The 130,954-nt window shown below is 39.6% G+C and overlaps 5 protein-coding genes across 9 annotated transcripts in view; 1 reads left to right on the forward strand and 4 right to left on the reverse strand.

Annotated features, from left to right (window-relative positions):
- Positions 1 to 1,646: 1,646 nt before the first annotated feature.
- SLC17A8 (solute carrier family 17 member 8) lies at positions 1,647 to 42,047 on the reverse strand. 2 transcript variants are annotated; one of them, XM_045826561.1, is made up of 12 exons: positions 41,947 to 42,047; positions 30,896 to 31,148; positions 23,302 to 23,420; positions 20,919 to 21,033; positions 19,753 to 19,840; positions 15,905 to 15,991; positions 15,418 to 15,557; positions 14,840 to 14,989; positions 13,773 to 13,905; positions 8,647 to 8,757; positions 4,341 to 4,468; positions 1,647 to 2,126 (listed from the first exon to the last, which is right to left on the reverse strand). In XM_045826561.1, exons 1-12 carry the CDS (start codon positions 42,045 to 42,047, stop codon positions 1,782 to 1,784), a joined length of 1,770 nt encoding a protein of 589 aa, XP_045682517.1. In that variant the 3' UTR covers positions 1,647 to 1,781. The 2 variants fall into 2 exon arrangements, with proteins under 2 accessions (XP_045682517.1, XP_045682518.1); XM_045826562.1 differs by lacking the exon at positions 14,840 to 14,989.
- Positions 42,048 to 54,956: 12,909 nt separating this feature from the next.
- On the reverse strand, positions 54,957 to 111,716 carry SCYL2 (SCY1 like pseudokinase 2). Of its 4 annotated transcripts, none has more exons than XM_045826502.1 (19): positions 111,484 to 111,716; positions 99,006 to 99,210; positions 92,355 to 92,512; positions 90,503 to 90,647; positions 84,660 to 84,809; positions 83,277 to 83,498; positions 82,733 to 82,849; positions 82,046 to 82,171; positions 81,289 to 81,465; positions 79,783 to 79,794; positions 79,551 to 79,673; positions 71,671 to 71,784; positions 68,541 to 68,673; positions 66,587 to 66,705; positions 62,462 to 62,562; positions 61,084 to 61,150; positions 60,842 to 60,934; positions 59,182 to 59,301; positions 54,957 to 58,077 (listed from the first exon to the last, which is right to left on the reverse strand). In XM_045826502.1, the coding sequence occupies exons 2-19, from the start codon at positions 99,180 to 99,182 to the stop codon at positions 57,430 to 57,432; spliced, it is 2,802 nt and encodes a 933-aa protein (XP_045682458.1). In that variant the 5' UTR covers positions 99,183 to 99,210; positions 111,484 to 111,716; the 3' UTR covers positions 54,957 to 57,429. The 4 variants fall into 4 exon arrangements, with proteins under 4 accessions (XP_045682458.1, XP_045682460.1, XP_045682459.1 ...); XM_045826504.1 differs by lacking the exon at positions 111,484 to 111,716 and adding an exon at positions 111,084 to 111,477; XM_045826503.1 differs by lacking the exon at positions 111,484 to 111,716 and adding an exon at positions 111,011 to 111,477.
- Positions 76,032 to 77,613, reverse strand: LOC123810640 (actin-like protein 7B). Its single transcript, XM_045826507.1, has one exon. The coding sequence runs from the start codon at positions 77,320 to 77,322 to the stop codon at positions 76,069 to 76,071; it is 1,254 nt and encodes a 417-aa protein (XP_045682463.1). The 5' UTR covers positions 77,323 to 77,613; the 3' UTR covers positions 76,032 to 76,068.
- Positions 111,020 to 120,634, forward strand: DEPDC4 (DEP domain containing 4). The gene is given in 6 exon segments (XM_045826362.1): positions 111,020 to 111,064; positions 111,117 to 111,511; positions 111,799 to 111,992; positions 114,370 to 114,625; positions 114,627 to 114,649; positions 120,444 to 120,634. Coding segments are annotated over 6 exon segments (1,104 nt in total).
- Positions 120,635 to 126,945: 6,311 nt separating this feature from the next.
- ACTR6 (actin related protein 6) overlaps positions 126,946 to 130,954 on the reverse strand; it is a 22,097-nt gene continuing 18,088 nt past the window's right edge. The window contains exon 11 of the mRNA XM_045826678.1: positions 126,946 to 128,441. Coding sequence (XP_045682634.1) covers positions 128,312 to 128,441 — 130 coding nt within the window. The 3' untranslated portion in view covers positions 126,946 to 128,311. The remainder of the gene's footprint in view (positions 128,442 to 130,954) is intronic.

A 130,954-nucleotide genomic window follows, 5' to 3' on the forward strand; every position in this document is an offset into this window, starting at 1 on the left:
TAATGATGATGATGGCTAATGTTTATTGAGCATTTTCTACATGCCAGAAACTATTCTATGGGACTTGTATGAATTCACTCATTAGGGACTTGTATGAATTCACTCATTAAAGAGATTTAAAGATAGATAATAACATAAATTATATAACAGTAATATAAAGAATATTATTTAATGGAGAATAAGGCAATTCTCTTTTAACTCAAAATTATTCTTTTTCTAAAACACACTACAATAACTCTGATGGTACAATTGGAGACCAAAAGTATATATGGGAGAATTAGGGAAAAAACACTTTATAATAATAAACTACATGTAAATGTATAACTTTTCTACAATACTGTATTTTCCTTCTGAAAGTAGAAATAAAATTTTCAAAAACAATGGACAGGAAAATAATTTTATTTTCAAACGACCCTTTACATGCCAACATTAAAGTTTAAAATACATTTAAAGAGTATCCACATTATTGCCTTCTGCAATCAAAGATGAATTTTTCAGCACTAGGCCTGGTTGTCCCCGGTGTTCCCATTCTAGTGTCCCCTCTCTGACGACTGCCGTGTTATTGTTTCCCTGAACATCGTTCCAAATACGGTCATGAAGGACGCACCAGTCCTAACTCTGTAAAACTCGATCAGACTTCCTAACATCACCAGCAGAAATGGCTACAGACATACATTGTTCAAACTGAAGACTTCTTCCAGAGAATTGTGCCTAATAAAATGCATGAGCTGATTTTTTACTTTCTAAATGTCTTAATGACTTATGAGTAATTTGGGACATTACTTCACAACATTCTTGATATTATAAAGGGTTGAAATGAAGTAGCCAAGCCTTTGTTTACTTCTTCTTGGCCATTCTGACCAGAGATTGCCAGAAATATAATCTCTTGTATAGCTTTGTTTTTCTCTCTTTTTAAAAACCTATTTGAATCTCTCCTATAATCTGTGACCCTTATTATTAAAACACACACACACACACACACACACACTACACATTCACAGAATCATTTGACGTTTTAGATCATACAGGAACCCAAGAGTCTGAATCCAGTCCCTCATACAACGATTGAAAGCTCTGCCACCACATCCACCCAAAGGGTTCCCATCCTCTGCACCTGCCAAAATGTGGAGTCACGCACAAGACGACCCACTGCATTTCCGTTTTCATTATTAAAAATGTCTTTACTACCCTAAGGTGAAACCTTCTTCCCCACAATGGCTGCACATTTGGGACCCCACCAGGCTCGGCACCGGCCCTGGCAGAACGACTCTGGGCACGTCAGTCTCATGTTGCTCTCGTTTCCTTGGCTGTGAAGTGGGGATAAGAAATGTGTGTCGTTGTGGGTGTGAAGATTGAAGGAGAATGTTGACAAAGCACCTGGCACAGCTCAGGGCCTCCACGAGCAGCAGCCTTCACCAGGAACAGGACACCCTCCTCTGCGTGGCCCCTCTCAGAAATGTAGCAGCAGCTACTGTTTTCTCTCCTCCAGGCCAAACATCCCCATTTCCTCCCATTTTCTTTAAAAACAAAATGAAACATGGTTTTGAGATATATACATGTATATATATCTATTTTGTCAGCTTAAAGCAAGCTCCATCCCCACAAGTATCATTGCAAGATATTTCTCTTTTCTCTATTGCTGATGAAAGCTTCTCTCCCCCTCCCCCCACCTCCAGCGGCCCCGCATTGAACCCTCTGGCAAGCTGGGCTACGGGGAAGGCGATAGGAACAGATACTTTCTGGTTGTGCAGTGAGGGGAGGACAGGAGTGCCCCTCGGACACTAGGATGTGTCCGAGAAGCTTCCCTCCTCATTCTGGTAATACGACAGCTCTTCCTCATCCAGGGTCACCCCGCTCTGTCCCCTCCATCCCTTCTCCTGGATTTCACAATTCTGGGTGGTGGCTCCATATGACATCTTCTTTCTAGGACTTGCAAAACTCTCGTGATTGAGTTCCGTCTCCTCAGCTAGTTCATCTTGGTCAATGATTCCACACTTCTCCTCGGAGAGGTTCTCGGGGTCGGCCCACTCCTGTTTCTCCCCAGAGGCAAAGACCCCGTAGAAGATCACGCCACTGTAGTGCACCAGGGCAGCTATGAGGAACACGTTCTGCCATTCTTCACGGGTCTAAACAAGGAAACACAGTACCGATGAACACTGTCACCAAACAAAGAAAAAAAGAGACGAACAGTATGTTCTGGGACAAGAGTAGCCGGTCCCCCCAAAGACAATGTCATGCTTCTTGGAAAGACATGTGTCAGAAGCATGCCCAGGATCCAAACAAAGTTCGAGCATTTAAAAAATTAAAGTTAAGACTACAATAAGAATGCATTTTTTAAATCTTCACCGGAAGACATTTTCTATTATTGATTTTAGAGAGAGAGGAAGGGAGAAGGAGAGGCGGAAGAAGGGAGAAAGAGAGAGAGAAAGAAGTATCACTGTGAGAGAGAAACATCCATCGGTTGCCTAACCACGCACGACCCGAACTCGGACTGAACCCACAACTGTTTGTGCATTTTCAGACGCTCCAACTAACTGAGCAACCTGCCCAGGGCTGAAAATGCACCTTTTAATTTATAAAAATACTTTACAAAATAAGCATCATGTAAAACGCATGCAGCACCATTTCACAGCTCTCTGAATATACAAATGAGGTTTCCACTCACCTAGTAGGTTAAATGAACCTTGCTTTAGGAACCCACCATTTTAAATATCAGCAGTCTCCTTCTTGCTTACTGTTGGCTATGTAACAATTCGAACCGTGAAAATACTCAGAGTTCACTTCAATAGCTTACTATTTAAAATTATATTTTCTGTGTATAATACATCATCAAAAACAATGGGTATTTGTTTTTAAAGTTGGGGAAGATAGTATCTGAGATTTAATTGCCATGTTGTAAATCTTATCATCTCAGGAACCGAGAGGGAAAACGTGGATCCTCTGCCTATAAAAATCCCCAAATCCCACCTTTCTTTTTCTATCAAAAAATAAGGAAAATTACATGGAAGGTCATCAGTGGGAAGGGGGAGAGGGGAGGATGAGCGAAAAGGTACAGGGAATGAGAAGCATAAATAGTAGGTACAAAATAGACAGGAGGAGGTAAAGAATAGTATGGGAAATGGAGGAGCCAAAGAACTTATATGTACGACCCATGGATGTGAGCTAAGGGGTGGGAGGGATGCAGGTGGAAGAGGGAGGTACAGGGTGGAGGGAAGTAAAGGTGGGAAAAATGGGACAACAGTAATAGTATAATCAGTAAAATATATTTTTAAAAAATAAGAAAAAATGCCCTATATTTTCTTCTCCAACAAGCTGGAAGAATATCTGAAGTCATATTTGTAACAGGCAATCTAACTTAAAAAAATAGTTGGCTAAAAACTGCATAACATCAAAAAAATTCTTACTTATAGAAAGCAGCCTCCTGAAACCTTTCCAGTGACAGAGACTAAGAAACCACGTGGCCTGTGCTTGAACTTTGGATGGATCCAGGATCCTCTACTGCCAACCACCCTGGTGTAAATACAGAAAGGCTCAGTAGCAACCCAGTGTCATACCCTTGTAGGGTCTTAGGAAGGGCCATTAGTGTCTTGTTTATTTTCTTCATAATAAGGAAGTAAACAGCACTAATATTTTTATGCTGGAAGATGTTAAGCAAAAGATGGAAATTGGCTATAAAGTTTAAATACTTAGAATTGTAAAACGATCTGGAGTAATTTATTCATCCTGAGTTGATTGCCTCAGTTCTCTCTCTCTCTCTCTCTCAACAGTATGGTGTTTGTCCCCACCATACACACACACTTTTTATTTGTCAGGTCAGAAAACATGGAACCCAAATTAACCAGTCCTGTTGCCATCAATATACAACAAATTACAGAAGAAGAAGGACCAGGAGGAGGAGGAAGGGGAAAGAAAGATGGATGGATGGGTGGAAGGAAGGAAGGAAGGAAGGAAGGAAGGAAGGAAGGAAGGAAGGAAGGAAGGAAGGAAGGAAAAGAGCCCTGGCTGGTGTGGCTCAGTGGATTGAGTGCAGGCCTGTGTGAACCAAAGGGTCGCCAGTTTGATTCCCAGTCTGGGCACATGCCTGGGTTGAGGGCCAGGTCCCAGGTGGGGGGTGCATGAGAGGCAACCTCACATTGATATTTCTCTCCCTTTCTTTCTCCTTCCCCTCCCCACTCCCTAAAAATAAATTAATAAAAATCTTTAAAAAAAAAGAAAAACAAAAGTTCAAATGACTCGGGCCAAAAACATACACACGTACAGGCTAGGATAGGGCTTTGAAATCTCAAATCTGTGCAATATTTCAGTCCTGTGATACTCATAGCCCAAAAGGAGACCATTACCTTGTGCTTGGTCATTGCACCAACGATGAGGGGACAGACCATGCCAGAGAGTGTTCCCACTCCGTTTGAGATGCCCATGAGGATGCTGGCATAACGGGGGGCAATGTCCAGGTGGTTGACATTAAAACCTGCAATGAAGCCCAAACCTCAAAATCAGAGTCAAGACCAAAATTTCAAATAGGCTCTAAAAAATATTTAGCTTCCCCCAACTCTCATCAATCTAGGTGGTTTCTTCTAGCATATGACTAATGGATAACTCTACTAATGGACTGAGTATTGTCAGGCTGTGCTGCACATAGCAGAAAAATGTCCTGTGATTGATTAGCAATGTCTACCATGGAAAATTATGGCACCTGTAACATGTAAGGTCAGAACTCCAAACTAATGGCATTTTAGGAAATACCAAAAAGCAGAAAGCCTGGATTACATTTACTCAGAGGAAACAATCACATTCAATGTGATTGGAATCAAACTGCCTTCCAATATGCTCCCAGGCCTCCCAGGGCCCCACCCACTCCCAAAAGGCCACTCTAGGTAAGTTTGCCTTGGCCAAATAGGACAGGCACTTTTGAAATAATACAAATGCAGAGACATTGGCAGAATCCTCTGTAATTTACAAAACACCTTCATGTACATACTTGATTTGGAGTCCATAAATTTGGATTTTAATCTTATTTCTACTGCTTAAGTCATTTTTAGGCCTTTGTTTCCTCATCTCTAATATGGGGTAATATTACTACTTAAGTCATAAAGATGCTGTAATATGAGACCCAGGGGAAGTATGTATGTGAGCGCCCATGTTAAATAACTAAGCTCTACTAACTACCACTAGTATCACTATCGTTAACTACCACTATCACTACCATTACTGCCACTGCTCCCACTGTGACATTGTTACTAGGCAAGTCTCTCCTATTGAGGTTTTCTGTCAAAAGATAACGCTGCAAGGAGTGGTATGACAATACCTCACTATTCACCTGTTTATCGGGAGAAGAGAATGAATGGAAAGCTTGGGGAGCATGCGGAGCGAAGGCAGGGCAAGGGCCAGGCTGTGGAAGGGGAGGCTTTGGGCCCTGAGAACCAACTGTACCAATTGCCAGGGGTGCATTTTAGAGTGAGACGGGCCTCCCCTGGCAGCTTCACTGACATGCAAACCTGGACAAGGGATTCACACTTTCCGAACCTCGCCTTGTTCCTATATTAACTGGCGTAACCATTCTTACAGAACTGGTGTAAGAACCAAGCAAAATAATGTGTGTTCATTACATGGCACATACAGGTGAAAACCAGCACGTGTGTTTTTTCAGGTGGGTATCCATCTGTCTTGTCTACCGCTGTTTTCCCTGAACTGGCAAAGTGTCTGGCACATAGTAGGCACTCAATCAATCATTATTTTATTGGTTATCAACTTGAGCTATAAGACTACAGCAGGGGGTTGTAACTTCTATTTCTTCACATTTTTGTTTTTCCCTACTTTGCTTTTTAATTCTCTATTCTATTCAAAGAACCTGAAAATAAGATTTAAATTTTTTTTCTAATGTGGCACACTGGCTGGGGTTTTTTTCCTACCTCCATTCAGGAAAAATTTTGAGAAAACCATTTTTTCTAATAAATGTGCTGTCTCTTTCACATCAAAGTGGCAGACAATTAGAACATATTAGAAATATTATTATTTATAATAATATTATAAATTATTATTTATAATATTTCTAAGTATTCTAATATATTACTCTAATATATATTAGACTTTAATAGAGTAATATATTACTCTAATATATTAGAGTAATTAGAAATATTAGGAAACAGCTGCAAAATTAATTAATCTTACTGTTGATTTCAATGTCATAAACACTTTATTAGAAAAGAAACCAGAGATAAGAAGCAATTAATATGACTGTGGAGTATTGTATTCTGATACAAAACTAAGTCCGGGCACCAGAACTCACTTAAAGATAATGTGAGAAAAGCCATTTAGGTTTCTCACTGCACAATCCTGGTATTCGGGGTGGAGGGGGGGGCAGGGATCACTGAGAAACTGAGATATTAATAGACATTTTTTTGTAGCAGACAAAAAAATATTTTTTGTATACAAGCTGGGAAAGTCTGCCTTCTCTACACAGGATATTTCTCAAAACAGGCACCACCCATTCCTCGTATCTTTCAATGCCACCCGTCTCCACTCTCTTTGTAGACAGACTGTCTACAGTCTGTTCCTAAGTTGCGCCAGTCTTCCTTGGCATCCCTATTAACTCCTCAGGAAGTTGGCAAATAGCAGATCCTGGGGAACTCTTGCCCGCGTGGCTGTAGTCCTTCCCGTCGTACCACTGTCAGTTCAGACAAACTGTCTTCAGTCCCAGCCACTTCAGTCACCTTTCCAAGCCCCAGGGTCCTCACTGGCCAAGTGGACATAACAATACCCTTCTTGCAGGCTTACTACAGGGACTGAATGAGACCATGTCCAAAAAATGGCTAGCTCAGAGTAAGTGCTAAAAAAAATGGGCAGCTGCTGTGATTTGGAGTACTGGGTTTCACTCCTTCTGATTGTGGTTTAGTTGGCCATCTGGGAGCAACACGAACCCAAACATTCCAAAATCTCTGTGAACAGGATGTGAATCTCTTTTGCATCACAAGGCTATAGGGAAGGTATTCTTCAACATCCTACTGGAAACAGCCACGATTGCTCTGTTCCTGCTACCAAAGCTACGGACCATTAAGCAACAGCGGCAGTTTCACTGACGAACTTACTATAAAGACAGAATCTAAGACCTGCACATGCTGAATCAGAACCTGCATTTCTCAAGATCCTAGGGTGATTTGTATGTACACTTAAGTGTTAGAAGGACAAGGCCATAGTGAATAATAATTAAACAATAAGAGTGAATAGTTATTAATTTTGTTATGCCTCTCACATTGGGCTGAGAGTTTCAAATGCTTTATCTCCACTAGAAGGTAGACTATTTATAAGAACAGAATCTTTTTGTTTTTCAAAGCAATATCCCCGTGCCAGAAACAGTGCCTGATTTGTGGGACTTGTGAGTGAAAAATGCATAAATTATCTCAGTTTGTTGGGACCTCACCACAGCCCTATGGCTGTGGCCTTTCCATTTCTCCAATCTCTAATAGAAGAAATTAAGGCTTGAGAATTCAATAACTTGGCGGCTTTTTCTTTCACAAATAGTAAGTAGTCAAGAGAGGTCTCAAACCCAGATCTATGTACACCCATGTTCTCAGCTGCAGGCTACTTTCAAAGTAGACATTTTTTCCTAATTTAACTATTCACCAGATTTATTTTGATAGGATGCAGCCCCTATTTCAGGGTAGTTTAAACCAGAAGTTCCATATTTTTCTGTTCTGGAATATTACCACTCTGATTTTTTTCAGCAGCCTGGAATGATGGGAAGGGCATAGGCCTAGAGCCCTTTAAATCTTCCTTTGCCACCAGCTGTATGACCATAGGAAAGTACCCAACTTTTCTGGGTTTTAGGTACCTCATGAGCAAAACAGTGATATTACTATTTGCTTCCCATTGTCATAAGATAGGCACACTGTATGTAAAGTGTTCTGTAAGCGATCATTTTTAGTATTACAGCATGTTTTAAAGGTGGAAGAATGACTGAATTTAACTTCTTTACCCAGTTTTGCATGGGGATCTTCTGAAGCCTGTAAGACATGACATGACAGTGCTCTGACCTCTCACGCACAGCCGACTGCGGTCTGCTCTTGTACAACAGGGATGCTGGCAGCCCCGAGGGTAGCTGCGAGAACTAGAGGGGTCAATACACACACAGGGCTTCGAACAGTCCGACACAGAGTACGCAGATCAAGGTCAGCGCTCGCCGTCACTGTTATTATTCTTACTACCTGTCCTAACCTGGTTCAGAAAGTCGCTTCCTCTCTCTGCACCTGCATTTCCTTGTTTGGAAAATGAAGGCCACAGAGTAGACAAAATCTAGAAAAGCTTTCCAGTCTAAAAAATGTCTGATCCCATGACTAGATGTCAAATGAGCTAATACGAGCAGTTCTCCAGTCAGAGATGAGTCAAGGAGAAGGGTCACTGGCACTTTGTGCCTCTTTCCAAAACGGAGAAATGACAGGCAATTCCAGCTTGACTGGGCTCCTAAGCCCCGTCCTTAGTGAACTCACAAAGTCACCCCCACTAGATGAAATTCTTTAGCCAGTGCCTTCTGCTCCTTAGGAAGGGCCCGCCTACTCGAGGAAGGTGATCCAGTATGTTTTTCCTTTCTTCCTCTTCAAACTTGCTGGACCTACATACAGAAAACATTTGGAAACCTAGAGGACACTTTACCTGAAATAGCGAAGCCACTAAATCCCACGGCAAGCACCAGAAAGGAGATGGCCACCCCTTTGGTATGGGAAAAGCCAACCACCAGGAGTAAGGTTGCCTCCATGCCGAAACCTGCGAATGGAAACAGCAAAGGTAAAAAATGTCTTGTCAGTCAGCCCAAGTTCATGAATTTCTTAAATAAGAATCTATATTAATATCTCCATGGACTTAATTTTCAGCACATGCTTTCTGGCACAGTGCTTACAGTATTACCCGGGTGTTTCTGGCTACATGACTATGCTGCCATCGCCCAGGCATCCTGTGAGTCTTCTGATGTTATCGGGTGCACCTCGAACACCCAGTAGTCCAAAGAGACTCCAATGAAGTCCTGGGGTGAGGGGTGTGTATGATCAGTTGCTCCACAGATAGTTGCCCCTGTCATTTCTAAACACTAAAACTCCTTTATATTGCCAATGAGTCCCTTTTGGTTGTATGGTATGGCCTCTCACAAAAAAAATAAAATGGCAATACTCTAATATTGATTGCTGAAAGTGACTAGAAAGCTATAATGAATATTTGAAGCAAAAAGCACAAAGCAAAATCCTTCCCTTTCAGAAGTGCACCAAGCTCTCAGGTGTCCGTCTAAAAGCTACAGCATATTAGGGTGGTAGGATTGAGGGTGGGAGGTGGGTGGGTGGAAAATGGAGACAACTGTGCTTGAACAACAATAAAAAAAAAAAGCTATGACATATTTTCACAGAAGATGCATCAGGATAAAAGTACTTTCTGTTCCTTTCATTCAGAATAAGTGACTCCTCCACAACAAAAAAAAAGATGAGGAAATTCTAGAGATGTTCCTCTCACAAACAAAAATAAAACAACACACACACACACACACACACACACACATTCAGCCAACAGCAGACAGAGGGTGGTATAAGTACCATTCCCAGGTATAAAGTGCCCTAGCAAATGGAAGATAAGAATGTGTCATTCTGAAGACCGTCTGCTGATTCCAGACATCTCCCCACGCCTGTCCTGTAGGTACCTCAAAGACAACATGCTCCTATCAAGTCTCCGTTCTCCTATTTTTTACTCATAAACAAACAAGGCAAATCACCACAACCATGCTCTTTCTTCTTTTGTAAATTAATCTTCTATCCACCCGTGTTCAGAACCCAGACTTTGGAGTCAGTCAGGCCTGCGTTCAGACTCCACCTCAAACTCACTCGTTGTGTGACTTTGGACAAGTCACTTCACCTCTTTGATTCCTCATCCCCCAAAACAGAGCGAATCATACAACCTCACAGGGCACTCTGGAAGATTACATGAAATTGGGTACTTGAGGTATTGAGTGCTGTCCCTGGTACATGGGCACAGCTCAACAAACGGAAACCAAAATTCCAACACAGAAATCTCAAAATCTCCCCCTTCCTTGGTGTTTAGCTAAGAACCTGTGGGCTCAGCCTCAGAAACAGCTGTCCAAACCAGCTTGCCCTCTCCCCCTCTGCCGCTGTCCTAGCCCCGGGCCCCATTACCTCTCACCCAGCCAACTTCAATAGCCTCTTCACTGGTCTTCCCACATCTTCTTCCTCTGCACCATGGTGTACATCACTGTCCTTCTAAACCACAAGTCTAATTAGCTGTCCCTTTACTTAAAACTTTCGTCAAGGCTTCCACATTATTAGTATAATGTTTCAGAACAAGTCCCTCCTGCTGTTCTTGTTTCACCTTCTGCCAGCCCTCCCATGCCCGCCCACCAGCTAGCCCACGGACAGCCCTCTGCCAAGGTCACACAGGGCTGTCAGCTATTTCCTAATCACAGCACTGTTGGATGCCGATATGTATTTTCACGGGCTGTTCCTTCACCTGGGATACTCCTCTCGCACCACTATTGCTCTTTTTCTGGAGAAATCTTATCCTTGAAAGTCCAGTTCAAATATTACTTCCTCTAGGAAGCTTTTCTGACAACCCTGCACTCAATCACCAGTGAGACTGGTATCTCTTTCTTCTCATTTATCTTACAGAACTTTTCAACATTGCCTTGTAATTTGTCACTCGTGTTTCTGCACGCGCCCCTCCCCCCACTAAACTGTGATATTTCCCAAGGGAAGTACCGTATAAAGTACAGAGCCTGGCTAACAAGTAGTGAACACTCAATAGATGGACTAACGCAAAGGGAAAAAAGGAGAATCAAAGTAATTAAGTTGAAATACAAGCACTTTTTGTAAACCTTGATAAGTTGCCTACCTTTCTGAGTTCATTTCCTCTAAACTATCATAGAAACGAAGCAAGCATCAATAATTGTTTTTGATGGACCTCTAAAAAGGATCAATAAAATCATGGGCCAAAGGTGTTTTTTAAACCATGGGCTTGATATCATTGCTACCAAGTCATTGCCATTCATTTTGTTTCAGCAACTTAATTTATACATAGGGCAAAGTTCTAGTGTTTTATATACTCACTATACATGTTTCAGATATGGCCTGTCTTGAATAACAAGACACATGGATGAAACTTCTTTTATCTTAATGGTCTCAACAAAGGTTTTACCAGAAAGTTAGCAAAGACATTGTGTGAAGAATAAAACTTGCAAGTGATACACTGACTCATCTATAAGAAGAAGAAAAAAAAGATCTTTGCTAAATGGTAGATTTCCAAGGAAAAAAAAAAGAATTAAGGGCCTAAATGGTCTCTGTCTATAGTGAAAGTGCTAGAAATAGGACTATATGTTTCAGGAGCTTAAGGGTAGAATAGGAACTTCAGGAGTAATCAAGAGACTCTTGAAAGTGAACCTATTCAGAGCTAAAACAAGAAAAAAATAGGATTTAAATGCCTGATAAATGTTTTCATTTCATATTGAGACAACTTGAAGTCATACAGACCACCGATTCAGCCAGACTAGAATTCTGACCTTCGTCACACTTCACATGACTCCAGAGGGAGGTATGAGAATTTGACAACCGTCTTTGAGGATCTTGGAGATGCACCCTGACTCAGAATAAACTAGAACAGAGCATCATGGCTTAAGGTGATCTGATCGCTTTAAATGATTCTAGCAGCAAACACCTCCTGCCCACGGAAAGAGAAGATGACTGACTCCAAGAAGTGTGTGTCTTCTCAGATGAAAAGTGTCATATATGTGTCTTCTTAGGAAATATGAAACCAACTGAAATTCTCTAGACAATCATGCAAATGCTTCATCATGTCCATATCAATCTGGCTCATTCGGCAATGGCACAAAACTCTACCTTCAGGTATTTATCTCTAGTCTAGCATCTCTGCAGCTAAGCAAAGAGGGACAATTGTGGGGTGTTTTTTTTTAATTTTCTATGTAGAGCTCACTGTTTCTGTTATATCAAAATATAAAATCACATGAAAAGACATGTGAAGCAGGGTTTTTTTGTTGTTGTTTGTGTTTCTTTTAAAGATCAAGTTGAGGCTGGTGAGATTCTACATATGCATTCCAGTTTCTGAGCAGAAGAGGAAGAAGAAGTGGGGGTGGGGAGGGGAAGGAGATTACTCTCAACAAGCACTTTGGTACTACTTAATTTTGAGAGTTCTCACCAACAGCAGCAAACACTGGCATTTCCGTTTATGCAGAAACAATGGCCAAGGTGATGGAAGCAAAACTGAATATGAACAAGACACTCCTATAAAAACAGGTTTAGAGTCCACAGGGCATCTGTCTTTAGAAGAGGTTGTGCAAGTCTAGTTTAATCCAGAATTTTCTTCCAAGTTCCAGGTTTAGAGGGTGCATACTTCTGGCTGTAGGAAATACAATTGAATAGTGGATATTTATTGAATGTCTCCATTGGAAATCTTCTGTTTTGTCAGTGTCTTGAACACAGGAGGAGGAGGGGCACTAACATATGTTGGACCCATGCTGGATTCATGTCTATGCTGTCTCGTTGAACCTTTATAACAATCATCTGAGGTCAATATTATTATTCAGATTTTAAAGAAGACAGTTAGGCTTGGAGAACTTAGAAATCTACCCACCTCCCTCTACCTCCACTGATACTAGTTCAGTTCAAGCCACCATCTTCTCTTGACAGAAAAATGAAATAGTTTCTTAGCTGGTCGCCTTTTTTACTCTGGTGTCATATGTTCAGTTACACAGATTTGAAAATGTAAATCAGACCACGTCCCTTTTCCTGCTTTAACCCTCCGTCTGCTTCCCAACTGCATTTCAAATAAAACCCGAGCCCTGCGTACGTTGACAAGGCCTCCCAAGAACCGGCCCCAGCCGTCCATTATGCCAAAATATAAAAAGACAGGGGAAAATCTGTTCTTGCCTTTTTCAGGATTTTGTATATGATCTGCCACTTGAGCAAGTCACCCCATCATACCCTAGGTTCTTCACCACAATTGGGCTTAATAATACCACTTGCTACACAGGGCGGTTATGAGGAATAAATAAGATTACATGTGTAAAGAACTTAGCTTCATGGCTGGCACAGAAAGCATTCAATAAATGCTAATTTTTAAAGTACAACAAGAGAGATAATACGACAATGTAGAGTTTTAAGAAGATGATCAGTCACAAACATTGTAGGGGTTCATGACTACCTTTATCTACCTCTTTTGGAAAATCACCCAACTTCTACTTTGCCTTTGCAAAATGAAAACATAAAGCAGGGACTAAAGAAAGCAGGGAAGAGAATGGAGTGTGTGTGTGCACTCCTTGCACGAGAATACGTCAGAGGAAAGAAGACTATTCAGAGAAACCGTTTTTCTTATGTTTCTTACTAACATGTGTACGTGTAGATAGGGAAGGCGGAGATAAGGGAATGAACTACATAAGCAAAGAATTCTATATGTGGAAAATGTATGGGAAAGATCAATAATAAACAGATTTCTCACAGGAAATCCTGTTGCCTTAGCTTCACAGCAGATGAAAGAAGCATTCTGCAGGTGCGTATTGATTTACCAACTAGGTTGTCATATCGCAGGCTGCACAAATACAGGCTGGCCGACCACTTGGCGGGGGTGTGAAGGACATTCAAGTATCTGCTAGGGGGCAGACTTAGGGGCTTTTAATATCCTTTCCAGTGATTAGACATAACCTCCAAAACATGCTCTGCAGTTCAGTTTCACCTCTTTCTATAAAAGCTGCTTTAAAGCACCTATGAAATCCACAGTACCTCCACAGTTCATGATTTTTCTGACAGCAGTTGTGGTCAAAATTTTTCTGCTTCTAAAATAATCAGCCAGCTGTCCTCCGATAGGTACAATGATGGTCATGACCATGTGTGGGAGTGCCGACAGGAGACCCACCTGGATGAAGAGAAACAATGAGCTATTCTTTGCTGTTGCTGGGAGATGCGCTGTCCTAATTCCCTGCACACTCACCAAGCGACACTGCCCACCCCCAGCACCACCAAATTCAATCAGCTAATTATGTGGGACCCTGGTGGGCCCGAATTTTGTAATAAATAAACAATGAATAAGTAAATGAGTTTAAGGGTCAACCTACTTGTCTCCTCCACCAGACTGGAAGCCCCTTCAGGGCAGAGACGACTTTCATTCATCACAGCGGCCCCACCGCCCAGCGCAATGCCTGGTGCATGGTAGTCAGACCCTTGGCACAGAGTGAATGGTCGCTGGTGGAACCTCCTGTGGCTTGACTACGTTAGCTCTCCCCTAGTCACTCTGGACAGTCCCTGCAGCTCTGCGGGCATCTACCTCCCCCAGGCTGTCTCTCTTCCCTGGTAGAAGGAGGCTTAACTCTTTTATGGTGATGGTGTCAGTTCCACGTTTCATACCCTCCCTCCCTGAAACACAGGCAACCTAATGGCCGGGGAACACTGAAAAGGGCACTTACACAAGGCAGGGATGGAGACGGGGATGATCTGCCAAATAAGCTTTAAGGTTCTTACTGCTATTCACTGAGTAATTTATAGAAGAAAAAAAAAACCCCTCTCACTGTTAAATCTTTTTATCCTTGTCTAATATGCCATCCTTGAGTTAGCTTCAAAAAAACACTTTGAGGTCGTATAGAACATAAATCTTTAAAAAGCAGCTTACCACAGCTCTGACCCTTACTAAGGAGAAATTAAAGAACTATGTACACTATGCACAAAATGTATGACTTGTCAGACCTCCAGGATTATAAATTACAGGCAGCAACTTATTTTAACATGCAAAGATTTTTCTCAGTAGAAGCGAGAGATTTAAAGTTCGAGAACATCTGATGCATCTATGTGTTTACCTTACTTATTGCAAATCCGAAGACCTCTTCAAAATAAGCAGGCTGACTTATTAACAGCAAATAAAAGGTCCAGCTTCTGCAAAAATTTGCTACAATGATTGCATAGACCGGCAATGATGTGAAAAATTTTTTCCACGGTGTATTAAATTTCTAGAGGGTAAAAATAGGAAGGGATTTTTAGTGAATATATTGACATGTCATTTTTTTATTTATCAATTACAGTTGATATTCAATACTATTTTTTATTAGTTTCAGGTGTACAGTGTAGTGGTTAGATGTTTACATAATTTACAAAGTGATTCCCCTTCTAAGTCTAGTACCCACCTGGCACCATACATACTTATTACACTATTATTGACTATATTCCCTATGCTGTACTTTATATCCCTGTGACTGTTCTGTAATCACCAACTTGTACTTCTTAGCGCTTTCACGTTTTCCACCCAGCCCCTCAACCCCTTTCCCATCTGGCAACCATCGGTTCACAGGTTATTTTTCTTAAGAGGACAATGCAATCACTCAGAGAAATTCTTATAGGGAAGAGAGAGGCAGGTCTTCACCTCTCCGTGGATACTTACACTCAGACTAACCGAGTTGGCTCCTTCCCCTATACTTGTCTCTATGTAGGTCCTCTCCTCATCCGATATCGTCGGATGAGCTGCCGGGCACTCATAGGCCTGCAACAGCCAAAACATGTACCAAATGATGCCAAACATACCTGCAGTTTAAAAAAAAACAGAGAGCTTGATGAGATGGTCTCATTTTCTTCCATCTCTAAATTTTTCAATTTTCAAAATATTCCCAAACAATACTATGCTCAGCTAGGAGAAAGTATTTTGTGGTTATTCACTGATATTTGAAGAAAGATAATGTTCTGCTTCTTAAGAAACTCAAATTTAATATAAATGTTAAATGAATCATAGGTAAACAAGGATTCTTTTCATATGATAAACTTGGGTTAGTAATCTCTATTTTCATAGAGGAAGCGCTTAGCCTATCCCATTATACAGTAAAATACCATCTCCATGAGCCACCCATGGGAACTCATGAAGTCAAACCACTCACCGTAAATATAAAAGACAGAGGCCCAGCCAATGTACTGCACCAGCACGCCCGCCAGGGGCATGGCGATCACTGCCCCCGCATAGGAACCTAGGACAGGAAAAGATTGCAAGATGCTTACCACTCGTCCTGTAAGCCCTTCCTACCCGTTCAGAGTTCATGTGGTTGGGTTGAGGTCAGATCAAACCAGGCAGGAGTCAGAATGCCTCCCTGCAGAGGGACAAGCAAACTCCCAGTGTGCCTTAAAACAGGGCTTCCAGCAGACGAAAGTTAGTAGAATGCCCTTGAACTTCAACCAGGTACCATGGAGAGATTTAACAAAGATCGCTCAGGAACAACAAATTAAAATTAATGACAAAATGGAATAAAAAGATGAGAAAAAGCTGAGAGGAGTCTGAAAAATTCAACCAGGCACAATATTGGGTGCTGAAGACAGCAAGTGAAGAAACACGGATCCGCCTGTCAGAGCTCGTAGTGAGGGTTATCACCTACGTCTTTAAACAAGGGGCTTCAAACTGTTAAAGGATCATGCTTTTGAGAATCTTGTTTTTTTTTTTAAATCAGGAAACAGTTAAATGGCAGGATGACCATCTGCCCCCTTACTTTCTAAATACTTAACCTGGTAAATACCTATATGGGACTGTCTATCTTGTCTAGACAAGGTAACCAGGGCACACACAGGCAGTGACCTGGCCACCACCATCTCCTGCAGATCCGTAATGTCTGCTAGAGAAACATGAGCCCAGCGAACTCCCAATAAATATTAGCCAAATAAAAAAAATAGCTATCTGAAATTTCCTCTGGGCTATGAATGAAAAAAATTCTCACTTCAGAAAAAGTGAGCTGCAAAAGGCAATTTTCTATCCCAGAATGCAATGTCAAGGAAGACCTGTGGGCGGTGGGAGTCTGGGGACCCCAGAGAAAGGGATTAAATCCCATCTTTCCAAACTGGGCCTGACTGGCTATGACAGGCCCAACCTGGAATCCCAAATCTGGACATCACGACACCTGAGGAAGTCTCTCAATCTCTCTAAACCATGTTCCTCAGGAAGAAGATGAGATGAAATCTCTGTGTCAGGCAGTCAACTAAAGGAGCAGATAACCCATGTATGTGAAGATATTTTATAGCTATAATTAGTAATGCATAAAGACCAGCTATCACTGCTACTGTCATGTACAGAATGACAGTGCACTTTTTTTTAACCTCAGACTTCCTCAAAGCAATAAAGCATTCCAGAGCATTCCAGAAAGAGCTATACCCAACTCCATTGTGTGTCTGTAGAGAAAGTGGTCTTCTTCCCCAAACCAAACGCCCTGGGAGAGGGATGGAAGGCTCCTGTTTAGGTGATGCAGAGAAGTGGCCAGGACGGGGAGGATCGGGGGTAACCAGCAACTAAGACGCACTGGGTGCTTTCTGAGTACCCAGCACTGTGCTGGGCCTGTGATTTTACTTAATCTTCTTTTTGACCTGATGACATTAGTACCAATATCACCTTCATTTTACAAGAAGGGAACCACGGCTGGAAGAGGCAAGGTAAGTTGCCTGAGGCTGCACAGTTATGTGTGACAGGAACCAAGGTCTGTAGGAACCCAAAGCCTTTACGCTGAACTACTGAATGATTCAGGCCTGCCTCCCCCACTCAAAAATGCCCTAGAACTCCTCACAGTAAGAAGCATTCTTTCCTGCAGGAAATTTTATAACTTGAAACTCTCCTTCTTCCCTATTGAGCAAATTCTTTCTCCTCCTTTAGGACGTGGCTTCATGGAATCTCTTATCACACCCACGCACAGCCCCTGAGTGCACCCCAATGAGGCACTTCACCCACACTGCCCAGGGGAGCTGACTGCGCCTCCATCCCTCTGTGTGCTCACCACAGTGGACAGAGGAAGCCCTCGGATGCTTCTTGAATGGTGTGAAGAGTGGGGAATGGCTGCATGAGGGGCGAGGGACTCCCCAGTTCTGTCTTTACCCATCATGAAATTTATATTTCCCCCATCCTCTTTTTCCTCTATAAAACAATACCTATTGGATGTTTTCTAAAGTCCTTCCCAACTCCAATATAAGAACCAATTCAGTATAAGAACCAACTAGCCCCAGGCCTGGGTTTCCTTCTAATGGCATTTTCCCTTGGCTGTTCTTTGAAACCAAGGCCACACCTTAGCTGGGAAATGTAATAAAGCCTGTGACTTTGATCAGGTGCTTCCCTGGAGAGTCCAACCATTTCTTAAACCAACCCCTTTTAGGACTGTAAAGACACTAAGAATGGGGAGTGGCATTAGTCATGCTTGTTTTGCTGGTGAATCAAAATGAAATGCCTTAAATAAACCCTCCAAGGAAACTAAGGTCAAGGCTCTGATAACACCTAAAGCCAGCTGGGGCAAAATCTTATATTTTTTCTAGAGTCGGTAAGGTCAGTAGTGGGGGTTAGCGATGAAGCTGAACTGCAAACAAGAGGACAGAAGTGGTGTCTGAAGACAAGAGGCGCTAAAGATGTAGAGACACCTCGGCTGTGCATGCAGCTTCAAAACAGGCACAGACTAGGCACATTGGTGGCTATGACACACTGAATTCCAAGGCTGATGATGATGATTTACGGAGGTAGAGAGAAAGAACAAGGGAGAAATAAAAATATTCACAGACATAAAGAGGAAGCTTTACTTCTCCCTGTAGCTAAGAAGTACAGGTTAGCTTCTCTTAGAAAATGCACGTTAGCTTGAAAAACTAGACAGACCTACATTCTGAACCTAATTCTGCCGGGCCTCATTGTGACTTGTGCAGCCTAAGTCACTTTTGTCTTCCTGAACCATTTCCCCCTAAAAAAAAATTGAAAATATATTATATAACTGTGTTGACAGGGGAGCACTTGCTGTCCTTGTTCAATTGTTGACTGGTATCTAACAAGACCTTTCAGAAAGCACACTACTCCCAGAGATTCAGAGGGGCGGCCCCCAAGCCACAGCTCAGAGTGAGGCAACCTTAGCCAGTGAAGTCTGAAGACCCAGAAATTAAAGTCACATCACTACTTAAGAGCCACTAATTCACCATCAGGTAAGGTGAGTGGTCTCCACTTTGTTTTGTCTGGAATGTAATCATGAAAATTAATTAAAGGGTCTGTAGGACAATGTAGACACAGTATGAGTGAGTGAGTGAGTAGTAGTGAATCAAGTTCTGAATCAAGAATCAGATGGTGTAGCTCCAGCTCCACGGCTTGGTAGTTATGTGAACTTGGGCAAGTTACTGAACTTTAGTTTCAGTTCAATAAAACTAAACTTCACATTTTAATCTCAGTTTCTCCATCTCTAAAAAATAGGAGTGGGGGCTTAATGATTCTGTCTCTTTGGCTTTTGACTTTGGCAAATATCATTTGATGGATAATCCAACTACCATTTCCAACTCCTTCTTTTTTACCTTCCGCTCCTCACAATGCTGGAAAGGCTAGGCTCTTGCTTTCCTAGCCTTCTCTGTGGTAAGAAAAGCATATGACAGAAACAGGACCAAGGAATTGTAAGTGGAAGTCTGCTAGCGGGGTTTGGAAAAGCTTTTGCTTTTCTAATGACTGGAACAGATGTGTCTAGGATACCCATTCCCCCTTCTTCCTGCCTTAATGTGGACTTGATGCCTGGAGCTATGACGGCTGTCACATGAACATGAGGAACAAGTATGAGAGTAAAAGGCTATCACAGCACCGTGCAGTAGGAAGTCAGAACATAGGTAGGCCCTGGATGGATGGATCGTTGGGCACAGAACCAACACCAGCAACCACTCACCTTTGGACTTCTGTTTAGTGCGATCTTCACTGGAAGCCTAAAGCATTCCTAAATGGAACTTGTTATGATTCTAATACACTTACCACAAAAAGAGGTCGTGGCCAGTCGGCTTCTCTCCAAAGGTGGTGCCCACTTACTCCACATCCCGTGGCAGGCTGGGTAGGTCACGCCCTGGCAGAATGGTTGGAAATAGATTATTTGATTTGACTCCAGTTTCTGTGTGTGTTTAAAATGTGGATCCTGAGTCTTTAACACAGGCTACAATATAAACACCCAATGTATAGATACTAAACAGTATGCTATTTTGACTGACAGCACAGATGCTCAAATTGGAATGTCACTTCAAATGTAAGCATGGTGGGCAGTGGGGGAGAGGGCCTTTGTATTTCATATTCTACAGAATATCACCAGAGAAAGGGACTTCCACAATCAGCTGGTCCATCCTTTCATTTCAGGATACAGAACCTGAGGTTTAGCGCCATTGAGTAACTAGACTAGTCCTTGTGGCTGCAATACCATGGTCTTTCCACCATGTCAGTGTTTTCAGAAATGTGGTACATGTCACTCCAGTGGGGCTAGAGGAGGATTTGAGGTGCTATAACAACCTGCACTTTTTAATGTAATTGTGACACATACATTGTACCATGCTTCAGAAAAAAATGTAACTAGCACAGCAAACCCATGATTTCAAAGATATTGCTGCTTACAATGAGGTTCTGTGTTTTTACATTTTGGGGAACCTAGGTATGCAGATTTGTTAACGTACTTTCTTCAGCTACCTTATCACTACATGGCAGAGTGGAGTAGTTGGCAAAGTCCCCTGGCTGTTTTGTGCTACTAAGTTAAATCTCTGCCTAAGACTATACTCTTGAAAGTCTACAGATTTATTAATAAATTCATGTAAATTGTTATAGTGGGAAGAGCCCTTGCTACGTGACCTGTAGGTCTGGGGCTTCAGTTTCATCATTAAATGAAAAGCGTTGGATTCAATAATCTCCAATATCATTCCTTCCTCAGCTAAAATTCTGCACTCTACGAAACGGCCCTTTATTGTATTTAAATTTGGAATTACACAATGCTTTTAAAATAAAGTACTCATAACTGTAGTCATAGCCAGAGAGTGGAGACAGCAATACAAGGTGGAATACAGGAAAAGTGAGTAAAAGGAGTTTTCTTCAGAAGCTGGATTTTCTAAAGGACTACATGGTCCCCAGTGATGTCAGAAACAGTTGAGGAGAGAATCTCCTACCTCCACTAGACCTTGCAAAATTCTGACACACATGACGCAGCCGTAGTGCACTCTGGCTGCAGAAGGAATGAACATGTTCAAGGTCGATGTTAAGAAGATGGCGGCTCCAAAAACCCTGAGGGACCAAAACACTGCGTTATCGGGCAGGCCTGCTCATGGGTGTGGCACTTCAGTTAAACAGCAGAAACAAGCCTAACAGTTCACGGAAGACCACTATGGAAATTAATAGAAAGAAAAATAGATGTGTTGCTGTCTGGTGTGTCCCAACTGAGACTGCTGGGCTGCGTTGATTTCCAAGCTCCAGTGCCTGGACCAACCACGGGCATCATGGGCATGTTTTTGGCAATACAGGGATGTCCTGCCCGGATGAGGTCCTGACACTGGAGATTGACCAGTATGGGGTGACCTGGCTGGAGAACCACCATTCTCCTTGGTTCTACCCAACTGACGCATTCTGACTATTACCTCATGGCTTGTGCACATTTGGGTTGTATCTCCTGCTTCACGGTTCTGCTCTCACTTTACCAGGAGGGGATACAGACCACCTGAGAAGCATGCTGTGCCCTGGGGCCAGCCAAGTGCAAGACAGACTGTGTACCTGTCTCAGCCCCCACCCCTCTGCCCTGTGCCACCTGCCTTCTCCTCCCTGCCTTGACCAGCGTGTCCTGGGGAAAGAGAGCAGGCGTCATTTCCTTCCTTTCTCACACACGTTAATGATGCTTCAGCCCATTTCACAGGCTGGGAAATTATGCATGGTTTCTTTTTTGGGCAGAAGTGTAAGAAGTAACCTGAGAGACCACAGGAGCCAATATTTTGTAATTTTCTGAAAAGAATATAGTAGGTAAGTGACAATAACACAGGATGCAAATTAGACAAGAACGCAAGTAAATACAGTCATGCTTATATGTATTGGGATCTTAATGGTTGTGACTTTCAAACTGTTTTTACTTTGACCCATAAAATAAAATATATTTTATATTACAGCCCAATACATCCTCATGCACACACATGTAACTGAAAAAGTTTCAAAAATCAAAACTTAAATGTGTAATGAGCTATTTTTTTTATTGTTTTATTCTATTTAATTATCTTCTATTTCTCTCTGTCCCTCTCTTTTTTAGAAAATGCTCATTGGTAAATAATTATATTGATTTTATTACCATCTAAAGACTTGTGTTTTAGAATTTGAAAAACACTGCTTTAGCCCTGGCCAGTGTGGCCCAGTGGGTTGGGGATCATCCTGAAAAGCAAAAAGTCACAGGTTCAATTCCTGGCCAGGGCACATGCCTGGGTTGCTGGTTCATCCCGGAGGGGAAATATAGGAGAGGCAACTGATCAATGTTTCTCTCTCACATTGATCTTTCTCTCTTTCTCCCTCCCACCCCCCCTCTAAAAATAAATAAATAAAATCTTTATTAAAAACAACAACAACAATACTGGCCCTGGCTGGTGTAGCTCAGTACACTGAGCATGGGCTATGAACCAAAAAGTCTCCAGTTCAATTCCCAGTCATGCCTGGGTTGCCGGCCAGATTGGGGGGCGCACCAGAGGCAACCACACATTGTTGCCCTCTTTCTCTTTTCCTTCCCCTCTCTAAAAATAAATAAATAAAACCTTTAAAAAATATTCTTTGAAAAAATAAAATAAAAACACTGCTTTATCAAATGCATGCTTCACAAAATCCACAAACTCACAGAGGACACAAATTGGAAGGGACCTGGAAATACTTAGCACTCTCCTTTCCTTGCACACAGACACCCTACCTCTCCTCCAAGTGCCCATCTCCTTTTGCTTGAATACCTTGGGTGATAGAACTCACTGCTTCTTGTGGCACCTCATCTGTCCTGGCTACTTTTAATTGCTCAAACACCTACTATGGAATCCCAAGGACATTAAAGACATCTTGCATTCTAGAGGCCAGACCCTACTGCGCACATGACAAAGCGTGTATGTTACTGCATGATATTTACACAGGATCACAAAATGTCCCTGGTCAAAGGGAGCTCAAACCCAATCTAATCCATGCTTTATCTCACAGGTGTGGAAACTGAGGCCCAGAGCAGGAAGGAAGGTGACTCAGTAGAGGTCACCACAGGAGTTACTTAGGGTTCAGAAGCTGTTTCTCCTAACTCAGAGTCACTTGTTCTTTTTACTACATTATTATTTTAAAAATTGCAAGATAAACTAGATCAAATCAAAGGAGACTCTTAAGAACAGGATCACATGGAACTGATATCTGTGAATCACATCTATTGGGATGGCTCCTATCTTCCACTCTGTAGCCCCAAATCAAGCGCCAGTTCTGCAGACTTGGTAAAACTACAAAGCCATGCCATGGTCCATGCAACACCCATGTTGCATACGTTGTATACGTATATCTTACCTGTTAGCAGCAAACTTGTTTGAAATGAAACCACCTGGAATTTGTGTCACAATATAACCCCAGAAAAAAGATCCATGGATAAAGCCCACTGTCTCTGGATCCCAGTTAAACTGTGCTGTCTGAAAACGAGAAATCAGATACAGTTGTGTTCATCAGAAAAAACTTGACCACCATTTTTAACTGATGATTCTACATAGTAACCCCACCAGTTCCTTCTTTCCCTCCTTTACTCGACAACTGTTCATGGAGGGCCTCTTGTGTGCTTGGGATACAGCAGTGAACGCAGCAAAGAACCTACGCTAAAGGAACTCACCTTGTAGAAAGAGACCGTGCTCAAATTTAAATATATGGATATGTTTAAATATAAGTATATATAATATATACTATATATCATAAGGAAATGATATATATGGTGTGTGCATATATATACACCAAATATATATATATATCATATACCAAATAAAATGTGTATATATATACACACATATATATACATATATATGAGGCCTGTCGGGAAAAGTCCAACCATTGTTAATATAACAAGAATAGTTTGTGCAACATTGATGTAATCTGGCAGCCAAGGAGAATGGACTAGAATGCACACATGTGAATAATGACGACTTCACTGTACTAGTCGTTGAGTGAGCATGTATACTGTGTGGCCATCACATTCAAAATGACTAAGTAAGCAGAGCAATGAATCTGCATCATATTTTGTGTTAAGCTTCAACATTCCTCCGTAGAAACTATTTGGATGATTCAGAGAGCCAGGGCTATGGGCGACTGGTGATTGGCAGCTTCATCACCACAATGTGCCTGCTCATGCATTATGTCTCGTGCAGTTTTTGACAACACATCAAATCACCCAGGTGACTCATGCCCCCTACAGTCCAGATTTGGCACCCTGCAACTTCTGGCTTTCCCCAAAACTAAAATCACCTTTGAGAGAGAAGAGATTTCAGACCATCGATGAGATTCAGTAAAATATGACAGGTCAGCTGATGGTGATTGGGAGAACTGTGTGAGGTCCCAAGGTGCCTCGTGTGAAGACGACTGAGGTGTCATTGTCTTGTGTACAATGTTTCTTGCATCTTGCATCTTCTTCAATAAATGTCTCTATTTTGCATAGCATATGGATGGATACTTTCTGGACAGACCTCGTATATACCAAATAATGATGGATGCCAAGAAGAAAGTAAGACAACTTATGAAGTAAACAAACAATAAGTTCTAGGTTTACTAGGTTATTTACTAGGTTATTCAGATGCCAGTTTTGAGAGAACACAAAGGGAATGAGAGCCTTAAGTCTCTCACTTCTTAGAAAGGATAATAAAACCTATCCTCCCTACCCATATGATGTATGGAGAGAAATGGCACAGATATTTCTGGTAGGTTATTCGTCTGCATAGAGCTTTGGCATTTAACACATTTAACACTGGAAGGTAACGTGGACTCAATAAATGCCAGCAGTCGCCGTTGTTGCGGTGACGATGACAACAGCAATAAAACACCCTCCCACCAGGCTTCGGCCGTGGAAAACGGGATTCTCTGAGGCTGGAGTCCATTTTCTGTCTCTCCAGGCCAACTGACTAGTTTTCTCTGACTTCCTGCAAATGTCCTGTCCTCTGAGGAGGCTCCCCAGTGTCCCCGAACTGATGGGGTCGCTTATTCCTGTACTTGTTCCACAGACCTCTGTTCTTACAGCCAGGGCGCCCTCCCCTACTGTGCTGTTCTAAAGCTAGCCACTCACGTGTGCGTCCGCCTCCCACACTGCGCGGCAGGCGCAACTCAGAGGGTGCAGGCCTGTCCCTGTGACTTCATAGCCTCAGGACCTACAACAAGTATCTGGAGCACAGGAGGTGCATGTAAATAGTTGCCAAATGAATAAATGAATGGCTCTGTAAAGGACTGATATCAAAATACAAGATGTTCCCATTATGGGGTAAGGTTCTTAATGATCAATGTGCTAACTTTCATGACAGTTTATTTTCCTGTCACAAACTGCTACTTATTTATTTGCTCATTTATTCAACATTCGCCTAGTGCCTCCGGGGTGCTGGGTCAGGTGTCCAACAGTGTAAATATAAACTCAAATAAGAATTGCCTTTGCTTCTAGGAGGTCACAGCCCAAGTAATATTGGCCTGTGCTCAGTGGTTTCCATTTTGCAGATTGAAAAGTTAAAACTCCAGAGTAACAATCTTTAATTCAAATCAGTTCACCATTCCCTGGCTTGCGTAGCTCAGTGGATTGAGCACAGGCTGCAAACCAAAGCATCGTAGGTTCGATTCCCAGTCAAGGCACATGCCTGAGTTGCAGGCCACGGCCCCCAGCAACCACACATTGATGTTTCTCTCTCTCTCTCTCTTTCTCCCTTCCTTCCCTCTCTAAAAATAAATAAATAAAATCTTTAAAAAAAATCAGTTCACCACATTTTTATTTCACGCTACCAGGTGCCACACCTTGTCCTAGGCATGGGGGGCATAGCAGTGAACAACAGCAGTAATTGCTGTCCTCATGGAGATGCCAGCAGGTATGGCAGAGAGTCAACAAGCACATACTGTGTTAGGTGGTCATCAGGGATGACAGGGTGAGAAGGAAAAATAAAGAAGGGGACAGAAAATATTGGGTAGGAATAGGGTAGGGTGTGATTTTAGATAAAGTGGCCAAGAAAGACTTCACAGAGGAGATGACTTTTGAGTAAAGCCCTTAGAGGAAGGGAGGGAATAAGTCGTGCATTCATCGTTTGAGAGGACAGCTTGTTAGGCAGAGACACAGCAAGTGCAGAGGCCCCGAGGGAGGGGTATCTCACGTATCAGAGGAACAGCAGGCTAACAGTAGAGCTGGAGGGTGATGCGTGAGGGAGAGGAGAGTAGAAGTTTAGGTAAGAGAGGTTCAAATGATGACGGGCCTTTGCGTCATTATAAAGACTTGACTTTTGCTCAAAAAGGTGAAAAACACTGGAAGCTTGAAGCAGAAGAGAAACATGATTCTGTTAAGGCACTTTCCATGTATTTCCTCCTTTAATCCTTATAACACCTAAAGGTAATTATTATTAGCTCCTTTTTTTTTTTTTTGGTAGATGAGAAAATTGAGGTTTAGGGAGAGTAACTTACTTGCCCAAGGTCATACTAGTTAGTTATTGGTTACAACAACTAGTTATAGGAAAGCCAAGATAGAGGCCTCTTACCTACCTGGCCCCACACACTATGTTCTTCCCATTGCTTGTAAACCCTTGACTTTCTTGCTAAGAAGTAGAGACTCGACTTCTTTGCCTTGAGTCACAGAATAACCAAGGTTCCAAGGCAGAGGAATCCACTTCATCCAGTGGCGGTCTGCCAGTCACACTGTCCCTTGCTCATGCCTTTCTCTCTGAGGGGAGGGTGCTTCTGTCCATTCTCTGAAGGACATGACACATGAAGAGGAGCACTTAGCCCTGCTGAGAACTGACTTTCACCATCCCTTGAGCCCCTGTAGAATCACAATGGCCCCAAGTATGGCCATTAGTGCAAGCCAAGTACTGTGCTGGGCACTGTGTTGGGTAGAAAAATGGCGCCCAGGAGATATACACACAAAATCCCTGGAACCTATGAATGCTGCCTTGTTTGGGAAAAGGGTTTTGTTGATGTGATACAGTCAAGGATCTTATATGAGTTATCCTGGATTACCCAGCTGGGCCCTAAATCCCATGACAAGCGTCCTCCTAAGAAAGGCACCGGGAGATTTGAGACACATAGGAAAAGGCCATGGGAAGACAGGCAGCGACTGGAGTGATGCTGCCACGAGCCTAGGGAGCCTGGAGCCACCAGAAGCTGGAGGAGGCCAGGAAGGATCCTCCCCTACAGTCTTTGTGGGGAGCACAGCCCTGCTGACACCTTGATTTTGGACTTCTGATCCCTACAAGTGTAAGAGAGTACACTTCTCTTGTTTTAATCCCCCTGTTTATGGTAGTTCATTATGGCAGCCTTAGGAAACTAATATAGATACTTAATACATTAGTACCAAATTACCTCATTTGCTCTACAAACCAGGTCTTTTATTCCCATTTCACAACAAGGGCAATGATAGTTAACAAAGAATTGTTAGAAATACCGATTCCTGTCTCCCTGCTCATGTGTCCTTCTAAGAGGATCTCCCTGCCCACCCGCGGCCACAGTACCACGGGCCTCTCCCCTGCTGAATGGACATCTGATTAGAGAGAGGTGAGGCCGGACTCAGCCAGACAGCCTCTGTCTCTCTCTCTCTGCTCATGTTCTGCCTCTTTCTCTCCAGTCTGAACCCAGAGACTCTAGTTAAACGGTACTAAACTGAAACAAGTCCCATTGACAAGGCAAAGGCTCAAGGAACTTCAGCATGGGAGAGCAGTGAGAAACTATGGAAAAGGAAAGAAAACGGTCCCTGGAGAGACCCAGAGAACGGAGCAGGCTCAGAGAGGAGCAGAGGAGAGACTGAGAAGCGAGCACACTGGAGACCTTAGTAAGGATATGCTAGTTCCCATGAGGTCCAGCTCTGCTCTGGCTTTCCTGGCAAGGTCTCTGTTCATGCCTCAGAAAGAATTACATCCAGACCCCTTTTCCTCCTCGTGGTAGAGAACAGCCTGGATTTCAGCCCCAGCTCAGGCTAGGCCCGCCAGTCCAAGGCACAGACCGTACATACTTACACAGCTCTCTGCCCTTCACTTTCACAAGATCCCCTACAGCCCTACCATAATTCCCTCTTTAACTTGAACTGGTGTCACTGAGTTTCTGTTCTTTGTAACCAGTATTCCTTTACAAGGGCACAAGGGCAACTTGCTCAGGGTCTCAGCGCTAATAAATGAGAGTCAATTTTGAAACCAGGTCTGGCCAGTTCCAAAGTCTACCCTCTTAACCTTACAGGGTTCACGATTCATGGGAAGGCGTCTGGACTTTTCCTGAGGGTAATGAGAAATAATTGCAGTTTCTCAAACTTCAGTTATATATTTATTGTTTACCATATGCTAGATTCACATGTTTTAAAACTCATAATCATTAAACTACAGATGATTATTTATATGACAGCTAAAACTATCTTTTATCCCAGTACTAATAGAATATACATTATTTATACCACACATTTTTTAAGACCTAACCTGTTCATACTGCTTAATTCTTGCACTCTTTCTGCAATGAGGATTTAAAATTGTCTGAGTGCAAAATGTCTAGATTCCATCCATGGAATGAAAAACTGAACAAATAAAATCACCAGCCATCCAGAGCCTTTCTTAATACAATTAGTGAAATATCTCTGTCAGCAGGTTGAACACTCTCAGCTGATATCTAAGTTTTGTTCTATTTGGATGAAAGAGAAACAGCCTACTACAAATTACAGTTGTGTTAGAACTTCTGGACGTCTCAAACACAACTCGACTCAACTTCTATTTCTGAGGCCAATGAAAATGATGACTTCACGTATATTGTAGATCTTAATCTGGTTCTCTAAGACTCCAGAGGGCAAAACCATAGAAAGCAGAGAGCACACACCAGTATTGTTCTTCAGGTTTATCAAACTGCCTTTTGCATATGCCTCAGAGCAGACTCTATTGAGCTAGGCCTGTCTTTGCAGGCAACAAAGGCAAACTAGCATCTCATTGTGATCGGGGCCTCAGCAGACCAGTTTTAATTATCTGGCCTCGCTCACAGAAGGCTGGGAAGATGCATGTGATACCCATTGGAGACCTTGCTCATATACATCGCTCTTTATTTTTAAAATGCATGCCATGCTCCCCACACCTTGAGTGCGCTCCCTTCCTCACCTAAAAAGAAACGAACAGATTCAGCAGTTAAGTCAAAAAGAGACTAGTTAGAAGAATCTCCATGGAGTTCTTTTCTTCTAGCAGAATAATCTCTTAGATTAAAAAAAAGAAGTCCTACAGGCCAACTAAAGGCTTCTTTTTAATGCATTGAAATCAAATTTTCCCTAATCAGCGGTTGGCAGGAACTGGGACAGGCAACGCTAACAGAGGTGGCAGGAAGGAAGGTGTCTGCAGTCGAGTCCAGGAAGTACAGCACTGAGCAGCTGTCCTTGGAGCTTCTCATAGAACCCAGCACAGTGAGGTCTCCCATTTCTCACGACGCCTTCTTCATGGCACAGCCTACAGGACGGTGATTTGCCAGACCAGTTCGGGGATCTCTGGTCTAAAGATTTTTCCAGTTGTGGGCGGGGCCAGACCAGACATCTATTAGAGGCCTCTCTGCCAATGGAGGGGTTTCTGCATGAGTCATTCCAGTGCATGTGTTCAGTACAATGAAACATGTATTTACTGAGTATCCGCTGGGCATATATTTTCATCTTTTTCAATGATTCGAGGCCTACTATTTAAGAAACAAACCAGATCTTTCCGGTGATTCATGAAAACAAGACTATGTAAATCACATCAGAGTATGCTCGCTTATGACCACAACAGCCCTTGACCTGGGGCCTGGTGTTCCCAGTCACGTCCATCCCGACCCACTGGGAGATCACCGCCAAACAGTGACCGATCCGGAGCACAGATCTTATTGTCTTGCTGCTCCTTAAAGCCCACCTGTGACTCCCTGCACAGTTTACCAAGCTTTACGTGATCTGGCCCCTTTCAACCTTGCTGCCTACATCTTCCGATGCTCACCCCCACACTCTGCTCTCTTTCAGGGTTCTCAGCCTGGACTCTGTGAATGGAATTCTGTGGATCTGCGAACTTGGATGGAAAAACATTGGTATCTTAATTTCTACTAACTGCTAACTGAAATTTAGCATTTTCTGTGAGTATGAATGCAGACAACAAACAACTACAGTCGTATTGCCAGTCCCTGTGTCTCTGTTACTATCTCAAACTACTGTTTACAGGTCAAAATTCAAAATTACTCTGATGTTGTTTAGACCCATTGCTAGATTTTGTCATCTGATGTGTTGAGACAGAAGCTTGCGTGTTTCTATATAGGAAATTTTACGTTTAAATATTTTGATATCTGTGTTTTAACTTTCCCTTATAATCCCATATATTTCATTTTAAGAATTTAAAATGATATTTTGACAAAGGGTACATAAGACTTCACCAGGTTGCCAAAAGAGGGCCATGACACAGAAAAGACGAACTCCTATCTCAGTTCTAAACTCGCCATTCTCTCTCTCCCTCTCTTCCTCCCTCCCTCCCTCCTTCTCTCCCTCCCTCCCTCCCTCCTACAGTCTTTGACACTTGTTCCTTTCTCTTCAAAAACTCTTCTTTCCACCACCAAAACCCTCTTCATCAAATTCTTCCCCATCCTTCAGGTCCAGCCATCACTTTCTCCAGGAATTCTTTCACAATATCAATTTCTGTATTAGGCCCCTTCACCTGCATGATCCTGAGCATTCCGATCGCTCCAACAAGCACCTAGAACCCAAAATTGTCATCACTTGCTTGTTGGATGTCTCTGTGAGGACAAGAGCTCAGCCTGTGTTGTTCAGCACCTACCCCCATCACCTTGTAGAGTGTCCAGCACATGGATGCCCCTCTATACTTTTTGTCGCCTCAGTGAATGAGGACAGTGCTTTCTTTCACACAGTAAAGAATTTGCACAGCAAAGGCCAAAAGCGCTCCCACCAGAGACTGACACTGACCCGAATTTCCGGCTTTCCGTCGACATAGACAGTGCTGTTGTTGACCATTTCCACGATGGCCACTCCAAGGTTGCACCGGATCCCAAAGGAAATGCAGAATCCCAGCCCGCTCATGATGGCAATGATGTAACGCTTGGGGATGCCGCAGCACTGGCAGTCGCAGAGGGTGGCGCTCTGCCTGGGCGTCTGCACTGGCCTCCCGTCTGCATTCAGCTCAATGTTATTTTCTTCCTCGTTGGTCCCGTCGATTTTTCTACAGTAGAAAAAGAATGGGCAGAGAAAGAAGGTCAGGATTAAAGCAAAATCAAAATGTACTATTCAGAAAGAAAAAGGGTACCCGGAAAGAAAAGAGAAACACAAAGTAGGATGCAGCCTGCGTTTTTTAAATGTTATTACTGTTACTATCATAATTCTTATCACTAAAACACATTATAATGGCTGAAGTTACTGATATTCTGGATATTGTGTTGCACCTTGATGGGTACTAAGTCATTTTGATCTCCTAAGATCCCCATGAGGTCGGCAGTGTTATTGTGACACTGTGTAGGTGAAGAAACTAAGCCACCTGAAGCGGGATGCAGGCCCAAGACCAGAGGTTATGTCTGCAAACAGAGGCTGTGCTTCCCTGAGTTTCCTCCTGAAGGTCATCGACAGACTTTGTCTGCATTGCATGACCCAGCTCACCATCAGGTTCGACCTTAATGTTGATGTCATTAAGCTTGCTAAAAAGATATACAGTAGAAAAGCAATTCATTTTCAGATTCTTTCCTTTCCTTCTTTTTTTAAGTCTTAATAAAATGCTACGTGGAAGGAGGGAGGTACATTTTCTATCACAGCACACACCCAGTGGGTTTGTTTCTGGTTTCCTCCTCAAGTGGTTCTTCTAAGGAGGTGGTACTCTGGCATCTTTTAACCAGATTATAGAATTTTTTCATTGACTTCTATAGGTTCAGATTATGGTACGTCCAGTTTAGTGAATTTACTCTCTTCTTTTTTTTTAAGATTTCATTTATTTATTTTTAGAGAGGTGAAGGGAGGGAGAAAGAGAGAGAGAAACATCAATATGTGGTTGCCTCTGATATGGCCTCCACTGGGGACCTGGCCTGCAACCCAGGCATGTGCCCTGACTGGGAATCGAACCTGCAACCCTTTGGTTCACAGCCCATGCTCAGTCCACTGAGCTATGCCAGCCAGGGCTCTCTTCTTAAAAAATAAGTAATTGGGCAAACTGAACATTATCTATCAGTTATAAAAGGAACTGTTTGTACTGTCTCACATATTACAACCCCTCTGGCTTATTTGGAAAAATCTGAAGATCTGGAGCGATTAGGCCCACATTCTCCCTCGGCTCCACTGGCTTCCCGTTTCCTAAAGTCCTCACCTCTCTCTCCTGTCACTCCCATACTGAACTCAGTTGGCATTTAACATCACACTTGCACTGGTGTTTCCCTTCCAGTTAAAATGAAGAGGAAGGAAAATATGTTGTATATACATATCTCTATCAGAAGCAGAGAAAAAAATGAGACTAGGAATAAACATACAATACATAGTCAACCACCATTCACAGATACCCAGTATCTCAACTGCCCCTTGGAAGTTTGAGCCCTGCCTTCCCAGCACAGGAAAGTACTTTTTCTATGCTCCCTTGCAGCTGGGATACTGATATGTGATGTACATAAGTCAGTAGCACTTGAGCGGGATTTAGATGGTGAAGGGAGCAAGGAGAGGAGAACGCTTTGCGCGGGAGCAATGGCGACGCAAACGTGCGCAGGTGGAGAAGCAGCGGATCCCACTCTGACCACTGCGGCAGGTCTGCTGGACCAGATCACGATTAGCGCTCAGAGGCGAGCATTGGTGGTGTGATACAACAGCTTCTCTCCTGCCTTTCTCTTGGAGGTGGAGCATCCTAACATGCTTTACTAAAATAAACTGCGTTCCGCTTAAGCTACAGTAGATGGCAGCTAAGAACTCTGAATGGTATTGCATGTTTCTTCATGGAAGTGGGGGCTATTGCTGTGTTGATATGTAAAGTGTGTCTTTGTTTAAAAAAAATACAATAGGTCCTGCTTTACTCTGTCTGTATTGAGTCTTTGGTCTTTGTACTCAGGTTGAAGAAGCACATAGAGGACTTGGTTATTGTAAAGATATGTGGGGAACACTAGAAAAAGAGAGAAAATAAACCCTTGATAAGAAAATATGCTGCCAGACTAGGAGAAGATAAGAGATGGTTAGAAGAGGGAAGGCTGGGAGTCTGAAAGCTGAGGGGCCCTGCACCCTGCGTTGTGGGCAGAGCCTCTGGGGCGGGGAGTCTCTAAGAGACGCTTGAAGGAAGCCGACTGTCAGAGTGAGATCTTGGAGTTGGATTTCTCAGTAGCTGGCAGGCAATGAGGACCCCACCACTGGTGGTAGGTGGGGCGCCGACCATTCCTGGAATGTGGTGCCGGTGTAAATGCTGGCTTTTACCTGTGGTGACCTGGGTTGGAATGCAGGACGAAAGGGAGGTGCATGTGGGTCCATGCAATATCACTGGTGACTGGGGAGGTATGGAGAAACATCGATTTCCCCGTGGAGTTCAGTGGCTATTGTTAAATGCCTTTGATACTTTGAAAAGAGAAAATAACAGGATTCAGACAATCAATCCTTAGTTCAAAGGAAAGTGCAAGAGTCGGTTGCTTCCTTGTCACCATTTTAGGAGACCCTTCTCTCTCGCAGTTGGAGGGCAGATAGAACTGAAGTTCAGGCGCAAGACTTTATTGTAAAAAGGGCGGAATCATCTCAGAGTGTGGGCTGGAGTTAGTGACTTGCTTCCAAAGAACAGAGTATGGAAAGCAGGGAAACCTGGCAACTATTCCTTAACCAAGCAATCAGTGTTAGCGTCACTAGTAGTAAGTCCTGGGGACAGCATGGACACCCAGATAGGTTGTGATTAGAAAGGCATTTCACCTCTGTAGTGTTCTTCCTTTAAAAAATCACAATCCTGGTCTAATCATTAGAAAAATATCAGATACACCCAAATTGAAGGACTTTCTACAAAATACCCAATCGGTATTCCTCAAAACTGCCCCAGTCGTGAAAAACGAGAGAAGGCTGCAAGACGGTCGCAGACCAGAGGAGATGACGGAGACATGACGATTAAGGGCAATGTGGTAGCTGGACTGGATCCTAGACCAGGACACATAACATCGCTGGAACATGTAACGAAATGTTAATAAAATGTGGCATTTAATTAGTCATGCATCGATGTCGATGTCTTAGCTTTGACAAATGTACCACACAGTAAAGTAAGAAGTTAACATTAGCTGAAACCAAGTAAGGAGCACATGCAGAGAAAATCTCTGTCCTATCTCTGCAACTTCTCCATGAGTCTAGAAGAATTCCAAAGTTAGAGCTTAATTTTAAAAAACAGCAGAACTCTGGAGAAGGTGGAATTCTGAGCTTAGGCATGTCTCTTACACCAAAGCTGAGATCCTGATGAGAAACAGGACCCTGAAAACTTTGGATGAGAGGGTATCTGAGAGTTGGATTAAGGGATACCTGCACTCAAACACCTAACACTCTAAATTCCTCAGAACCCTCTGAACCTGCAGAAGTGGCCACTTCCCCTTGTTGGAAGGTATATATAAGACCCTCCTCCCCTTACTTGAAAATTCGGCAAAACCTCAAATGCGGCAGGTGACTTACAAGACAATGCTGACACTCTTCAAAATCTACTCCTCCCTCCCTCCTTGGCCAGCAGACCAATAACTAGAACCAAATCCCACATTGGGCATGTACTGGGCCTGCCCGTGGAAGAGTGGGTTATACACCAAAGAAGCAGGATCTGATTAACATTTACCAGCAGGAGGCGGGAAAGCGTGCCTGGGAATGGATCCTGAGTATGCCGGAGGGAGATGGAGGGCTGATAAAGTTGGATAAGAGAAAGTTTGTCAGTCTGGGGAGTTGGTTGAATTGTGTCCTCCCCAAAGATGCGTTCAAGTCCTAGTCTCTGACAACTGTGAATGTGACCTGCTTCGGTGAATCTTAGTCCCGTGACTCGTGTCCCTATGAAAAGAGGGGAATTTGAACACATGGACTCAGAAACTCAGGGGAGAAGGCCACGGGACAACAGCGGTGGCGGCTGAAGCACTGCGTCCACAGGAATGCCAAGGATGACCAGCAACCACCAGAAGGGAGGAAGCGGCAAAGATGAGTCCTCCTTCAAAGCCTTCAGAGAGGGTGACCTTGCTGACTCCTTGATTTTGGACCTCCGGCCTCCAAAATTGGAAGAAAAGAAATAAACTTAAGCCACCCTGGTTGTGGCACTTTGTTACAGCAGCCCTAGGAAACTAACAAGGGGCATTCTCCCATGACACAGGATAGGACATCCTGGCAAAGGCCCAGGCAGTAGTTCTAATAAGCTGCTAATGTGGCTCTGGGAAGGTTAGAGCAGAGAGGCCGAGAGGAGCCCGATGACTCTCTTTTTTTATTGTAATTTTGTACTGGTTTCTAGTCATGGTTGCATTGTGGTCAGAGATTATGGCCACTGTGGCTTTTTAAAAATAACTTGAGAGTTTCTCGTGGTTCAATCATTGAGCAGAGCACCCCTTTGACGAGGATTTGACTACTGGTGACCTCTGCCCTTCGATTTGACCATGAGGGACTGCCCCCTTTTAAACAGAACCTGAACATGGGGATGTGGTGAAGTCGGGGTGTGGTTTGATAAGTGTGTCCGACACCATTCTGCTTGTCACTCGTATTCATTTTGGAAACACTATTCAAGGATACCATGACAGTATCCTCCCTTGGGTCCGAGGGCCTACTCCTTCTCCTTTCCTTCACTGTCCAATCAACCTAAACTATAGGCTTATTTCATTTTTAATGCCTATTATAACAATTACCGAATTTGACTGAACCATGTGGATGAATTAGTGAGGATTAAATTGGCTTTATTCTATTCCTTGAGCTAAAATTTCAATGTCTGTTATTTGGAATGTAAAAAATTATGACATGTTTTTAATGTTGACCATACTCTTCAATAAATGGTCTCCCTGTAACTGTTTTGTGTTTTTAAGAGCAATGTCAGAGCTGTTATGGCAGATTATAGAGAAAGGGATCAAAATGCGCAAAGAAGTGGACATGCTACAATGGATTTACTGTGTAAGACCAGAAAATCCACAAGGGAACTATGGTCCTCAGAAGGCCTGAGCTCATACCCCCTTGACCAAGGCAATATGGAATGCAGTGGGGGCAGGCCACCGGCACCACTGAGAAGCTCAGCTGTGGCTGTGCTCTGCGGGTTGAAGACAGTAGGAGGTGCTGTAGCAGAACGGGGCTCCCTAGTGGCAGTCTGAATGACAGAATCCTGGAGTAGCAGAGGCCAGTGGCAGCACTTTAAAGATCAGAGATGGGGGGTGGGGAGGTTAGGGGGTGGAGGGATTAAGCGAAAAGGAAAAAGGACCCATGGGCATGGGCAACAGTGTGGTGATTGCTGGGGGGAGAGTGGCATAAGGAGACTAAATGGTAACGGCAAAATATATGTAATAAAGATCAAAATTTTAAGAAGGACAGAGACAAGGGCAACAAGTCAGAATGACAATTGAGAGACCTGACTCACAGGAACCAACAGACGTATGGGTGAACCTATGAGAATGCACACGAAGTATGAGATCTTTAGGTTGCAGGGAACACACACCAGAGAGCTTCCACTTGGAAGAGGCACTAAACAGCCAATGAGAGAGGCTGACTTGGCTGGTTGATGTTCTCGAGCTGCTGTTCTCAGCCCCCCAGCTCTAGAGCAGCAGAACCGTGAGTAGCCACAGTGATGGAGACGGAGGCTGTGCTTGGGCTCCCACGCACCAGGACAGATCTGGCGACTGCAGCTGTCAGCACGAAAACTGGGCTGAGCCCCAGTTACCGCATGACCCCCGAGGAGACAAACCAGCCTTGTGGCCACAACTGTTTATATAAGACTCCTTTCATCCTGGAAAGGGTAGCAATTCATCCTCAGGGGGGTTGACATATATTCCACGTATGAGTTTGCCTTTTGAGCCTGCTAGTCTCGGCCAGCATCACTACCTGAGGGTTTACAGAATCCGGATTAGCAAACGTGGGTTTCTACACAGCATCACCGAAGACTAAGACACCCAATTTACGGCAAAGGAGGAACAGTAGGGGCATACGACAATGGGACCAGGTGGCCCTAGCACGTACCGTACCAGCCAGAGGCTGGCGGCCTGCCACAGCTGCAGGAGCGTCTCAGCGACGCAGGTGGGGCGTCAGGGAGGACTCCCTGTGAGGGCAGAGTGCTGTCCTTCCAGATGCAGCATGTTCCATAAACCGACAGTTTTGTATGGTGCTGTGTCCCCAACAGGCCCATGAGAATAGGGTCTTGGAAGCAAGGGGTGGAAGTACCATCACTTGCAGTAACCCGCTCGAGGAATATCTCATCTCCTCAACTCCTGGTCCTGTGAGTCTGGAAGCCCTGATCCCCGAGGAAGACTTCTTGCACTTTGGAATACCATGGAAACACCACTGAACACACAGCTATGACTGCTGCCCAGTCACCCTGCAGTCCTCATGCCAAGACCAGAAGCAAGGCTGGGGGTCACCAGAGTGGCAAGATAACTGATCCTGATCTTTGGGAGAGGTTAGCTCCACTGCTTCTGCACAGCAGCAGGGAGACCTATGTTTGGACCTCAGGTGACCCTGCAGGGCATCTCCTGACACTACCGTGTTTAGCTTAACTCAAACACAGCAACCACAGAGTGCTAAGGATACCCTAGCCAGGGGTTCAGACCCCTCGGGGAAGCTAACAGCAGTGAGGGGGATCGAGAACAGGTAGATGGAGGGACCGGTGGGAGCCGTAGGAGCTGGAATGCATCCCAACTCTTTTCTGGAAGGTTCCTTGGGAATTATCACCACAGAGTCTTGGAGAAGTTGTACCTAGATGGAGTGAACTTAATTTTGAGAAGCAAGTAGACCTGAGTGGTTCAACGAGTAGGCTGCCATAGACACTGCCATGCACTCCCTGGGTCCCTTTTCTCAGGCCAGCATGCTTCCAACGCTGCTGGAATCTCTCAGCTGCTCCCCTCGCCCCCTGCTAAGTGGCCTCCATTGTAAACCCCCGCCCCCGCTGGGGTTGCCCACACTCAGTGACTGACTGGTAGAGACAAACCAGGCTGGCCCCTTTGCTCAGTGCCCGTAATGCCCCAGAAGCTTCCCACTGTGGTCTGGCCCCTGTGCGTTGCGCAAGATCACATCTTGCTTGGTTTTCTCCTTCCCTCTCTTGCTTTACTCCTTTCCTCCCCATCTTTTCAGAAAGAGCTCCCTCTCCCCTCAATAAATCACACCCTAGGCTCATTCAAATCCCTGTCTCAGGCTCTGCTTTTAGAGAACCCTCCCTAAGAGAGAGGTGGAGTAAAACAAAGCAGCAAAGACAGAGAGGGAGTGGGTGGGAACAGGAGGGAAGGTGACCTTTATCTTTAAATAGGTTGGGCAGGAAAGTCCTCCCTGGGAAGGTGACCTCTGAGAAGAGGCTTGAGGAAAGTGAGGGGCTGAGCCAGCAGGCTATCTGGGAAAAACGCTGACACAGGCACAAGTCCGGGGAGTTCCGGTCAGAGCGTGGAGCGTGGCTGGAGTGGCACGAGCAGGAAAAGAATGCCAGAGATGCGTCGGTGAGATTCCTCACAGCCCTCCAGATCTGGTGGGGTCTCAAAGGCCATGGAAGACACTGAGTTTAGGCTTTAGACACTGAGTTTAGAGGCTTTAACTCTGAGTGAGACGGGAAACCGTGGGAGGTTTTGGGCAGGGAAGAGACAAGATCTGACTTTGCTTTAATAGAATCACCCTGGCTGCAAGGGTGGGAACCAGGTTGCCTGAGGCTGTGCAGGCCGAAAGTGCACCGTGCCTCGGTGCCTCGGCAGTGGAAGCCCAGGCTCACCTGTTCTCAGTCTGCTCACACAGCTGCCTTTGTCCCTGCAGCAGACAGTGTACAGAGTTTCAATACACAATCGCTGAGTGCTGAGGATGGGTACAACTCAGGGGCTGGTTCCATACCTTTAATGGAAAATGTAAATACTTGAAAGACCAGGTTCCCCCATCCCCAGTCTCCCTATGAGAAAAGCCCATACTTGCCTTAAGATCCAGAGATTCCCAGCTACATTGTAGCCCATATAACTCCCTAAACCTAAATGAGTGGTTAAATTTCAAGACAGCAGGTGACAAGAGCAAAGACACTTGATTAGAGAGGTAGCATAGTGTAATGACTGAGAAAGGTGGACAGAGAATGTTCTGAACCCGGCTCTGCTATTTACATGCTGTGTGACCTTTGGCAACTTACTTAACCTCTCTGTGCCTCAGCTTCCTCATTGGTAAAACTGTGATTGTAATCGGCCCCACCTATTAGGGTTGTTAAAATTAAACAAGTTTACAGTACCTGGAACATAATGTTTGTTATTATCATTTATTACACATAAGTAGAAGACACCTACATTGTCATTTAAGTTGGATAAATCTGTATGTCAATTTCTGAACATTCATTTCCAAAGTTATGTCATCTGTTCCAATAATGGGCGGTAAATGAGTGCATCATCTTTCTTCCTACACTTCTAAAACCTTATTGTACCTTTAGCTAATAAAATGGTTCAGCTGCTTCTTATCAATGACTGTTTTCAAGGAAGCTCCAAAAATGCCTGACTGTAATCAGCCTCAAGTGCCAACTTCAAACACTTCACACAGGAGTGTGTCTGCCACTCCTCTGACCGTGAGGAGCGCTCCGTGATTAAAGAACACCTCGAGGGTTCCACGCAGGTGATGATCACAGTCTCAAACACGAATAGACATCTATGATTTACCCTGTATGCTAAGACAGAAAGTCAGTATTCTTAACTTCCAAATGTGCTTGTCCTTGTCCCTTACAAAACAGAAAACAGTGCTTTGTGTTTGTCTGTTTTGTTTTTTTTTTTAATATTGGATTCTGTCAACTGGCTTAATGGGAAAAATCCACAAGGGAGGGAACGTGCATTGTTAGATGCCAGGCATGTGATGTGGAATTATCGTACAGACTTGCGGTTAACACCAAGCACGTGGCAGAGCTGGGGTCGCTGGAGGAGCCCTAATTATGGAGCTCTACTCAAGGAGCCTAGAGCAGAGGATCAGCTTAGATCGTGGTCAAGGGATGCCTTGTTTTCCTTCCTTGGCCAGTAATTTCCCTGCAGGGATCACTGAAAGGAGGGGCTGGAGTTCGGCTTTGTTAGCTAGAGTCAGTCTATGCCTGTGACAATGACGCTACCATCTAGCATGCATTTAGGGCGCTCTCTTTCTCAAGCCCAGTTAGCCCTTCGCCTATGGTTCCGTGACTCAACTCTGAGGCAAGTGGTCACAGAGTCCTAAACACAGAGCTCAGTTTTGGGTGGAGGTCGCACAACTTGGAAATCACCAATTTCGTTACATCCCTAAGTAAACCAACTGGTATATAAAAGGATCTTCAAGAGGATCGTCCAATCAAACAAAGCAAAGCCAGCTCTTAGGAGAAGTCTCCTATTGAGATTAAAAAAAAAAGCAATTAAATTTCAAAAAAGCAATTAAAGTTAATGTGGGAAAGGCAAACTCCTAAGTAGCACTCTTTGTCAAGTGTTTTAGAAAGGAAGACGCAGTTTGATGAGTGTAATGGTGGCAGTGGTCCAAAGTCCCGGTTTTTTTATGCCCGACTGTGTCAGAGTCCTTTGTCATCACCTGAATATGCCCGTGAAGCCACTGCACCTCCCTTCTGCACGCGTGATCGGAGGAACGGCACCATGATAAGGCGTTACCTGGGGAGAGCTCCACAGAAGGATGAACACTCTTAAAACAATAGGTTATGCTAATCGTGCCTCCGCTCCGCACGTCTTCCTGCTTTCACGGAACTAGGTCTTCATCTGGACATGAGAACTCAGGTCTGATCGAAACCGTTTTGCTTTCAATCCCTATATTAAAGAAGTGCCCAACCCAGTTTTCTGACTGTGGAAGCTCACCGAGAGTGACACAGTAAAAAAGCAAAACGGTTTCAATCAGACTCAAGTGCAGGAGCCCTGGTGTTATAAAACATGAGAAATGGAGTGAATCTCAGTGTGCCCAGAAACAGTCCTTTCAATGCTAACATTTTTAAATTTAAGAGATAACACAGAAAAGTTAAAAGAAGATGCCCGGTGACATTTTCGCTCATCATGATTAGAAATAATCATTTAAACACATAAAAATCCTAGCAAGGATGTTTGTCTCATTTATTTATATCAGAGAGAGTAAGGGAGTCATTTCACCTTACACACGAGGACCGCTTATTCACTCATCAATAAAACCCAGAAAGGCATTTACTATGTCTATTTAAAAAATCACAAATTAAAATGTCACATCAATTCATTTATGGCAAACTCTCCTTTCAATAATAATATATTTTAATTTTTTTTAATTGTATTTTTGTTTGGACAAAAACATTCAATTCAGTGATAGTGCTTAACATTTTCCCACTGTAATCCTGTAAGATTTTCTGTTTTAAAGAACACTAATTTTTCGTTACCTTCCTCAAACTATTGGTGTAACTACACTTCTCTTTGAAAACTGCACAATCAGGAACCACTGTATATAGTTTATACAACAAGCTAAACAATTGGCAAACATCTTATTTTCATTAATAGTAAAAAAAATGAAGTAATAAAGTCTTAAAAATTATTTCAGCTCAAAGCATAATCATATTTGCCACTCCTATAGGATTAACAAGGAATATTATTTTCCTGAGTCTTTTCTGATTCAATGCCAAACACACAATATATAATATCACCATGTCTAGCAAGTGCTAACCCTGCTGCATAAGCAGAATGCATGTCTTGGCATTTCCCTAATTCAACCCTATACTTTTGACGCACCCACTTCTCCCCAGGCATAGTCTGTTGGAGCTGCAAGGGGCTCCAGAAGCCATCTAATCTGACCCACCTTCTCCTTATTAAAATACGGCTTTAAAAACATTAAGCAAAATCTCTCAAGCATTGGCAGTAGGAAGCTACTCAGAAATAAACCTCAAGTTTGCATTCAAACTTTACCTTCGTAAAATCCCCAAGGAATCTCCCACGGCATTCTTCACTCCTTCCTTTCCAGGTTTCAGAATTTTCTCTCTGAAGGTATCAAATGCTTTAAACGGCATTTTCAATGGGGGACACACCTACAGCTGAGCCGCTAACAGCCAGTCTCAGAAACTGTCATCCTTTCACGTCTCCAGCGTGGGGACCACTTTGCTTTCCTTGATGAACACTTCGAAGTCAGTTTCCCTGCAGGTTAACTACTTAAAATCAAAAAGGAGATGAAACTCAGCCCAGATCTTTCAAGTTGAGACAACACCCTTCACCCCTCAAATAAAGAGGCTGAGGGAGGTCTGGCTGGGAATTCAGCCCCTTGCAAAGCTCCAAGCTCAGCAGCAGCTCGTGGTGCTGTCTCAGGCTGAGCACAGCCTCGCTCCTTCCTGGGCTGCAGCTGGAGCAGCTGAAGTGGGCTCCAACCCACAAGGTGCTCTGAGACCAGCGAGACCAGCGACAGCATGTGCGCCTATCTCCAGCCCCTCCTGCTGCTTCTGACCACATCCCCCTCCGGCCTCATTCAGCTTGGCTGTGATCACTGAGTGATCCTTTCCAAGGTGATGCTATAGTAACCAGCACAATACCTGCCCCTCCGCTGCTGGGACTTATTAATGGGCTCTCAGCCAGAGCAGGCACCCAGGATGGAGTGTATGAAACATTTACAAGTCCTCTGCGTTTCTGAGATCTGGCCCTGCTGACAGGCTCTCAGCCACTACATTATGACTCCGAGGCTCCTCGTGGGAGCCGTGAGCAGTTTCTCAGCCAAACGCTAGTGTGGATGTGGTCCTTGGAGAAATGCTTGTTCTGGAGGAGGCTAAGTGCAAAACACAGGCCACGGACATCTAGGGGGGCATTTATTTGCTCCTGATCAACAGGGCAGGATCTCGGCAGGTGTGATGCACAGGTGCCCCTGGGACCCTCTAATTGAAGATACCTGAGCTGGTCATGGACCTGCTTAGAACTCTTCACTGGTCCTCGTGGCCCTCAAGATAAATCCAAGTTCTTGATCATAGCACACAAAGCTCCCCATGGGGGACCCCCGGGCTTGACTGTCACTCTGCCCATCATACTGGCACTTCACTGAATTCGGCAGGCTCCCTACTGACCCTGGGGTTTGCTCAAGCGGTCCCCTCTGCCTGGGTAGCTCTCCTCACCCTTCATCAGGGTAACTTCAAGGGATTCTTAAGTCTCCCTGAGATATCACATCCTCCAGGAAGCCTCAGAGACAAAGTCAGGTGTTCGTTCCCCCATGCCTGCCAGCCACCTGTCCTCTGCCCCACAGGGTCTGGCACCTGGGGTTGGCCTGGGGTGAAATGCCACATGTTGCTCCCACATTAGTGGGCAGCAGGACGATGCCTCCGTAGGCGATGCTGCCATCTTGTCGTGTGCGTTATCAGTCATTTGCATATCTTTTTCGGATGAAATTTCTATTCAAATATTTTGCCCATTTTACATGTTTGTCTTATTACTGAAGTATATGAATATGTAGTCTCAATATAAATCCCTTATCAGATATGCCAATGTTTTTCTCAGTCTGCTGCTTAATTTCTTCATGCTATATTTTGAAATGCAAAAAAATTTCATTTTGATGAAGTCTAACTTATCTTTCTTTTTCCTTATATGGACTGTGCTTTCGTTCATATAGCTAAGAAATGGTTGCCTAACCCGAGGTCTTAAAGATTTTCTCCTATTTTTTTCTTCTAAAAGTTTTGCCTTCACTCTTACCCTTAAGTCGATGGTCCATTTTGCATTCATTTGTGTGAATAGTATGAGAAACATCTAACTTCACCTTTTTCCATGTGGATATCCAGTAATTTCAGCATGATTTGGTACAAAGACTATCCTTTCTCCAATGGAATGCCCGGGCACTTTTGTCAAAAATCAACTGAACATCAACACACAGATTATTTCTGGGGTCTCATTTCTAGTTCACTGACCTTCATGTCTATCCTTATGCCAGCGCCACAATGTCTGAACTGCAGCTTTACAGTAAGTTTTGAAATTGGAAAATGAAAGTCCTCCAACATGGTTCCTTTAATAAAATTACTTTGACCAGTCCGAGTCTTTTGCATTTTCATATAAATTTTAGGAGCAGCTTCTCCATTTCTACAAAAAGAAAATCTTGTCCAGCCCGTGCTTTTAAAAGGATACTTTCTTTGCCATCAACTTTGCTACCCACAAACCCTCAGGGCTGAGAATGCTATCACCCCGGAAATCCTACATCAAATCACTCCACTAGGTTTCCAAAAAGCTTGCTCATTCATTAGAAGCAAATGCAATCAAAATAGGATAAACATACTCTCTGGCAACAGAAAGCACCCACCGGTGGGGCTTCAAACGCGTTCCTTAATTCCCAGATACCCTTGGGTTACTAATCTTCTAGAGCAAATAATGGAAGCACTATTGGCCAAGGCCACCTGAATCTCTCTTAAGGGTCAATGACTGCTAAGAGCACCAACCATCCCTGCAGAATGTATTGCTTACAGAATACACCTGAATCGACAATAGTTTTTGGTGGTGATTTAGATGGCTGATGATAATAATAACTAACATTTATGGAGCCCTTTCTAGGTGCCAGACTTGAAGCACTTACCTCATTTAATCCCCACAACGCTCCTCAAGGTAGGAGGTTGGTATAAGGATAGTACTATCCTTATACCAACTATAGATAGGGAAACCAAGGCGCAGAGAGTTTAAGCAAACTTGCTCAAGTTCACACGGCTAGGAAACTAAGCAGAGAGGGGATATGGACCCAGGAAGTCTAGCATTAGAGCCTGCACTCTTAACCTCCACTCCAGGGCCGCTGATAGTAGAAACAATATAAAACCGGACTTTTCAGAACTGAGGCTCATTTTAATCATTTATTCACTCATATCTTTCTTTGAGGGCCTACTATGTGGCAGGCCCTTTGGAGGCGCTGGTGATAATGGTTACTGTGATATCCCCCATGAAGAAACCAACCAACCAGGAAACAAGCAGGTCCATCACAGTGAGTGCCACCCATGGGGTACAGGAGCACAGGCAAGGACCCCTGATTTAGGGGGTTAGGGGGGACCTCCTAGATGAGGGCAGGGTGGTGTAAGCTTTCAGGGATAAGAAAAAGTGAGGCAAACAGAAGGGAAAAATGTGAGAGCAGAGACTTGCATGACAGAACATGGCGCCTGGGAGAAGCTTGCACAATTTCTGAGAGGTGGCTGGTCTGCTAAGTGGAGAAAAACACAGTAGGGCAACGATCTTGAACATTATATAATTCGTTAAAACATGCTCCTATCTCAAAATATCAAATACAACAAAGGCAGAGGAAAGTAGGTGTGCAGCAATTCTCCCGGTAACTCAACGCTGGAATTGAAAAACTGCTAGTTAATCTCGCAGGACCCTGGAACTTGACTGTGTGGAGTGGCTACAGTTCACTTTATTTACTGGAGATACAGAGAACACTGGCCTGGCAAAGAGCGAGAGGAATGAAACGACCCAGCTCAGGATGTTCATGCATCTAATGCCCTGCCAGTCCCTGCCTGCCCAGACCCCGCTGCCCAACCGTGGGGTATCACGAAACACCTGCATCCTTATTGCAAATTGCTCTCTTTTAATTTACTCTGCTCCTCAGAGATAAAGACTTCTGACTATTTCAATGACTTAAAATCCACACCATGTAATACCAACACTGCTTCTGCCCAATGCCCCACAGGCAAGCCTGACCATTTGATGAGGAATCCAGTCTCCGAGAGTGAAAAAAGGGGAGCTCAGAGGCTGGTTATGAGCCAGGCCATTCCAATCTGCTACCTAGACCAAGAAAGAAAAAGCAAACAAACAAATCCCAAACCACTTGAAGATACAATATATTCAAGAAAATTAATCTAATCCAATCAAAGTGTTAGGTGGAAAATTTTAACCTGGTTTAGAGCCAATGCCCAAACTGGTTACCTTTTTTTTTTTTTTAAATAAACTTCATAAGGAGACAAGGTTCCTTCTCTCCTGGGTTCTGCACAGCTTTCCCCTTTCCACGGGTTTCCAAACAACGCCTTTCTTCACCCGACTCTGTACTCCTACCCTCCCCTGCCCCAGACCACACTGAGACCAGCACAGAAGTCTCTATTTTACCTAGGACTTCTCTCAAGCCTTTCAAATTTGAATATTGTTGGTAACTATCATTACTACTAATTGGAATCTATAGAAAACTTGTTTTTCATTGCACTTCTCCTGTATTTAATATTCATCTTTATTAATAGTCAAACCTGGACATGAAGCACTTTCAAATATTTCATTTGATTCTTACAACAACTATGTGAAACAAAACAAGCAGTTTTAATGACTCGATTTGTCCAAGGTAAGCTGTGGAGATCTCGGTCTAGATCCTTAAACCCATTTCCTGGGCTTGTGTGGTCGAGGTGCCTGGGACACTGGGATCCTAGGAGCCCACCATAGGCATGGGAGACTGCCTTAATGTAACTCAGGAAAGATGTACTCAGAATCCTTCCATCTTTCCCAATGTCATCGAGCATCTAACTAGGTGAGCTCGTGCTAGCTACTGTGAACATTTTAGAGATAAATACAACTGAGCTTGTTTTTACGATGACACAACTAATCTGCTTGCTTTTATTAAAAAGTTTCTCCAAAAAGTAGGGCAAACCAATAGTAAAATATGTATGGGGCCAGATGGGTACTTAAAATGGTGGGGGGGACCACTCTCTAAAGTACATGATTCTCTAACCACTATGCTGTACACCTGAAACTAATACAGAATAATACTGAATGTAAACTGTAATTGAAAAGGAGAGAGAGGTTAACATAACATTAGTTATGTTATGCATTAGCCTCAGGGTTGAGATTGCCACCATCTACCCAAGTCTGATAAGACACACCAATTCAAAAGAACTTATGTATCCTGATGTTCATACCAGCGTTATTTACAATAGCCAAATGCTGGGAACAGCCTAAATGCCCATCGGTAGATCAGTGGATTAAAAAACTGTGGTACATTTACACAATAAAATACTACACAGCAGGAAGAAAGAAGGAGCTCCTACCTTTTGTAACAGCATGGATGGAACTGGAGAGTATTAAGCTAAGTGAAATAAGCCAGGTGGTGAAAGACAAATAACATATGGTCCTACTTATAACAGGACTCTAATGAACAAAATAAACTAATGAGCAAAATAGAACTGGAGACATGGAAACATGGAACAAACTGACAGCTGCCAGGGGAGGGGGAGGGGGATAATGGTGGAAAGAAGGTGAAGGAACTAACCAAAGAACACGTGTGAATGACCCATGGACATGGACAACGGTGTGGGGATTGACTGTGGGGGTGAGGCGTGGGCTGGGTAGAGGAGGAAAAGGGGGAAAGCTGGGAGAACTGTAATAGAACAACAACAATAAAAATAATAAATAAAATAAAAGCACCTAACAGCTTTTTTAGAGAAATTACCTAAGCAATGCACTTTCAAACAAGATATCCTTTCTAAGGGGAGATGAATGGGAACCCTTACCCCATTCTACTGTAACTGCTTCCTTATCTGTCCTCCTGACTAAAGTTTCCTATCTCATTTCATTCTCATAAAATAGAATGAAAAGGCAGACATGACAGGTAGAATGACCAAACAGATATTTTCATCATTTCACATATCAGAAAGCTGAGGCTCAAACTCAAGAACTTGTCCAAAGTTACACAGCCTTTGGTGGAGCCAGGATTTAAACCATCCGATTCCCATGCTCACTTCATGATACCACACTGCTTCCAGTCCACAGTAAAGCACCGTTAGTCCCGTTACATTTCAGCTCACTCTGAGTTGGGTACTGGAATTTAATGTGGCTATGTTGCTAAATTACCTTAGGAACATAATTTTATACTATTTTTAAGAAATAAAACATCTCTGTAACACTTTATAACACATGGTCACATACATGGACACACTAGAAACATATATCAAGTTCCACTTCCAGTCTATCATTGTAACTGTCTAGATATTAGACGTCATTTTCCCCATTAATAAATTTAAAAGTCAAGTAATCAAAATACAAAAATATGGAATGTCTTTACACAGCATGGAATAATTTCTAAGTATTTTTATATTTTTCTTAGGATTTACTTAGTACCTGGATTCCTTATATTTCTGAATCACTTTTAACTTCATTTTTCATTGTTTCTTTGAGACTTATAACTACCTAGAGAACCGGGGTGGGCAAACTACTCCACTTTAGTCACAGTGTGATGGATGGACTTAGTTCTTCTGAGGTATTTCACAGAGCTGGACCAGAAATCATACCCTCATCTGCTGGCTGCCGCCCGTTGCCTCTAACACGTTATTTATCATTTCATCTCAGAGAATCCCACTCCCCATCACCCCCAACATAAGACATCCAAATATCCACTTTTTTTAGTCTGTCCCCTGGCTGTAAAAACAACAGAATTTATTTTCCTTTAACATATATTACTGTGTGGTCGCCGAGTACAGATTGGCTCACACTTGGTCCGAAGTCCCTATTTGTGAGTGACTGGGGAGATACGGGTTCATTTCACTCAGTGTCACTGCAGCATGGAAACACATTCCATTTTGCTTTACACACCAGGGACAGTGATTTGAAAAAATATGCATCATAATGCAACCCCCAAAATGTGGGAGGAAGTCAAGATCAGAGTATACTTTGGAGAATTTCTTACCACCTTTGCTTTTCTTGAAAGTGCAGGTGGAAGTTGGAGTGTCCATAGAGTTTCAATATACAGAGCGATAAACAGGGTTCGTATTTGGGCATGAAGAATTAAGATGGAACAAAACTACACATGTTGGGCAAGTATTTCTGGTGAGGCTTTATCCTCCTCATAGTTTAAATACCAGAAGCCACGTATTCTTATTAATCTGTCACAGCCTGTCAACATTCAAAAAATGTACCTGAAAAGGGGGTTGTGGGGGGTGTGGCTATAAATGGACCATTACTTAGGAAACAGTGACATCTTCTGGTAGTTTATACACTAAATACATTTATGCCAGGCATTCATTCCCCCACCACCACCCGGAATAAATTGATGTATTCTGCATACGTTTATTAAGCCTGTACATGTGGATTCTTAAATTTCTGAAATGTTCAGTGAAGCATAAATTATTAGCTACAAAATGATACAATCCTCACTCACTCTGCACCTGGCCTTGCTGTCGTCCCTGGCTTAATCTAATAGGAGGTGTTTTAAGCAGCTGACATTAATTCCACCTCTCCTGGTAATCAAGTCATTTGACCAGGCTTGCCTTAATTCAAGCACTGTCATACAACCCCAGAATTCAAAAGGACCTTGAGAGTCATCTGCTCTAATCCCCTCCCCAGGGTGTCCAGTTTAATTTGGGAAAATGTCATTCCTAAGCAATCGTTTGACAGCATCAAAAACTATTCTAAAAAGGCTCCTTGGCAAGGCCAAGTGCAGGCCCACGTCCTCTGAAGGAGCCCTCCCAACGCCCTGGTCCAGGTGGGGCGGCTGTCCTCTGCAGATCGGTCACAGCACGAACTGCACTGTCCTGCACTTGTCTGCTTACTCCGCTGCCTTTATAACCACGGTGCAGATTCTTTGAGGGTAAGGCCCACATCTCCATTACTATTTGTCCCAAGAATCTGACAGTGCCAAGCCTAAAACCTGTTCACTTTTTTCCTGAAAAATAAAGGTGTTCAAATCATGCTAGGTGAGATATCTAGCATGTTTTTTTTTCTAGCAGGTTTTATTTTAGACGTGTAGGTCCCTCATAAGGAAGGTGGGGATCTCTCCTCAGCACCCTCCACGTGCCAGGAGCCTTGCCAGGTGCCTCACAATTTTGACCTCGTTTCCTCCTAATGAGGTAAAGAGTGATCCTCATTGCATAGCTGGAAAAACTTAATTTGGTTGGTGAAAGCCAAGATTTAAACTCATTCACCCCATATATTTATTTCTACTCTACCTTATTCTAAATTGGGGCTTTCTGAGAACATGACATAAAACCTGGAAAAAGAAAGAAAGGAAATCAGAGTAAAGGAGATATCAGAATTTTAAAAATCAGATAAAGCCAAAGGGTAATTGCCGAACAAGGAATATTTTTAACCTCCTACATATTTGCAGCCCATAGCCTGCAATTCTGCCTGAACCGCCCAACTGTCAATATGTGATTTGTTACATTACTTGCAGATTTTTAAAAGGGCAAACTAGTTGCTTAAAAGCACATTCACTCCTGAACTGAACCCTGGAATTTCTCCTGTGGGTCCTAAAGAAGCTGTTGTATGTTAGAGTGAACCAGAGTCATTCCCGGCATGAACGCCGGTTTCGCAATCCAGTCCAAAGTTAAGTGTGGTAAAGGAACCCGATGCGTGACCCAAAGGTGGCAATCAGGCACAAAGGTCTCCCCTGTAGGCTTCATTTCAAGAGAAACAGCTGGATTACTCCATTTTTGGTTTCCTCCATAAACATTTCTCAAAAATGAGATTTTGAACATTGGGCAAGAAAGTTAAAGGTTGTTTTCCAACGAATACGTAGAGTACAGGCATTACTGCTGATTACGGGCAGGTCCCTGCCATCCTTGGAGATGGGCCAAGATGGTCCCCCCTCCTGAAGCTGGAGCAGTCCGATGAGCACACCGCCCCCACCAGAGGCCTTTCCATTGACTCACAAAAGTGATGTTAAGAGCACCTTCTGGTAGAGACAAGAGTTTCTTAAAAACAATTTTGGATCTCTACCAACACATGACAATTGTTAAAGCATCCCGGCCCACCTCCTTACAGTATAAATGTATCCCTTCCCCTATAGCATAAATGATATAATTTTCCCCTGAATTAAAAAAAAACCTTAAAAACAAAACCCAACTTTATCTGAGTCCAACGTCTAGGCACTTCTACCGTGCCCATGGAATACCCAACATCTGACATTCCCTTGATCACTGAGTGTAGGAAGACTGGAAAGCTTTTAAAGACAGACTTGGAAGAGAAGCATGAATGTTGATTATTATGTTTGAATTCCAGACATTAAAGTCTCGATCTCATTTACTTTTATATGAAAGTCAAACACTGGCTTTCCTAACAATCTAGGCCATTATGCAAAGGAATGTATCCAAAAAGTAGAAAAGGAAAAAAAGATAAAAATTGGAACGGCATCAAATAGGTATAATTAAAATAGCTAAACTGTATTTCCTTGACAGGCACATTTCAAAAGAACTCCTAAGAAAGGAAAGTTTTTAACATAGGCTAGGTATATACATGTAACTCCATATGGCCTTTGCTAGCAGCTTAAGTACAGCCTTAATTTAAGAGCTTAGAGATTTCCAGCCAAGATGGAGGTGAAGATAGACACACTGTGCCTCCTCACACAACCAAAAAAAGGACAAAAATATTAAAAACAAAAAAACCACCAAAACTGCCAGGAAATTGAACTGTATGCGAATCTGACAACCAAGGAGTTAAAGAAACATTCATCCAGACTGGTAGGAGGGGTGGAGATGGGCAGCCAGGGTGGAGAGGACTCACAGCAAGGTGGCGGCTGGAAGACTGGGGTAGGTGAGACAGTGTCTGGTAAAGAGGGTGGTCTCACATTTGCACACAAATAAACTGGAAAGAACAACTGGGGAGCAAGACAGACTGTGCAACCCAGGGTTCCAGTGCAGGGAAATAAAGCCTCAAAACTTCTGACTATAAAAACCTGTGGTGGTTGCGGTGGCAGGAGGAATTCCCAGCCTCACAGGAGAGTTCACTGGAGAGACCCACAGGGTCCCAGAACATATACAAATGCACCCATGAGGAATCAGAACCAGAAGGGCCCACTTTGCTGGTGGGTGGCTGGGGAAGTGATTAAAAGCTGGCTGAGAGCCAAGCAAGTAGCACTGTTCCCTCTCAGATCCCCTCCCCCAAATACAGCATTAAGGTGGGTTACCCTAGCCTGGCGAATACCTAGGGCTTAGCCCCTTACTATGTAACAAGCACGCCAAGGCAAAAAAAAATTGCCCAAATGAAAGAACAGATCAAAACTCAAAAAATACAACTAAGCAATGAAGAGACAGTTAACCTAACAGATGCAGTTCAAAACAATAGTAGTCAGGAGGCTCACAGAAATGGTTGAGTATGGTCACAAAATAGAGGAAGAAGTGAAGGCTATGCAAAATGAAATAAAGGAAAATGTACAGGGAACCAACAGTGACAGGAAGGAAACTGGGACTCAAATCAATGATTTGGAACAGAAGGAAGAAATCAACATTCAACCAGAACAGAAGGAAGAAACAAGAATTCAAAAAGTGAGCAGAGGGCTTAGGAACCTCCAGGACAACTTTAAACGTTCCAACATCCAAATTATAGGGGTGTCAGAAGGAGAAGAGGAAGAGCAAGAAATTGAAAACTTATTTGAAAACATAATGGAGAACTTCCTTAATGTGGCAAAGGAAATAGACTTCCAGGAAGTCCTGAAAGCTCAGAGAATCCCAAAGAAGTTGGACCCAAGGAAGCCTACACCAAGGCACATCATAATTACATTACCCAAGATTAAAGATAAGGAGAGAATCTTAAAAGTAGCAAGAGAAAAGGAGAGTTATCTACAAAGGAGTTCCCATAAGGCTATCAGCTGATTTCTCAGAAGAAACCTTACAGGCAAGCAAGGGCTGAAAAGAAGTAATCAAAGTCATGAAAGGCAAGGACCTACATCCAAGATGACTCTATCCAGCAAAGCTATCATTTAGAATGGAAGGGCAGATAAAGTGCTTCCCAGACAAGGTAAAGCTAAAGGAGTTCATCATCACCAAGCTGTTATATGAAATGTTAAAGAGACTTACCTAAGAAAAAGATGATCAGAAATAGATGAACAGTAAAATGACAACTTACAACTATCAACAACTGAACCTAAAAACAAAAACAAACAAAGCAAACAACCAGAACAGGCACAGAATCACAGAAATGGAGATTCCATGGAGGGTTATCAGTGGGAAGGAAGAGGGAGGAGAATGGGGGGAAATGTACGGGGAATAAAAAGCATAAATGGTAGGTAGAAAATAGACAGGGAGAGGTTAAGAATAGTATAGGAAATGGAGAAGCCAAAGGACTTATGTGTATGACCCATGGACATGAACTAAAGGTGGGAGAATGCTGGGGGTAAGGGATGCAGGGCAGAGGGGAATAAAGAGGAGGAAAAAAAATGGGACAACTGTAATAGCATAATCAATAAAATATATTAAAAAAGAAAAAAGAAAATAGCTTAGTAGATTCAGGAGTATATCAGAGAGTAAGGTCAGGAGATAGAAACCACGCCCGATATTTAAATAGGAATATTTTAATAATTGTTAATAAGAAAGTGATTATTTAAAAGGATAAAAAAGGACTCTGAGGAGTGCAGAAGTAACAGCTGCAAAAAAGCAGCTACCATCTCTGAAAGTAAAAAAAAAAAAAAAAAAAGGAAGGAACTGGAAACTAGGAGAGGCTTTCTTCCTCCCCCAGGCTGAGCGCCCAACTTCACTGGAGAGGGTGTGGTGTCCACAGAACCCCTTGTCAGAGGGAACAGGCCCCGGAGTGGGAAGACAGCTGCCTGAGGAAATGGCCAAGGGGCCGTAGAAGCAGCTCAGGGGAGCTGCTCCAAAGTGGCTGCAGGGCTGGCAGCGTGGCCTGAGGCACGGTAAGCGGGAGCTCCTCCCCTAGAACCCCTGGACTCCTACAAAAGGAAATGGAGAACCAAAACCCAGAGTGAAGTGTCTTCCAGCTGCTACTGCTTTACACTGCTACCTCAGGGTCCTCCATCTATGACGCCTGCCACTTGGTCAAGCGGGTGAAGCAGACAAATTTAGAGTCCCACTCCAGTGTTACAAAGCAGGTCCGAGAGGGATGAATTTGGAGCCGGGAAACAGTAAGATTGTAATTGCCACAGTTCAGTCTTTTGGCCACTCAGTTTCCACACATACCTACACTACCTAATACAGTAGCTGCCAGTCACACTGGCTACTGAGCATCTAAAATTGTGGCTAGCTGGAATTGAGATGCAAAATAAATATTAGATCTCAAAGGCCAGGTATACAAAATAATGCAAACTATCTCATTAAATGTTGTATCAATTATATGTTAAAATGATATTTTGGCTCTATTCCATTAAATAAAATATACTGTTAGAATTAATTTTGCCTGCTTTTAAAAAAAAAAATGTGGTTACTAGGAAATTTAAAATCACACCCATGGCTTGCATCCCAGGTAGTTAAATCCTCTGAGTAGCTGGAGCAACTTGGCTGCTTTGGACAACGTTTCCAGTAGCCAACAAACTCCATGTTGGTGAAATGGCTTTTTGCACTGCACCTCCTGCTCCTAGAGGTCATATGCTTTAGTTCCGCTCCACGCTGCAAGCACTGCTGACCCGGCTCCCCCAGCCCGCTGCACCCACAAATCAGAGCAGCAGCCCACAGGCTCTGACTAAGCTTTTGTTCTGTCATCTCCCTCTGCCTCAATTTTTCCAACCTAAATGTATTTATGGTAATCAGTAAGCACTGAACACACATTTGCTACGTAAAACAGCTTCTACCAATGCTATTCCAGAAGAATTCAATACAATAAAGCACAGAAAGGATGCAACATGGTAGAGAGAATGGGACTGCAGATTAGAAAACAGTCTAGTTTCTCTTCCCGGCTCTGACCAACTCAGAAAAGGCCGTGTAAATCCCTGGCCCTCTGTTTCTATGTCTGCTTGGACAAACATAGGGCTGAATTATTTCACTTTTATTCAAACTACAACATGAAATCCCTTTAGAGGTTGTAACCAGTTTTTTTTTAATAAATAGTATAGAATAAAAAATTCAAGACGTTTTCTGAAACTTTTGTTTCCAGTATATATTTTACATACTGGTTTGCATTATAAGATACATTCTTAGTGAATGTCACAGTTACATTTTGAAAGCCACTGACATAATCTTTTAAATTCCTATACAGTGGTTTGAATTCTTATCATTTGTTTTGCTCTAAAATTCTCTCAAGACCAGTCAATCACGAAGCATGAAATCACAACTTAATATGGAATGTTTTATCAAAGCTAAAATTTATTTGGTGCATACTCTGTGCTTGCTGTCAGGTACTTTCACATATACTTTTCCTTTAATATGTAAAAGCAAGCATGTGAGGTATTTTACAGGTTAAAAAAATAAACATAACAAAAAACTACTTCCTTAACTTGTTCAGATGAAAAGAAGGGTCATAGCATTCCAAATAAAAAGCAAACCAAGTACACAGTCAATTTCCCTTTCCTTTTACACATCCTCTACGTATATCACACACTTGAGTATTAGAAGAGCCAATTCAGATAAAAGGGGACCTTTCCTGTAATTTTTGTCTGCAGGTACTTTCAACCTACCAATGTTCTACTCTAAGCATAAGGAACTTAAATGCTGTCAATATCTAAAATAACTGCTAAGGTGATCTAGTACTTTGAAAATTCTGTTCACATAGAAATACAAGCCTAAAAATAGAACTATTTTTCAGAGGCAATTTCTCAACAGAAAAAGGCAACGGTAACAGTTCAATTGTTGAAAATTATTTAAATAATATACCTTTGAGGAAATAAAGTGTAGGGAAAAATTCTCTAAAAATGTAGCACCATACCTCAATCAATGAGCAAATTTCAAGATACGAAAATTACCTAAGAATTATATACCATATTTTTTCAAATAACCTATTTTTATACTTAGAAGTTCAAAGTATATGTATTACATGAAGCTTTCCCTCTAACTAGAATTCAACATACTGACATCAAAGTATTTTACAAAATAAAAAGCCACTTCCTAATAAGCAGTGACCACTGAATTGTTACAAAGAAAAACTCTTTAACATGAAACCATTTTATTCCATGTAAACTTTTCTCACAGAAATCTTATTGTGTTACAAACAAGACATAATCTGGTCAAGGTGTGAATGTGTTTGTCGAAACACTTGATCTTCCCAGTGCTTTTCATTTCTTGGCTACTTCCTTCAGCAATCCTGCGAGTCCTTTCTCTAGAACCACAGAACTAAGTACACAGCTTGTAAAGAAACCAGATGTAAAGCTGACTTCGTATTTTTTAAAGTACGGCCTTACTGAATGCTGCCAGCAAAATTAGCATCAAATTACACTTTATAATCAAGTTCTGTGTGGTCAATGAGAAATTTACTGTACGTATACACATATATTTCAATGAATAGACAGTATCAGCACACTAAACTGCATATGGTTTATTTCAAATAATTGCTGGTTTCAGGTATTTAAAAAACCACAAATTCTATGGCAGCAACTATAATACATATATATTTCTCTGAAAGATCATTTTAAAGTTACCATATAATGATGGAATATAATTTAACAAAATACAAATCACATTTATAGCATAAGGCTCCATTTGTGATTGAATGAAGTATCAGCAAATCAAAGAAAAATATTACTAGAAAAGAAGTAAACTTCAGTTGTGAGGTCAGACTTTATCACGGTAAGCTCAAAAGTGATCTCTTGGTAGCCAGAAGATACAACCGCTCATTTTTATAGAAGTCAAGTTTATTACATTTGAAACAATACAGCAGAAATCCCAAAACTTTACTCACTAAATATAGTTTAATTCTTACAAATCTCCTTTTGAAAATGCAATTCATGTGTATTGTAACCTCAGAATTGTGAGTTCAGACGCAAGATGAAGGCAGCAGTCAGGGAAATCACATCAGAGGGCTTTGTCACATATCTGTACAAACCAGTACATGCCTCTTTTGTCTGTGATACCATAGGAAAGAGTGATTCTAAGTATATCCAAGTAAATGCAAAAAAAAAAAAAAAAAAAATTACTACTTGAGGCAGACCATGCTAAAATATAATTTACAATGATTAATTTGCATTTAAGATGGTTAATAACGCCTTTAGTTTGAACCAATGAAATCGACATTATGTTAAATTTTGCTCAGTCTTTTCTACTAAACGTCAGTTCATCTGAGAAGATTGGAAAAAGCAAGTAACCTGATCCCTTTCTTGTTTTGCTTATTATTTTCTCACTCAGTCATACTAAATGCAAACAAATCAATACAGCATCAAGATTTTTCACACATTAAAATGAAGACTAATGACTTCTGAAGGCAGACTGTGTACCATGTAGTATTTAATAGATAAAAACTGCAATTACCATCAACTAGATTTTTTAAAATAATACCAGGTTTTCAAGCAAAATAAACATTTGATTTAAAAATTCCGCTATTCAAGATACTCGAGCATCTTTTTTTTTCTCTTTGAGATAGATACAGGTTGGGTCTTTTAAAAACTTGAATATGGTAAGAGAAAAAAAAATTCTCAATGCTTTAAAAATGCTTTCTACTCTTACAGAAGTCCATACAACCACTATGCTGGCATGGAAACAGGTGTTTTCTGTCTTAGAGCCACTCATTTTCCCACAGAAGTAGTTCCTCCAAGCAACCTATATAAAGATGTAGATCAGTTCACCCATGATTAAAACTGAAGCAATCCTTCAAAATTAGAGGCAATACACCTCACCCAAAAAGATCCTTTAAATCATTGCTAGCTGAGCTGCTATTGGTCATAGTAGTTGGTGGCTGTGCAAAGTTCTGTGGGCTAAAGAAAGGGTTAGCCTGCACCCCAAAGGCAGATTGTCCCATCATGTTCATCTGTGTTCCCATTACTGAACTGCCCACACCTGGAGACCCTTGAGGAGGTGCAAACTGATTAAGCCACTGACTTGGTTTCTGTTGTGATAACTGGTTCATGCTAACTTTGGGTTTCTGAGGGCCAAAGAGATCATTAAGGGCAGACATATCTGTGGGTCTTTGTTGAGTCTGCTTTCCACCAGCAGGAGCGACCCCCACAGCACTGAAGTTTGGCAAAGCAGAAGGTGTTCCCAGTGGCATCGTGGTCACTCCAGGTGTGCTTGGACTACTGAAGAAGTTCTGGTTTGTATTAACGGGCATGCTGAATCCTGAAGTCTGAAAGCCCATGTTAGCATTTAGGCCATTTGTCAAATTTCTCTTTGTATTATCGATCGGTGTGGAAAACATCATGCCAAGGCCCATGGGAGGAACGGAGGTGAAGGTACTCGAAGCAGAACTTTTAGGGATACTAACAGACAGGCTGGTCAAAGATGACACGTTATTATCCATCAGTGTGTCTGTCAAATCCTTAGTCTGAGAGGGGAGAAAAGGGGAGAAATTGGGACAACTGTAACAGCATAATCAATAAAATATACTTAAAAAAATCCTTAGTTTGAAAAACATGAGGGAATTACTTCATCTCCAAGAATTCCAAATTACTTTATAATGAATAAATGCTTGATAGACTATAACAGACAAGTGAAAATTAAGCTCAACAGTCTACACCAAGTTCGCAAACCAAGGCCCGGAGGCCAAATCCAACCTGCCAGTATGTATTTCTGTAGGTTTTTTACAAATGAACATTTGTAAACAATTTGCTGCTAGGGAACACTAATTTTGAACTCAAATGAAATATTATATCACCTACCTTTCTTAAAATAGAACTGTATTCTTCTCATTAGTAAATTCCCATTACAAAAAAGGATACTTTATCATTTTTATATTTTTAACTCTATCAAAATTTCGTGAAAAATTTTCTCTATTATTATGTTAAGTAACTACAAAATATTCTGGATTTTGCCTCTTGGCGCAAAAAAAATTTCTATTAAGAAGAGATAACAAAATAAAATTTCAAGAAAGCTTTGAAGAAGAAGTTATTTCTGAAACCAGTAAGAATGTAAATTCTCTACAAGCAGGGACATGAATCATCGCCACAGTAACAGCACCTATAACACTGCCTAGAACACAGTAGGAGGTAAATACTGGTCAGGCCATAGAAAAAATATTCCTAATCAAGTTACAAACTCAACTATAATTAAAAAGCCAAAATTTGAAAATTGCTTTTGTTTAAAAATACATAAATGCATGAATACTATATTCCTGATCATTTCAAAGTGATTAGTATTGAATTAGTACCATAGCACCTAATATTAAAAAACGACAACAACAAAAAAAACTGTCTTGTTCATCTAGCTTCCTCCATACTGGCAATAAGCATTATCTTGAAACATATACACCACACAGGCTATTGAGGAGTTGCTGGAAAACCCTTTCTGCCCACAGTTTTTAGAAACTGTAAAGTATTCTTGAAATACAAAGTCTGTAAAAGGGTTATACAAACCCCGAAAGCAGATTAAGTTCTTTACTACCTTACTCCTTAAGAATGGTATGCTTAAAAAAAAAGAAACGAACTCTGACCTGTTTGACTGGAGCGATAGGTGTGTGCACTTGGGGTTTCAGAGGCTGCTGGCTTTTCAACTTCTGTGCTTGCTCCTGTTCTTTTGCTAATTTTTGTTTTTCTTCAAGTGTAAGTGATGCCTTAAAAAAATGAAAATAAACATTGAACTGGCAACATCATAATTCCATTTGAAAAACAGCAAATTTCTTATTTTGTAAAGTATGTCTTGGTATGTTTGACAATACCTGTATTGGTGATTGCAACAGGTAAGTTATGTTTCAAATTAACTTTAAACAAACTGCAGAGAATGATTAACTTTAGGTAGAAACTCACAAAATTTGTGCTAAAATATTTCCAATATGAAAATAATTATTTTAAAACCATTCATTAGAAGCATATTTTTTCAGAAAATGAGAATATGATTAGGTGATTTTATTTTATAAAATTGGGAGACTCTTATTCAACTCTAGTCTAGGAGAAGTAACTCCCCAAAACTTGGAATTTACTTATAAAAAGTTGTATATTTATTCTTACATGTTTAAACTTCAGTCACCTTCAAAGTACTCTCCATCTGATGCAGTAACACCTATCTAGACATTTTTCCACTGCTCAAAACAGTTTGAACTTTTCAATTTTGATGCCTCTTAGTGCTTCTGCTGTTTTTAGTTTCACTTCTTCCACATTGGCAAAATGTTTCCCTTTGAGGACTTTTTTCATACAGGGAAATAAAAAAAGTTCTCTTGGGACAGTATCAGATAAATATGAAGGATAGGGTATGGGGGTTAAGCCATTTTTGGTCAAAAACTGCTGACCACTCAGCAAAGTGTAGGCAGGTATGCTCGTAAATCCCTCATCATGAAATGGGCAAACACACTGGAAGTTTTTTCAAAAAAATTTCACCAAAGCTGAATGCAGCCTCTCACAACACCACCAGTTGGTACACTGATACAGATGGCTTCCTAGAACACGCACCTAGTGGGGGAAGCCTGTACTACAACGGGCCCACTCTCCAGAAAATAACTTGGGTTCTTTTGGGTCCCTCCTATCTCAGTCCAAAATTATTTTAGGGACTCATCAAAAGGCCAGGGAAGAAATAAATAGATTCTTTCACAATGGTTGCATCAAATTTGGTGTTTGTCTTTTTCTTTTATCAACTTTGCTAAACTGTAAACTCACAGAGTGTTCTCTTATAGTTTTGTAAACCACAATGTCTGGTAGCTCCACGGCTTTACCCACACAGGTACTCTTATTTGCTGAATGAAGAGAAGAAAACTGCTCTCAGCAGCGACTCAAAATTGAAGGATTTTTTTATACTGGATGCTAACCAATATTTCAATGGGAAAGTATAATTTTATTGTTTATTATTATTTGAAATCGGAAGCAGAAAAGAGGCACAGAAGTTACCAAGGGCTGTGACTGGCAAAGCACAGCAGAACAAACAGAGGAGTCAGGCAATCTAGAAATGTTACCATGTGGGATGCTGAGTAGAAAGCAACTAAAAATCTTAAGTATGTTTATTCTCAACATGGGCCAGCTCGTGATCCAGTGGTAACTTTTAAATTTCATAAAACTAACTAAAGAATATTTCTTAAGATGCTAAACACTATTTCCCAACAAAAATCTGTTTAGAGGAAGTCCTATTATACATACAATACAAAGAACTGCAGTGAAGAAACGTACTCTTTTATGTTTATTCTGTAACACGTCCTCTTTATGCTCTGCATCACCACTGGTCAGGAGGTCTGCTCCAATACTGTTAAAGACTTTGTCAATCTGATGAAACAGAGAAAAGTCAACTGCTTAAAGGCCATCAAAGAAATTTGTCATTTTACTTCTTGAAGAGCAAAACCTTCCCCTCAGCCAATGAAGCACAATGTCAAACGCTTTTTGCAAAAACTTAAATAATCTAAATGTCTTCTTACCTGAGACCCAACATTTGTAACTTTTGTCTCCTCAGAAGTATTCATTTGATTTCCTATATCCAAAGATCTGCAGGAAAATTAAGAATTATGACAGAACAATAAAAAGAAATGCATATTTTAAAAATACTCATACTAAAAATAGTTCATCCACATTTATTAGAACCTAAACAAACTGAACTTCATTCTTCATTCTATAAATCTTTTTCAGTGTTTACTAGTAGTAATGTCTGCCCTCTAAATTAACATTAGTATACAAATCTTTTTTTTTAAAACTCAACATTTGAGATTTACTGGAAAATTTACTCAGGATGTCATAAACCAGGCAAGCAAGGTTTGTACCATCAGTTTATACACTGAAAAAGAAGATATAATATGGGAAAAAGTTGAGAATCTGTGGACTCTTAACAATAAATGCTACAGCCACTGTGACATGGACCCAATCCATGCCTTGCAAAAAACACAGGATTTAGGTTGGAAGAAGGAAAAGAGAAGGTTCATTTATACCTCAAGTACAGATACTAGACATTAAAAATTTGTTATACATTTTTAAAAATTATTTTTCAAGGTTTCTATGTTTATATAGTCAACCCACCAAACATAAATATCAATATATACATCACAGAATACTTAGAACATACAAAAGCTATTCCGCATCATTCTGCAATACATCCTGTGTGATTTACTTCCATAAGCCTTCACCTTGCATCGGAGTAGAAGCCTAAAAGTTTCTTTTTGGTAACCTTGCTATGGTTCATATGAATTTTACTGATTTTCAGGTGTCTTTTGGCTTAGGGGTGTACTTTAACAGGTATCCTAAAACCATATGCATCCCCCCCTCAGCACTGGGGCAAAGAATATAGCAAAGATTTTATTTTAATAAACTGGCATTCTCCATGAATAATTTTCACTTTTTCTTTCTTTGTATACAAAATGAATGTTCCATAAATGTTTCTGGCGTTAGAGAAAAGAGAAAGGGAGAAATCAAAACACCAGGGTTTTACAGATTTGAATGCTAAGAAACTTTACTTAGGTACTTAAGGTACTTATTAAGTACCTTACTAAGGTACTGGTGCTCTTAATAACCAGTACCCTGAGTTTACAATGCCAGTGGCTAATGCTAACAAGAGATTTTCTCAGAAACAGAATTTTCTCTATACAGGGAAATGCTAAGCTTATGTCATGTTATACTTTTGTACTCAGAAATTACATTAAGATTTTCAGCAATGGTCTATTTTAGCTCAGTTCAATTTAATATGCTGAAAATTTTTTGTCAACATGAAAGCCATCAATTTTTCTAGTCCATATTCTAGAAAATTAATAATGAGATAATTTTAATCTTATGCCTAGGCCACAGGCAATTCACATGCAGCCTACTTACTTCTGCTGTTCTTGCATTATATGAAGTTGCTCCAGTTTAGTCTTATGTTCAGACTCCAGTCTATTAAGCATCTCTTTAATGACGGAAATGAAAGAATTGAACTGGTGTAACAAGAAATAGATACGGTTATAATGTTTCAAGTTAGCAACAAATGTTAACTAACAAGATAATTCAGCAAGTAAATCATAGTATTCCCCATTTTTACTTAAATATGACCCATTCATACTATTGATGTCACAAAAAAAGTATATTTAAACTCAGAGTATCACAGCAAACTTTTACAATATCTTAGTATGGTGGTGATATAACTGATGACCTTTTAAGTTCCAGAAAACATGTCTTCATTAATTTTATATCCTGATTATCTAACAGCTATTATTCAGGAGTACTATATAAATTCATCCCCAGCAGTTATTACATATTGGTTTTCCTAGAATAATCCAAAATTGACCATCTAAATTTGTGCACATCCAGAAACAATATGCTTAATAATGGACAAAAAATTACCATGTATTCAGATTGTTATAAAAATGTTCAGCCAAAATAAAACTTGTTTTTCTGAAAAGTCAGAAATACTACATGTACCTAGTCTAACAATTAAACTTCATAAAGTAAATCTAACACTATGTCTTAATGTAGTGGTTAAACTTAAATAATTTGTATAGTGCCCTTCAGGATCATCAGAAATAATTTATTTGAATAATACCATCTATTACAGAAAAAAATCTAGAACTGCTTTCCTCCTCTCCCCAAATCTCATAACCACACCTTTGGGCTGGGTGCTTATACACACACTATTTCCTTAACCTCACAAGTCTTCAAAGTTGGTTTATTAATATTTCTATTTTACAAATGAGGAAATTCAGGCTCAGCAAGAGAGAAAGTAACTTTCTCAGGGGCATTAAATAACTGACATGGCACAAGTAGAACCCATCCTGCCTGTCTCCCAAGTTTTGCTCTTTTCTGCTGTCCACTACACTGTCTCTCACCGTGCTCTACCACCCACTTACCTTCGTCCTACCACGAGAGCAACAAAAGGCATGTTTCCTTACAATGACCGACTCTCTGCTAATTAGTTTATAAAACTTTTTAATGAAGTATAATAAACATGCTAACAGAAAAATATACATATAAGTGCACATCTCAAAAAAATCACAAAATGAATTTAACCAGTAGGCTTACAAAGAAACAGAACATTGGCAACACCCCAGAAGCTTCCTCCTGATCTCTTCCGGTCACTTACCACCCTCTCACCCTGAGTAAACACTAGTCTGGCTTCTAGCATGTAGTTTTGACTGTTTTTGTACTTTATATAAATGGAATCATTCATTACATCCTCTTTTGTGTCTGCCTTCATTTGCTCACCATGATGCTTGTGAGATTCATCCATATTGTTGCATGGAGTCAGTGCAAAATGAGTTAGCGTAGGCCTGAACTGTTCTCCTTGGAAAGGCCTATTTACAAGGTTGGCCCTTGGCTGGTGTCCAGGGACCAAGAGGTTCCCACCATTAACCAATGATAGTGGCTCACTGTGCCTACCAGTGGTGTCCAGCCTTTTAGGTGTCTGCACCACACTGGAGGAAGAACTATCTTAGGCCTCACATTAAATACACTGAGACACACAATCACAGAAAATCTCATAATGTTTTAAGTAAATTTATGATTTTGTGTTGGGCTGCATTCACAGCCATCTTGGACTACATGTGGCCCACAGGCCACAGGTTGGACACCCTTGGAAACTGTACAAAGAATGTTATATACTGAACACCTGCTTTCCTTCTGAGAATCTGGAATTTGAGTATATTGACAGGCAGAGGGTGCTACTTGATCAGCTCCTAATAAAAACTCCAGGCACGGAGTCTCTAATGAGCTCCTCTGGTTGGCAACATTTCACACATATTGTCATAACTCATTACTGGGGAATAAGGCACATTGTTCGTGCCTTTAGCAGATGACGACTCTGGAAGCTTGAGCCTGATCTCCGGCCCCCACTTTGCCCTATGAGCCTTCTCCCTTTGCTGATTTTGCTTTATATTCTCTTACCACAAGAAATCACCCATGACTATGACTACATGCTTAGGCCTGTGAATCCTCCTAGTGAATCACTGAATCTGGGGGTGGTCTTAGAAACTCTCCCTGAACATATGTTGTGGTTGTGTTTTGCTGCACAGAATTTGCTATTTTTTAATCAAATGCTAAAAATATATTTTCCTAAGCTACCTAATAATTTTTGCATAAGCATAACACACTTAGATAATTTTCAATCAAAACTGACAGAAGAGGGCAGTCTTGAATTCGGAATCCTGTCCATAAACTGAATAGGAAAATAGACCACTCCAGGTTAGACCATGCTAACTATTCTAAAATACCAGAAGATATGAATCAAAGTATTTTCGTTGATGAAAACAGGCCCCTAAAAAAACAACCATAAAGCTGAAGAACACTAACACCATATTTCAAACAAAATTATGTATTCTAAAATAAGCATTTGGGGATGTTTTTAAACACCCTAAATCATAAATATAAGAACTAAGAACAGAAATGATCCAGACTTAAAGACTATCTTGAACACACAATCGTCCTATTGTTCCCCAATATTCACTGAGTCTCTTTTTTGCCAATCATAACTTTAATCATGCCATATAAGATATGAAGAAACTCTTACGCCAAAAATGAAATTCTAAGAACACAAACTTTCAGAGGCTAACCCTACCACTTCCATGAAGTTTTGGATCTGATTTACATCACATGTTTCTCTAATTCGAAAACTCCATTAACTCAATACTCTTCCCTATCTCCAGAGCTCTCCTGCTTAACTCCCAGCTTTGCTCTAATTCACTTGCAGTCCTTAATTCCGAGTCTTGCCTGCTTATCTGTTCCTGACACTCTCAGTTTAACAGTAACCCCTCCGAGTCTTTTCCATCATACTTCATTAAACACCAGTTCTATGGTGAACAAAGGGTGTCATTACTCTGTACCTCAAATTTTCTCTCAATAAATATTTTTGTTTCTGGCACTGCACTAACTGCCAGGGATATAATGAAGAGTAAGCTATAATAACCAGCCTTCTAGGAGAGCCAGGCACTTAAGCACATGGCTGTGATAACTACAGTGATAAGAGTTATGCATAGAGACAATTCTATAATAATTTTTGAACACGTTACCCCTTTGCTCAAGCATTTACCACACCCTTAAAATTTCAAATACCTAAATCACATAGGTATTTAAAATCTACCTTTTCTAGTCTCAATTTATCCTTCTCCCACTACTCCCCTATTGTACTACAGGCATTGCTCACTCAAACTGGATTATTCATTCCCAGTGGCAGACAGACTAGAATGGTTCCCAATTATCCCCTCACTCTGCTACTCACACCTTCATGTAGTCCCTCATCTTTGAACATGGGCAGGACCTGTGAGGTGCTTGTAACCAATAGAATATGGCAAAAGTAAATGGGATGTCATTTCCTTGATTACATTATAAGACTAAGTTTCACCTTTCTAGCAGATTCTTTTTCTCACTTTAATAAAGCAGGTTGCTATGTTGGAGAAACCCATGAAGCAAAGAATTAACTAAGAGAGAGCTAGGGACTGAGTCCCCTAGTCCAACAGCCCAAAAGGATTCCCACCAATAACCATGGGATGAACTTAGAAACAGACCCTTACACCAGCTGAGCCTTCAGATGAGACCCAGCCTTTGACTGATAAGAGAAACTAAGCAGAGAATACTTGCTCTGGCTTTGCTGACCCACAGAAATTGAGGCAAGTGCTTGTTGTTTTAAACCACCAAGTTTGGCGTGATTTGCTATGCGGCAATAATGAATACACACCCCACACACATTACATTCATATATCTTTGTTCATGAATACTTCCCAGCCTCAAATGTGAAGCAGTCCCAAATCCTACACATCTTTCCACATCCTGCTTATTTACTGTCTCCCAATGAAGCCGCCAGTAACCCACCCTTCCATCTCACATACTCCATACTTCGAACCCACAAGCTTTCACTTAACTCTGACATATTTTTCCTTGTTTTACCAACATGTATAAGTAATGTATTTCTATATTTAATGCTAAGAAACAATGAGCTGAATAAATTGAATAAAGCACAAAAATTACTCCTACCTGATTGAGGTTAAGATTATTTTCAATACTCAGAGGAATAAGATGAGGCAATACTTTGCCAGCCAGCTGCTCTTTGGTGATTCCCAACTTCTTATGTGTAAAAGTACATTTGTAAATACCTGACAGAAAAGAATGAGAAAAACTGTACAATTTAATAGCACAAATTAGGAAAATAGTTTACCTACATGAAATCTCTTGATAATTAGTATAGTTACAGAATTTTCCTTATCAGTGCTTAGAATATGGATCAGAACGATTTCAGCTCCATCATCACTTAGATTTAAACACCATGACATATTTACCCTGTATTCCTTTAGTTTAAAAGCACCTTTAACAATAGTATAACATTAGAAGCCTATCAGAATTAAGTACAGTTCTTACTGTGCAACAATAAGGTTACAGAATGCCTGCTACCCTGAAAACATTTAAGTATACATTTCAGACCTCTCATTCAACTGGAGACATCTATTTCAAAGTGTATAAGTATACTCCTACACATTTATTCACATCTTTAGCCAATGATACTCAATATATTTGAACCTTAGTAATTTAATTCAACTCCACACAATTCTCCCCTATTGTCTCACCTGTTCCCTGGGACCTCGAGACTCTGCTGGTTACACCTATTCCACAAAGCCTTCATTTGGTCCACTGAGTGCATTTACTCCTCATTCTCTAACTGTTTTCGTGTTGTAAGAGTTCCGTATATAGTCCAAGGCCTTAGAGCATACCATTGCCTATAATTCTCCTGTTAATGTACATGTCACTTACTTGTACATACTTAAAGAATAACTTAACTGAGAACTTACTAAATAAGTTCAAATAAGCATTTGCTAGGCACTATGCTAATACTCTCTCTTCAGTTGTCTTGCTGAATTCTCATAAGACTCTCCCCATTTATAATAATGTTATTTTTATCCTCATTTGATACATAAAGAAACAGACCGGGACCAGGGCTCTTTCCACTATGCCAAACTCCTTCTCAAGAGGACTAATTTCTTTGAGCCCAAAACTTTCATACCATGCCCGAAAGTTCTACATCTCCAGAGGTCCACAGTAAATTACTTGCTACCATTCCTGCAAATATTTGCTAAGAACTTTCTACAGACTAGATACTAATAGTGGGTGTTAAAAATAAATGGCTGAGTAATATAGTTTTTCTTCAAAATTAACAAAGAACTTCAAATTTAGTAAAAAGTGAACTTTTTATTGTTTCTGTGATTCATTAGTTGTGCCTGCTTCTATTAGGATAGCAGAGCCCTAGCATTTCCAGATTGGGACTCTCATAGCTCTATTTACAAACAATTTCAGAGTTTCTTAACACAGTAATCTGTAATTATGCTAACATAATAAAATGTGCTGTAAGGCTAATATGCTTCATCAGCAAATCACTTAACAGTGAAACAGAGTGGTTAGGACTTAAACATACCTAAATTGAAAACCAGCTCTATCACTTATCAGTTGTGTAATCTTCAATAACTTCACTTCTGAGCCTCAGTTTGCTATTGTAAAAGAGAAATAATAGTACCTATTTCTCACTGGATTTTGGAGAGGACAAAGTAAGATAACATATAGAAATACTTAGCATAGTGCCTCTTACAAACTGCATACCAAATGAACATTAGGTATCGCTATTAAGACTAGTATCAGTATTTCAAGTAGCTTTGTTTGCCTCTCTCTTTTGGTACCATTTTACAGGGAAAACTATAGGCTATCATGGTGTTTGTGAAGTACGGATTCCCAAATGTCTTACTCCTTTGTAAATGTCAAGGTTCTACTGCTTTTGCTAAAATTAACACAAAGAAAATTTATATCATGGCACTTATCCCATCCTTCTTCAATTACCGAATGCTATATACAATACATGAGAGTACAATGGTTCTACAGATTGAAAAATTTATTTGCATGACTAAAACAATTAAGTAGTATCAAATGACATTAAGTTTTCAGCTACCTAAAATCCCCATGAGGACTGCGGGTTCCTTGGATGGAATCTGTTGTAAGAAGGGCAGGATATCATCAAGTACAAACCACTTATCCAAGTATTCCAAAATCTTTCCTAAGCACACTAATGAATTTACACGAACCTATTAAAAGAGGTAAATTGCATTAGTCATTGAACGTCTTTACAATCTAGAACAAAATATTTACGTGTAAATTTAATCTTCATATAGATACATGTTAAAAATAACCCAAGGATAAGAGGTTGAAAAGCTCTCATCCTTTCTTAATATAGGAAATTCACATAATTACAAATGCCCTGACTTGTTTCAGAAAGATTTACAATGGCTTTACCAGGACACTAGTTAGCTAAAGCTAAGGAATGACTTTAATTTTGTATTATTTTAAATGAAGTGATTAGGATCTGAGAAATTTTACTCTATGGTTTACTAAGAACATTTCTTTGGGGATATCCGAATCATAAAAAGGACTGCATTCTCCCACCAAGTAATCAGTTTTACTGGGCTTCTACTATTTTTCTATAACTCAGATTCAACCCATTCTTTTCTTAATTTTTATTGCTTATTCTATTACAGTTGTCCCATTTTTGTCCTTTTGCCCCTCTCTACTCAGCCCACCCCTCTCGCCCACAGTCAATGCTCTCTCCACTGTCCACATCCATGAGTCATTCACACGTGTTCTTTGACTAGTCCCTTCCCCTTCCTTCCACCATTCCCTCCTCCCCCTTCCTCTCCCACAGCTATCAGTCTCTGCCCCGTTTCCACGTCTCTGGTTCTATTTTTCTCATTAGTTTACTTTGTTCATAAGATTCCAGTTGCAAGTTAGATCATATAGTATTTGTCTTTTGCACACTGGCTAATTTCACTTAGCATAACAGTCTCCAGTTCCATTCTCAGGTTCAATTCATTCTTTAAATATTTAATAACACATAAAGAGAATCTATATTTGTTCTAAATGAAGTTTCTATTTCTAAATATATCTTTAATACAGTTATTTAAACCTATTTAGGAGCTCTTTTATCAAAATTCTATCATTCATTTGACTATTTTGATGAATATTTCACACCCTATTTTTTCATCTGGAATTTGTTAAGATAAAATACTCAGCCAGGATCACAGGAATAAAATTCCACTTTTCAAAAAAAGTAAACTAAGAAAAGCAGAAAACAACTTAACTTACAAAGCACTGTATTTCTGCAAAAAGATGAACATTTTTTCTGAAAAATAATGTATAGCTTTTCTGAAATTCAAACACACAGGATATTATAAATTCAAAATGATGTCTAAAGGCTAAACGTGCTCTTAGTTTTATAAGAGGAATTGCTGCATTCTTTGTGTGTGTGCTTATGTGCACACACACACACCATAAAGAGAAACTGGAAAAAACATTTTACTTTTACTTTCTTTTATGATGTATAAAATATTGCTCATGTAAATCATGAATAGAGTTCTTAAAGCATTTTACCTAACTGTGAATAGAATTTATTTTTTTTTCTTTATTTTCAGGAAAGTTTATTGCAATATAATTCTAACTCATGATTCATGTTTCAAGAATTTCCTAGTTAGATCATTTAAACCTTAGAGTCTATACCTATGAATGCAATTCAGGACCTCCCATTTGCCACTCCAAAGGTAAAAGCACTAACTGTGACATAAAATGCAAACCCATTTCAGTTACTGTTCTAAATCCATTCATTGTAACTCCTCATAAACAACAAGCCTTTAATGGCTTGGCTGGCATCTTAAAAAGGAATATAAACATCCTGCGGCATTACAGATCATTTAAATATCCATGCTTCCCATCTCACTCTGGAAACGCAGAACTGAACTAAAACATCTGCTTCGAGGAATGCATGCTGCCATGAAATACAGTATGGCTTACGTGACTTTTTAAAGGGCATTTTGAAAAGTAATTTTAAGCTATATTATTACCACCTAGTTTGAAATTTAATATTAAAATCAGAAAATTTCAGAAAAGTAGACTTTTTAATGTTGACACTAATTTAATGTCTTTCATTAAAGACACTCAGAGAGGTAGAGTGACCTGCCCACAGGGCACAGGGATCATTAGCAGCAGAGTCAGAATAAAAACTCGGGTTTTTTAACTTCATTTCGTACATGTTCATTTCAGTAAACAATGATTTTTACCCTTACTTTAATGTTTTCTACCCACAGCCTTTCTACCAAAAAAATAAAAACCCTAAAACAACAACAACAAAAAAAAACCCATGAACGAAAATGGATTAGATGGCTGTAAGGTAAAGTCATGTCATTTAAATTGCTTTTGCCTACAAATCTATTAAATTACAAATATTTATTTTTGCTTAAATTCACATTTCACCAAAAAAGAAAACGATGGATGAGATCTCCAAAGAACTATCTTTACCAAATGCAAATTTAATCGATCAGTTGAAGGCAGGCCATTTCTCCCTTTTTTCTAAAGCTGCTATTTGAAGAGAGTATTCAGTGTTACTTCTGTAAAGAAATACCGATGAGATAATTCTTATGATTCACAGTTAGAGAAAAGGCTGGGGACATTTACTGCCTCCAATATGAGATAATGAGAACTACGCTGTTTATTCTACCTCCTTGACTACCAAGTAACTTAGTATTAAAATTCTGTACTCAAAGAAGGCAACTACCCTTACCATAGATTTTTCAGTACAACTATTTCCCCTACTTGTACTCTTATTAACTTATTGTTTATTGCACCCTTTACTTTTTTGAATGCAGGCAAGTAAGCGAGGTATAAAACAAATTAAGAGTAGATGACTAAAAATAAAGGCAGTTTATAAAAGGAGTCATTCAAAAAGCTTTTAGACTTATACACCAACTTAAACTCTCATGATTAGTTTAAAACTACCAACAAATAAATTGAGAGTTAAAGTAGAAAAGAATTAAGAAAAAGGAATTACTCTAATTTTCTACTGATGCACTCAATAGGGAATAAGATCAGGGATGTACTACTGTAAAATAATGTATCAGGAAAAACTATAGCTATTGCTTACTTTTATAGTACTATACAGGTTACCTAAAGCCACAATATGAACAAACTATAAAAGGAAAATTATTTAAACCAATGAGAAACAAAAGAAAAGCAAACATTAATATGCAATTACTTACAGCAAGGGAAGATGTTTGTAGACATGCATTTTTAATTCTTGGTATCAAGGCATTTTTCATGGATGGGTAGTCTATAAGATTTGCAAAGGTTGGAATGATGTTTAGACAGAGTTCCTATTAAGAAAATTAATTGGATCAATCTTAGGGACTCACCTTTTCTCTCACATATTAAAAAATATTTTGTATTTGTATGGCTAACTTGTCACATGGTATAAAATAAACTTTTATGTATATCATTTGGTCCTTTCAGCAACTATTTGAAAGAATAGTTATTTTCAGTTTTCAATTTTACAGATGAGGAAACAGGCTCAGAAGGCTTACTCAAAACCACACTAGATCATAAAACTAGCATATGGTACCAAAATTCCCTCATCTCATTCTAATTTCTTTCCCTGATAACACGATTCTTTATTTATTTTTGAAAACAAGAAACTTCAGAACACCTAAGTTTTGCTATTTTGCACAGGGAGGAAAAATTAAAAACACAGTCATGTAAAACTATTCCACTTAAGGGATTTCTTAGCTGTTACATATATCCACCTGATGGGATATAATATGAACATTTTCAAAAATATATTTTAAAAGGTTGTTTAATAATATTGGGGAGAAAATGCAATAAGACACTATTACATAGTCCCAATTTTTAAAATTTGTATGTACACGTGTCTGTCTACAGCCTTAGAAAAAAAGACTGGAAAAATATACCTAGAAATGCTAACTCGGCATCTCTGAGAGAAGATTTTAATTTTCTTTATATTTTTAAGTACTTCTAAATTCTGAAACTTAAGCAAGTATGACTGGTAGAGGCAGGAAAAGTTATTTAAAACATTCTTGCTAACTAGTGCCACGACATAGTGTAAATAATTGAAGCTGGTAACTCTGAATGAGGATAGCAGGGAAAAGGAGGATGAGTGATGATGAGTAAATTAAATAAAGTAAGGAAAAGAGGAACAATGGCTGAGAACTAACTGGCTGAAGAACATCTCAGATACCTTATGAGGGTCAGAATGATCTTTGTAGCAAAGCACAGAAGAGATTACAAAGAATATGGAAGTGTCAATGTGTATCGAAGAAGGAGTTATTGACAATATTTGGTAAACTTCAAGACATTCACTTGTCGTTAGCAGATAGAGAAACCAGTTAACCACTAAGACTTTTGTTATCAAAATACTGGGAAGCTTTTTATTTAACTTATTTCCAGATTTTCAAAGGGCAGATATAAGAGAGTTATATGTTTGTATCCACTCAGAACTGTAATAATTGAGTGGCATCACTGAGGATAAGATATACAAGCTACATTTAAGAAGCCATTTTCCACAGAGGGGAGAGAATAAGCAAGAGTGAGCAGTCAGGGGGATACTGTGCTCCTCTTACCAGAGGAGACCTCCTTAAAAAGATGTCTTTAATTGATGGGGGGAGGCTGGCGAGGGGGCAGAGAGAGAAAACTATGACGTATAATCTAGCAAATTACAAAGAGGCAAAGCTTGAATCATGATTAAATCACTCAGCAAAAGGAGGGGAGAGCTCTCCCTATTGGAGAAGGTAGATTGAAGAACTGAAGAACAGGAGATTAAAACTGAATTTCAGAAGTTACTTTCTAGACGTGTGCCTGCGTGAAGCTTGAGGAAAAGATTTTTGTTTCTTTCTCTTGCTCTAGGACGGGGCGTCAAACTTATTTTCACCGGGGGCCATGCCAGCCTCGTGGTTGCCTTCAAAGGGCCGAATATAACTTTAGGACTGTAAAAATGTAACTACTCTTTAACAGTTAAGCGAGAACTCGGCACTGCTGCCGGGTAGAAACAAGGTGCCGGGCCGGATAAAACAAGGTGTCTCCAGAAGGCCAGATTCGGCCTGCAGCCCTTGTGTTTGCCACCTGTGCTCTAGGACACTCCCAAAGGTTAGACAGGCTTTAACTTTATCAGACTCTTACCAAGTAAGGTTGATGCTAGTTAGCTGGACTGGTGATTAACACATATTAAATAAAGTCATCAATGTTGGTTTAACTATTTCAGTAAGATACTGGCTGATACCAATGGGCAAAATGAACTCCCTTATAAAGAAAAATGGCCTTTGCATGTCACTCAGCCTTCTCTCTCCTTCCTAATCTCACTGAATATAAAACCAGGTTGGCTATGCAGGGCCTGTGGGACCATTTCAGGAAGCGATTAACTGACAACTCCTTTGGGAAGAGCTAAAAAGTAGATGTATAGTAAGTACACTAATCCCAATCATCCCATGTCATTCGGACAAAGGCAACTTATCCTCATCTTTAAGAAGGCATGATCTCATAAACAAGATAATTTTAAATTCAACTTCGCAACTTGAATAAACAAAAGAACTTGGTAGACGAAGACTGAACTGAGTCAAAAAAAGTGACCTTATATATGTGGTATTAGGCTCACATAAAAAAATCCTTTGGCCCCGGCTGGTGTGGCTCAGTGGTTGAGTGCCACCTGAGAATCAAAGGGTCGCAGGTTCCATTCCCAGTCTAGGGGCACATGCCTGGGTTTTGGGCCAGGTCCCCAGCAGGGGGAGCACAAGAGGCAACCACACATTGATGTTTCTCTTCCTTTCTTTCTCCCTCCCTTCCCCTCTCTAAAAAATAAAATCTTAAAAAAAAAAAAAAAACTTTGGTCAGTAACTTTCAAAAATTAAAATTCTATGCTTTTCTTCTCAATGTACAGAATTTCTATAGTAGCAAAGAATCTATAAATTTAAATATGAAACCATTTTACAGTGGGATGTTCTTAATATACATATTTATTTTCCAATGTAAAGAAAAATGCAAAAATAAATTACACTTTTAATAGTAATTTAAGTCTTTTTTCCAGACAGAGACCCCTAGAACTAAAATTTTAATAGCAAAGCTACAAAACTAAGTTTGGCAAAGAACATGATGTTTTAACATCACCTTTGTGACACAAAAGCATGACTATAAATGAATTAGGAATGATTACACTAAATTACTGTTTGCTTTTCTACCTGCTATACATATTAGTTTCAATACAGAAGGAACATTTCTGAATAGAAGATTATGTTACCAAGCATCAAAGAAAATTATGAGTATGGGAGGGACCTAGTTAATGTTTTTTATAATGTTTTTATAAGAAAAAGATATATATATATATATTTAATATTTTAATTCATATGTTATTTAAGGAAGTATACAATAGTTCAAACTACAATCAATCAAACCTTCCAGACAGTAGATTTCTGATAAATAAAAGCAATGAATCATTTTACTTGGTTAATATAGATACTTGTCAATTGATTCTTCAAGTTAGTTAAAAGATCCCTTCCTTCATGTGAGATGAGAACACAGCAAGATGTTGGCAGTCTGCAACCCAGAAGAGAGCCTTCACTAAAACCTGGCCATGCTGGGACCCTAATCTTGGACTTCCAATCTTCAGAACTGTTAAGAAATAAATCTCTATTTTTGATAAGCCACTTGGTCTCTGGTATTTTGTTGCAGCAGCCCAAACTCAACCACCCATGTCTGCCCTTCTGGAATTGATCATGACCTGGGTCAGACCACCTGGACTCATCTAGTAGCAAGGCCCCCTCCGTCCTGGTCCTCAGCCCCCACCTCTACAGGAAGAAGAAAACCACATGACTTCCAAAGGACACTCTGGTTCTTCCCACATCCTCTGGATTCAGTGGCTCTATTTGGTGTTACTGCAAAAAAAGCTGCAATTTGCCCTGGCTGGCATAGCTCAGTGGATTGAGCGCAGGCTGTGAACCAAAGTGTCACAGGTTCGATTCCCAGTCAGGGCACATGCCTGGGTTGCAGGCCATGACCCCCAGCAATCACACGCTGATGTTTCTCTCTCTCTCTCTTTCTCCCTCCCTTCCCCCTCTAAAAATAAATAAAATCTTAAAAAAAAAAAAAAGCTGCAACTTTGGCTGACATTGAAAGACAGATGAGCAGGAAAGGCCCTTCATACCCAGAAGATGCACACTTGTGGGCTGTACCTTTGAAGGGAACAGAAGTGAGGGCAGGTTATTGAGGGAGCCTGGGGCAATCAAGCACTGATGACGTTATGGGCAGATGACCATTGGGCAGAAACAGAAGATGGAAGTCCGACTCCTGATTGTGAGTGCTGCCCTCATGATGTCCCAACAGGAAGCCACACTCTGGGCTCTGAGATGTCACTCTCATTTGGGGAGGAGCCAGTGAGGGGAGCCCCTCCCACTGGCCTCCTACCCCTGCTGCTTCTGACCCAACAGAGCAAAAGGTGCTCATACCTCTAAAACGAACTCCCCACCACTTTCTTCTATCAGACGAAAGAAAGAAATTCAGACTAGATGAGAGCCATTGTGTTAAAATTTTATGTGAAATTCTATAAAATGCATCAAGTGGCCAGAGGTCACCTGCCCACAAGTCCTGGGTACCACCGCTTAGCACTTGATGTGGACGGCCGCACTGCCCTGCTCCTCAAATTCTTCCTTGCTGACCCAGAACTCCTGGAAGGTTGGCAGGGATGCCAAGATGGAGCCACCAGTCCACACAGAAGTCTTCCTCTCAGGTGCAGCATATACTATGGGGCTGTCCCTGGGGCAAAGGAGGCCCAACTCCCTCTGGAAGCGCTCGGGAAAGCCATCCAGCATGGTGCAGCCGCCACACAGCAGCACATTGGCGGCCATCTCCTCCTTGAAGCCTGCCTCCTGGCAGTGGCCCAAGCAAGTGGCTGTGAGCGCAGGGAGGCCGGGCTGGGTGCTGCCCACCAGGCTGGGTTTGAAGAGCATCTCGGCGCACTGGAAGCGCTCATGGCCAATGGTGATGAGCTTGCCGTCGGGGAGCTCGTAGTCCACGCGCAGCTCCTCCAGGCACAGGCCGAGCTCCTCCTCGGGCAGGAGAGCCGAGTAGCAGCATGTCTTCTTGATGTGCTCGACAATGTGCAGGTGGTTTTCAGTGAGCTTGTGGCCAGCCTTGTTGAGCAGCTGCAGCAGGTAGTTGGTAAGGTCCCTCCCAGCGTAGTCAGCACGGACTGTCAGGCCTGGCAGCACGTTGCCCTCTGAGATGGGGACCACATGAGAGACGCCATGCCCGCTCTCCACCACCAGCCCTGTGGTCTTACCATAGGAGTAGATGGATAGCAGTGACTGGGATGTCACATGCATGGCAGGGAAGCCAAAGGTCTCAAACATGAGCTCTGCGTACTTCTCCCGGTTACTGCTGGGGCTGAGCGGGGGGTCGGACACCAGCACAGCATACTCTTCAGGGTGGATCTTCATGACCGTGTGGAAGATGTACTCCCAGATATTCTGGACACAGTCCCAGTCTACCACAACGCCGTATTTTAGAGGATTAACCAGCTTCAGAGGTGCCTCCATGTTGAGCAGCTCATGGCCCACATAGATGTCCTTCTGGGTGTCACCCACATCAGCCGCCTCAGAGTGGCGCCTGCCCACCGTGGAGGAGATGAAGTAGGTGGGCCTCGGCTCTCCTGCGTAGCCACACTTGCAGTACTGCGAGCCCAGGTCGATGATGAGCGCCTTGATCTTGCGCACATTCTTGGGCTTCATCTTCAGCTGAGTGGCTGCATCTTTGTCCCAAGTGTCAGCATCAAGAGCTGACAGTGTTCCTGCCTCTCCAGGGTCACCCTGAGCTGTGCCCACGGGCGTGGGGCTCGGGCTGTTTCTTGTTGTCATCTGCCTTCCTTGCTCACCTTTCTCACATCCACACCCTAGAGCTCCGTGGAGAGAAATGAGGGTCCACCTCCAGCAGCGCCTTGGGAACCACTCAGGATTGTGATGTCACTGGGGGCAGGACCATTCCAGAAGCCAGGGGAGGGCTTGGCTTTGGCAGGCCCATGATCTGTCACCCCTAATCCCATCCACTTAACTTGACTTTGCTTTGGACAGAGTAGATGGGCAGCACAAAAGCCCAAGCATGCTGGGATCTTAGAGTTTTCTGCTCCGGACCCCTTAAATCCATGCTCCTAATCCTCTGTTCACTAAATAGACAAATACCTTTTCCTCCCCTACTTCTTGGTTGTAAGAGTGATGCATATTTGAACTCTTAAAGTAAGCCAGGCATTGTACCAGAAACCTTGTATGTTACTTAACAGAATCCCATGGGTAAGCAGAGCTGAGAAAATGGAGGCTCATAATTCCAATGACTTGCCCACAAGCAGACAGCTCTTGGAGTGTTTGTAGTTTAACACAAGTTCATCCAACGCCAATGCACTAGGTTTGCCTAAAGACTGTGAGGGCCCCAACAGTACTTCCTTTCCTTTAACATTTACTGGGTGGGGCTTGTGGTGGGTTCAGCCCAGCACAGCCTACCAGTGACAGAAACTCAGCCACAACCAGTGCCCAGTCTCGGTGGGAAGAAGATGGAATGGATGCAGAACAGTTTGCCAGTGAAAGTCTATTGGGAGAACAGAGGTGCACAAACAAGGGAGTAGTCATTGGAGAGAGGGAGTCAAAAGGTTCCTTAGAGAGGTGATGCCTAAACTGAGTTCTGAAAGATATGTGGGCATTTGGCAGGTAATTGAGAGAAAAGCATCCCCAGCAGAGAGCACAGCCGGAGCAAAGGATCAGAGAGGGACAGAGTGGGGAACCACCTGTACTTAAGGTGTTTGGAAAAATGGATGAAACTAGAGGGGTGATAGAGCCAACCAGGGAGAGCCTCGAACACTAGGAGCTTGGCAGACAGCTGGAAAACAATAGAGACTCCAATCAGACTAGTGGTCAGATCTGACTGCTAAAAATTTTAGAAAGATCTGTGTTCAGCTGTAAGGGGCAAAACTCTGAGGCCTAAAAGGAGAACTGAAGAAATTCTTGTAAGATTTGAAGGTGGACTAAACTAGGGCTGTGATAGTGTAAAAGAGCACAAGGGACAAGTTCCAGAAAGTGTTGAAGGTCCATTCCCTGACTGTCCTCAGTTCAATCCAGGCTCTTGCTCTGGCACTTGAGGCCTTCTCTGGTTGGCTCCCGTGTCTCGGTGGCTCCCATGCCATCTCTACCCTCAAGCATTGTATTTACATTAGATGAATGGATTGCATGTGGAAAGTGAGGGAGAAACATGAACCTCTTACCTCTGTCCAAAGAAAGAAAGATGGATGGTCACCAGAAAAGATAAATTCATTAGATTCCCATGAAGCCCCTCCATCCAAAACTGCCCCGGACCCCACCAGAAAACAAATATATTAGGGTTTTGGTGATAAAGAAATAAGAGAAAAAAGGGAAGAGAAACAACTGGGGTTGCTGGAGTTTTCAGAGAGAATTAAGAAAAGCAGAAGTACTTGAGGGATTAGGTGACATGGATAGGGAAATAAAAAGGGGATTTTTAAGACATAATCAATACTGCTATCAAGCATGTAAGAATGTTAATGAAGAAAATCAGGGGCATTTTTTATTGCTGAACTGTTTCTTGGAACGTGGCACTTTGAAACTGGATTATGTAGGGAACAACTTCATAAGGGTTAACGTGATGAACATCACCAAGCTCCATTGGTGGTATCACAAATCATAGAACCTAAGGACTGGACACCTGATCTGGCATAAACAGCTATGAGTCATAAACTCTTCCTCACACTGGATCTACATATGTACCTCTGTGAAGAGGCCATTAACTGGTCTTGGGTCTACTTTTGAGGTTGTACAGGGCAAGCTAATTCTTCCATGTGACAACCCTTATGCTCTTGTAAGGCAATGCTTATGGAAAAGTAAATACATACATACATACATAAAATAATTTAGTTAAGAGTAGGTACATTTTAGTAACAGTGTATAATGCAATTTAAGGGATTAATATATACTACTGAGTTTTACATAAGAGATTTTATGACTCTAACTCAAAATGTACTTTACTTCATTCTCCTGCTTGAAGAATCAAAATCATCATTAAAGAAGAAAAAAATCAAATATTTTACCTGGATCTGAATGGAAGGAGCCTCTAGTGCTCTGTAAACCATTGGCAGGACACTGTTCTTTATCTCATCAGGGGGAGTTTTGGTTAGTAGCAAATCCATTTTTTGTAAGAAAATTAACAAAATCTGTGTAGAAAAAGGGAACAATGTATTAGAGTCCAGAATCTTTACTTGACTTTACATATGCCAGAATTTAAAGTATCTTCTAAAGAATAAGATATATTTTGACACTCACCATGTTGCTAGCCTGAGAGCATGGAAGACAAAAACATACAAATCAAGTCTCTTACAGTTCTGGAAGCAAACTATTTAACATCTGCCCTCAGTTTAGACATTTAAATAGAGGCCAATTTCCTAACTCTCACATATCTTCAGTAATGTATCACTCACCCACAAGTACCAACTATCTGGAAAGCAACTGGGTAAGAAAATAAAAGCCTGAGGGCAGCAAAATCACAAGGTCCATAAAAGTAAATTCTATCACTTGGCTTCTAAGGGCTCAAGAGAACAGTAAAAATGCATGTCAGGAAAAATTCTAGAAATAAACATTTCAATCCATTTTTCCACCTAGCTGCCACCACATACCTAAATTATACAGAACAAACTGCCCCTTCTGTTCTTGAAGAACACTTAGTCTTGCCAAGGCTTGGTTAAAATGTGTCAGAAGGAATTTTTAGCTGGCTACTAAGGGAAAAAAAGAGTACCAAAGAATGGAGACAAATAAGAATTCAAATGATAAGATTCCTTAGGATACTATCTTGACTGACGCAGAGCTTAGTGAACATGTGGCTCCACTATTTTCTCTCCTGACAACTTAACAATTGTTTGCGTAATTCTGCTTCAAAGCCCACAGTTCCCTCCCCTGCCCTTTCCTTGGCCACAGGAACTCCTTCCTGCCTGCCTTACTACCGCAGACTTCCTTCTGTTCCCCTCCTCTCAAGGGAAGGACTGCAAACAGCCTGCCACAAAACGATTAAATCAGGTAGTTGAGAATTTACTAATAAGCTATTGCCATACAGTGGCAGAAGCATGTAATAATATTTACTATATGCTAGAAAATTTCATTTACTCTCAACAACCTCTTTGATTTTGGAAATGAGCAAAATGGAAGCTTTATGAGAGTAATGACTTGCTCACTCTTAAAGGACAATTCCAACCCAGGTTGGTATGATCTTAGTGCTCCTAAATTCAAGACTACCGTGAATCTGGCTAACAAATATTGTAATAGAGTCTATGTCAGAGACTAACTATGTTTTCCACTTACAAAACACACATGTTACTTTTGGGCACTGTCAGCATTTTCCCTTTTCTGATGAAACTATTCATTAACAATAAAATAAAGAAAAAAACACTGGCATAAACCATCTTTAAATCAAACATCCTGAATAACAAAAGTACAAAAAAACTCAGAAGTATAGGAGAAATATAAATCCTTCTTTACCCAAATCTGTAACTTTCAATAAGGCCAATGGGAACAGTGGAACACACGCAAAATCTCATTACAATTTTCTGAGATGGTACCTTATGAAGAGCTGCAGACATTTACTTGGAGAGTTCAATTATAATTTTAGGAATAACTCACTTCAAACATGCAAAACAGACTAGTGGAAAAGAAAAGTCTCTATACTTACCTCATTTTTTAAAATGTCAGATATCCATTCCTTTGTTTTCAATGATAGTCATTGTTGATTAATATCACTGAAGAACACTAGATAAATAGGAAAAATACCTATTTACATACCTGTATTGGCTCTTGCTGTTTAAAGACAGGGCCAAGTTCAGGTAGAATTAATTTGATATATTCTTCTTTGGTGCATTCTTCAGCAATTAGAAGAACATTGGGCAAAACAAAAGGTACCATGTCAGGGTTTACAAATTCTGAAGTCAAACAGGGCAAAATTCTCTGCACAATGACACGCTGAAAGACAAAAAATGTTTTCATAATTTATTTCAGGGGTTTAGTATTAACATTGAAATTATAATTGCTGGTGAGACAATGACCTCCACAATGACAGAGTATGGGCTTCTCTTCTGACATTTATCCTTTTAATTTTTTAATGCTATTTAATTACTTTTGAACAATGCATTAAAAAGGTCCACTGCCCTGGCTGGGTGGCTCACTTGGTTGACGCATTATCCCGTACACCAAAAAGCAGTGGGTCTGATTCCTGGTCAAGGCACATACCTGAGTTGTGGGTTCAATCCCCAGTTGGGGTATATACAGGAGGTAATTGGTCCATGTTTCTCTCCCATATCGACTCTGTCTGTCTGTCTCTCTCCGCCCCCCACCCCATCCTCTCTCTCTAAAATCAATAAAAATATATCCTTGGGTAAGGATTAAAAATGAAAAAAAAAGGCCACTAAACTTTTGGCTTCAGTCTGCAGTCTTTTACAGTCATAAGTTACATTTATTTCTTCGGAAGAGTTATTATAGCAAGTCAAAGTAAACTTTAAATTCTAAAGTCCTGACTATAGTAAGAAACTGATCAACAACAAACCTTGGGCAGTTTTGGTAGAACCTTTGGCAATCCTTTGAAAAACTGTGATTTCTGAAGATTATCTCTTTGGAATAAGGTATCAAAATACTGCAGTGTTACTGCACCAACATCATCAAAGAAGGGAATCTAAAAACAGGAAAATAACATTATTTTAATAAATATTAAAGCACTTCTCATATCTGAAATTGCCACAGTTTAGTGAAAAAAGTATTCAGAACACTTAGCAAAATACTGAAGATCACTTCATAAAAATTCTAATTATAAAAATCAGAATAAGTAATAAATTATTTTTCTTGAGTTGGCTGGAGTAACATTTTCTTCCATAACTAGTAAAATATTGAAAGATTAACTAAAAATCTTGAAGGTATAAAGAATATCATTTATCTATTAAAATCCATGCTTATATGAGTGAATTAGAAGGCTATAAATTCTTGGGGTGTCCAAAATTTCTGCATATTTAATGGTGACTGTTAGGACTCTTGCTTACTTGAAATCTTAATTTTGTAACAGAGCAATTATACACATAAATTTTTTTAAATGTTTAAGAATAAAAGAAGCTAAATGTTTAATACATTCAAGGATATAGGTATTATCTGGGGACTATATTTGACTAAATCTTGTTTTAGAAGCAGTTAATGATTTTTTTGTCCCTCCATCGAAGGCAGGAGTTCATGTGTACTCACTTACCTTTGTCATTTGATCTGCGTCTGGTCTTACAGTTGGAGTTACATTTAACAGTAGTTTTACATGTTCACGGACTTCCTCAGGCATATTTGTAAGTGAACTAGATCCTAAACGACTCAACTGTTCAAAAAAGTGATAATATTAAATATGAATATAAAATATTCAAAGCTATGTGTTTATATTGTCAGGTCCACTTAAGAAACTTAAAATGTACTCAGAAATATATGTTTAAGTTAAAACATACTGCTAATTCTACTACTGCATGAAAATTAAAACACTTATCTTTATTACCTGAGACTGTTTTTATTCTTAAAACAAAATGCCCAATATTTTTTAACATATTTTAATATTCAGCTAGTAAATACATGTCACTATTACAGTTGAAGTAATAAACTTTAATCCTCATTAGTCACAGAATTAATTTAAGTTGATTTTATGCAAACTTAAAATATAAGACACTCAGAATTTTCTGAATACATTTTAGAAAAAAAAGTCAAAGCAGCAGTTAATACATTTTTAATGCAAGCAAATATTTAAAGGCAAATACCTGATCCAACTGCCTACTGAAACTCTTGTAAATATCTTGCTTGTTAACTTCAAATATGGGTTTCCCTTTGTTAAATACAGCATAAATGACAGTTCCTAAAGAGTACATATCACTGGCTGTTTCACAGCTCACAGAAAGTATGTATTCAGGAGCCAAATATTCAGGATTTGGAAGACACAATGATGGTAAATTTGGGTCCCATTCTTTACAAGGAAACTTGGGCTGTAAGACAAAAAAGAGATTTCATAGCTTAACGATGTCAATTAAAGCAAGCCTTTATCAAGCAGCAACAATCTAGCTTTAAATTCATATTCAGTCATACAAGTAAAAATTGTCATCCCCTCCTTACATCCTAAAATTCCCAAATTCCCAAATCTGGAAGGTGCATGGAACAAATTAAGAGATAAGAGAAAGAACTGTTTAACTTTTGAGATTAGTGGAGCTCTCTTCCAGAAGACAATTGTCAGTTTATCATACAGCATAAATATGGAAAGGTCTGGCCTATGTTTTATGATACACAGGCTTCGAGTTTTATGGGCTGAAACAGACTATTGTTTGAAACCTTGCTCTTTCACTAACTAGCTATATCACTTAGTTAACAGGTTCAAATGGTTGTTGTAAGATTAATCAAATGGAAAAACAGGCCTAGGGCAGTACTCCACCCACCATACATAACACAAATTCTTTGTTTCCCTTAAAAATGTTTAAATTACAAATCTATTTCAGGGTATATCAAGGTCCCTTTAACAACTACATATAGTAAAGACTTAAAATATTGCAGTGTCTTCCAAGTATAAATAGGCAGGTATCACAATCACTAAATAACAGGAATTTTGGAACCAGAAATATTGGACTCAATTCCTAGCTCTACCATACACTGCCTGCCAAAACTTGGGCAGGTTATTTTATTCTATGAACCTAATGTCCTTGCCTGCATTGTTCCTATACCTCAGTGACTTGTTTTAATAATTAAAAAATACATGAAAAGTGCTTCAGTAAATGCTACTGTTGCTATTGTTGTTATCATGCTTCCTAAAGAAGATTCTGTGGTCAACAAGTTGGGGAAATACTGGTAGAGGTTCACAATGTTTGTTAGTGTGTCTGACATTCTGAGCGGGGAAAACATCTTAACCCAATAGTTCTCAAATTTATTTGACTCTAACATCTTTTTCTCAAGTAACATTAACTAGTGTGGAATTAATGAGCTGAAGAATACTCTTAGATACAATGAACTGTAAAAATTTTCTGTACATTTAAATATACTACTGTACCATGCAGACTTTTTCTATACATTTATCAGGCTTATAAATTCTCTAGTCCATTCCAGATGCAGTCACAAATTTCCAAAGCTTTAAAAAATTAGAAGACTAAAACCTTCATTACCTCTTGTTCAGAAGGATTGGTCGATGATACACAAAAATCAAAGCCCATTATTTTCCAGGCTCCACTTTTATTCAAAATTATATTTTCAGGTGTAACATTTCCATGAACCATTTTCACACTGCTATGCAAAAATGACAATCCTTCAGAAACCTGTAAATGGAAAATAACCAGACATTTTTACGTTACATAAAACTCCTTTTAATTACAATGAAATGTCTCATAATTCATAATTGCTGCTTCTCCCAGTAAAACTTTTTACACGTCAGATAACAAATTTCATCATAAATGCAAAAATGTAGATATTCTCAGTTACCAGGATAAATGAAACAGCAGGGAAAACAAAGTTACAAAACTAGAGAACAACTATCAAGTTCTCTTCTATACTCACATAAGCAAAAGAAAAGGTAATACAAAAGCACTCTGCTATCCAAATTGACTCAGTTCCTGATTTTTAAAAGTGAGGAAATCCTTGATCCTGATTTACAGGTAGTAAATAGGAAAAGATACCTTTGTCAATTTGATTCTAATTCTTGATATTTGTATATACTTACACTTCATACTGAAATTCAGTTTTTCTGAATAGCACTGAGCTGTTTTCAAATAGTAACTAATGGTCCCTCACTCTCACATTGGATTAGTATTTGTGCCTATGATTACCATGGAATTTGTTAACCAAAAATCGAAGACTGACTGAATTTTATTTCCAAAAACAGAATTTTGGCACATTAATGCTCTCTTACTTCCAACTCCCTTAGGGACTGCCTCTCGGTTTATTTTACTGGTCCCTCCTCATCACCCCAACCTCCTGGACTCAAGGTTTCAACCTCTCTATTCTCCACCTCCTCTTTCTCAGTGTTCTCACAGCTTTAAATACCATCTGTAAGGTGATGACTCTCAAATACTCTCAAATTGCTCTTAAGTCCAGACTTGATTATCTGACTGCCTTCTTGACTTCTCTCCCATTGAATGTGGAAGCATCTCAATCTTAGCACAATCCAAAACTGAGCTTCCCTACAATTCAAATCTCTCTTCTCACAGCCTGTCCCATATCAGTTAATGGCCACCTCATTTTTCCAGCTGTGTGGGATGAAAACTTTTGAGTTATCTTACACTACACTTTTTCTTATGTAGCAAGTCTCAATAACTTTATCATCAAAATATACATACTGAGAATTTGATTGTTTGTTACCTACCTTCCCTACCCCGAAACATCATCATCTCTGGCCTGTATGACTCCAGCAGCCAATCTATCATATCTCTTTGTTTCTGCTGTTACTTTACTACGGCAATTTTTAACTGGTGTACTGCAAGAGTTTTTAAAATATGCAATACCTGACTTTTTAGACAAGGGCACTGACCTCTTTTCCCTTAGATTGTCAAATAAAAAAAATAACAACAGCCAACACAACAATAGCCATCCAGTGTGAATGAAACAGCAAAATTTATATTTTTTGGTGTGCCACAGAATCTTAGTAATTAGTTTATGTGTGCCATGAGATGAAAAAGGTTGAAAATCACTGCTCTGTTACATAGTTTAATTCTCACTACAGCAGCTAGAGTAATTCCTCGCCTTCCTGCTCAAACCTCCCAAAGGCTTTTCCTCTCTCTCAGTAAAACCCAAAGTATTTCTCTGGCTTTCAGGGCCTAAAAAACCTAACTACTCATTAACTCTCTGCCTTATCTCCTGCTGCTCATCTTCTTATTTGCTCTGCACCATTCCAGGTATTTCACTGCTCCTTGAACATGTCATGCAGATTCTATGTCTCAGGGACTTTGCACTCGGCTGTTCTCTCTGCCTAGATCATTCTTTCCCCTGGTATCTTCATGGTTTGCTTTTTTTCAGGTCTTTAGTCAAATATCCCCCTCTCAGTGATAGATGCCTGACTACTCCATTCAAAAGTGCAACTCCCCTCTCCTCCACATGCAAACTATCCCTGCTTCCCCCTTCATTCTGTTTTTCTTCACAAGTATTTACCATTATAATTTAGTGTACTATATATTATTGTCTTTCTTCCACCATGAGAGTGTAAATTCCAAAAGGCAGGAATTTGTGTCTATTTTGTTCACTGCCACACTTTCAGCACCCAAAACTATGTCAAACACATAGGTGACCACTAAATATTTGCTTAATAAACAAATAAGAAAATGAATTCTCTAAAAACTCCCTTATAGCTTTCAACATGAAGGCAAGTCAACAGTTAAGAGTGTAAAGAGAACTACTTTAAAAGACCTCTGGATTCCTGTCCTCACTTATTCACTTGCAACTTGGAACAAGTAAGTCACTGAACCTGCACAGGTCCCAGCTGGTGAATTATTTCAAATGATGGCATATCAGCTTCTTAATAAATGCAGGAAATCACATTAGACTCCACACCACTCCCAACTCCCATTCCCACAGTAAGTCATCAGGACCTATTCTACCTCTGTGTAACTTCACTCTGTACCTCTAGTCCTTCCTATGATGCTTGACCAACACTTTCTTTTTCTTAACTATCATTAATTATTTTGGCGTGCAAGCACTATGCTAAGCACTTATAAATTTATGTATCTGATTCTAAAAAATAACCCTGGATAGTAGGAATGATTCCCCTTACGTTTTCCCCACCCCAAAATTCCACTTTTCTAGAATGGTATCTCTAAAATGTACATTAGACTAAGTTGTTTACCTGCTTAAAATCCATTAGTGTTCCCCATCACCAATAAGACCTTTTTCTATGTTTTCAGTTTCATTTTTCACTACTCCCCCAAATACAACCTGCTACTTCTAACTGCCTGAATATGTACCCTCAGTGACTAGTACAATTTGGAGCTTAATATTTTTCAAATGAATATTTTCCAGTTCTAAAATATGTGAATCCATGAATTCCATGTAAGATTTACTTTTTAAAAATGCACACTCCTCCAATATAATTTATAAAACATGTAATGTTTTTCAAGCCTAGAAAAGTTTTCCTAAATTTTTAAGGGGGGGAAAAAACCCTTATTATATGCTTATCATATATTTCAGGCACTAATTTGGTAGGTGCTTTTACATAATTATCTCACTTAATCTTCGCAACCACTTTGTGGTTAGGGGGGAAAAGTTCAGATGTTCACTACAAAGCTACAGTGTAGTACTGGCATAATGACAGATATTTAGATCAATGGGACAGAACAGGAAATCCATAAATAAACTCTAGTACATATGGTCAGTGATTTTCAACTAAGGTACCAAGATCAATCAATAGGGAAAGAACAGGAATTTCAACAAAAAGTGCTGGGAAAACTGAATTCCCACATTTAAAAGGATGAAGTTACATATGTTAAAACATATGGAGTAGGGCAAAAGTAGGTTTACAGTTGTGAGTATGTGAAACACAGAGGTCTTGTGTCTTATATTATTATTTACTGTTGTATCATTTTCCATATGAAAACTATAAACACTTTTTTCCCCACCCTGTATATAAAAATTAACTCAAAATAGATCAAATACCTAAACATAAGCCCAAACACTATGAAACTCTTAGAACACAGGAGAAAACCTCATGACACTGGATTTGGCAATGGTTTCTTAGATATGAGACCAAATGCACAGGCAACAACAACAAGTAACAAATTAAATATATCAAAATAAAACCCTGTGCATCAAAAGAACAAAATCAACAAACTGGAAGAAAATATTTGCAAATCATGTATCTGACAATAGGGTCAATGACTATAACATAAAGGACTCCTGCAACTCAACAAAAAGACAAACCACCTTATTAAAAATGGGCAGAAAACTTGAATAGACATTTCACCGAAGAGTTAACACAAATAGCCAGTAAGCACAAGAAAAGATGCTCAAATTCACTAACCATTAAGGAAATGCTAATCAAAACCACAATGAGATACCATCTAACTCCCATGAGGATGACTACTATCAAAAACTAGAAAATAACAAATGGAGAAATTAGAACCCGTGTACATACTGATAGGACTGTAAAATGGTGCAGCTGCTATGGAAAACAGCATGCTGGCTTCTCAAAAAAAAATGGATGAATACTACAACATGATGAGCCTTGAGGACATTATGGTAAGTGAAATAAACCAGTCACAAAAGGAAAAAAGTATGAGGCCACCTATACGAGGTACCTAAAGTAGTCAGATTCATAGAGACACAAAGTGGAATCATGGTTGCCAGGGACTGGGAGGTGGAGAGGGAAGTGTGGGAGTTACTGTTCAGTGGGTCCAGCTTCAGCTCTGCAAAGTAAAAGAGGTCTGGAGATGGACGGTGGTGATGGCTGCCAACAATATGAATGTACTTTACGCCACTGACCTGCACACTTAGAAACAGTTAAGATAGTAAAGTCTATGTTATGTGCATTTTACCACAATTAAAAAGTACATACTGTTAAGAGAATGAGATAAGCCACAGACTTGAGAAAACATCCATAAATCATATAAAAAACAAAGGACTTGTGTGACCACAGTATATAAAAAACTCTCAGAAATCAAAAATAGAAAACAACTCATTCAAAAAAATGGGTAAAAGATCTTAACAGATTTTCACCAGAAAAGATACTCAGATGCCAAAAAAGTGTATGAAAAGGTGTTCAACATCATTATTCATCAGAGAAATGCAAATTAAAACTACGAGATACCACCATACACCTATGAGAATGGCTAAAATTAAAAGAACCAACCATACCACATTTTGGCAAAGATGTGAAAAAAATGAATTCTCATACACTGCAGAGGGCATATAAAATGGTATTACCACTTTGGAAAAGTTTGTCAGTTTCTTAAAAAATTAAATATATATATATATATATATATAAACACATCATTTGATCTAGCCATTCCAATCCTAGGTATTTAACCAAAAGAAATGAGCATATGCCCACATAAAAACTTGTACATGAATGTTCACAGCAGTTTTATTTGTAACAGTCAAAAACTGTGAACAACCCAAATGACCACCAACAGGTGAATGTCGAAACAAACCATAGTATATCCTTACAATGGACTACTCAGCAATAAAAAAGTATTGGTACATACAACAATATAGATGAATCTCAAAACAATTAGCCAGACCAAAAAAGAGAATACATATTTTATAATACCATTTATAAAACACTAGAAAATACAAACCAATACATAGTGACAGAAAGCATTTCAGTGCAAGACATAAAAGATAAGAACAGCGGCAAGAGATTATAAGGGGCATGAGGGAACTTGGATGGGGCCGTGGATAGATGCATTATTATATATAATTGATTGTGGCGATGGTGTATAAGCTTATAAAACTATATACTTAAATATGTGAAGTTTTTTGTATGCTGGTTCATTATATCTTAATAAAGCAATTAAAAATAATAAATAGAATGGTCTCTATCCCCAAGGAACTAAGAATCTGCTGCATAAATTCACTCTGTACAGAGTTGAAGATATTTAGCTAAGCAGGGAAAGGAAAATTTTAAAAATGTGGACATATATAAAATGATTTAACTGTATCACTTGATAACTATTAAATAACTCCTTTAAAGACAATTTATTTTTATTAACTAATTTATTATTTCAACTTAATATTTATGAAATCTATTCACAAAGTTTAAAACTCAAAAAAAAATCAACAGGGAACCACCCCACCTACCAGTTAATAGGTGCCTGTCTCCAAGGGTTACCATTGTTATCTTTCAAACAATTAAAATATAATATAAGCTTAGAAATAAACTCTAGAATATTCTAGAACAAAGAAATAATTTTTAAATTACTGAAAAGATACAAATGTTTACATAAAGTAGTTTATATGGCTAATAAGTTTGAAATAGCCAAAAATAATTTTGAAGAAAAAATTCCACATGATGAATAAAAATACATACCTGAAGTAAACCATATTTGGTTTCTACATCATAAAGTTTATAATCCTTAATGTCTGGAGACACAGGAGAAGGCAGATTTTCCCAGTTACCTAGGACATTGGCTAAACTGGCAAAAACTGGTTCTGCACAAAATGCCAAGCAATCCCTGTTTTAAAAAAGAAAAAGGTTATTCACTATCATTTTTTTCTACATTATCAAAATGGAATACACATAAAACATTAGTGGTTCTATGAAACTATCAACAAGAACACAAACTATTTTACATTCATTTTTAGCATTGACATAACAACTTAAACCAATAGACCAAAGTCAGGAAGCTTTGCATATAAATTATACTGGATAAATCATTCAACAGTCTTTTAAACTAAGTGGCAAAACAGTTGTCATACATTTTTTAAAACTTAAAAAGTCAGGAAATAAAACATTTCAACTGTGCTTTTTGAATGACTCTTTATGAACAATGAATAAACTGATTTAAAATACTGTTATATTACACCTATAATATTATCCTTATTTCTAAGGCTATCATTTTCAGAATATGCTCAATGGAACCCACAGATTCCCTACAGATGCCTCTGGGTAAGGGGAGTCAGAAACAGGGACAGGGAACAGGTCCAGGTCCCTATAACCAGTTCAACTGGAGCAGCTTTGCTTTTACCTATTTTATATATCATTTTGAAAGGTGTCAGAATTTTAAAATTTTTAAAATTACTGCTCTTTGATGTGTAAGAATATTTAGTAATTTAAATGTGAGATATTAACATTCAGTAACTTAGAGTAATGAGCAGGATCTCAGACTTAGAAGACAAACAGCCAACTTCAAGTCTCAGTATCTCTATTCCTTCAAGAGATGGGAGGTCTGGAACCTGCCAGCTGTTCCTCCACCCTGCCTGTTCCACCCCTATCCTTAAAATCCTAGGGTCTACAAACAATTGCCAAACCATTTAATTAAGAGCTTCTGAATTAGCCCTGGCTGGTGTGGCTCAGTGGATTGAGTGCTGGCCTGCAAACTGAAAAGTCGCCAGTTCCATTCCTGGTCAGGGCACATGCCTGGGTTGCAGGCCAGGGCCCCCAACTGGGGGCATGTGAGAAGCAACCAATCAACATCTCTTTCACCGATGTTTCTCTCCCTCTCTTTCTCCCTTCCTTTCCCTCTCTCTAAAAAGAAATAAATAAAAATTAAAAAAAAAAACCTTCTGAATTAAAAGAGGGAATACAGTCTGCTAAGTAGGAAGAAAGAAAGAATAAATTACGGGTTATGAGTTTTTATAGGTAGGGTGTCTACAGAATATTAAAAGCACCACAGGCTTGAGAATCCAGTTAAGATGACACAACATAAATTTCATTCTCCTGTCATTCTCAGCAACAGTTCCCAAGCCCACTCTTGAGAAAAACAGATGGTAGAGTAACTGAGGGCTATGGAATAACATGCTGGGCATAGTTGAAGGTTAAATGTCTAGAACAGTACCTGGAACACACATTAAAATAGCCCCCAAAGGGTGACTCAATGAAGAGGACAAGAAGTTCTAGCAAATTTAACAAGGACAGCTACTTTCAGACAGACTGTATTCTATACTTCTCTTGCATCTTCCACTTTAACTATTGTAATGCTGATCACAGACTAAGCAAAAAGACTCATTGCAAATATAAGAAAGCTTCAGTTAATATTTCAAAAATAGGTACATAGAATATGCAAATACATTTTAGGGAAATAACTAATCCTTAAGAACTCAACACTCAGTTTATAAAAATGTTTCACTGACAGTATACTATATAGACAGATTTCATACATAAAATTATTTTCAACTATTTGTTCAGGAAGTCCCTTATGTAAGTTTTTATAAAGATTTACCTGGATTCTTCTAAAGGATGCTGGACAGTAAGAAGTCGAGGGTGTCGTAGTCGAGTTAACTGTTGGACTCCTCGTTTTAGAGAATCAATGATTTGATCCTTTTCAAATTTTTGATATTTGTCAATCAGCTTTTTATCAAAGACAAAAACAGCCACTTCCTAATAAAAGAATTATGTAATTAAATAATTTTAATCAAGAATATACAAAAGTAACAATTTTATTTGTGTCACAGTAGTCTACAAAAACTAAAAATACCATAAACATTTTAGCACCATTGTGGTACCTTTCTGATATCTAAAAGCTGGTTTCTCCGTGATTAGTAAATCTAAATATTTTTAAAGGTATGAGACCCAGAGCCCTCATCTAGGGAGAATGTAAGAAAATCTCCATACCTGAACTCTGGTATCAGAGGTACACATAAACTGTGCGTAATGTGTTGTCCCTTATTAGTAATCTCTTATATAACCAGAATTGAAATAAAAGTGAAAAGTGTTTAAAAATTAAAAATACCAAGTGTCCCAGGTTCGATTCCCAGCCAGGGTACATTCCTGGGTTGCAGGCCATAACCCCCAGCAACCGCACATCTCTCTCTCTCTCTCTCTCTCCCTCCCCCGCCTCCTTCCCTCTCTAAAAAATAAATAAATTAAAAAAAAAATTAAAAATACCATTCATAATGATAACTATGGAGTATACTACAAAATTTTAAAATACTTCTTGAAAAAAGTTTGTACATGTCAGGGAGTTATTGTTTATACAAAAAACAATTTATAAGTATTTTGCATATGAATAACATGTAATTTTCCTCTCTCCTTCCTCCCTGTCCCCACCTTGCTATGGTTAGTAGTAATGGGAATAGTTTCCAGCACAAGAAAATGCTTCCCCTATCACATCTCTTTGAGATCATTCACAGCCCATTTCATACTACTAAAATCAAACATTTTCTTTGGCTGTCATAGGCTTTCATTCTCTCTCAATTACCCAAAGAAAAATAGTTCCCATCCAGTTACCCAATCTTAACAAATCAGTCAAAAAACAGCCTTATTGATAGCTGATGTATTACCAATGCTAGATAAAACTCCATCATAAATGGAAAGAAATCTGATAAGCTGGAAGCAAAACTAGCAAGAATCAACCTAGCCTTCCAAAATTCTTTGGAAGATGTTTTTCCCATTTTTTATTGAATTTATTGAGGTGACACTGGTTAACAAAATTATGCAGGTTTCGGGTGCACAAGTCTACAACACATCATCTGTACACTGTACTGTGTGTTCACCACCCCAAGCCTAGTCTCCATCTCTCACCATTTATTTTCCCTTTACCCTCCTCTCTCCATCCCCCACTGACCTCCCCACCCCGTGAAAGATTTTTAATGACTCTTCCACAATTCTGTAAAAGTCTCTTTCAAAATCGTCTAATTAAATCTACCACTAAACTATCAATATCCAAGACCATATCTTTTTATTTTTATTGCTTTCTCTTCTAATTATTTTTGCCACATTATGATTGTTTTCACAACTTAGCCTAGCAACCTAATCATATAACAGATACCCACTGCAAAATTCCAAACCAATAAATTGCTCAAATACAACTTGTTTTAAGTTGAAGGCTCCATATATATGTGTGTGTGTATGCACACACACATACAGATGAGTTAAGGATATTAACGAATTGAGTGTCCGAAAAGTGGTAATCATATAAAGGGACTATTTAGTTACTGAATATTAATGTCCCATTCCCCAAGCGTCTGTATAACTTTTTAGGAATTATTCCATTCCAGAAAGCAACCCTATGAGACCAATTATCCTCAATTCAAAGATGAGGGAATTGTGAAGATAAAAGTATTATCTAAGATTTCACAATTGGCAAGATGAAGAATCAAGACTCGAACCCTATCAGCCTAACCCTAGGGACCACATTCTTTGCAAAAATACCATTCTGCCCCACCCCCTGAAATAACACATGATCCATATATATATAGCACTCCAGTAAAACATGCCATATGCCTTCTGAAAAACAGTAATTTGAGTGAGAGCTTTAAATAGCGCTCATATATAAGGACATTATCTTATCTCTTTTAATCATTTTGAGACACAGGACAATCAGGAGCTAAGAGTATTATGTACTATTAATTTGACTAAAGCCAAATGAAGTTCAAGTTCCTATTTCACTATTTATGTGCACAATCTTATTTTAGTAAGTATTCTGCTATAACACATTTTATAAAAGCATCCAATTTAAATATTTATTTTTTCACGATGTTTTAAGTCTAAAAAAAGATCATGTGAAATGGCTCTTGAGCTCTTGCAGTTTCAACACTTTTAAGGAGGAACACTACAGTTCATAAAATGAAGAAGAAACAACATGATATTCTCTCAGACATTAATTTGTTTTAAGTCAAAGATGGAAGATTCTTGCATAGGTCAGAATAGGTTATCAACTATCTTCAAAATATTGTGTTTGTTCCAATAAGTAAATAAAGTAAACCAATTTCAACAAAGTTTCTACTAATTAACTACCATATTTTTCAGATTATAAAACGCACTTTCTTTTTCTCCGCCCCCCTCCCCCCACCAATTTGGGAGGAAAAATGGTTGTTAATGTTGCTGTTGAGTTCTATTTATATGTACACTGGTGAAATATTATGTTATTTGTATTATTAAATATTTTACATTTTTTGCTTCAAAAATTTTTTTCCTATTTTCCTCCTCTAAAATCTCGGTATGGCTTATGGTCTGACAAATACGATAACCCCGCTCAGTGGATTGAGCGCGGGCTGCGGCTGCAAACAAAAGCATCGCAGGTTCAATTCCTAGCCAGGGCACATGCCTGGGTTGCAGGCCACGGCCCCCAGCAACCACACATTGATGTTTCTCTCTCTTTCTTTCTCCCTCCCTTCCCTCTTTAAAAATAAATCAATAAAATCTTAAAAAAATATATGGTAACCCCTCAGGACTCATACGCACATCCTAAGAGAAAACTCTTAGCCTGTACCTCAAAACCTTTCATCAGAGCAGATTATCAACCCTGGCTGGTATGGCTCAGTGGATTGAGCACTGGCCTGTGAACCGAAGGGGCATTGATTTGATTCCCAGTCAGGGCACGTGCCTGGTTCATGAGCCAGGTTCCCAGTAGTGAGTCCATGAGAGGCAACTACACATTGATGTTTCTCTCCCTCTCTTTCTCCCTTCCTTACCCTCTCTCTAAAAATAAAAAAAAATTATTTTAAAAATAAATAGCTCATCATCTAATTTCTAATTTGTGTTTTCCTTCTAGTACTTCATTTTATTAACCATTCTGCGAATACATATTACTGTGTATAACTCCTGCCACCTTATATGTATTACATATAAAGAAAGAAATCATGCCTACTGGTAGTCGATAAAGATAAGTGATTATTAGAAACCTTTCATTACCTTGAATTAAAATCTTTTTCAACTTTTCATTACAAAAATTTTCGAACATACGGAAAGGATAATGTAGTGAAATCATCCAATATATATACCTTCCACTTAGGATTCAACAACTGTTAACTCTAAATAAAAATTGAGGTCCTTTTTTTATAGCAAAATTACTAAAACAAAATGTAAGCCATATTTGGCACTCTACTGTTCATTTATTCACTTCATATTCTTTAAAATACATTAGGAAAGAAAGCTAGCCGCTAAAAAGTATTTTTTGTCAACAGCTTATCTTTAAACAAAAAAAGCTATGAAATTGTTTATTCAAAAAACTAGTATTTCTCAAAATGGAGGCTGTATGTATCTTTTGGTATAGGCCTAATTTATAATTTTTAAAAGTTACTTTGCTTACAACAAAGTTGAACACTTGCTAAAAACAAGACAGTATAAATAAGAAAATCTAAGTTAATGTATACCAGTGTGTCTGGGATTCCCCAACAGTGATCATGGCCTCCACTAACCTGTCCCTCAGAGCCACCAGAGAAGGTTTTTGAAACACAGAGAGTCCCTGTAATCTCTACATTATGTACCTTACACGACTGGCCAGGGGTGACTACCAAGCATCATATTCTTCATTTTTCCATGTGATATTTGAGACAACATTCCTTTTTAAAAATGATAAAACAAAACCTAAATTTTTATTTAGATTGAGTTAAAATAAGGTGGTTTTGAGAAGACTGAGAGATACAAGATATATATACCCTTATATATTTTTAACTATTAAAACTAGGTATGAGAATCTTCAAGCCCGAAGTCCCTAACCTGATGTTTACCTCAAAGTTAAAGTCAAATTTAAGATCATATATTCTGTTACAAAACACAACTGCAATCAAGGACACTATATGCTAGCTAGATCAGGAAAGGCTGAGAGGGTAAGAAAGACACCCCCAGTCTCAATGCCCCTTTACAGGGGGAAAAAAAAAGAACTAAGGAAAGTATCGTTTTCCTTTTTTTTTTCCCTCCCAGCTTCTCTAAGATCACAGGAAGTTCTATATCTCATTGTCCTATATGGTAATACTAGCCACATGTGGCTATGGAGCATTTGAAATGTGACTAGTGTAACTAAAGCTGAATTTAATTTTATTTAATTTCAATTAATTGAAACGGCTATATATAGCTTGCGGCTACCATGCTGAATAGCAAAACTCTATCTATTTTCTAAGATTTCCTCTTAATAAAAAGGCAATTGAAAAGGAATTAAAACTGTTCAATTAAGGGAGAAATTTAAATGAGACTTCAGCGCCCAGGAGTGTAAAGACTTAGCCATTCCTTCAGGAATTAGCCAGTAGTCCAGAGAGGATCATCAGTTCTGACCCATAAGGTGTGAAAGAGGAAAAAAAAATTCAAAACCATATCTACAGAGAACACTAAAATATTCTAAAACTATCTTTTTCCTCAAAGCAATGAATTTGGGACTGACGGGGGATGCAGTGAAGTTTCCTAAAAGGACCCAGTTCTGACAGTCAGCAATTGAGTGCTGCTGTATTATTCTATAATATCCAGTCAATTATCTGTTACTTGTGCCTCATTCTCATGTTCCAAGAGCAGCAACAGAAGCTCCAACATTATGAGAGTACGTCAGCATGTGAACTGCTAATGTGAACATGAATACCTACAATACTTTCAGTTAAGCACAAAGACATTGTTATGTTACCACATCCTTAATAAATAATGTAAATTGTAGTAAATTTTATTTTTTTTCACCTTTCCCTTATATAACTGATTGTAAAAGCGATTTGTGCTAGTGCTGAAGGTTTGTCATTTACAAACTCCATGAGCTCTTTAAGGAGTCAATACCCAAAAAACCACTTAATTTGTGGAGGAGCTTTTGGTGAATTGAAAGAAAACAATATTCAAAAATGACATATCAAATCAGCATTGAAGATACAGGTACACTTTAAAAACAAGATTTATAGGTCAGGAATACACCACACACCAGCAGTCTAACATACTACAAAGATCCCTACTTTATTAAAGTATAATATAATCAAAGCCAATTCGGTCTTTATAATAGACTTATTTGGGAAATGAGCTGATTTTGGAAAAGTGACAAATAATGCATATGCACATTATATGACTGTGATAGTCACTGGAAAATATGTGTAATCAAGTCTGTAAGTCTTACAATCCAAATGTTTCACTTGTAGGAAAATAAAAGTACTTTTAGAAATGGTGATTTTTATTTTATTTTATTTTATTTTTTTAAAGATTTTGCTTATTTATTTTTAGAGAGGGGAAGGGAGGGAGAAAAAGAAGGAGAGAAACATCAATGTGTGGTTGCCTCTCACGTGGCCCCCACTGGGGACGTGGCCCGCAACCCAGGCATGTGCCCTGACTGGGAATCAAACCTGCGATTCTTTGGTTCGCAGACCGCGCTCAATCCACTGAGCTATGCCAGCCAGGACTTGATTTTTATTTTTAAAGAACATATTCTGTACAGAGGCCATACGTGTGAAGATTTTTCAATTCTTTAACAATTCCAACAGAATGCTGTTGGTAAAACCTAACACTAATGAGCCTCCCCATTTCTAAGAACAATTTGTTGGTCTCAAGTCAAATTTAAAAAACAATGATACAACTCACTCAAACTACTCCTCACTAAAAGAACAATTAGTTTTAAAATAACTTTGAAATCAGTATAAATCAAGACACATTACTGATTATACCCTACAAACATATTTCCTTCTGATGGTAAAAACTATCAGGTTGAACACAAAAGAATATTAAAGAAGTCTGTCTATTCTAGAAGGCTATAGAATAAGAGAGGGAATAAGAATGCATTAAGTTAAAAATGCATTTAAAATTGGAAAAATTTAACTGGGTATTTTACCAACCAGTAACTAACTTACTGGCAAATATAAAGGGGAACATGACAATTTTAATTCTAAAACATACACCTTGCTAAATATTAAAATCTAATACTATGTACTCATTTGCTCAGCTGATATATTTATTTTATTAAGTAAGCAAAATTAAATTATAAGATGAGATATATATAAAAAATATATTTATAACCAGGAGCATATAAGTCAGGGCATGTTTAAAAGCATTTGTTTTTGTATGAGTTCATTAGATGAAATGAGAACTAAAAAACCCACCAATTTGGCATTTCTTAACATAAAAATGCAGACAAGGACATTATAATACTTATTAGCATGTGTGATTTTTCCTATTGGACTCAATTAAAACTTACCTGTTTTGTTGATTTTTTTGTGCCATTAAAAATCTTCCAAGCTAGCCCATTGCCACCGCTGGCAATGTGTCGACCAACATCAAATTCCCTAGTGACAGGATTTCCCATTACTGCACTCGTGACATCAGCTGTTACTTTTGTAACAGTACTCTTCAACTTATTAAGCATGGACTCCATGGCTGCAATATTGAGTAATTATAGTTACCTAGAAACACAGGGGGAATAGAGGAGCTTAGATCATTTGTTTTTACCAGTTTAGGCACTTAATATTCATTCATTAGTCTGAAAAGCTTAATATACCCATACAATGAGCAAAACAATCCTACAGAGAAAAAAAGCTAAATGTTGGTTTGGTCTTCTGAGAACCCAATGTAACTTGCATGCAAATTTAAGTCTAGGAACCAAACTGTTCCCTTTAATTTCAACTGTTACAGACCAGGAAAAAAAAAAAAAAGACATATTCACACTTGACACTGATATGAATGTTGCTCAACTATGTAACTTGGACCCTTTAAACATACAGTGGCGTAAGGGTCTGAATCTTCCTTCACACTAAAAACAACCACATAAAACATGAAAATAACTAATGCTATACTTAGTAATAAGTTTGCATTTTATAAAAGTTTAGTTCATTAGAATTGCTATTGAATTGTGAAATCATTGAGAATATATTCTAAAAGTATTGATGACAAAAGGACCATAAAACATGCACAAGTAATTGGTCATAAAAAACATTTAAAATTTTACACACTTCTGGCCATAATAAAGACTGAATTTACCCCACTTTGAATAACTAGAAACTAGAAATATATGAAATGAACATTTTCAAACACTGAACAGGCAGCACAGGTATATGATCCCAGCGGGAACACAAAATTACCAGGTGAACCCTAGGACTGCCCCAGCGTTCCTGGAAGCACAATACAAACCAAATAGCAAAGAGCAGAAGTCCAAGAAGCAGTGTAGCTCAGTTAAAAAGTCAAAGAGGCAAACTGAAAATCAAGGATGCTAAAATAGATGGGAATTCTGGAATAGAATTGCAGAGAATGGGAAAGTAAGGTGGGGGGACAGAGAGGGAAGTGGGGAGGGGAGGGGAAGAAAGGAGAGGGGACTTCTATGATGAAACAGAGCTCTAGAAATTTGCATTAGGAGTCCCCTTGAAGCTTTGTTATTACTAACATGCACTTGCATAGTATGAAATTCCACCAGGTCAGCAAGGACTAACTAGAGAGCTGTGAGCTGAACAGTTCCAGAGTTCACAGATGGCTGCAAATCATTTAACTTCCCACCAGCTTGAGTGAAGAGTCCTTGTTGATCATTCAGCAGGAATCACCAAAGGACCATGCCTTACTAAGACAGTCTATTATAAACTTGCCCTAACAATATAAAAGCAATCCTCAAATGGTCAAACTAATCACAAATTACTTAACCTACCAGAAAAAACCCACACTCATTAAAGGAAAACAAATTAGATACTAAAACAATAGGACATTCAAAATGTTCAGCATGCACTCAATAATTATTAGACATGCCAAGAAGCTAGAAAATAACATAATCAAGGCCAAAATCAGTCAATAAAAACAAACTCCAAAATGACAGGTTGCAGAATTAACAAAGACATTAAAAAGCTATCATATGTCCAAATATTTAAAGGAAGGCATGAACATAATGGAATAAAATGGAATTTTTTAAAAAACACAAATGAAAAGTCTAGAGATGAAAAATAAAATAAATAATTTAGAGGATATCATTAACAGATTAGAGTGTAGGGAAAAAAAGATTAGTGAAAAATGAAGGTAGAGTAAAAGGCTGAAAAAATTAAAGTCTCAGGAGAAGAAGGAAGAAAAAATATTTGAAAAAATAATGGTCAAAACTTTTCCAAATTCAATGCAAACAGGAAGAAATGTAATGAACCATAAGCAGGATAAACTTAAAGAACACCATGCCCAGACATGTCATATCAAACAGCTGAAAATCGGTGGTTAAGAGAAAGATCTTAAAAGCAACCAGAGACAACAGGAAAATTATACATACAGAAGAACAAAGATAAAAATATTCCCCAGACTTCACATGAGAAACTACCCAAGCCAGAAAACAACTGAATGAGTACTAAAAGAAACTTGTCAACCTGGAATTCTATAAGTCACGGGAAAAACACTTTCAAAAATAAATGTGAAATAAAGACTTTTTCAAGAAAACAAAATCTGAAAGAATTTGCTGCTTATATTTACAATAAGATACAGTAAGGAAAATTCTTTAAAAAGAAGGAAAAAGATAAGCAGATGGGAATATTAATATACAATAGCAATGGAGGACACTGGAAATAAAAATTAAATGGGTATATTTTAAAATGGGTATATTTTAAAAACTCATCTTCAAAAATAGCAGATCATTGAAAACAAGAACAACAAAAATATACTGTGCTTAAGTAACAAATATGACAAAAATAAGCCAAGGACAGGAGAGGGAAAATGGAAGCATATTTTTGAAAGATTCTTACATTACATGTGAGGTAGTACATCATCTGAAGGTACATTGTGTCAAGTTAAAGACATATTATAAACCCTAGAGCAATAACTAAGGAAATTAAGATATAGCCTAAAAGCCAATAATGGAAATAAAATGGAATCCTAAAGTAAACTGAATAGGGAAAAAATAGGAAAAGAGGAAGAAACAAAGAACTGACAAAGAGAAAACATATCAAAATAACAGATTTAAATCCAACCATAAAAATAATTACATTAAGTGTAAATCATTAAAATTCCAATTAAAAGGCACAGACTGTCAAACTAGATTTAAAAAGCAAGACTGAACTATATGCTATTTACAAGAAACCCACTTTAAAACCACTTCACAAGATGATTTAAAAGTACAAGAAAGGAGCCACAAGCTGTTGTGGTTATATTATTAACAGAATAGGCTTCAAGGCAAAGGGAGACACTGATAAAGTTGTTAATTCATCAGGAGGACACAACAAACCTAACTTTGTATACACTCAGTAATAGGGTTTCAAAATAAATGCAGCAAAAAGTGATAGAACTGAAAAAATTAAAAGACAAATCCACAATCACAGGTGGAAGACTTCAAAGGTCCTCTCCCAGTAACAGATGAGACAGGCCAAGTAGGCAGGAAATCAGTAAGAATACAGAAGACCTGAACAACACTAGCAAACAATCTGACCTAAAACACTCTACAACAGCAGAATACATTTTTGTTTCACATATGCATGGATATGTAGGAAAATTAAGTGCTGGGCCATAAAACATAACTCAACATTAAAAACTACTGAAATATTATATATTCTTTGATCAAAATGAAATTAAAGTAGAAATCAGAACAGATAATTATCTAAAAAAATGCAAATACTTGAAAATCTAACAACTCTTCTAAATAACCCAAGGGCTGAATAAGAAATCAGATAACATTTTTAAATATTTTGAAGTGAATGAAAATGAACAAGCTGTGGAATGTAGGTGACACAGTGTTCAATGGGAAATTTATAGCTTTATGTGTTTACATTAGAGAAAAAAATCCAAAATCAATGGTTTAAGCATCTACCTTAGGAAGCTGGTAAAAGAGAGAGAAAATTAAGCTCAAAATATGTAGAAAAAGGGAAATAAAGAAATCAATGAAACAGACTCAATTTAATGTAATTTAATAGTGTATGTAAGAGAACTGAAAAAGAAAAAAAAAATCAATGACACCCAATTTGTTTTTAAAAGGTAAACCTCTAGATACATTAAGGAAAAAATGACCTATATCAGTAACAGAGAAAATCCTACAGACTCTAACTCTATATGTCTTATAGATGCTAAATAAATAAAGCATTGTATAATGAAAAATGTTTTGCCAATTAATTCAACAACTTGGATGAAATGAAAAATTCCTTGAAATCCACAACTACCAAAATTGAGTCAAGAAAAAACAGAAAGCCCGAATAGTCCTATATAAAAAGAAATTCAATTCATAACTACAACCCTGACCACAAAGAAAACTCCAGGCTCAGGGGCTTCCCTACTGAATTCTATCAAACATATAGGAAAGAAATAACAAAGCTGATGCAAGCTCTTTGAGAAAATTTTATGTTATATAGTCTGTGCTGTCCTAATACCACCAAATAATGACATAAGAAAACTGAATATTACTAACCCTCATCAACATGTAAAAATCCTTAACAAAAACTAAGAACAGAAGGAAAGTTCCTCAACCTGCTAAGTGGTACCATTGAATACCTAGAGCTAATATTATTTTAAAGATGAAAGATTGATGGCTTTCTCCCTAAGTTTGGGGACAAAGTAAGGATACCTACTTTTACCACTTCTATTCAATACTCTAATGGAGGTCATAGCTAAAGCAATAGAGAACAAAATAAAAGTCATTCAGATTGGGAAGGAAAAAGTAAAACTCTTTATTCCTAAATGACATGATAGTGTAATATAGATCAGAAGAAATCTATAAAAGCTACTAGAATACATGAGTTTAACGTGACAGCAGACTACAAGAACAATACATTTGAAAAGACTTGTTTTCCACATAAAACAGACAGCTGAACAATGAAATTTCAAAAATACGATTTCAAGGATATGAAATAACCTATGGGCAAATTTTACAAGACATACAAGATGTATACAATAACAACAACAAAAAATTGCTGAGAAAAACTGAACACTAATACGACGCAAAGTCTGCCCAGAAAGTATCCAGGCATGTAACATGAAAAATAGAGGTATTTACTGAAGAAGGTACAAGATAGAAGAAACATTGTACACAGGACAATGACACCTCAGTCCCCTTCAAAGTAGGCACCCTGAGACCTCACACAGTTCTCCCAGCATCTCTTCCACTGTTCAAAACACTCTGCAAAATCCTTTGTTGGAATCACCATCAGCTGCCCTGTCGTATTTTCCTGAATCTCACTGACGATCTGAAACCTCTTTCGTTTCAAAGGTGATTTTAGTTTCATGCCAAGACCCTACGTCAAAATCTTAGACACAATAGCTTTTGGAATCTCCACATCAGCTTCTAGTTCTCACACTGTCAGTCACTGATCTTTGTTGATTGCAGCCCACACATGAGTATTTAACATTCTCAGGTGCTCTGCTTGTTGCATGCCTTCCAGAATGCAGACAACTTTCAAACAGATTCTCCACCAGCTTTTGAAGCATCTGTGCCACACTTCTATTTGTGCTGCAGTCCTCGCATCATCCCCAAAAGCCACCTGAATCATCTGAATAGTTTCTACGGAGGAACATTCAAGCTTAACACAAAATCTGATGTAGATTTGTTGCTCTACTCAGTCATTTCGAATGTGATGGCCACAGAGTACACATGCCCACTCAATGACATCTACAGCCCCCACTGACTAGTACAGTCAAGTCGTCACTGTTCACACGTGTGCATTCTAGTCCACTCTCCTTGGCTGCCAGGTTACATCGATACTGCGCAAACCATTCTCATTATATTAACACTGGCTGGACTTTTTCCGGACAGACCCCCTATATGAAAAGACTGTGTTCATGGATTGAAAGCCTCAATATTGTTAAGATGTCAATTTCCCCCATCAATCTATAAATCACTGCCATCAAATCAGAATCCCAGAAGCTTCTGTAGAAACTGCCCTGAAGAGGCGCATGGGCTTCACTGGATTGCCCAGAGAGGCCATGGTACAAAGAGAAGTTTAAAATCCTATTACTCTTCAAGTTTTCAACTTCTATGCACACTCTTTCCTAAAACTTATTCCCCCTGAGAACAGTCTGTGTACTGCAAATTTTCCTTAACCAACTCTTTCTTTCTCCTACTTTACCAAAGAAAAGTATTTTTCTCAGCCATCCTAGTCTTATCATATGGCATTTGCTCAAGTATAAAAACTTTGGGGGTAGGAAAAAGGCAATTTGAGAATGCATAAATCCTGAGATAAAGTTCCTTATGAGTAAAGCAAAAAGAAGTTTGGGAGAAATACTGAAGGGGGTTATGCTTTATTTCTTCCAGACCAGATATCAACAGAAAGACCCCATGTCATATCTATCACAGAATTGCAACTAAGAAACAAGAAGAATGTCACAGGAATGTATAGGAACAAATTTATTTAAAGTAATAAGGAAAAACTTCAAGGTTCATGAAAGTAACACATAATCACAAGACACAACAATATAGAAATTAGATCCTCTGTAACTATCCTAACTCTTGACAAAAAAACTTCAGATGCAATCAACTTAAAAACATGCAAAGAAGTATACTGTTTTTCAAAATTAGAGACTATACAAGAAAAATATTTGTAAGGCCACTGGACTAAGGTAACACTAAGTTTGTATCCTACTTTCCTCTCTTAAATGTTTAAACTGTAAATAGAAAGAGACTCACTTTCTCTTTTTAATTGAATGCTGCATTTCTGTAAGCAGTTAGAAAACATTGCTATTAGCATTATAAAACATTTATTGCTATGCCAAATTGTTCTCTATGAACATTTGCTGATTTTGAATAGGAAAGTGAGGGGGCACAAAATCCTATTTAAAACCTGAATATGCATTCCTCTGACTCTGCCTGAGTAGCCATATATTGCATGTCATGCACTTGTTAGACACTGGGAATACAGATGTACATGGAAACATATCTGCTCTTTAGAGATTAAGACCAATAGCGGACTCAGACCTGCAAAAATTTATAGCAATTAACTGGGGGTATAAATGTACCATGTTATGGGAACACAAAAATGGGCTCAAAAACGAAGTGTCCTTCAGGTAGAAAAAAAGGGAAGGAGTATTCCAGAAAGGATGTGCCAAGACAGGAAGGGGAGGAAAACTATGATGTGATCTGAAAACTACAAATACTGTAGTTTTGTATGAAAATAAAAGATATTCTGAGTTAATATTCAAGTTGCAGATGCCCATCCGTCTAACAGAGTCAACAGAAACAAACACAGAAATTCATCTGATGAATTATTTAATATTTACTTAAGACCTACTACATACCTGATACCATATAAAAGCTAGGAAAAAAGCAGCAAAGGAAAAATAAGTCATGAAAGTTCTTACCATCAAAGAGGCAAGAGAGAGAGTAGTAAACCAACCACAACATTAGCCTACAGGGATAAAATGCTGAAGAATATACATGCACAGTGTTACTGGAGCAAAAAGAAGAGAAACAGATGGAAGAAAGTTTCCCCAAAACAGTAGTACTAGAGGTGTCTTTAAAGGTGAGTAGGAGTGAACTAGACAGTGAATGGTAGGAGTATAGGAGTAATAACAAAGCAGTTCAGATAAAAGCTGGAGTATAAGAAGGAAGTATGGGAAAGGAGACTTAGAAAAGCCAAATCACCAAGGGTATAAAGTAGTAAGAAATCAATCTATAATAAGCCACAGAAAGATTTCAGGCATGAGGTAATGTGATCAATCCATTGAGCACAGTGAATGACATACTAAGGGTGCAAGTATGGAATATGGTGAGACGAAAGAGTACATCAATATGTAGTTCAGGGAACGTGGTGTGTGTGTAGGTGCACGTAAAAAATAAAGACAGGCCTGGAAGTAGGGACAGAGACCATAGGGAAGAGATGGTAAGTTTAGGGAGTATTTCAAAAGTGCTAGCTACATGGATATTTACTTTATAATTATATATTAAACTTCATTATGCATCTTTATATATTATATATCAAAATTTTAAAAGAGGGGGAGGTTGCTGAATTAAGGAAATAGCGGTGAGAAAGGAGAAGAAAGGGAAAATTAAGAAACGAGTATGAGTTAGAACTAAGAGAACTTACTGACCAATTAGATAAAGGGAAGGGACAAAACTAGGAATCCCAATCAGGTCTCTAACTTCAGAGTCTAGGAGGAGAGTGAAACCATTTACCAAGGCAGGACTGAAAGGAGACAACTGGTTCTTTTATGGGAGGAAGAACTCAATTATGGACATGCTGAATCTGAGTTGACTTAATGACATTCATATGGAGATATATCTAGTAGGTTTTTAGATATGCACGTCAAAAACTTAGAAAAAACTTCTTGATTGGAGATCAAAATGTGGGCATCATGAGCTTACAAGCATACAATAGTTAAGACTGTGGGCTTGAAAATGGTGACCCAGGAAGACCCAAGAAAAATATCACAGGAGCAACAGAAGGCTAAGGACAGAAAGAAGTAAATGAGCTTGTAAAACAAGATTTTGAATTATTACCAATAGCCTTTTGTCATAAAACAAATCTAGAGTCCAAACATCTTTTCTTAAAATGAATGACAGTTTTTCAAATTTTCACTTGATTAATGAATAAGCATATTTTTTCCAAAGGCAAAGCTATAAATGACAGAAATATTTATTCATTTAAGCCATTTCCCCTTGTACACAACTTAATAGAATTCACTTTAAATTCAATTATCCTTCCCTCCTAAATCTCAGTCAAAATAAGATTTGGGACAGCTTCAATATGATCCCAAGATTATACCTTTTTACCATCTGGCTCAGCCATCGCTCGGATTTTAGTAGAATCAGTAGGTGAATCTGCTGTATTACTAGTAGTATTTTGCATGCACCTGACAGAAGGTGGACTGAATATTAGAGCACCTGATGGCAGGTAGTCAAAAAGAACTGGCAATTCTTTCAGTTCTGCCCACTCATAAACTCTAGACATAGCAAGAATATAATAGCTAAAATTATATTTATGCTAAAAAAGTTTCTTGAGTTTTCGGGTAATACAAGTGCAAAAAGAGTCCCTTAATTTGCCAAGAAGAAAATGTTGCAAAGTAGAATTAGCTTGCATTTTATCAGAAATATAATGCAAATAAGGTTACTGTAATTACATCTGATAATGAAATATGTTTAGTAACTGTTAGTTTCAAAGCACCTAGCAGAGACTAGACTTTCACTAAGCACAAAATATTATTACACATTGACTACAAAGAACAATAATACAAATAAATACAAATGAACTCAAAATAGTTTATTACTTAAAGAGGCACCAGGGTCTGAGATTTCTATGTAAATGCCTGAAAATAAAAGAATACCACTTATATAGTCACTTAAATAATTAAACATACATAAAATGAAATTTTGTAATTTGAAATAAGAATTACATTAACATGACATAAATACCTTTGGTAAAATGATTCATAAAATTTGGGGAATATTTTTGTACTTATACTCCTCTATGTAGTGCTTATTTGTTTATATTTAAAGAAGATGACCTGAGATACACTCTTGAAATACATGTTTTCTTCTTCCTGTGGAAGCACTCAGAAATTAGTAGAAATTATAAAAAGAAATAATTTTTTAAAAAATGGTTAACACCATTCTTTGGTCTATATAAAAGTCATGTTTAATCTTACTCAGAAAACAAAGACTGTACCGAGTACAATCATTCTCTGTATAACCACAGAAAGTATCTAATAATTATCAGCTGAGCTACAAGAGATTACTTCCAGAGGACAAACCCGATTTTAAGAAACAAACAGAAAACACGAAAGAGACTTAGCTATGTACGGTGAAGTACATATCCATTCAACAAATTACTGGGTACCTACTAAGTAGAAAGCACCATGTTAGATACAGTAGGAGAAACAAGTAAAACATTCCGTTTCTATCACTGCTTACAAACTTAAGACCATTATACAGTAAGATTGAAAAAGCAACATGAAAGATTATGAGGAAATGTAAGTTAAAATATCAAATCAGTAATTTGAACAATTAAGATCTGAGAAGAGACTACACCCAACTCTTTTGAAGGCAATTCCAGCACATGTACCTGGTATAGTTTTTACTACATGACGTCAATCAGATTTTTGAAATTATTGTGATTAAAAAAAAAAAGTAGCAGCACTGGGGTGGCAGAGTCTTATTATTCAGCCCCTTCAGGTGGAAAAGAGGGACAAGGAAAGCCTGGGTAGGAAACTTGACTGAATGATCAGTAAGGTCACTTCTTACGCTCACAGTTCTTCCTTGATTTAGGAACATACAAAATCTGAATACACTGTAATACAGTGTGTGAAAACTGATATTGATAAAGTACTGAAGTGTTGTCTAAGACAATGGTTTTCAAACTCCAGTGCACATCTAATAACATCTAATGACTGAATACCTTGTTAAACATATAGATGTTTATGTACTATCACAAACCTTTGGAGCCAGAATCTAGATTATAAAGGTGCAATCAGGGCATTTGTATTTAAGCAGCTCTCCCAGGTGATTCTGACGTACAGTGTGAGAATTAAGTGTTATATGATTAAATACACAACACTGACTGGCAAGGAAACCTGGGTCAAATGCCAGTTCTAATACTTAATACTTGCACCAACTAGCCTCCCTAACACCACTTCTAACCTTTAAAAAGGGGGAAATGCCACCCATTTCTCAAATGATTCCTGTGAAGATTAAAGGTGATGAGGTATATAAACTGTTTAGTGCATTCAGTAAGCATTCAATGAATTCATTTAACAAACATTTATTAAGCACGTACACAGTACTAGAAGATGAAGAACATCTCATTAAATTGTTAAGTATTAATAAATATGGCAACTCTGTAATGGTGTTAAGAGAACATATAAATCGGGGAATCCATGCTAATCAGGAAAGTCTTCCTGAAGTGAGCTGAATGACGAGTAGGCATTACCTGGATGAAAAGGAAAGGAAATGCATTACCAAGCAGAGAAAGCTTCATAACCAAAAGCCAGGTACCTAAAGCACAACAGAGTGATTAGGGCAGAACAGAATGCCAGGAAGCACGGTGGAGATGAGGTTGCAAAGGCAGTCAGGGGAGCCAAACAGGCTGTTAAGGATTTTAGTTTCCCCTAAAAACAATGAAAGCCACGGAAGGGTTTTAAATATGGAGACAACATGATTAGATCTGCATTTTTAAAATGTCATTCAGTCTGGTGTGGAAACCTGGGGGGTGGGAGTCACAGTAATGCAGGTAGACATTTGCGGGGCTAGTGACACTTCAGATGAGAGATGATGGTGGCTGGGATTGGATTACAAGTGGCGAAGATGAAGAGAGACAAGATATTCAAGAGGCAAAATCAACAGGACTTAATGAGAACTAGATAATGAGGCACAGGAGAGAGGAAGCTGTCACACTTCTATAGAAAAGGACAAATGATGAAGCTAGTCACTTAAACACACTAAGAGGCCCTATTTTTCTTGGGGAATAAATCATGTGAGCATGAGTAGTTATCCCCAGTTATAGGGTCGATTTGTGCAGAAATATTCTGTTGTATGGAAGCACAATATATCTGTATATATTTCACTGGTTGTTCATGGATCTTAGAGACAAAAGAACAGGATTCTGCACGTGTAGACTGGATCTGAACAAATGAAGAGCCTTAACTTCCATTACGATTTTTTTTACACAATCCCCTGAAAGTGTCTTTTATGAGCAGTTTAATATTGACAGGAATTCTACCAACCCCAGCTGATAAATCATTTTTAAGCCTTTTCAAAATTAACATTTATACTAAAGAATATGACAAGAAGCCAAACAAAAAGAGCCTGTAAATTTCCAAAGGTAGCTTCAAGCACCAGACCATGACAGAGTTTTACAGTGACAGACTGTAAAACTGTGTTAATTTTCCAGAATGGAAAGCATGTGAATGCCTCTTACAAAACTTCTTACTCATAGAATCCAATTTGTAAAACAAATCATCATACAGATAATTCTTGAATTTGATCTACAAAAAAACAGCTTGCAACGTACAAAAAAAAAAAAAACAGCTTGCAATTTACAACTCTTAAATCACTACTGATACAGTTCCTTTAAGTCGCCTGAGTGGGGAGACTCATAAAGTGTTGTAGGGACTGACTTCACCATATTGGTTTCCTTAATTACTAATCACAGGCATGAATTCAGTTGGATCCCAAGTTGGGAAGTTTTTGCAAGCTTTATCGGTCTAAACCTTCCTCCATCCTTTCTCTTCCGCTTAGAAAAAAACGAGCGCAGAAGCCACCGAAGAGGTTTTAAGTCGTAACAAAACACCTGCCCCACCCACCTCAAACACAATAACCTTCCGTCCCAGACCTATACCTACTGTCAGAAAATGACGCCGGGCGGTAACCCAGGTTATCAGACGTCGACCTCAGAAGTGAGGGGAGCTGTCTCACCCAGTCCCGGAGGAGTGTCCAATTTCCCAAAAGGGAACCAAGAGCTCCACAACGGAAACCCGAGCTCCCGGGCCGGACCGGGGGGCTCTCCCAGCAGCAGACGGCCCCGGCCCTAGGTCCCCCTTCACTTCAAGGCCTCTTCTGGGGACTCGGGCCTCTCGGAACCGCTCCCCGGAGCTCGCCGCTCCCCGAGCTCGGCTTCACGCTGGCGCCCACTGCCCTGCCAGACCGGCCCTCAGCCTGAAGGCCCGTCACCTAGCAACAGTCGCCAGCACTCGGGGTCTTGGGAGGCCTAGCCCCGGCGCGGGTCCCTCTCCATTCCTTCCTCGCTGGCCTTGGCAGCCCTGGCAGGTGCGCGGCCGGAGAGGAGGTCACTCGGTGCCCGGGGGCGGTCACTCACCTCTTCCCCTCTTCGCTCAGGAAGGGCGGTGCTGAGGCTCGTTTCCCCCGCCCAGCCAAACGCCTCCCGGTTGCTCCAGCTCCGCTTCAGCGTCCGGCGGAAGCTGTGGCTTACTCCATAGCCTTATCCACCCGCGCGCCCTCACAGGCTGGAGCCGGAGGAGGGAAGGGGGAGGGGAGGGGAGGGATTGGGGAGGAAGAGTAAGGGGTAAGGAAAAAGACCGAAAGACCGGCCGGCCGGGGCATTACGTCACTTCCTGCTCGTTCGGTAGGGGCGGGGCTGGAACTTCCTTGGCCTCCGCCCCCTTTGGATCAGGCGGGGGCGGGGTTACGGGTCGGGGGAGGAGCCGGGGCGCGAGCTTCAGGCGGTTCTTTCAACCCCGCTGTTCCGTAACCTTGGCAGCCAGAGCCAGCTTCCCGGCCCTGGGCGGAGCAGGTCGAATTTCAGGAGCCTAAGAGGTGGCTTCTGCCGGAAAAGAGAACGGGTAGTCACACAGATCCTACTCAAAAGTGCTGAAGGGGAGGGCCGCTGAGGGTAGAGGGTGATTTGGACTACCAGCCTCAGGCATCTGGGGTCCGCCCCTTTCCAGCGCGCCTGCCTTCCCTGGTCAAGCACTAAGAACCAGGACTTGGGCTTATATTAACTGCTCTCCTTGGGAAGTTAAGGAAAGCAGTGCTTCTCGAACTTTAGTGTGCACACGAGTCATTTGGGGATTTTGTTAAAGGCAGTTTGAATTCTGGAGGAGTCTAGTGTTCTGCGTTTCTCATGAGCGCCCAGATAATGCGAACCAGTGCTATTGGTCCACAGGCTACACTTAGGACTACAAGGGCTTGACGTACTAGGTGGCAAGTTCCTTGAACACGAGGACTATTTCTTCTAGCCTACTTGTTTAATACAGGTTAAAGACAGATGGTCCACGGAAAATACCCTTGTCTCCACCACTCATAGTCTTCTGGCCCTCTCCACCCCACCCCAACCAACCCTACTCCGTCCCTACACCATCCATCACTCCCCCATTCTAGTCTAACTCCTTTTCACTGTTCACCTTCCACACACCACTCCGCACTGTCTAAAGTGTCTTGAGCTAATATTTAAAGTATAGACAAGTGAACAGCTTGTTAGTAAAGGTATTTGAGGCTGATGGGATTTTGTCATTTTGTCATATACATCAGTCTATTACGTAAAATCGGGCAACCTGTTTCCAGTTATTTATAGTCAAAGGAGAGAGCTTAAATTCTTGAATTTTATTTTTTAATTGTTTTATTATTGTTCAAGTACAGTTGTCTGCAATTACCCCCACCACTCCGCCCCCAACCCAGCCATCCCCACCTCCCTATCCCCATTCCACCCCCTCTTGGTTGTGTCCGGGAGTCCTTTATAGTTGTTCCTGAAAACCCTTCCAAATTCTTGAATTTTAATTCAAAAAATCTAGAAACAATATTCTGGATGTTTCAACTTATTCCCTTGTCATTCTTCAATTTTTTTATTTAAAAAATTACTGGGGTACAGGAGATAAGGAGTGACTGCTAACTGTATGGGTTTTTTTTTAAGATTTTATTTATTTATTTTTAGAGAGGGAAGGGAGGAAGAAAGAGAGAGAGAGAGAAACATCAATGTGCGGTTGCTGGGGGTCATGGCCTGCAACCCAGGCATGTGCCCTGACTGGGAATCGAACCTGCAACACTTTGGTTCACAGCCCGCGCTCAATCCATTGAGCTACGCCAGCCAGGGCTGTCTCTTTTTTTTTTTTTTTTTTTGTATGTATGTGTTTCCTTTTGAGTGATGAAATGGTGTGCAATAGTAATAGTGATGGTTGTACAACTTTGTGACTGCACTAAGAAAACAATGAATTGTACACTTTTTAAAAAAGACTGAATTTTGTGGTATGTCTGTTATGTCTCAATAAAAATTTTACTGTCTCCAATTAATTAAAAAATTACATATATACATTATAAACATTTGGAAATATAAAGATTAAAAACCAAACATCCTCTTTTATTACAATCCTACTTCCCAAAGTTTAGTAGTTTGAAGTTTATCCTCTCAGACCTTCCTTTCTATTTATTCACATATATTTGTGTGTAGTTTGAGAATTCATTTTTACATAACTAGGATAGTATACAAATTGTTCTGCTCCACTTGTTGAGTTTTTGTTTTTGTTTTGTTTTTCCTACTTAATGATATCCTTTCATGCTATAAACCTTATTCTCCCTAATGGCTGCTTAATATGCCACAGTAAGGCTATGCCATAATTTATTTAACAATTCTCCAGGTGATGGACATTTTTGTTGTTTTCAGGTTTTCATTGTTACTCACAAGCTTTTTTTTTCAACAAGAATAACTGATAAATAGATCAGATAAATAGATCAGTCTTATGATCTCCTTGCCCTACATCTCTCTCATGAAGAGTTTGTGCCATTGGTCAGAAATGGAAAAAGAAGAAAGAAAAAGATCAAAACCTGGTGAAACCACGGCTCTGTAATAATCAAGACTCTAGTGAGTGTGTGCATTCCTTTTATTTTTGTTTATTTTTTTAGGGAGAGGGAAAGAAACATCAGTGTGTGGTTGCCTCTCACGTGGCCCCCACTGGGGACCTGGCCCAAGACCCGGGCATGTGCCCTAACATGGAACCGAACGGGCAACCCTTCGGTTTGCAGCCCACACTCAGTCCACTGAGCTACACCAGCCAGGGCTACGTTTCTTTTAAATGTGTCCTGATATAATATCCTTGAAGATTAAGTATGCCTAGTAGTTAATCATGTAACATTAAGGGTTTATAAATGCACAGTATAATACATTTCATATAAAGTAAGTTACTAGGTTTTCTCTGTTTTTATTGGCAGATAAACAGTGCAATCTTAGTAAATATATTATGGTTTACATAAGATGAGAGGAGTAGAAACTTAAGAAAGACAATGGCAGCAGATATGCCATTAAGAACATACAAAGACTGTTTTACTGGTTCTGATGCTGTTGGTGTAGTATTAAGTCATCTTATGCAAAATATGTGCCTAAGTAGTAATGCCATGTTTCATCTTAAAGGAGTTGATCTTTGCCAAGTTCTAATGAACCATAAAGTATTTGAATCAGTAGGAATGAAGCTATTCAAAAATGAGAAGAAATTGGAATTTGAAGTTTAAAACAATACTCCACAGATTTCTAGGCAATAGATAATCTTCTGGGGGTTTTTTTGCAAAAGAAAAAAAGGATACAGAGAATGGGTCAACAGATAAAATAAATGCCAAGCAATCTTTAAGGTTAGTGTTAAATAAAATACTGTGATGCGCTGTATTTAGATGCTGGCAGAACAGTCATCATTGAGTTAAACTTGAATGTTACGCTTTCAGTGTTTTTCAGAAGTCAGTAAAAAAATAGCCTTGTAAAAATTACTCTATTTCAACTGACTTGTATTTAATGGATAAAAAATGTTCACCTTTTTGGAAGTTAAGTTTTCATACTAAAACTTTTGGGGAGAAGTATATTAGGAAGCTCCTCTGCTCTAACAAATCAGACAGGAATGAAGCTTGCTGTTATGTACTGAAACCTGACTGTTCTGTGATCCTCAAGCATGAAAACAACCCCTTCAGACCTATGAATAGATAAGAAATTAAGAATAAAGCAATATAGATACTACTAACTTTATAAAATTAAATAATTAGCTGGACATCAAATAAGGCATGTTTTGTTTGGAAAAACATGGCTGGTTAAAGGTATGTAATTGGCAACACACCTCTACAAAATTCAGCTAAAGAAAGGATTGAGTTTCTCTATTTTTTTGAAAAGGCCAATTCTTAGTTCCCAAATAACTGAGAAACCTTCTTCACTTGAACTGGGTTGAGCACTCTGCCAGCAGTGGGAAAGCAGTGCAATTACAGGGCCTCGGGCTTCATCACAAAATTGCATTCTCGCAACAACAACCACCTTTGCTGACATTTAATTTTTTTGTAGTTTGTTTCTTACTGAGTATCATGACTAAGGTTTCAAATATATATGTGTGTTATTTTAGAAATGTTAGGGGTTCTAAAGGTGTAGAACACAGCCTTTCCCTCACCTCTGCAGGGTGGTCTTAGGGGAATGTCTGGTGTCAGCTAGAGCATTTCCTCTGTTAATCTGTTTTGCTTCACTCCCAGAAGAATAATGTTGGTATAAAGGTTTCCTTGGTTAAAATAAAGTTTGAATCCTACCGAACATACTACATTTCTCCTCTCAAAAAACCCACATTTAGATGCTTAATGAAATAGCCTGTTTACTTGTGTTTATTTCCCACTAATGTATGAGGTACTAGCAGCGGTGTCCAACCCGCAGCCCATGGGCCACATGGAGGCCCAGGATGGCTATGAATGCAGTCCAACACAAATTAAAACCTTTGTTGTTGTTGTTGTTGTTGTTGTTGTTGTTGTTGTTGTTGCCACCCTGGCTGGTTTAGCTCAGTGGACTGAGCATGGGCCTATGAACCAAAGGGTCGCTGGTTTAATTCTCAGTCAGGGCACATTGCCTGGGTTGCCAGCCAGGTCCCCATTGTGGGGTGTGTGAGAGACAACCATATATCCATATTTCTCTTCTTCTCTTTCTCCTTCCCTGCCCCTCTCTCTAAAAATAAATAAACAAAATATTTTTTAAAAACTTTTTTTTTTGCTCATCAGTTTTCGTTAGGGTTTGTGTATTTAATATGTGGTCCAAGACAACTCTTCTACTTCCAGTGTGGCCCAGAAATGCCAAAAGGTTTGACATCCCTGTGAGGAATAGTCCTGATCTTATTCATTATACGCCCCACTGAATGAGACAGCACCTAGTTGCTGGCTGGTGTGTAAACATTTACTGTATAAATGACTTGAGTACAGCCTCGTTTTATAAATATTTTCTTTTTATATATACATGTTATTCATATATGTGTGTGTGTGTGTATTCTCTCCTCAGTGTTGCATGGACTGCACACTCTTCACATGTAGAGTCTATCCCCTCCATGACTCACTCAGCCCAATGGTCATTGAATATGAAGTGCCCCATAAACATGACCATAGTAATAGTATGTGTTGCCACAATATCCTTTTTGAGTGTAATTTTCCTATATAGAACTAGATATTCTGTTTATCATCTCTGTATTTAACTAGTATGTTCTAGACAGTACAATTCTCTGCTCCTTCTCCTTCAGGTCTTTGCTCAAATATTATCTTCCCAATGATAGTTCCCACATATCTTATTTAAAGTTGCAACATTATCTCCTAACACTACGTCTCTCATTTGCTGCTTATTTTCTCTCCATAGAACTTACCAGTAACTGCCATGCTTCATATTTTACTTTTTGTTTGTTTATTGTCTGCCTCCCTATCCCCACTAGAATATAAGCTCCATTAAAGCAAGGATTCTTTTTTCCCCCTGGCTGGTGTGGCTCAGAGGATCGAGAGCAGGCCTGACAACCAAAGGGTCATTGGTTCGATTCCCAGTCAGGGCACTTGGGGACCAGTTGCAGAACCTGAGTTGCGGACCAGTTCCCTAGTAGCAGGTGCTTAGGAAGCAACCACACATTGATGTTTCCCTCTCTTTCTCCCTCCCTTCCTCTCTCTAAAAAATAAATAAAATATTTTATTTTTTAGTATATTTTATTGATTATGCTATTACAGTTGTCCCATTATTTTCTCCCCTTTATCCCCCTCTGCCCTACACACCCCCTCTTCCAGGATCACTCCCCTTAGTTCATGTCCATGGGTTGTACACATAAGTTCTTGGGCTTCCCCATTTCCTATACTATTCTTAACCTTTCTCGTCTACTTTGTACCTCCAATTATTCTTATTTCTTGTACCTTTTCCCCCATTCTCCCCCCTCCTCCTCCCCACTGATAACCCTCCATGGGATCTCCATTTCTATGATTCTGTTCCTGTTCTAGTTGTTTGCTTAGTTTTTGGTTTTTTTAGGTTGAGTTGTTGATAGTTGTGCGATTGTTGTCATTTTACTGTTCATATTTCTGATCATGTTCTTTTTCTCAGATAAACCCCTTTAACATTTCATATAATAAAGCCTTGGTGATGATGAAGTCCTTTAACTTGACCTTATTTGAGAAGCACTTTTTCTGCCCTTCCATTCTAAGTGATGGCTTTGCTGTATAGAGTAATCTTGGATGTAGGTCCTTGCCTTTCATGACTTTGAATACTTCTTTCCAGCCCCTTCTTTCTTATAATATTTCTTTGGAGAAATTTGTTGATAGTCTTATGGGAACTCCTTTGTAGATAACACTTTCCTTTTCTCTTGCTGCTTTTAAGATTCTCTCCTTATCTTTCATCTTAGGTAATGTACTTACGATGTGTCTCACTATGTTCCTCCTTGGGTCCAACTGTTTGGGACTCTCTGAGCTTCCTGGACTTTCTGGAAGCCTATTTTCTTTGCCAGTGTGGGAAGTTTTTCCTTCATTATGTTTCCAAATAAGTTTTCAATTTCTTGCTCTTCCTCTTCTGGCACCCCTATGATTTGGATGTTGGAACATTTAAAGTTGTCCCAGAGGTTTCTAAGCCTCCTCATTTTTTGGAATTCTTGTTTCTTCATTCTGTTCCGGTTGAATGTTTATTTCTTCCTTGTGTTCCAAATTGTTGGTTTGAGTCCTGGTTTCCCTCCCTTCACTGTTGGTTCCCTGTACATTTTCCTTTACTTCACTTTGCATAGCCTTCCCTTTTTCCTCTATTTTGCAACCATACTCAATCATTTCTGTGAGCATCTTGATTACTAGTGTTTCGAACTCTGCATCTGATAGGTTGGCTAGCTCCTCATTGCTTAGTTCTATTTTTGGAGCTTTGATCTCTTCTTTCATTTGGGTCATATTGTTTGTCTTGGCACACCTGTTATGTTGTAAGGGGCGGAGCCTTAAGTATTCATCAGGGTGGGGCAACCCACATTGTCGAGCTGTTCGTAGGGGAGGATCCTAGAGGAAACAGTGCTGCTTGCTCGGCTCTCAGCCTCCTTTCAGTTCCTTCCCCAACTGCCCACAAGCAATTGGGCCCTTCTGGTGCCAATTCCTGGGTGGGTGGGTGGGTTTGTGTATGTTCTAGGACCCTGTGGGGCTTTCCAATGAACTCTCCTGTGAGGCTGGGAGTTTCTCCCTTTGCTGCAACCCCCACAGTTTTTTTCAGCCAGAGGCTTTGAGGCTTTATTTCCCCTCACTGGAACCCATAGTTGCTCAGTCTGCCTCACTCCCCAGTTGTTCCTCGAGGCTTATGCACACACGAATGTGGGATGTCTGGTCTGCCAGCCACTGCCTCGCCCACTCAGTTCATCGCCCTTCCGCACATCCTTTCCGCCCTGGCTGCCCATCTCTGTCTCTCCTACCAGGCAGGATGAATGTTTGTTCTTTAACTCTTTGGTTGTTGGACTTTCATATAGTTTGATTTTCTGGTAGTTCTTGTTTTTTTGTATTTAAATTTCTTGTTGTCCTTCTTTTGGTTGTGTGAGGAAGCAAAGCATAACTACCTATGCTTCCATCTTGGCTGGAAGTCCAATAAAATCTTTTTAAAAAAGCAGGGATTTTTGCCCATTTTACTTACTATATCCCTGGCACCTAGAACAGTGCCTACCACAAAAATAGGTCTCAATAAATATTTGTTAAATAAATAAGTGTTCTGTCTTGATGCACTTGAAGAATAGTTTTTTTCCCCCCATTTTTGGACTTATTCATAATGTATACTCCTGGTAACTTGATAAAATTAGTCTTCACCCTTTTCATAGGTGGTTATCTTTGCCTCCTTACTTAGGATGTGGCTGCTGAAGTCCCACTAATTTTTATGTGTTTTTATAGCACCTGGTTCAGTGCTGTGCCCAAAGGTTGGTATTGAAAAATGTGGCCTGATTGGTTAGAGGCTATTTATGATCACAAGTCTTTGCTAAAAGATTGTTAATTTGACTTATACATGGCAAGTAACTCACAGGTAGCCAACTGAGATGATTTTAGGAGCCAGGCAGATCAGAGAGCCAATGAGTACTTAATTATCAAACATAGAGGAAAAATATGTACTGTTCTTTTGCTTGAAATATATGGCCCACTTAGGCTGTTTTTCCTTTCCCCACTTAACAGAGAGATATAAATACAGGGAAATTGATTTGTACTGTAGCAAAACCAATGGGACAAACCATGAAAACAGTAGCTGACACTCAGCTTCATGGGATACAATGGGGAATGGTGGGGTTTGTGGTGAACTGGGAATGACAAGCAGGTACAAAGGGGGTACCCACAGCTTCCTGTCAGGTGACTTTGGTCAGGCATTAATTCAAGCCCAGTGTTATGAGATTTTTTTAAAAGAGAAACTTGTAACCAGAACTTTACATGAAATCTCCCATTTTTATACAAGTTAATTTTATTCAAAGTGCCCATAACCAAAGAAAAAAAATCATGTCTACGGTTCAGATTTAATACATAGGCTACTTGGCTTGGGATCTTTGCAAGAGATTTACTATAGCTGTTGATTTTATGATTTTTGCTTCATTTAAAGAAAAAATATTTATTATGATCTGATGATTAGGATAACGAAAAACTTAACAGGAATGACCAGAAACCCAAGTTAAGATTACCCTAATACAGTATTTTAATTTAAAACAATAAGCTATAATTATCTGTGCTACTTTGAATAAAATTATAATTAGCAATCTCATATTCTCTCAGATATATAATTATTAGCATGACCAGTAGCTTTTTATATTTGTAATTAAACTATCGTTGGCCTTAGAAGTTAGACAATATTATTATACAAGCAATATAACCAGAAAAATACAATCACTAGGCTCCTAACTGATGTCTATTTAAGGTCATTCTTGAAAATAAAAATTGTAATTTAGAAAATTTAAATTATCCTAGCATTAAATTAATGTATCATATATATGTATCCTTTATTTTGTATTACTTAGAGATGGAAATTTTTATAATATGGCTTGAATGTATGTTATTTCTTGATCTGATAGTTATGTTATTTCTCTTTCTAAGCCATAGAAGATTTTTGGAAACAACAAACATTGTTGTATATTCTTCAATTGATTCACCTTCCATTTGTGGAAAATATTTTGTAGCCAACAGTTAAAACACAAAATCTTCAATTAAATGAAGAAGGATATCTTGTTACCTCAAACACTTATCTAGATGGAGATGTTATTCCAAGTTTCTGTGTACCTGGGTGACAATTTTTATTGTCAAATAATTTATAACTTAAAAGGCCTTTCACATATTTCACCTTTGGTATTTTAAGAGGCGAGAATATATCCATATATATAAGCTAACACCATCTCTGTTTTATAAATTACTCACTGTGAATTCTCACTTGATCTAACAAAGAAAGTCCCTGGTTGTGACCTGCAAGATCTGGAGATCAGGGTTTTTCATTCGTATGAATTCAGTCACGATTTCACAATCATCTTCTCCCTGCACCAGCACCGAGTGTTTTCCAAAGTTCTATCATTTCCTTCTTATGGCCAAAAGTAACATTAATTATCAGTTTCTACCAGTTTACTTATTCCTGCCCTAAAAGAATCCACAGTCTAGTAAGGGAAACATTTATGACACAGAACTTTACAGCCCAAGGAGAGAAGCCCTATCATAAAATCAACCTTATTTGTGGGGAAGGGGTTCAGGAAACCCTATAACATGAATGATGCTCCATCCTCTTTTCTCTGAACTCTAAAATGTTTGTCACTCCTACTGTTTGGAACTATTGATATAAGACTGGGTACTAGTAGGGATTCCAACAGAGAGAGCTGATACAGTGCTTTTTTTCCCATGTTGTCCAAAGAAGAAAAGAACATCAGACTCTAAGGCTGAGGACCAGAAAGCATCAGACCCGGAGAACAAGTTGTTAATAAGACCTGTGAACCCACTTAGATAGTCATCTGTGGTCCTGTTTGCATGTGACAGGTTTCCCTAATTCACAATAGGCAAAAAAAAGGCCCACATAAAGAGCTGAGCCTTCCCCAGCCTTTGAGTCAGGTTATAGGGACATCAGAAAAACAAAAACAAAAACAAAAACAAAACAGGATTTCTTTGGATGCCTCTGCAGGAAACAGCAGCCAGTCTGCCTTTATAAGCTTCTAGGCAGAAAGGACAGGTTACCTGCAAAAGAAAAACAATCCAATTGTCATTAACCTTCTGTTCTACAACACTAGGATCTAGAAGATAATGACACACACTAATTAGGGAAGATACACCATTCACCTGTCAGGGCAGAAAAAAAAAGAAGGAAGGAAAGGTGGGAGGATAAAGGAAGAGGGAGGAAGGAAAGATTCTTGAGGATTATCAAGAATTCATAGCATATGTCACTGTGAAGGGAAGGGGAGGGGAGGGAAGGGGAGGGAAGAAAATGAAAGGAAGGAAAAGGAGGAAAAGGAAAGGGAAGAAAAGGAAAGGAAGGGAAGGGAGGAAAAGGAAAGAAAGAAAGAAAGAAAACAAGAAAGAGAGAAACTAGAACCCCAAGATGGAGATGAAGAGGAGAGGAAACTTTGTTAGGCAATGAACTTTGATTTGGGCTCTTACCAGTTTCTCTCTCATTTTGTACACATGCACACACACACACACACACACACACACACACACACACACACATATATTAATAAAGGTCCAAGGAAAAAACATTAAGGGGCACTAATCATCAAGGGTTAGGTAAATAGGAATCTATGAATGAGACAAAAATGAAATGTTAGGAGGGGAATTAGGTGATGTGCCCATAAAACCAAGGAAATAAACCATTTTAAGAAGTAGGATTCCATGTAGCAGAAACTTAGGACTGCCACTTACTATCAGGAACCAGTTGGTGAGAGCTGATTTAGTAGCTTGAGGGGCAGAAACCAGGTTGCAGAGGGATGAACAGGAATGAATGAATAAAGACATTAAGAGTGGATCTATGATAAGAAGGGGAAGAGAGAAACTGACCAATTACTGGGGCAATACTAAGTCAAGCCAGAGACTTGAGCACACTCATCTACTGAGAAGAACACAGCAGAATAAAGGGGATATTGAAGGAAAAAAGAGATGCCTGATGGAGCCAGGACCTGGAGGACTCAGAAGGGAATGGGTTCAAGGTCACAGGACCAAGGGTTTGCCTGGAAGAGGAGGAGGGGAATTGGAGTAAAGGGGTATTGGAGGGGTAAGGAGTATTTTTTTTAAGGGATTTCACAATCACTGTTGGGAAGCTTTGCATTAACGTTTCTGTGGCAGACAACTACCATTTGTAAATGTAAACAAATCTCTGGTGGTTTTCTCAAACTACCATACTTACACTTCAGGGGCAGGTTAGCCTCCAAGCACTGTTAAGTGTAATCATGCTTAAAATGTTGAGGAAGGTGGTCAAGGGTACAAACTTAGTTATAAATTAGTCCTCGGGATGTAATGTACAGCATGGCGACTATAGTTAATAATACTATACACTCTATATTCAGAAGTTGCAAAGAGAAATCTTCAAAAACAAAATGTTAGGCAAGTTTTTTACTTTAAAAGGGAATGCTGCCAAAGTCATGTATTAAATATGCTATTAGTGATCTGGTATATTTAATATCTTTAGAATTTTTTTTCACAGAAAAGAAACATTTCATACATGAGTTCTCTGGAGAAAACATGCACTTTCCTTAGCATATATTATTTTTAAGTTACCCCCTTAGGCTCCTGTAAGTTAAACACTGTGAGTCATCTAAATAGGGTAAGACTTAGAAAGTAGATTTTAAGATCCACAAATTTAAAATTCATGAGTATCTAAAACCATGATTTTGCCTTCTCTAATTCTTTAGTCCATAGAGTATTTTATGGCTTTCTTCTTTCTTCCCTCCTTTCCTTTCTCCTCCTCCTGCCCTCCCTTCCTCCTTCCTCTCTCTCCCCCCACCCTTCTCTCTCAATGGAAGGTATGTGGGGGAGGAGTCTCCTTATTAGGAAAAAAATTGCTATTTAATGTTCTGTGTAAGTTGAGTGGGGAATTTCTCATCACTATGAATGACTAGCATTTTGAGGAGTGCATTAAGTCTATTACCATGTCCTTGGATCTGATGATTATAAGATTATATATAACCTTAAGTAAATATCTTCCCTCTGAGCCTCAGTTTTGCTTTTAATCTCTAGAATAAAAATATACACGCATAGGTTTATAAGACTGGACCAGAAATATCAAAGGTACAAGGGAGAACAGGTAGGATGATCGACAATAAGAGAATGGGCTCTGGAGTCAGAGACCTGGATTTACTAGTGACCTGCTTGGGTTCAGAAAGGGAAATGTTAGCAACTGAGTATTCTAGATTAAGGTAAAATCCAATTTAGAAATAGTATAATTACCAGAAGTTAGGGTTGTTCAGCAATGCTTGAAATGATTTATTCCTATTTAAATTGAATGATATTTCCTATGACATTTCCTAATGGAGCTTGTTTTCATCAACATATACCACTATTCGATTAAACTTGTTTACAAAGAAAAAAATGTCTTCTACTGAATGGTTTTTGAAGGTTGAGGCATTAATTCCTAACTGAGAAGTGCCACTCCACCTAGTGACAGCTCCATAAATTACAGTTATTAGGCTTAAATAGAATTCCCAAAGGTCTTGTCATTCAATTTTAGGCTAAACCTTTTGAAGAACTTACTATGTGCAAGTTCTTCAAAATGGATACAGTAGTTATACAGGGAAAACTACTTTTTTCCCTGTATAAATAAAATCCAGCTCTGCTCATTGTACAGCTTACCTCCTGATATAATATTTAGTGAATTTCTGTGAGAATTACCAGCCTGATCCACAGTGCTTATTACTGCTTATTCTTCTTAGATTATTCACTCTCAGGTACTATCCAGGTAAAAAGATTTTCTAACTCAAATAAATAAGTGTTGAGACACTTTTCTCTCATGTAATTTATATACATGATGTTCAAGATTCAAAGCCAGTCTTGAGACCTTTTTTTCTGGAAATCTTTCCTCCTGTATGCTCTACAAGTGGAATTAGAGGTGCTTTCACTATGCAAGTGCTTATGTGCCAGGAAGAATTTTGAACACAAAAACCAGAAAGTTGGTCCTGTAGCTCCAGCTCTTGTCACTTGACAATTCTGTCATCAGTGACACTATTCAGCAACTCTTTGTTGTCTAATCAATTCTCTCACATGTGTATAATTTAGTATTTGATCTATACCAACATTCCACTTCTAGCTAGTGCCAGCCACTTCACCCAGAACCACTTGTAAGCCAGGTTTGAATTCTCTCTCTGTGGTACTAGGGAACCTCCATGATGTCACAGATGTGAATTGAGGGAAAGGTAAATAGTGCAGTATAAGTACTCTCAGTGCAAGATCATGTAATTGATTTGTCCAACCCGAGTCCCAACTTGTGTATACCACTTCCGCTTGACTGTGGCATGTTGCTGTGCATGCCTGACCAACAGTGGGAAGGGAAATGACCCCAGGGAGCAAAACTGAGGGCAGCATTTCCAGTTGTTTGGTTTGCATAAAGATACGGCTGGAAATGATGGCTAATGGGTTAATTGAAGGATCAGAGACTTGGCAACTAACAAGAAACCTGGGAACTAGAAGCTTTAGGGAAGAAGTATGTGAATGGGCATCTCAGAATAAGCCGCAAGTGCAAGGATATTTGTGTTTGTGTGAGAGCTCATCAGAGTCCTCTCCTGCAAAGAAGGCTCTAGGTGGGCAGCATAGCCAATACTGGGGATGTTAATCCTCCTCTTTCTCCAGCCATCCCAGTCCTTGCCCAGTTGTGCTACATTCTGGGAAAATTCTCTCCACTTTCTATTTTTCAGTCTAGTAGTGTCTGTTCTGAGATTCAACCCATCAATTAAGCATAAGTAATCCCTCCTTTCAATTTCTACAATCTATCTTTGTTATAGTGTAAATGGACGCAGGTATGACTTCCTATTGCTATGGACACCAAACTTGTGAAACAGGTGCTAATGTACAGGAAAATGGTTTATTCAGATGCCAGCCATCTGGAACATGGAGGACTCATATCTCAATACCTATGTTCACATCTCAGTGCAGGCAGAGGTTTTTATAAGGGGGCAGAGGGGAAGCAGAACAAAGAGATCAAGGGAAAGGGTTAAAAAGTTCTCTACATGCAGATCAGTACAGTCCATTCTGATAAAACAAGTCACAGTCCGGCGTGCATCATCCTGGTTTAGTCATCCTGTCTCCACGTCATCCTGGCTCCAAAGGTGAAAGTCAACAAATGGCTTGGAGTTTGGATGCCTGAAGGTCGGAGTCTGTATCTTTTGAAGTTAGTTCCTAGGATCCTTACACAAACATGCTATTTACCTACAGGCTACTTATTAGAGTCAGCATTTACAGAAACAATGTCAAAAGAATGGTGGGGTAGGTTACAATTCCCCATTGTTACAATAGCAACTTGTTCTTGTAATACATCCAATTCCTTTACCAGTCTCTTAGAGAATATTACTTGTAAAGTTTCTTTTGCTTATTTTACTCCCCAGGGGTTCACTATTGTTTGTTGGATTTGGTGCCTCTCTGGTGGTGTTAAGCACCCCTCAAATAAGGATGAGTCAGGACATATACCTAGGTTGTGGGTTTGATCCCCAGTTGGGGCACATGTGGGAGGCAACCGATCAATATTTCTCTCTCACATCAATGTTTCTCTCTTCCTCTCCCTTCCTGTCTCTAAAATCAATGGAAATATCCCTGGATGAAAATTTTTTTAAATGAATTTTTGGAGTCTCAAAAAGGAATACTAGGAGACCTACACTGTACACAGAAATTACAGTGTACTGTAGTAAGCATGTGAACACACATGCATCATTCTCAGTAGAACATAACAGAAGACTTCAGGCAAGGGCATGTTTTGGCAATGCAGCTTTGAGGAATGCCCCGATTCCTCACAGGGAAACATCTGGTTGGTAATGACAGTATTCGGCCTGTCCCAGATGAGATACTGACAAGTCAAGGAAAACCCTGTAAATGGGGGCTTATCATTTTACCTCTAACCACATCACCTTGAAATTCTAGCACTCTTACAATGTATGGTTGCAAAAGCTTCTTTTCTACCACCGGCATCTTTCTGCTACATTGTCCACAAATTACAATAACTGGGTATCACACAAATGCACTCAATCTGCAACTCTGTAATAATAACCAACCTAGCTCTAGGAGGGAGTGACCCCGCCCTAACCCAATGCAATCCAATATATAATTGTTGTACACAGCTCTCTCACTCTTCCCAACATCTGTCTCTTCACATTAATTTTCCTTTGGGAAATTTCCTTCTTTTACTGTAGGCGGTCTTAATAAGACTGTCAAAGTCCCTGAAGCTATGGGGTAGACGCATGATCCTAACTTGAAGAAAGATTGGTAGAATTTGATTATTGAGTACAAGACCAAACAGAAAGCCCTGGCTGGCGTAGCTCAGTGGATTGAGCGCGGGCTGGGAACCAAAGTGTCCCAGGTTCGATTCCCAGCCAGGGTACATTCCTGGGTTGCAGGCCATAACCCCCAGCAACCGCACATTGATGTCTCTCTCTCTCTCTCTCTCTCTCTCTCTCTCTCTCTCTCTCTCTCTCTCTCCTCCCTTCCCTCTCTAAAATAAATAAATAAAATCTTTAAAAAAAAAAAAAGACCAAACAGAAAATACAGAAACTGAGCTATTTTGATGGCAGGGCTCTATATGGATTGTCCCCTAGTTTCTATAACCTAGATGCCTAAGTTTATCTGGTTTTCATTCTTAAGGCTATTGGTCTAGCCTTTTCTTTTATTTTTTAAGGATTTTATTTATTTATTTTTAGACAGAGATGAAGGGAGGGAGGAAGAGAGGGAGAGAAACATTGATATAAGACAGAAACATCAATCAGTTGCCTCTACAACACTCTGAACTGGGGACCTGGCCCGCAACCCAGGCCTTTGCCCTGACTGGGAATTGAACTGGCTACCTTTCAGTTTGCGGGACAACACCCAATCCACAGAGCGACACGGTCAGGGTGGCCCAGCTTTTTCTTAGATTTTATGAGCTGTTCTCTGTCCTGCTGATAAATGTTGTTTTGCTTAGGACAACCCTAAGGAGTTTTTACTGTTTGCAATCAAAGGAGCCTACCTGCCCCATTTGTTAATGTCACTGTAAGCCGTTTCCCTAAATTCAAAAGCTATAACCTTTAACAACTTACATACTGTAGATTACATAAGAGTTTTTAAAACTAAACACTAGCATTTGTACAAAGTCTTTGAACAACCCCAAGTTAACTTCAAATTTCATTTCATCCCCAAAAATGGTGGAGTATTTTATTGAGTGAAATAATACATTTCTGCCAACAGAGTAGTAACCAAAAACACTTCAGTAAATGGGCTTTAGTCTCCACCCTTTCAAACTTACTCTAAGTAAAAAATAAACATGAAACCCACATATGATTGGTCTTTCCAACTTTAGTATATGCAAATAAAAATGACAACTTTAAAGTAAAATACTTGGTTTTAAAAGAGAGAGAAATCATATCAGACTGAAAACACCGGCCAATTCCTAGTCAAAGGCACACAAAATTACCTCCAAAGGAAAACTGACCAGAGAGACAGTGAAGTTTCTGCTTTCAGCTTTGAAGACTGAAACTTAAAATGCATTCACTCTTTCATCTTCTAATGTAAGATAACCTACTCTCAGAAACAACGTAAGCATTGTTACAGTAGTCTAGCCGAAATGAAAATATGGGCCAAGTTACAGTTCACTTAATAACCTACCTTGGAAACCTTTGAAAATTAGCCATGCATCAAAGTATTTACATAAGTTCAAGTCTTTATCTTAAGATAAAAGGGAGCACAGGCCCTTAACCTCCTTTAAAAAGAACATTTAAATTAAACCTTTGTTACAACCAGTCAAAACTTTCATTCAGAAATGTTATTTAAATATCAAATTTCTCTTCACAGACGCTATGTCCATTTTCTTCATAATCTTCTCTTGTTACCACCATATCTTCAAAATCATCATTCTCTGATATCAATTTTCCACCTTCCCAGGAGTAAGTAATAGGGCTAAAAATAAAGATAAAATTAATGAATCCAGCTGATCTTATAGAACTAAAAAGCCAAAAAACATTAATTAATAACTAAAATGTAGCCATTGCTACCCAACAGACAGTCATCTGAAGTGTAGAAATAAGCACAAATTTCATAGGACTAAAGCAAACTAAGAACGAACCTTGGTCAACACTACAAGTGTTCATTTGAATTTTTTCCCTGTGCCCTGAATTCTAATAAAAGGCAAGACTACAGGCAAAAGATCAAAAACGTATGAAACAAAAAACACTGTCATAACCGAGTCTAACTTTTCTGTATGTGGCAAAGATATGTCATCTCATTAATTCACACAGCAACCCATGAAATACCTATTATAGTTCCCATATTATAGATTTAAAAAACGAGGTTCCGAGAGATGAAGTCTGGAACTAGGATTTAACCTGGAACTGTCTTCACACAGTCTGTGCCTTTGCTGCTATACTTTGTTGCCTCTAACAAATGAGGCATTTGGAAAACACAGGCCACGATAAATAGATGGTAGGACATGGACCGTAAGTAAAACTAGAGCATGTTAAACATTTAGTTGCCTTTATTTACAAGAGTGTTTGTACTTTGTTATAACTCAATTATATTTCTACTACTCTTCTACCCCCAATTCAGTTTCCAATCTAAAAAATGAGAAAGAAAAAAGTTAAATGTTTTCCTTATTGGATTGACTGCATTTCCTAACCTTAGGAAACACACACACACACACACACACACACACACACACACACACACAGCCTGTCCAGAATGTAATACGAAAAAGAGGCATTTATTGAAGAAGATGCAAGATACAAAAAGCATTGTACATCGTCATAGGATAATGATGTTTCAGTCCCCTTCAAAGTAGGCACCTTGGGACCTCACATGGTTCTCCCTGTTGCCATCAGCTGCCCCATTGTATTTTCCTGAATCTCATCGACAATCTGAAATCTCTTCCCTCTCAAAGGTGATTTTAGTTTTGGGAAAAGCCAGAAGTCACAGGGTGCCAAATCCAGGCTGTAAGGGGGCTAAGTCACTTGGGTCATTTGATGTTTCACCAAAAAACTCTACACTACACATGATGCATGAGCAGGAATGTTTTCAAGATGAAGCTGCCAATCACCAGATGCCTATAGCTGCAGTCTTCTGAATCATCCCAATAGTTTCCGTGGAGAAGTGTTCAAGTTTCATGCAAAATCTGATGCAAATTTGTTGTTCTACTTGCTCATTTGTTTTGAATGTAATGGCCACACAGTACACATGCTCACTCAACAGCATCTACTGCCTCCACTGACTAGTACAGTGAAGTCATCACTATTCACACACACACATTCCAGTCCACTTTCCTCGGCTGCCAGGTTACATCGATGTTATGCAAACCATTCTGATTATATCAATAATGGCTGGACTTTTTCTGGACAGACTATATACACATGTATGTGTGTGTGTGTGCATATGTGTATGTATATATATTTATATATATATATACATATGCAGTAGATATGCAATAAAGATTTGATAAATAAAGAACAAAACTACTTTCGTGCATCCCTTGGCCTGTAATATGTGTACAACTTACATTTAAAATACAGGATAAAAATTCAATATGCTTCATACTCTTCTACACAGAGTGTATGAACATTAATGCTGATAAAAAAATTTCAATATCTAATGGTTATTTATTCTTTTATGTGATAGCTATAAAACTAAGTGATCAGATGAGGGCCTTCTGCTAACTGCTACAGATTTTAAAAAATTTTAGTTTAGTTTTAAAACACAACTTTAAAATTAAGCCAGGGTTGTAGGATCTTATTTGCAACTCTGCCACTTAAGACTTGGGAGAAAGTGGTTATTTAGAGCTCCTGCCTCAGTTAAAGAAAACTGGATTTTGGTCTGCTCACCGCTATTAACTCACTGTAAAGGTTCGGCTGACTCATGAGCCCTTGCTTCTTTACTTACAAAGTAAGAATGTTGAACAGAATGATGTGTAAGCCTTTCTTACAGCTCTGAAATTTTACCTTTTTTTTTTTTAACCATGAAAGTGGAAATTACATCTGCTTTTTCTCATAAAAAAAGGATAGAGGGATATAAAAGTTTGGGGTGTTTTTGGTCAAAACACACTTTACAGGGTGTCAGACCCACACTCCCCTGCAGTGCCTGGAGCCCTGCCAGGGTGGTGGCTGCAGAGGCCACACCCCGATCTGGAGTGCAGCCCATTCAGGAATGCGGCTTGGCTCAGGGCTACGGGTTTGGCTGCTGCTGCACCCAGCCAGGTAACTAGCCCATATAAAACAGTTCTGAATTTAAGAAAAACTAGTTAAATGTAAAAGTTATTTTAAAAATATTTTAAATTACCTTAAAACATTTCAAAAGAACTTATGAATTGGCATAACTTATTTATGAATCAATTCTTAAATTTCTCTAGTTGACACTCTCAAGAAATGACACACTTCAGATAACTCAAATAAATAGTAACCTAATTGTTTTGCTTGTAAAAATCTCTT

Source organism: Phyllostomus hastatus, unplaced genomic scaffold, assembly GCF_019186645.2.
Source record: "Phyllostomus hastatus isolate PE091 unplaced genomic scaffold, TTU_PhHast_1.1 phas_scaffold_755, whole genome shotgun sequence".
Lineage (NCBI taxonomy): Eukaryota > Metazoa > Chordata > Mammalia > Chiroptera > Phyllostomidae > Phyllostomus > Phyllostomus hastatus.

Excerpts from the sequence above, each read along its gene's own strand:
- LOC123810640 (XM_045826507.1), bottom strand. The coding sequence starts at position 77,322 with ATGACAACAAGAAACAGCCCGAGCCCCACGCCCGTGGGCACAGCTCAG.
- SLC17A8 (XM_045826561.1), bottom strand. The coding sequence starts at position 42,047 with ATGCCGTTTAAAGCATTTGATACCTTCAGAGAGAAAATTCTGAAACCT. Across the intron at positions 14,990-15,417 it reads CCAACTCGGTTAGTCTGAGT|AAATTTAATACACCGTGGAA; the intron begins GTAAGTATCCAC and ends TTTACCCTCTAG. Across the intron at positions 2,127-4,340 it reads GTGCAATGACCAAGCACAAG|ACCCGTGAAGAATGGCAGAA; the intron begins GTAATGGTCTCC and ends TTCCTTGTTTAG.
- SCYL2 (XM_045826502.1), bottom strand. The coding sequence starts at position 99,182 with ATGGAGTCCATGCTTAATAAGTTGAAGAGTACTGTTACAAAAGTAACA. Across the intron at positions 92,513-99,005 it reads CAAAAAAATCAACAAAACAG|GAAGTGGCTGTTTTTGTCTT; the intron begins GTAAGTTTTAAT and ends TTCTTTTATTAG. Across the intron at positions 82,850-83,276 it reads TCAGTAGGCAGTTGGATCAG|TTGAGTCGTTTAGGATCTAG; the intron begins GTATTTGCCTTT and ends TTTTTTGAACAG.